General features: G+C 41.7%; 5 protein-coding genes across 17 annotated transcripts; 2 read left to right on the plus strand and 3 right to left on the minus strand.

Annotated features, from left to right (window-relative positions):
• Positions 1-5,657: 5,657 nt before the first annotated feature.
• Positions 5,658-18,146, minus strand: sgo2 (shugoshin 2). Of its 4 annotated transcripts, XM_085134916.1 has the most exons (10): positions 17,952-18,146; positions 14,282-14,402; positions 14,070-14,186; positions 13,800-13,975; positions 13,595-13,669; positions 12,457-12,530; positions 9,668-9,807; positions 7,758-9,584; positions 6,003-6,123; positions 5,658-5,919 (listed from the first exon to the last, which is right to left on the minus strand). In XM_085134916.1, the coding sequence occupies exons 3-10, from the start codon at positions 14,152-14,154 to the stop codon at positions 5,814-5,816; spliced, it is 2,604 nt and encodes an 867-aa protein (XP_084991042.1). In that variant the 5' UTR covers positions 14,155-14,186; positions 14,282-14,402; positions 17,952-18,146; the 3' UTR covers positions 5,658-5,813. The 4 variants fall into 4 exon arrangements, with proteins under 4 accessions (XP_084991042.1, XP_084991041.1, XP_084991039.1 ...); XM_085134915.1 differs by lacking the exon at positions 14,282-14,402 and having other exon boundaries at positions 17,817-18,146; XM_085134913.1 differs by lacking the exon at positions 14,282-14,402 and having other exon boundaries at positions 17,952-18,145.
• A 931-nt stretch (positions 18,147-19,077) lies between these two features.
• pikfyve (phosphoinositide kinase, FYVE finger containing) lies at positions 19,078-55,165 on the plus strand. 7 transcript variants are annotated; one of them, XM_085134905.1, is made up of 43 exons: positions 19,078-19,245; positions 21,727-21,923; positions 23,608-23,763; positions 26,961-27,070; positions 27,943-28,114; positions 28,586-28,793; positions 30,103-30,129; positions 30,353-30,442; positions 31,655-31,811; positions 31,914-32,071; positions 32,576-32,687; positions 32,925-33,072; positions 33,311-33,475; positions 33,834-33,893; positions 33,983-34,112; positions 35,756-35,936; positions 36,066-36,140; positions 36,272-36,379; positions 36,465-36,605; positions 39,135-39,261; positions 39,341-40,218; positions 40,319-40,726; positions 43,224-43,324; positions 43,411-43,482; positions 43,583-43,754; positions 43,988-44,166; positions 45,410-45,523; positions 45,811-45,919; positions 45,990-46,144; positions 46,259-46,355; positions 46,871-46,928; positions 48,909-49,040; positions 49,123-49,243; positions 49,685-49,780; positions 49,876-49,956; positions 50,695-50,789; positions 50,888-50,947; positions 51,203-51,379; positions 52,191-52,294; positions 52,369-52,497; positions 52,733-52,994; positions 53,076-53,150; positions 54,656-55,165. In XM_085134905.1, exons 2-43 carry the CDS (start codon positions 21,740-21,742, stop codon positions 54,769-54,771), a joined length of 6,300 nt encoding a protein of 2,099 aa, XP_084991031.1. In that variant the 5' UTR covers positions 19,078-19,245; positions 21,727-21,739; the 3' UTR covers positions 54,772-55,165. The 7 variants fall into 7 exon arrangements, with proteins under 7 accessions (XP_084991031.1, XP_084991027.1, XP_084991033.1 ...); XM_085134901.1 differs by lacking the exon at positions 19,078-19,245 and adding an exon at positions 19,267-19,821; XM_085134902.1 differs by lacking the exon at positions 19,078-19,245 and adding an exon at positions 19,268-19,821 and having other exon boundaries at positions 40,319-40,717.
• Positions 55,166-57,515: 2,350 nt separating this feature from the next.
• ankrd44 (ankyrin repeat domain 44) lies at positions 57,516-95,720 on the minus strand. Of its 2 annotated transcripts, none has more exons than XM_085134912.1 (28): positions 95,089-95,720; positions 87,589-87,672; positions 86,341-86,419; positions 85,844-85,914; positions 82,737-82,937; positions 82,164-82,251; positions 81,813-81,955; positions 80,870-81,082; positions 79,919-79,997; positions 79,713-79,827; positions 79,538-79,620; positions 76,308-76,371; positions 75,792-75,860; positions 75,247-75,387; positions 74,082-74,147; positions 73,356-73,467; positions 72,442-72,513; positions 72,150-72,351; positions 71,267-71,354; positions 71,052-71,169; positions 70,605-70,827; positions 70,342-70,429; positions 70,145-70,228; positions 69,911-70,056; positions 69,741-69,823; positions 69,489-69,571; positions 65,135-65,226; positions 57,516-62,623 (listed from the first exon to the last, which is right to left on the minus strand). In XM_085134912.1, the coding sequence occupies exons 1-28, from the start codon at positions 95,113-95,115 to the stop codon at positions 62,364-62,366; spliced, it is 3,174 nt and encodes a 1,057-aa protein (XP_084991038.1). In that variant the 5' UTR covers positions 95,116-95,720; the 3' UTR covers positions 57,516-62,363. The 2 variants fall into 2 exon arrangements, with proteins under 2 accessions (XP_084991038.1, XP_084991037.1); XM_085134911.1 differs by having other exon boundaries at positions 76,308-76,416.
• Positions 95,721-100,840: 5,120 nt separating this feature from the next.
• On the minus strand, positions 100,841-120,655 carry sf3b1 (splicing factor 3b, subunit 1). Of its 3 annotated transcripts, XM_085134908.1 has the most exons (24): positions 120,542-120,655; positions 119,011-119,183; positions 118,706-118,807; positions 118,465-118,579; positions 115,055-115,134; positions 113,585-113,770; positions 113,036-113,498; positions 112,831-112,943; positions 112,538-112,735; positions 112,345-112,446; positions 111,627-111,806; positions 111,441-111,527; positions 110,828-111,098; positions 110,414-110,559; positions 110,013-110,159; positions 109,651-109,776; positions 104,470-104,691; positions 104,194-104,376; positions 103,998-104,109; positions 103,282-103,402; positions 103,069-103,200; positions 102,677-102,949; positions 102,312-102,528; positions 100,841-101,461 (listed from the first exon to the last, which is right to left on the minus strand). In XM_085134908.1, exons 1-24 carry the CDS (start codon positions 120,567-120,569, stop codon positions 101,303-101,305), a joined length of 3,936 nt encoding a protein of 1,311 aa, XP_084991034.1. In that variant the 5' UTR covers positions 120,570-120,655; the 3' UTR covers positions 100,841-101,302. The 3 variants fall into 3 exon arrangements, with proteins under 3 accessions (XP_084991034.1, XP_084991036.1, XP_084991035.1); XM_085134910.1 differs by lacking the exons at positions 118,706-118,807; positions 119,011-119,183; positions 120,542-120,655 and adding an exon at positions 115,480-115,534 and having other exon boundaries at positions 118,465-118,480; XM_085134909.1 differs by lacking the exons at positions 118,706-118,807; positions 119,011-119,183; positions 120,542-120,655 and having other exon boundaries at positions 115,480-118,579.
• A 2,075-nt stretch (positions 120,656-122,730) lies between these two features.
• LOC146500311 (coenzyme Q-binding protein COQ10 homolog B, mitochondrial-like) lies at positions 122,731-134,067 on the plus strand. Its single transcript, XM_085136140.1, has 5 exons — positions 122,731-122,909; positions 127,889-128,044; positions 129,273-129,465; positions 130,744-130,845; positions 131,011-134,067. The coding sequence occupies exons 1-5, from the start codon at positions 122,812-122,814 to the stop codon at positions 131,176-131,178; spliced, it is 717 nt and encodes a 238-aa protein (XP_084992266.1). The 5' UTR covers positions 122,731-122,811; the 3' UTR covers positions 131,179-134,067.
• The last annotated feature ends 6,228 nt before the right edge of the window (positions 134,068-140,295 follow it).

Raw genomic sequence — 140,295 nt, forward strand, 5'->3', positions numbered from 1 at the left:
ACTGTGATTTTACATGTCAAAGGTAAAATAACATAACATCACTGTACATATAGTAAAACACAATTTACTTGTTTTTTAAATATATTTGTTGAATGATCTGTCAAATCCAAATGTAATACTATGGAAAAATATATAAAATGATCGAAAATTAATGAGAAAAATCAATAATTAAAGGAGTATTTGAATTATAATTGTGCTGAAAATTTCCTGTCATCTAGGTCTGATTCAATAATTCAGAGGTAACAAGTGAAAATATAATTAATAGGAATAAAAATAAAAAAAACATATAAAACATTGCACGGCCACACTGTGCTAATTATATATTTTATATATATATTATATATATATTTTAAAAAATAAATGTAGAGGTAGGAATTGCAATTAATATGAATCTCAAAGTATTCACAACATTCCTGAACAGAAATAGGCCTCTGCACCTGCGGTGAGGGTGTGGCCATGAAAACAATGTGACATGCCATTGGATGTTGGGACACATAATAACATGACACTAAGCATCGGCCAATGAATGTGAACTAACAACCACAAGGTCGCGGGTATGGCTGCACTGTAGGAAAAAATTCTAATATAGTATAAGTATTTTACTGTGCATTTCACAGTAATGTTCTGTTCTTCTAGAATATCATTAAAGTCACGTAAATAGACTGTGAGTTCACATTTCAAATGTAAATTAACGTTAAATCACTGTAATGTAATAAACATAGTTTTCATGATTATTAAATGTATCTGTCTGTACATATGCATATTTAGATTGTTAAAATACATTCACAAATATCTGTTCGTTATTTGAAAGATTGAACTGTTGAATTCAAATGTAATGCTATGGAAAAGTATATAACATGATTCCTATAAGCTTGTGTTACATCACAGAAGTATTATTATCATTGATATTTAGGGCGATCGTGGGTCAAGAGTTGGCAGTTCGCCTTGTGATCAGAAGGTTGCCGGTTCGAGCCCTGGCTTGGACACTCTCGGTATTGTGTCCGTGGTCAAGACTCTTCACCTACTGGTGATGGCCAGAGGGGCCGATGGTGCGATATGGCAGCCTCGCCTCTGTCAGTCTGTCCCAGGGCATGCAATCCATTATTATTTAAACCAACTGTTAACTGTATATTTCTCTACATTTACGTATTATGATTCATATTGCCACATTCATTGACCTTGTTATAGGTAATTTCATTGTTTGATCACGTTAAAATGTTCCTAATTTAATGTCTAAAAGCACTTGGAAAAGGCAGAATCCCATGTAAAATTAGCGCAACAAACTCTATTTTCATTACTGAAAATAACCGTATTTTCATGAGAAAGTTATTTTCTGTTATTTTACGGTATGTCTGTGAAGGTTCTCAGTCATCCAGGTCATCGTAGTCAAAGGAGCTTGCAAAGAAAAGCATCTGGACTTCTTTAAGTTACTTGAAGACGTTTCACCTCTCATCCGAGAGGCTTCTTCAGTTTTACGGTAGTATTTTGGTGCCCCAGCTGCCGGAATATTATTGTTTTTTTAAGATGTTTTTTGTAACAGTGTAGTAACAGGTAAATGAACTTTTTTTTTTTAATTATTTGAATATATATGAGTGCTTGTATATAAATACACAGACAATACACATATGCTTTCAATCGTGTAACTTAAGTGATCTAGGTAGCTCTGTTTTGAAGTTCAGTTAACGCTAGAAATGTGTTTTGGAGTTTGTATGTGTTTTGTCTCTAGGGCCCACTGTATATATTTATATATAAACATATATAAATAAAACCACTTTTTTTACATTAGTAATTCTTTTTGTGCATAATTTTATATTCTTGTTAATAATAAATTAATTAAAGCAACAAAACAACCTGAAGAGCCGGTTCGGAGCCGAAAGAGCCGGTTCTCTAAAAAGAGCCGGAAATCCCATCACTAGTGTGTTGATACCATCCTTAGAATGAAGCATGGTAGTGGTAGTATAATGCCAATGCTTTAAACCAGGGGTGTGTAACTCCAGGCCTCGAGGGCTGGTGTCCTGCAGGTTTTAGATAGCACCTTGGGTCAACACACCTTAATCAAATGATTAGTTCATTACCAGGCTTTTGGAGAACTTCATGACATGTTGAGGAGGTAGTTTAGCCATTTGAATCAATTGTGTTGGATCAAGGACACATCAAAAACCTGCAGCACACTGGGCCTTTGACACCTGTGCTTTAAACCTACAGACCACATTAGAGCAGGGGTCTCAAACTCCACTCCTCGAGAGCCGGTATCCTGAAACTTCATGTGTTCCTGTTGCAACACACCTGAATACAGTTAATAGGTCATTACCAGGACTCTATAGAAGTATAGAGCATGCTGAGGTGGCAGTTCAGTCAAGTTCTAGACTCTTGCTAATGACCTATTAATTGTATTCAGGTGTGTTGCAACAGGGACACGTGGAAAGGTTTCAGAACACCAGCCCTCGAGGACTGGAGTTTGAGACCCCTGCGTTAGAGAGACTTATGATGCCAGTTTACTGACACCACCCATCCTATGTGAAGGAGCTCAAGAAGTTTTGTCATGGGAAATAAGATATACTGTCCGCAACCAGGTGTGCAAATCCTCTAGACAACTTAAGTCTTAAGTCTTGGTCTTTAGGAAGTCACCATTCTGCCGGCACTCAAAGCCATCATGGCTCAAGTTTGCACTGTCGTATTCCTGCAGGACTGCTCACTGATGTGCCCAACCAGTCTCTGCATTTGTTAAGTTCCCAGAATGACCTATGCAAACAGGCAACACAAGACCAAAACGCAAAGTGGCTTCTAAAATTTTCTCAACTAAAGGTCTAAATACCTTTATAAATTAGATATTTTAGTTGTTGATTTTTAATACATTTGCAACATTTTGTTATTAACGATTAGTATGCAAAAACTGACGTGTGACAAATAGCCATTTCAATCCTTTAAAATGAATACCAAAACATACTTTAGTGGAACAAAGCAAGTAGATGTGAATTCTATCAGATGAGATTGGATAGTTTATCTCTTAATCCAGCGGTTCCCAAGGAAAGGCTTAATCTCAGACAGTATTTCCACAGATCGGCCTTAAAGGTGTCGCAGACAAATACAACAAAATAAAATGTTACGACCAAGCAAAAACGGTGGTATTTTGTAAATATAATGATAAACGCAAGTTCACTGTGTCATTTTATTATCAGCGTCCTCCTGAGATGCGCCAACTCTCAGTGTTGTTGGCGCATTTCAGGAGGAGCATTTCCTCTCTGCCCCATAATGGTCTCTAGTCGCTATGGTAACGCGTAAACATTTCTTTTAGAATAATACACACAACTACACGGGTAAAGAACCAGGGAAACCGAGTTAACGATTAAAAAAAACCCACGAAAACCATAAATATCACAGCCTCAACTCTCGCGGCCCAGTACCAAACGACTCATGGACCGGTACCAGTCCGTGGCCCAGGGTTTGGAGACCGCTGTCTTAATCTATCAGGATGGCAATGAGCTTGCATCAGGCAGTTCACTTAAAATACAGGATTGATTAACTGATGATCTCACTCTCTCTTACTGGGCTCACTTCCTTTCTAATCAATGATTTCCGAATCCAAACTAGAATTTCTTTTCCCCGTGTAGCACATTTTAGATAAAAACAAAGAACAAACAGCAACACATTAAACACATGCACGTGTTTTCAAGAAAGATACTCACTCAACTGGTCAAAAGGAGATTACAGTACTTCACCTGACACGATCATACAAAATCCTAAACATAGACGACTGCAGTCACGCGACACTGAATCCTTTAACCTTTCTAGGTGGGACACAAGCTTTTAACATCAACGTCCAGCAGACTTCTCAGATGAACAGCATGGCCTGAATAATTTACAACAGACCTGTCAGTCTGATCATTACCAAACCAGACATCCCAAGGAAACAAGTGAAGCAGGGTAGGTAGAAACACAGAGAGCAGTGACGTGCATAAATGTGCCTTTTGCGATGAATACAGGAGCAAGGGGAGAAAAACAACATAATAGCATATTGTAACTTTGGTACAAGGCTAAATTAGTACTTACACAAATGTATGTATGTATAAGGAGGAAAATGTCAGAGTACTACAAACCATTACTGAAGTAGGACCTGGCATCCAGATATGTGGACATCACATTTTGGGTTGTCTAGACCAAAATACAAAATTTTGCTCTACAAGGGCCTGACATTCACTTACGATGACAGTATACTGCCACTGCTCTATCGAAATTTAAAACGGATGTCCTCATATGTGGATCTCATTTTTCTCAGAACCAAAAATCTGGTTTAAAAAAATCCCAAAAAAATCTGGTAATTCTTTGTTTTTACATTAATCAGGTACCAATCAGCCCAAATAGCAAAGAGAAATTAAAAATGCATGCCATGAAAGAGTTCGGGTCTTAGGAGGTTAAGGAAACAGCAGCTTTTTAGCAATGTAGTGACTGAGGTAAACCTTATTGTCTCTGCCAAGTAGGTTATTCGTGCATGTCATCATTCTGTCTGTAAACATGATAGATCAAGAAGTGAATGAATTCTAATAAAACTTTATAGGAGTGTAGATCCTGTTAACGATCCATTAAAATCTGCCAAGTTAATGACTCAGCTGTTGTCATAAACAAAGCCTTGTAACTTTGTACTTGTGTTAAACATTCTCAACACAAGTACTGTAAAAGGATTCAAACTATTATTTCATATTTGATCCCCGACTTCTCCTTCAAGGTCGCTCGATTCGGTTCTGAATGTCAAAACGATAACACAGAGCTATTTATCAAAACAATGTTTCTTACTGCTGTTGTTTGTATTGCCAACATACAACAATGATACATGGTGATTCTAAATATCAGATTACTTTATTATGACTGTCGATTACAGTAACAGGTTCTAATTATTTGAATACTTAACAATATGACAATGTCCCTGAGGTAGGGATGCAACGATACCAAATTTTTCAAACCGATACGATACCGATACTTGGATCTGAGTACTTTCCGATACAGAGTACAAAAACCGATACTTCTACCACACACACAAATGCAATGAATTGGAAGACAGGTTTTATTTTATTCTCTGCCGATAATAAATAATATCTTAATAAAAATGACCACAAAAAAATTTCAAGTGAAAAATAAGCACTTCTGTTAAATTATTGCAGAGTCTCCACATTGTAATTTAACAGAATATCACCGAACTATTGGCACTGTCTCTAGGGGATGTCCCCCTAGTGGCCAATCTAAAAAACTACAACGAAAATGACAAGCCACCCTCTGATTTATGAAATAAGCTAGTATCGGTTCATGGTATCGGTTAACTTTTACGAGTATGCGTACACGCACATTTTACAGTATCGGCCCCGATACCAGTATCGGTATCGGTGCATCCCTTCCTTTTTGATGCCAGTTTGATATTACTAAAAATTACACAAATTTTACTAAATGCTATACATGTGATATATGTGCATAAACAAAAAACCCAAATCCCTAAAAGTCCATCAACTGAGCTGTGCTAGCATTAAAGATAAGATATACATTTTAAACCAGATTTGGGAAATTCTCTTTACAGAAGTTAACAATAATGACTACAATAGTTTTTTAGTGACACTTTGTCTTGTTGAGTGTCAGCAGAACACAGCTTGAAGAAAAGACACAAGAACAAATACTTCAAATTTCTACTTTAATGTGAAATGTAAAGCACTTAAAGACACAATACTTTCTGGTTGAATCTGTAGAAAAATGATTTTAGCAAACAACTTTAATAAGAAAACAGCTTAAAATCATTTTTAAAAACAGTAAAATGGAAAAAAGACAAATTATCAGTTGACAGTCGTCGTCATCTTCTTCTTCTTCTTCCGGCCATCCTTAAACACAGGAGAACTCAGGAATGTGGTGTCAGTGAATTTATCTCCACGCCTTATTTTGCTGATAGAAAACATAAATGAGGTTAATACTGTGCTGTTCTGGGTTTTCGCGGGGCCACAGATTTTAGACAGAAACATCCTCACCTGTTGAGAGGCGGCTCCTTGTAACTCACGGCACCCTTCCCAGGTCTCCGTCTCCTGCTTCTCTCTCCATTTTCACAGTCTGGTGTTGTCAAAGTGTTGGTTACTGTTGATAAGACTCTGCCTGCGGGGACAAACAATAAGAGCAATGCAGCCCCATAAGCTTGAAAATCCTATGTCACCGCTTTCACAAACTAGGGTTTCCATGCCACTGGCCTGCTCATCACGGCGACATTACCCCATCAGCCTTTTACGGATGGGTTTGCAAAAAAAAATGACATGAATAGAACTGCAGTGAAATACAAAAACATACATAAACAGCAGGTAACCAATACGTTTAGAGGATACAAATTCAACCATAGTATCTCCATTTTACTCACTTCTTCCTGAGGTACTGCTAAGCACAGCATCATAGCATGCTCCATGCATATTACTCTGTGCTTTGCTTCTCAGCTACCCTCTACATTTACTCATACTGCATTAGGGCTGTTCGATATAACAATATATATCGGATGACGATATAAAAACATCTATCGTTTCATTTTACGCTATCGTTTGTTTCGTGGTGTCGCAAAATAAACTGTTTACGGCAATATTTGTTCATGGTTTTGATGGTCACTGTAGTGGCTATATTAATTTCTTAAAGTTCTCTCTTTCTCTTATATTGAATATAACCACACTACGGACGGACAAGCGCCTGTTTTTATGCGTCGTTTACAACGACGGTAAAACCATCGAGTGTCCGCTTGTTTATTTTCCACATAATGGGTGGCTGTAGCTCAGGTGGCAGAGCGGATCAGCCACTAACCAGAAGGTCGGTGGTTCAATCCCAGGCTGCTCCAGTCTGCATGCCAAATATCCTTGGGCAAGATACTAACCCCATGTTGCTCTCCGATGCATCCATCGGAGTGTGAATGTGTATGAATGTTAGCTACTTAGCACTTAAGTTTAGAAATGCTTGTGTGAATGGGTGTGATTGGGTGAATGAATTAGCTGTATAAAGCGCTTTGAGTGCTCGGACAGAGTAGAAAAGCGCTATATAAGAACCAGTCCATTTACCATTTACCACATAAACCTTTCACAATAAAGCTCAAGATCCTGTTGAGACTGAATCACGTGAAAGAGTATGCAGAGTGTTTACGGATGAGAAGCAAAAAAGAGCCACCAGGTGCTAAAAAATAAACCTTAGACTCAAATGTTAGAACAGGCTTTTCCCCGCAGCACGCCATCTAATAAATACTCACAAAGAAAACGGCGGCCGTTACAACTACAACTGTCTAAAAATGTATAGTTTCATGAATCGGTTAAAACACTCGACTCCAGGTACACGACGCACAGCTGGAAACACTTCACGCAAGTCGAGCTGCCCGAGATTCACAGAATTTGCAGAAAATGTTACATTTTTGTGATTTATATCGTTATTGGGACGATAGATGGATATGAGGATATGAGATTTTGGTCATATCGCACAGCCCTATACTGCATTATGATATAGCCAAATTCACAGTCTGTCCTTATGTATATACTTTTCTGTTCAGATAAACGTTTTGGGGACATTTGCCACAAACATTAATGTCTTAAAGTGACAGGGTATTGGACCTTTGAATGTCTGCTATGACCTCAGTGATAAAAAAGTACAATTATCACCCATCTGTCACAAACGAAAACTAAAAATGTACAAACCCAGTAACATAAGAGCTGATGACAGAGCTGTGCTTGCATTAGACTGTACTGCTGTAAATAAAGACTGTTCCACACCTGGAGAGGCTTCAGCCTTTCCAATTGTCGCGAGCCTGCCTGGTGTTTCCCTGCTTGGAGTGGCGGGTAGAGAGTCCACATCGATGTGAGCTGTGCTGTTATCCACGTCCAGCCACGGCGGCAGCTCATCCATCAGCAGGTCGCCCAAATTCTGATGAACTGCCTGGTCGCTGGTGTCCACCGTGTGACTGCAGGTGTCCGATGCATTCGACATCCTGGTGATGTTTTCAGAACTACATCCACTTCTGTTCTTAGTTTTTCGTCTGTAGACAACAAAAGTCTTCCTGGGATATCTGGTTTCCGTGGCTGTGTTCAGCATGAATACATTTCTAGATGATGTGGGACTCGAATCCCTCCTGGACTGCGAATCATTCAGATGTTCAAAGATTTCATGCTTTTCACTGATGACAGAATGTGAGTTGAGCATTTGTAAATCATGCAATTGATCTTTAGCGATTTCAGAATCAAGCCAGAGAGCAGAGGCGTCTCTAGGGTCAGGAGGATAACATGTTTCACTCTCAGATCTTAAGTCTTTGTTGTCTTTTTTCTTCGTCTTGTCATCTAACAAGTCATCACCCTCTTCTCGCTGCACCACTTTGTTCCTGCAGGGCTGCCCTGTTTTGTCTCTCCTGGATTTTTTAGGTTTTTGAAACTGTGATCCTAAAGCCGCCTGCCAGTCCAGTGGCAGTGTTTCACCACTGTCACCGCTACTCGAGTCTTCTCGACAGTTCCCAGAGTCCTGAGTGGCCACCCAGGATCGCTTCCCAGAGCGCCGAGTCTTTGAACGATTGCTTGATTCTAAACGTCCAACAACGCTTTTCTTCATGACTGCTTCTTCTGCCTGAGAGCTGGATCCTGTAGGAGGCGCCACATCATGCTCTGGTGAGTCACTGTCGCCGGTTATTGAGATAACAAATGTCTCCCTGCATCTTGATTTGTGACTTCCCCTAGAATTAGTCACAGTATTAGTTTTGCTAAAGGACAGACGCTCCGCATGCTCTGACTCTGGTTGTGCACAAAGCAGAGCGTCCTCCGAGACTTGAGACTGTAAGCTTTCATCTCCCGCTTTAGGTTTTTGGACTTTCTCCTGGTGGGATTGGCTGCTCTCACTTTCATCAGACGGCACAGTGAATAAACTTTTCCTGGTTACTGAAGAGGCCCTCTTTCCTTTAGCTCTGGACTTCCTGCATGTTATTTTGGAACTTGCTTCTTCAGCCACACTTCTGCTGGTGCTTGAAAACCTAATTTTGGGATCAGAGAAGTAATCTTCCACATCCATTTGGTCTACATTTGTGATGTTAGTGCGGTCAGAAGATTTGACTTTATCCTTTGATACTTTCTGATGCTTGCCCAGTTTAGGAATGCGAGTGACAGTGGCAGTACTTTGATCCTTCAACGGCTTTTTATGTGCTTGTAACAAAGATGCAGACTTCTGCACTTCTATACTTGAGCCGCAGCTTTGCTCCTTGTCCTTTCTGCCAGAGCTGACTTTTTTTTTCGCTTTGGTTTCCACAGTGACTATCTCAGTGGCTTCACTTAAGGTCATCTCCATGGTTGCATTGAGCAAAACAGTTTTCTCTTGATTTTTGCCAAGCTGTGTTTCACTTTCCATGGTGGAGACACTGGGAAGATTCTGATCTCCAGAAAGGGATGGTGTGGATTTTTCACAAGTCTGACTGTTCTGAACAGAGATGACGGAATGAATATCAGCCTGGGACTGAGAGGGATTCTCCACATCTTCCCTCGGCGTATTGGCCATGCCAGACGCTTCTATGTGGGCAGTCTGTGCGCACTGGGTGGACAGCCTTTTTTCAGCTTCTGTGTTATCTGCACAAAAAGCAGAGTACATCAGCATTTCACATCATTAACATTTTGCAGTTAACACTAAAACTTGCTTAAATCACGCCTACCGTTGCAAACATCAGTCAACTTTTCACATGTATTTGGAAAAGTGGAGACGTCCTCGATGTTTTTTTCAAGCAGGGCAGATGTTGTGTTTTTGCTGGTACACCACAAATTCCTTGAAACATCTGTCTGCAGCAGTAACTGACTAAAATGAGACGAAAAGGCAAGATATTAAAAAATACATATAAATTTTTTTTTCTTCTTTCAACTCACTAGTGAATGCAGGTGCCACCCCTCAGCCTCCTAGTAGACTCAAACTTGTCTGAGAGTTTTAGGAGATGCATCTGTGGAATCAACTGTGAAATCCTACATTGCATTCACAAGCTTGGGTCCAACTGAGAGGGCGATGACAACAACTCCATCAGCTCTTTTGCAGCTGAGGGGTAAAAAAACATTTCACACTCGGGTATTGCTTTTATAAGTCTGGTTTAGTGACAGCAGTCTGACACTGTTATTATTATCATCGTTTCTCACAGCTTTTCTCCACACTGTTAATGGAAGTAGTAGAGCAACTTTTCACAGTGCATCAGGTAACATATATTGAGATGTCTTGCAGCTATATTTTGGAGTTTGGGGACCCTATATGTAACTATAAGAATGTCTATAAGAATATTAACGTGTGATAATCCACTTGTCGTTATAGACCAAGATCTCGCTCTATGTTGAGGCTAAGGTATTTTAAGTAAATGCTAAATTGACCACTGTTAGGCCGTGTGCGTGCGCAAACATTTCTATCACTGAAAACAGAATTTTACAGTCAAGTCCTAAAGTATTTGGACAATGACACACTTTTCACAGGCTCAAAAGTAATTTGACAAGATACCAATTATAAGATTGCTTTTAATACTCAAATTTGTTAAAAATCCTTTTTAGTTAATGACCGCATAAAGTCTAGAACTGGCAGACATCACCAAATTCTGTGTTTCCTTTTTGGAGTTGAAAAGTTAAATGCTCCATATTCCTCAAGCAAAATTAAGGTAGCACATAGATCACACGTTTGATCTTGATGAATGGAAAATCCAAGGTGAACATCTTTCCTGATATTTTATACATATATTACCAGTTAAATGTTTGGACACAGCTTCTCATTTAATGTTTTTTCTTTATTTTCATGAGTATTTATATTGTAGATTCTCATTGAAGACATCAGAACTATGAATAAACACATACGGAATTACGTAGTAAAAAAACACATTTTAGATTTTAGATTCTTCGTAACAGCCACCCTTTGCTTTGCAAACTGTTGGCATTCTCTCCATGAGCTTCATGAGGTCGTCACTTAAAATGGTTTTCCAACACTCTTGAAGGAGTTCCCAGAGATCCTGAGCACTTGTTGGCCCTTTTGCCTTGCCACAGCCTGGAGGTGTGTTTGGGGTCACTGTCCTGTTAAAGAAAAATGAACGATGGTCCAACTAAACGCAAACTCAATGGCATGACGCTGCAGGATGCTGTGGTAGCCATGCTGTTTCAGTGTGGCTTCAGTTTTGAATAAATCCCCAACAGTGTCACCAGCAAAGCACCCCCATACCATCACACCTCCTCCTCTATGCTTCACAGTGGGAACCATGAATGTAAAGAACATCCATTCATCTTTTCTGCACAAAGACACGGGTGGAACCAAAGATCTCAAATTTGGACTCATCAGACCAAAGCACAGATTTCCACTGGTCTAATGTCCATTCCTTGTGTTTCTTGGCCCAAACAAATCTGTTCTGCTTGTTGCTTTTCCTTAGTTGTGATTTCTTAGCAGCTGTTTGACCATAAAGGCCTGATTCACACAGTCTCCTCTGAACAGCTGATGTAGAGATGTGTCTTCTACTGGAACTCTGTGTGGCATCTATCTGGGCTCTAATCCAAGGTTCAACACAACTTCTGCACGACACAACTGATGGTCCCAACCTCATTAAGAATAAACTCTGACAGGCACACCTGTGAGGTGAAACCATTTCAGGTGACTACATAATAAAGCGCACTGAGAGAAGGCCGAGGGTTTGCAGCGCTGTCAACAAAGCAAAGGGTGTCTACTTTGAGGAATCTAAAAAACAAGACATATTTAGATTTTTTAAAGATTTTTTGCTAAATAATTTCACATATCTTGCTTCATATATTTGATGTCTTCAGTTTTTATCTACAATATTATTTTTACTACAAAAAGTGGTACAAATAAAGACAAACCATTGAGGTAGTGTATAACACTAAAATGGGTCTTAAAGTGTGAAAATTAAAACCCTGGTTTTTCCCCTTGTGCCATTAAGGCCATTCTCCCAACACTTAATCTCGATTTAACGGGTGGGTTGAGGCTGATACTTTTTCACATAAATCTGGGTGGGTTTGGATAGTTTCCCTGAATAAATCATCATTTAGAAACTGCATTTTTATTTACTTTGCCCAACATTAAAATTTGTTTGATGACCTGAAAAATGTTTTGTTTTTTTTTTTTTGCAAATATGCAAAAAACAGGGAGGGGCAAATACGTTCTCACAGCACTGTGTAAGAAAAGCAACTGAAGCTGTCAGTAAGATAAAAACATTGTGTTCTTGTCCGTGTCTATTCAATAATGTGCTGTTTTTTAAAGTGATAAATGTTACTAGGTCTGTCATTGACTTTTATGGAAACATGACCAGGCTGCACATTCTGACACATTTAGGTGGCGTCACTGAAGTGACCTTAATAAAAAAGGAGTGCAAGTCTGAAAAGTGTAAAAGAAATGTCAATGCCATTCAGAGATGCCTAAGCTAAATCAGTGGTTCTCATTGCAAAGAGCTGATCACTGTGAACTCAGTTCATTTCTGACCTTCCAGCTGCAAGATTTTCCCTTCCGATGTCACCAGACGAGATCCGGGAATCTCCTGAAAGGCTCTGAGAATCCTGTGAGAAGCAAATGTTAGTATGGTTTGATATTGCAATGCATTTTCTTCTACTTTTCTACTTAAGTGGCTTTCAGTCTAAACATTTCCTAGGATCCAAGAAATGTTCACACAGGAAGCGATTCACTTGTACCGCATCATTTCATAGCTGACAGTTGGTCACTCGTTGACATTCCAGGCTTAGTTGTCTAGATAATCCTCCAATGCAATTACCAATCAATCTCACAGTCTCACTGTGAACTTAAGAAAAGTTCAAGTTGGGACCCAAACACTGCACACCAGCAGCAGTTATTTCATGCTGTTTCTGAATGTCACCGACTGTCTATGGTCTCCAGTTGCCAAGTCACTGCTAATCTTTTCCTTGGTGCATCGTTAACCCCTCAGAGGATGAATGTTTGACTGCCAGCGCTACAGTGTGTGTGTGATGCTAAATTAGAGGTGCAGCCAATATTTCATTACAATCACTGCAAGCCAGCACACATCATGCGCAGCTTCTTACACATCTGAAGTAGCTATGGGAAACTTTTAGAGCCCGACCGATATATCAGCCAATATTAGCAATCTGTTGATAATCATTTTCATTTATCTGCTGATAAATTAAAATGTATAATAACCGTTCAACCAGTTATCAGTAGTGACACTGAATAGTTTGTCCGTAAGCAGTCAAGCAGAACTCAAACAAGTAATCCACGACTTGTTGGGCTCATAATGAGCTACAAAGGATCAGTTTAGGGAAATTTGTTTTCTGTGCCTGAAATTTTAAAAAAAATATGGATTTTTAAATAATCAAATATCAGTATCATTACATGTCTTTCAAATCCTGTATTGGTGAGGCTCTAAAAAAATTCATCTGTCAGCTGACAAGTTGTAAAGATTAAAGATAAGTTGTAGAGTTGTAGAAGTTAAGAGTTTGTCAGCCTTGAACAGTCCTGAAGTTATGTGCATCAGTAGGAAACCCTGCATTGTGCCAGTTTTAAGTAAATTTTTCAGCAGCGCTCACCAAAATGTCACAAATATGTCAATATGCCACAGAAACTGTAAATATGTATTGAATGAAATCCTTACGCTGTCAGAGAACAGGTCTGCCACCATGTCCAGGTGCTGCAAAGCATTACTACGGAAGTTGTTCAAGATAAGGAGCTGCAAGAGGAAAACAAGACGCTCTGCAGTCAATGCAATCAATCCAGCGGAGCATCGCTGCACTATTCTTTGCATCATGACCAGTAACTGTCTACTGCTGTAGAAGAACACAAGCAAACGACAAACGCACCAGTTTTCTGTGCTTGTATTTCTTGGTGGCTAATTCAAAGCAGAGAGCGTCCACTTGTTTCTGCAGGTACATGACCTCCATCTCCAGCTGGCTGCTTCTCCTCCTCTGAGCTTGCAAGGCCAGAGCTAAGGCTTTGTTGTTGGTCTTCAAAGAGACCTTGAAGAAGGACGAGGTATCTGGTGCGGAAACACGACAGTATTTGTGTTTGGCATTTACATGAACTCTTCTTTCAGCAAATTTCTGAGATCCAAAAAAAGCAAACAGACTCACTGAGAAGCTTATTTTTTATCTTGGATGCTGCAGTTGAAGTCTGCTTGGTAGCCTTCGAGGCCATCATAGTCTTCAAAGAAAACATTATCAGATGAACAGGGAGACTCGATCAAAAACCTGAAAAAGATACACACGTTAGTCATCGTACACAGTAATTAAGAACACCCAGCAGCATGCATGTGTTTGTCTTTCCTGTGATGCTGTCAAGTCACCAGAAACTGTATTTAAAAGATGGACATAAGCATGCTGCCATCATCCACTGCTTAGTCAAGTCCTGATGTGAAGCATCAGCCTGATCATCTTGGTATTTTCAAATCGGACATGACAGTGGATCTATGGAGGGAAATTAGGCTACGTTCACACTGCAGGTCTTAATGCTCAATTCCGATTTTTTTGATCAAATCTGATCTTTTTGTCTGCTCGTTCACACTACAAATAAAATGTGACAGCAAACGCGCTAGTGTGAACCCTCAAAGCGGCCCGCATGCGCAAAAGAAGACGTCACACACAACGCGCTCTGTTTAGACCCAGACCAAACAAGATTGTTTGACTGATGGCCCTTAATATAAAGACGTGTTTCAGACTTTACGTCTCCCAATTTAGCTTTAAGTTGTAAAGTTATTTTGTTATTTACATATGGCCTAATAATGATCCTTATTGCTGTTTTAGACAGGAGCGGTGCTTCAAAGGATAGTTGCAGATTACTGTCAGAATCTGCAGATTATACAGTACAAATAAAATGTTCACATTTCTCCAACATTGTCTTCCCAACAGTTTCACTGGATGGCCAAGAAGCGTTCGCAATGTCTTCTCCGGTGCTGATAATTGGCATGTATGGCATATGTCTTAACTAACCTATCGCCACTTAGTGGACAATCTTCTGCTGGGAAAAGGGTCAGAGCACAGCCCTGGTTGAACATTCCTGTGGCTCATCCTCTGAAGTGAATATGTGCTAGCTAAGCTGTTGTATATTTTGAATATAGAAATGATCCCGGTGATGTGACATAACACTTTCATATTCATCCAATCATTCCTCGATAACAGCAGATTAATATTAACATTATCTGAATGCGTAATAAACAGTCGATCATTGTTATCAAATCAGCTGAATCAGCAATACAGTTTGAAGAGTATGTCTGCTGTTCCTAAACTATCACCATTTTGTCAGAATGATTTCCCATTGGAAGATTATTCACTAAGGTGTGACAGCTTATTTAAGCCATATATGAACTCTCATATACTACTGCATGGCATATTTAATTGATAAATGTATCATTTGTAGTAAAGAAGTGATGAACTCCTCTGTTTATTTAGAAATAAACACCCATTTTATTTATTTATTAAACACAGGGAACCCACAGGTCCCAGTTTTCCAGCAGCACTTAAATGCAGTTTATATTTGTGGATCTGTGGGAAGCTGGCAGTATGAAGAGCCTCAGAATTCCACATGCACATGCAAAGTGATGTTCTATGTGTATCAGGCAATATGTGCATTCATATTTTTGTGAGCAAAAATCACAAAGCAAATAACTTCAGGCATTTTACACGCAGGGAGTTTTCCGAAAGAGAAAATGATTAGATTTGTGGAGCTAAACTTAAATATGTGTGTGTAAATATCACTCAGGTTTTGCATTTGTAAAATAGTTTTCTGTGTGTTCACACTGCCCTGCATTTGTGTGTGGATTGGACCATTTTTTGTGAGTATTCAGAATTACAACCAAATCTTTACAGACATTTGTGACTTAATGCATGCTTGCCAATCATATCCCATACATTTGTCAACCTTTTGAGACTAATTTCACACAATATTGCTCTGAGAAACTAACGTTGGTTTTGATAGGTCATTGGCTAAAAGTTGTTTCACTCTGCTTTATCTTCTCTTCTGACTCAAATGGGACAAAAATAGTAGAAAATGAAAAACATACTGTATTTAATATGACGTAAAACTAGTGACTGAGACAATAAACTCAACAAGAAATGTTCATAGATGTCATAAATCAGTGAAATTCTAGAATCCGACCAATATATTAAATATTAGTCTAACTTAGCTCTTATAACAGCATTTATAACAGCTATGAAATTAAACAGTTAAGAGTGTTGACGTTGTACAATGTGTAGAACACCACAAAGACAACAACCAGCTGATCCAAGCAGAGTCGGAGAGAATGCAGATGCATAATTCACAGCTAGTTGTGACGGTAAACAAAACTATTTTTAAAATGCACTGTTATATTATCTTAGTAAGGAATCATACGGAATATTAGGGAAACCTGTTTATATTTTGTGTGTCTGAATGAAAGAAAGCTTTTTAAATTATCAAACATTAATTTCAGTATTGATCTTTAAAAATCCTATATCAGTCAGGCTCTGCTGTCTTCAAGTCAATTTCTCTGAAACCAGACCTTTTTTTTTTTTTTTTTTACAAAAATAGTGGTCACCTTTTGATGGCTAATAGAAAAACATGCAGGTTTCTGACTTGCTAACTGGATATCACCAGTTAAGTCATATCATAAGGGACATCCACACAGGAAAAGGTGATTCGAATTTTATTTAAATAATAATAATAATAATGGATAATAATAATAATGGATTGCATTTATATAGTGCTTTTTGGGGCCCTCAAAGCGCTTTACAATTCCACTATTCATTCACTCTCACATTCACACACTGGTGGAGGCAAGCTACAGTTGTAGCCAAAGCTGCCCTGGTGCAGACTATTTGTGGCCATCTAAATAGGTATGGGCAATGAATTATCCAAAGGGGACACATGACAAACTGGGACTGTTTTGGAGGCCCACAGCAATAAGATTAACTCGGTTCTGCTCAACATTGATTTTATATCTTTATAGGTTGCTGCAGTCTACCACAACAGTGCCAAATTTTTATGTGGTCCTTTGGGAAAATTAATTACCCACCCCTGCTGTATAAAGTATAGAGAAATGATGGTGACTTAATAATGGGGGCAAACCACAAGTTAAACTTTTCTCAGCTTTAAAACGACCCACTGAGGCAAGCAGCAATGAGGGTAAAAGGTACTGTTGACTGGTATGTGAGGGAGTGCATATGCCAGATGGTTACCTAGGCAACCAGAGGATGGCATAGCCACTAACAACCAAATGTTATCTTAAAAGTCATGCATGACAATGTGGACGATGTTTAGTGGCACAATGACTATAAAATTTGAAAAGTGCTTGTCATTAAGAGTTTGGGGTTTCTTTTCATAAGAATAACTTATTAATACTGTATCTACTACATTAACCATCACAAACAAACGGGTAACAATATAAAGGAAAAACGAGGCGAATCTTATAAAGATGTAGCCCACCGCATGCCACCACAGCAGCTTGTAGTGTCCCCTCCCTCAGCTTGAAGGATGAAACAATTCTTCCAAAATTTATTCTGTCATTAGATCTTTCATCCCATCACTGTCAAACTTCCCATAAGCGAAGTTATCATATAAGTTATAGTATATAACGTAATCAATATGTACCTCTCAATAGGTGAAGATTTGCAGTGACTCTTCTCTATTACAGGACACGTCGACCCAAATCATGCAGTAGCATAACTAGACCGACACATTCTTTCATTGTACGTTGTCAAGGATTCATGTTTTCCTAAAACTGTCTGGATATCTTTTTTCTTACATAACTCGTCTTGTACCTGCTTTCAACAATAAAAAATACCCATGTAACCCACTGTGATTAAGTAATAGTTTTTAAATAAAACAATCATAAGATATGTGATTACCTCGGCTCACAATCCGGAAGTCTTTTATAATTTGTCTGCACTGTGCTTCTGTTAACATTAGCTTAGCTTACTTAGGCTAAATCTGCTAGCACGTTCGTGTAACCGGCGTATTCTCGCAATTTGGTCAAAACTTACGGTAACTTCAGCCACTGGTAAGACTTGCCTCTGGAAGATCTTAGTAACTACCCTTCATAGCCACGTAAACTGACGTTCAAATCGATTGAAACAAGGCTAATCATGACTTTACCGAATAAAAATGTAACGCTGCTGATTGCTTTTTAAACATAAACAAAAAGGCAGCCGGGCTTCCACGCAAGCGTTACAGGGCGTGTCCAACAATTTGAAAACCAATCAGAAACTATGTAAGCTGTTTCCCGAACTTGTTTTGTCAGGCAGCTCAAAGCTAGAAGTCACCAGGTTTTAGCGCAGATGTTTAACTTTACTGACAAACTTAAGTTAAGAGTGACATAATATTAAAAATAAACCGATAACAACTTATTTCATATAAAAGACTAAATTCAGAGGTTTAGTCTTCGAACAGTTTGGCTACACAACTTTTGTCTGACAAAGCTGAATGTAGGAAAAGACAAAAATGATAAAATTGAAAGTTTTAGCTCACAGAAGAGACACTTTTGTGACATTAAATAAATAAAAATAGAAATAATCCACAAAATGTTCCCCTTTTCACTCAAAAAATGCAATTTTACATTGTATGAGTTATCCATTTACAAAAGGAAAAACAAAAGAAGAAATTACATGAAGAATAATAAGAATAAGTACAGCGGCATCATTTAACAACATAAATACCACAACATTTTTAGTAAAGGTTGGTCAGACTTTGTAGTTTTCTACAAAAACCTCTTATTTGGTTGTACTGACTTTAGGAAGAAGCGTTTTACCTTATCAGCTTGACTGCTGTTGTAGTTTAGACTGCTGTAGACTGTTGTAGCTTTTTTATGCTTTTTTTCTTTCTTTTGTATGTGTGTTTATATACATCTCTTAATTGTAATTATTTTGTAATTTGCTTATTTTGCTTACTGTCTTTCATATAGCTATGTGACTCAGTCTGCTACCCTGTGTATCTGTTACTGTTTATTTGTATGGAGAATCAAATAGCCATAAAAATGTAATAGAAGTAAGGTAATGGCTGAATGTGTTTAGCTGCACTTGAGACATCCCTGTTCAAACAACATTGCTTTTAGTCACCGCTAAAGTAGGAGACTGCCGCCTAGCTGTCGTCTTCTAATGAGCGCCTCCATCGAACATCTCTATGTTCGGCTTTTGCGCCTGGCTGGTCACAACCAGTGGTGGGAGTCGATTGGATAGGTCTGTCTGGTGTTTCAAAGGAGTCGTTTCCTCCAGGTGTTTTACAGCTGCCTTGAAAGCGGGGGTGCTCCATACAGTTATGTCAGTCTCCTATAGTGAACGGGTAATTCATATTTTTTGCTGTCACGGCAGTTACCCAGATTTTACGACCAGTAGAGCCTACCGGCTAGTTAGCATACGAAGCTAGTACTAACTAGCTTGGCTAAAAACAGTTGTAGCTGCTTCTGTACTGTTCGTCAAGCTAGTTGATCAGCACGGCTTGAGTTGAGTCATAGTTTCCGCCTACAAAAAAACAACTAATTCGTTAAAAGACATTTCAAGATACTTGTAATTATAAAGTCAATATGCTAAATTAAAAACTGGTGATATAAGATGCGTAAAAGGTATTAGTTTAGGTAGTTAATAGCGAGCTAGTGGCTAACTTTGACGACTAGTGAAAAAAATGTGGAAAATGGTGATGGATATCTGTGCAGTCTATAAGCATATCCAAACGACAGCAATCTTTAGCTCTTTGATGGGGCTGAGGGCTTGGTCGTGTCAGGACACTGTAGTGACGCTTCGGCCTATTTTGATCACATGATAAGGTGGTGGATGTGATGCCTCTGCTACTTCTGCTTTCACTACTAGTATCTAAAATGGCTTGTATTGCAAACTCAAAGTCCGTGGCCTTCTTGAGTAGGTAAGTAAAAAAGAGATTGGTATCGGCTTTTAAGCTTTGATCACGGAGAATTTTAAGAAGCGGATGCGGACCAGCCGAGAGTCTTTCTTGTCACGAGTTCGAGTTCATGTGTGGGACCGTCAGCGATCAAATGTTAGATATGTCAGCTTTAGGTTGCAACAGCAGTGTGTGAAAGGAGATACAAAGATGTTGTTACCGTTGATGAAAAAAAAAGAAATTACAGAAAAAAAAAATCAAAGTAAAAAACCTGATAATTTCTTCTTTATTAGCAGACTCTTTTCCAAACATACTATTTGAAAGAAATTAAACAGGTTGCCCTAAAATGTGGACTTCCTTGTTCACTGTGGTATACATTGAAATGGTTGCTGGAGTTGAGTGGTTACACCACAGAGTGAAGATCTGAGCTCGTGTTTTGAAGTTTGCAGTCACAAGGTTGTGTCATCAGTTTCAACATTGGTGGTGATGGTATTGGGCATACAGACTTCCTGTCACCACTATTACAATTGTTGGTCACGCTGAGCCTATTTCAACAGGTTTACTGGGTACAATCTGAGGGGACCCAGCATGGACAGATAATCCTATAACACAGACTCAGTACAGACTCAGCTACCAGGTCATGCAAATTGTATACACTGCTCCCTAAGCAAAGACTTTGGTTGCACAATAACACAGGGATTTAAAGTCACCACTAAGGATGGAAAAGTCAGAAAATGAATAGAAGGAGACACAAAAGCATAAAGCTCAACAGTTTTCATCTTGTTTTCAATGTCAGGCTGTAATTTTAGTTTTTAATGCCCTAAAGTTGGGCATTTTGACATTGGAGTCTTTGGATTTGACTTGCTTATGGTGAGTAGCTACGTGAGGAACTACCATTCTGGCAGGTCTGTCTTGGCTTCATTTTCAGCCTGGAGTTTGCAACTTGGCATATTCCTGCTATTTCTGGTCATTCAGTAAATAAACATATATGTTATGCTTGACGAAATGAAAAGCAAAAACAAAAAAACAAATGGCTAAAATACTTTTATTACCATGGTCATCATTTTTTCCTTTAGAGTACCCAAAACCCAAAACTTCTTTGGAGTGGGCCACACTTCTTTTTATATATATTTAGGTAAAACTAGAAAATCACCTGTAGGAGACACAAAGCAACCACAAAAAGACATACGACAGCCACAAATAAACTTTTGTGTCCCTTTTAGTCTGGGTAGCTTAACCCTGTTAGCATCCACTAATATGTGGTTAAATATCTCATACCAAGTTTTAACTTTTGATAGCCATCAACAAGCTTCTAGTATAATTCTGGCTGAATATTTAACCACTCTTCTTGACAGAATTCATTTAAATTTGTTGGCTTCCTGCCACAGAACTGGCTTTTAAGCATAGTTTTAAGTATAGGACTTTGAGAAGGCAATTCCAGCAGCTCAATATTAACCTCCTTTGTCCATGGTAAAATCAGCTTTGATGTATGTTTTGGATCATTTTCCTATTGGAACACTCAGCTGTGTCTAAGTTTAAACTGTCAGAAGCCCTCGGACAGTCAGACCCTTTCAACCAGTCCAAAGATGTTAATTGTAAACCGAGAGGAGCTTAAACAGCTTGTTTCAGAAAGTGGACAAACTGCAAGACATATAAGGATTATTTTGAACTTTGAATCATGCAAAACTGCTCTCGTAGAAAAACAATGTAGTCCTTGAAATGTGTAATAGGTTATTTATTAGATGACAGAGCGTGCAATTTGATTGTTTTTAGGCAGGGTAGGTGCAAGAATCTTGGAGTTAAAATAGTCAGCAGTTACTGATATTTTTGCAGGTAAGTTTCTAGGAACTGACTAAAGACTGAATAAGCTAAATGTGTTCTTGCTTACATGTATATTCTTCATTGCATACCTTTTTCCCTCTATGGCAGGAGGAACAGTGACATGGCTACAGATGACAAGTCCTCGTCCTCATCCTCAACGGACTGGAGCGTGGAGCCAGCTGGCATCTCACCCACCAGCCCCTCCCACCTGACTCACTTCAAGCCACTGACTCCAGAGCAGGATGAACCTCCCCTCCGCTCTGCATACAGCTCCTTTGTCAACCTGTTTCGGTTTAACAACAAAGGTGAGGAAATGCGCAATATAATCAAATAAAAGCCCAAGAATTTCACTTGAGTTAGTCCAAAAGCTACACTCTGTATCGATTTTTATTTCTTTAATGTTTGAAAGTTAGAGAAAAGTGAGACCGCTCACTGATTAACAGAGATTACATATAGATATTTTGCCTACCACTGCCTAACACAGTGTGATAAATCTGTAGCGGAAATTACATCTTACAGTATTTTTGACTCGACACAATATTTTATAGAAGATGTTTATCTGAACCGGAGCCCGGACCCAGTGAGCTGCACAAGTCATGAATTAAAATTCTCCAATAAGTCTGGTCCCCTAATTTTAGTCATGTGATGCAGTCATGTGACCAATTGTTTTGTTTGCTTTGAGTTTTGACAGCCCTATTAAAGATTAATATCAGTGTGTACATGCTCCAGATAGCTTTTCTTCAAATTCTTTAATTCTCACTCGCTTTTGCAACTTTGTACTTTTTTTTTTGTTACTCGCAGCAACAACTCCCCCTCATTGTTAGTCCATTTAAAAAACTCGGTGCTTTTCCTCGACACTTTGCCGCGACGTTTCAAAGAGCCGGAAAGTAAATAAACGGCAGACGGAAATGAGGCAGGTCGAATCATCTTGGGTTTCACGCATGCGCAGTACTGGAACGTAAGCGTTTTCGGTCGTTTCAATGTGGACGCGCAACTCTGTGTAAACGACTGAAAACGATAGTGTGGACGTGGAGCGTTTTCAGATGAAAACGCTGTTTTCAAACGTATCCGGGCTAGTGTGGACGTAGCCTAAAAATATTTGATAATTTTGAATTGGCTGCCAGCAACATATATAAAAAACAAAACAAGGGGCAACAAACTGGAGAAGTTGTGTAATATTGAACACATCAGTAGTATTGCATTTCAGAAAAGCTGATGGGTTCACTACTCTTGTTAAGCGGTACATAATTTGATTACAGATTCAGAAATTTCCACACAAAGAAAAGTTTTTATACATAAGGGACAGTGAAAGTCCCGTGACGGCTGTGATCTGTGTGACTGTTGTAGAAATCACAGCACAGACTCAGGGGTACTCCTCTAAACCGCTGTCAGTAAAAGAACTTCAGCACTGCATATGCAAATGTCTCATGTTAAGATTTTACCATGCAAAGAGTTTAGTTAAAAACTTTTTGCATGGTTTAGTTAAAATGGAGCTATTAAACTACCCTGTCATCTGACCAATTGAAATCCTTTTTTTTTTTTTTTTTTACATCATCCGGTTTGTTATCAGCACACAGTTAAAGAGTGAATCCGACAGAGTGCCTTATTGCACCCGGCCCATCTGTGAAGGCGCCTTTATTGCTCAACAAAATATGCAGATTTTGGAGTCACACGTGCTGTCAACCGGACAAAGACTTTTTCAGGAGCAGGGTTAAGGTTATTTGAATAAGACGATATCAAAGCATGTTCTGCTTGTGTCTCAGCTGCATGAGTCTGTAGTAAAAGAGGTTGGATTCACTCACATTAGAGAGAAACCTTTTTGTGGTTGCATTTAATGCATTTAATTTTCTATTATCCTGGCCTTTAGACTGAACAACAGTCCTTTACTGTCAGATTTCTTATCTTGAAATTGATGACTTTTTACTATTGGCTTTGATTTAACTGCAAACTACTGGACTCAATTATTCAGCACATTCTCTGTGTGTTAAGATGAGGGACGCCCTCCTTCAACAGCCTCAGAGAAGCCAGACATTCCAGCCCCTTCTCCTCAATCAGAGAGGAGAAGCTGGTCCACCAGTCCCTCCCACTCGAGAACGCATCGAAAGCAGCATCCCGACCACTACAGACGCACCTCAACAGCCTCGGGTAAAAGTCACACACTATACACTTCCTGATATTTGAGACAGGTTTGTTTTTTTTATGCTTACAAATTAGTCAAACTCTTTGAAAGCTTTCAAATTCAGCTCCACACTCTGTTGAAAATGAACAGATAGCTGTGAGATGAGAAGAACAGGATCATTTCCAGTGCTGCAAACCTCTTAAACATTTTGATCTTGTGCAAAACCAATAAAACATGTTTTATTGTCACAAGATCATAAAATGCATTTCACAATATTGAATTGAACTGCATCCTGCATTTGGTTCCAGTTTTTGATGGGGAAGAATAATAAGAGTCGTCTCATTCAATAAAGCAACAGAAGCAACAACCATATTGCATATTGTAACATAAGAATACAAACAAGTCATTTGCCTGTCACGGGCTATAGTGTCTGCACGTGTTGTGATGATCAGTGGTCTGTTCTGGGGTCCGTTCTTCGTACCTCGCTAAGTAAGTTAGCTGGATTTGATTGTTGACGATTTCGCGTGATCTTGGATCGTTCGGTTCTCCGAAGGTCATCTGGGACTTGCTGTCATAGCAACAGATCCATAAGTGTAAACCTGCTTGGGAGCAGGCTTACTTTATGTAAACAGGATTAGATCGCGGCCACTCAAATATGTCCGCTTCATTTATACGAAAGCAACAGCGATATTTTTCCACTGTTTTTCCATAAATAAATATTATCAATGTAACTAAAGATAATGCAGTATTTGATTCTTTTATTGATTTCATACAGATACATACAGGTCATTTCCTAAAAAAAGGGAAATGTACTATTAATCATTCTATTTCATGTATTTGATTATTTCAGATGTAATTCCTATTTTAGAGTAGTAATAGTAAATTACTTCGTGTAATCAAGATGAGAGACCACGGCTATAAAAGCGAAGGTGGATTTGGGAAGTCTGTCGCAGCCATGACCTGTCCGTTTGTACGCGAGCAAGCAACCCATTGCGGAAGGTGCAAGATTGATAAGGAAAGCATTCAACCCTAGGGCCAGCTCCTCTGCCGGGGTGTGACGAGGGGGTGTAGGACCACCACCTGTCTTTTTTTGCTCTGCCCTTTTCTTGGTTGCTGTTATAAACAAACAAACAGATTATTTCAGGGTCTCTTTTCAAGAGACTAAAAGCAAGATAAGTGATAAATATTACCATTCTGTAGAATATTCTTATATTTCACTTTTACTTGTTCCCATGTTCTAGCGGGTCCTGTTGTGGCTCTAATGTGAAAGAGGATATAATGTAATATTATATAATAAATTACTTACGAGTTTAATTTGTCAGCAACTTTCTGCCAGCCCTCTCTCCTTGCTTTTGCAGCCTTTGCAGTGTTCCCTTGCGTTTTAATTAAACTCTGAAACTCCTGAAATCCCTCAATCAAGAGTTCTTGCTCTGCTGCCGAAAAATACTGAGCGCGCTCCTTCGACATTTTCGCCGACCAATCAAAGGGTTGCAGATCAATGTTTCTACTATCGATGTGTAGCCCCTTTTAAGCCACCCAGTGATCTCAGATTACTTCATCCAGCTGTACTAATCGTCAACAACAGGTGTGTTCGGAGAACCGGAATAGCGAGCTCAAAGTTGGCGCGATGATTTGATCTTGGATGTAGTAAGCGAGGTACGAAGAACGGACCCCTGGTAAGACTGCTTGGCTGTCATCTGTGAAGAAAACACTGCGCACTCGTTAAACCCTGTTAGTTTTGTACATGCCAACAATGACACTTAAATGACAACTAAACACTGATTCAAACAAAGGAAATTAATAAAGAATTCATAGAAGTGGTCAGGAAAGTGGAGCAAAAATAAAGCTCATGGCAGGAAAAAAGTGTCTGTCTTGTTGTTTTTTGTGATTAAGTTAAAATGTCTTCTGCCTGAAGACACCACCAAACTCCCCTAATTACAGTTTCAGAGGCAAAAAACATGTTCTGTGTAAACCTTTATCAGTGTTAACTCAGAAACAAATGTCTTTGTTAATGAAGCACCAGCTTCTGTGTTTCTTTTTTTGAACAAAACCTGCAGATTTGAATATGAGTTGATCACAGAAACAATTCTGTGAGCGTTTGTGTAACTGTCTTGATGCAATCATCCAGGTAAGTAAGTGCCAAAAAGTTGATTCTGTTCATCTGGACGTAGTGTTTTCAGATGAAGTGACTTCTTCATCCAAGGACTGAAGAAGTCACTTGAATGAGTGACCAAACGTTTCTCCCACTGAAAACGTTACATCCAGAAGAACAGAATCAACTTTTTGGTGTTTGTGTAACTGGTTGTGTTTGAAATCATTCATGCATTCCCTGCTGCTTGTGTCAGGGGTTCTGTGTAGCAGACGAGATATGAACTCATTGGCAAAATGACACAAACGCTTTTGGAAACTTGTCCAGTCACTTTGAATCATGTCACTGTCATCAACAAGTTCCTTCTTTCTCACAGTGCATGATGGTATACAATCCCTGGATAGTGACCTGCTCAGAAGAGCTTTCAGAGCACCATATTTACACTTACCGTACAATCAGATGGCAATACAAAATGTCTAATGGAAGTGAGTGATTTGGGACACAGCCATTGTTATGTTGGAAAGAGAAAACAAAAAAAATGATGCACATAAGCGCTGTAACATCCATTTTCGTGTCTTTTCTGATTGCAGTGGATTGGCCAGGTGAGGGCTCTTCTGCACTGTGTGGTTTTACTAAAGCTATTTTGGCTGGACTGTAGCTGCTCAGTCTGAAAAAATAGCCCGTGTGTGTCCGAGTACATGCAAGGGTGTGTGTGTGTGTGTGTGTGAGAGAGATTTGCCTTTTAAAACAAAGCGCTTCCTTTTAGTGTTTGGTTTGCCACTCAGGTACTAATAATTGGAATGTAATTCGTTATGATTGATTTTTAAGCTAACATTTCTAGTCATCATGCTTTTTTGCCAACTTATTTATTTTTTGTTTTTTTATTTTTTATTAACTTGGATTGTGTCATGTCACATTTGCAACTTTAAAGGTAGTTGTTCATTGTCAAATGTTTCTCATTTAACTGTGTAATTACATCACCTAAGAGAAGCCAATGTAGCATTTATTCAGATTAAATATATATATAAATTTTTAAAAGAGGAATATTTGACAATGCGGCAGGACTTATTTATAGACTTATTTATTGTGCTCACTTGTTCTGTTTGTTCATTTGTTTGCATGCATGATTTTTAGAGGGAAGCGGGAAATCTGTTGCATCTCTAAGTAATCATGACCCTCGTACTGCTGTGCAACTTCGCACTGCACTGAAGAGGCTGAAGGAGATCATGGAGGGAAAGAGCCAGGTAAAACAGAAACTCCTCTATATTTGGAAACATTTGTTTACCTTTAGTATTTCATTATAATATGCCTTTTCTAGGAAAAGTGTGAATGTCCAGTCCAGTTCAAAGGTTTTGAGCGCTAAAAGTGAACTGAGTTTGTCTGTTTTTAATCAACAATGTCATAAATATGGCCCAAGCCATGCAATACCTCTCTAGGGCTGTGCCATATCATCCTCAATAATACAGTAAGCATCTTTACCCGATGCAAAAACAGCATATTGCAAAATTTTTGTTGTAGCGATGCCATGCATTTATCTTCTCCAGTGTGCACAACAATAACATAACCCTGGTGTACATAAAACAGAGCACAGTACTACAAATGATGTCACTGAAGCACTTGGTAGTATGACCAAACACTGGATGGAAATGACTGCAGTTACATGGTGGGAAAGCAGGGCCCAAGATACGACATTATGTCACAATCTTGCGCAGCTCCTGAAGACAAGGTTAGCTTATTTTAGTTATTATTGAACTACAGTGTTCAGTAGTAATTTTGTACTTATACTGCTGCATAATGCTGCTGTATTTTTACTTACTACCATTGCACTATACAATGGTGGTAAAGCTTCCGGGCAGCCATCCCTCAAGACTTTCTCCTTTGAAGCAATGTACTTTCTGGGATTGTAACATCTAGTTCTTTTATTGAATGAGAATGTTGCTGGGACCTTTTTTCAATAGAGAATTGGGAAGTGAATTAGGAACTCAATTTTTCCCTATATTATCAAAAATGTGGTTCTTGCCAATTTCCTTGATCTATCGTGATGTCATCTTAAGGTCATATCACCCATACGTCTCTGTGGATGAAAGCAGCATGCTGTGATGTTGTCCCCCTTCAGGACAGCGATCTGAAGCAGTACTGGATGCCAGATAGCCAGTGTAAGGAGTGCTATGACTGCAACGAGAAGTTTACCACCTTTCGCCGCAGACATCACTGCAGGCTGTGTGGGCAGATCTTCTGCAGCCGCTGCTGCAACCAGGAAATTCCCGGAAAGTTCATGGGCTACACAGGTAGGGTCCAGATATCACTTGGTTACGAATGTATCAGAAAACTGTTTGTAATCCACCAGAATATCTTGCATTGTCATTTTACATCATCCTACATTAATGTTAAAAACCGACTAGAGTCGGTGTCATTTTTTCTGAATTGTGTCACAATAATGTCATTTTCAATACTTTGCTTCACCCAATGTTGGTCACACAGTTCTCTTGTGTTAAGGAACGCACTGATGTTTAACCTGAATCCTGGCTGATATCTGTCTCGTTGACTGTTATCAGCAAATCTACACAAGAAAATTATATTTAATGATGTCATTGGGCGATACTTCTCTGTAAATAGGATTGTTTTCATGAGTAGATAAATAACCTTGGTGGAAGCACTCGTGACACCTTTGTGAGAATAATTCCTCCCATTTCTATTAACTGTCACTCTTTCCTTCTTTACGCCTCTTCCTGTCTTGGTCTGCCTCTCTGTGTTGCCAGGAGACCTGCGGGCGTGTACATACTGCCGTAAATTAGCATTAAACTACGCTCACTCAGCTGACTCGGGCTCTATCGGCGAGGATCTGAGCGCCTTGTCTGACTCTCCCTCCTCTGTGTGTGTGCTGGAGCCCAGTGAACCACGGACGCCATTGGGTGGGCGCAAGTCCAGCAGGAACATCTTCCTTGAGGAGGACCTGACCTGGCAGAGGTGACACAAATGCACACTTGGTGGCAAGTTATATCTGAGAAATTTCAATTTACATACCCAGATGGAACTGAGCTTGTAATATGCTGTATGTAAAACCTGATTTCTGGCACTTATGTTTGAATGATTTCCAGTTGAGTTTGAACAAACACAGGTAGAATATAGGCTTTCTGCATGATTCCTTCACTATCAGCTCTGAACTGTTGTCCTCCTGTCTTTTCCTGACCACTCCTATAAAAATATTTCATGTTGTAAAGTTTGAGTACTCACAGGGACATAAAAGAAGAGACACGCACTGCTCAGACAATCAGACTGGGCAGTCATGTGACACCTGTTTTTAATGCTGCTCTGATCAGACACGGGCTTCTGGAACAAGGCTTACATGGACATGGGAACATGGAAGTGTTGGAATGCTACTATGCCAGCCAACTCAGAGACCTGGCTGGCACATGTAGTAACTATGAATGAGAACAAGTCTGTAATGACTATGAAGTACCTGGTAGCTCATTAGAAGAAACCTGCTATCAAAGCAGGAGATTCAGGGGAATAATAGTGGTCAGTATGGACATAATGACCCAACCCTGGTTAGAAGAGAGCAGTGTGGCTGAGAGTGATGATGCTTAACCACCTGCAGCAACAGATGTATCTATTGAGGGCGCAGCTCCCCCAGCTCACCGACAAGGCCCTGTCAGAGGAGATGCTTCAATCCAATTCAGTTTTATTTATATAGCACCAAATCACAACAACAGTCGCCTCAAGACACTTTATATTGTCAAGTAAAGACCCTACAATGGCAATCTGCACCTCCAGCCGTCATACTTCTTCCTGTTCACTAAAGTCTGTCATGAAGGGTCCGTCTCTTAGTGGAATCATGCTGTTTGATGTCTGTTCATCTTTTCCTTGCTGGATTTTCTGCTTCAGTGTGAAGTTTGTAGGTTTTGTACTATGTGCTTGGTTAAGACCCATCAAGCTGAATCATGTTACACATGCCTTTAACATGTGATTCTAATTATTTAAGAATCTGCTTAAAGCATAACTAATCTCAACTTTCCTTTTGAAAAATGGTTGACGATCTTCTTTTTTTTTTTTTAAAGATATCTTTACCGTGCACAGACAGAACAGACAAATTGTTAAATGAGTCTTCAAAGACTTATCTGTTTCAAACTTTCTCCAAGCATATGTGCATTTTACAACTTGTGCTTGTTTGGTTGCAGTTTTAAGTCTGTGTGCTCCCCTGCTTTTTCTCTGTCAACTTCCTTCAAAGAAAATCTGTTTCCTCTCTCTCTCTCTCTCTCTCTCTCTTCTGGCATAGAAAAACTCCTATTGGGATGAGAAAGACGTGAGTCTTGCTGTTTGTTTCATTCTTTTTCTTTTCGTTTCTTCTTTTTTTCCACATGTGTCTCAGCTTTAGCGGTCAGTTAGCAGAGGCTAATGCTTTCTAGCTCTGTAAAGAAAATAGTCTTCTGCATTCTGAAATCTACTGATCATAAATGTGGGCGAAGAACAGAAAGGAAATGCAAGGACTGCAGGAAGAGTCTAAATCCAAGTTTGTGTGTTGTTAGTATGATTCATCAGGAGCCTCAGAACAGCGGCCTCACTTCAAGGCTGACCACACTGCAGGAAGACGTAGGAAAATCACCTGTGAGGAAGAGGTCAGTCGCTGCTTTTTGTTTGCTTGTACAAATTACATTATGCACAGTGTGTTCCAGCCTCGTTCCGCACAGGTAAAGAGGAATTTTGGTTTTCTCCGTGTTTTCTTCATGCCAGCAGGATCTGAAGTTTTTTTTAGATCACCTCAATCTTTATCCAAAAACAACAAGCTATCCAGATCATTGCCACATCGAATAATTCTGTTTCCTACTTCATTCCTATATTTCTCTGTCTCCATTTGTTACTGTTATTTTTGTTATTATCGTTCAGTCTTCATTTAGTAAGGTCATCTAATGGAAATTGAGTTCTAGGACTGGATTTTCCAAAGCTGCAGCCACACTGGGGGAAACGGTTATTGTAGACTGTGGCACAAACAGAATTGCTGTGACTGAGTGCGAAGAGCTTGTGATCTTGTTGCTTTTTAAATGGTTGCTTTGAAGCCAAGGATCAGGGCTGCGACCACTCTGAGACAGCTGCTGTCTTCAAAGAAACTTTGGTGCATCAAGAGGACAATAAAATATCAATAAGTCCGAGTCAGACTGCTGTCAGTTTGAGATTGAATTGAGTTAATTTGGTAATTCCGTGCATTTGTTTGTGGTAACAATTGTAATACACTGGTGAAAATCATAGTAATATTTCTGTCTATTGCAAATCTTTTGCCACATACATGCACATAAATTCACACTAAACATAAATCCACACGAGCTGCGTTCAGAGTCCTGCCAGAACCTCCAAGATTTGAAATCAAATTTTCTCCACCAATAGTGACGTTGCTGCAGGACAGCAGCTGAACTGCAAAAAGACACATGTGCTCAGCAACCTATACGAGTATTACTAGAATGCAAGCAGTTGAATTGAGTCGTCTGTTGCGACTGAAGTTGGGCTCGTCGGTGCAGACTGACTCAGAGTGATTTCAGGAAGTCAGTGTTTCTAAATAAGACAGGAATTATTTTTGATAACCGTCACCAGTTTGCCTGAGTGTTTCCACTCACTGCAACATGAAATATTGCGATCATGACCAGAGAAGTAATTTTCCAGAGGCAACACAGTTAATTGTATCTTCTGTTCTTAGCAGTAGAAGTTTATAAAGAAAGATTATTGAGCTCAGCTTTTCAGCTTATTTGTGTCTCAGTCCAGAACAACCTTGGGTAAAAACATCTGTACAGTTTAAATAGCTAGAAGCCATGAATGTGAGTGGTTCCTGTTCCTCTCAGATCTGCCAGTGTGACCACCATGACGCTGGATCGCTCTGTATCCTCTATGGTGCCTTCCTACGACAGCTCAGTCAGCCCGCCAACCAGTCGATCCATGTCAGGGACCAAGAGCGGCACCAAGCTGGACCACAGTGAGGAGGAGCGAAAGATCCTGCTGGTAGCTGATTTTTCCTTTCTCTTCTTCTGATTTCATGGTTCACGGTTCCTTGTTGTTGTAACACCATCTGAGTGATGCCAACCAGTACAACATGTCTTGTAGGATTCCTCTCAGCTGAAGGATCTGTGGAAGAAAATCTGCCACAATAGCACAGGAATGGAGTTTCAGGACCACAGATACTGGCTCAGGACTTACCCAAACTGCATTGTGGGAAAGGAGCTTGTCAACTGGCTGCTGAGAAATGGAACCATCTCCACCAGGTACGATTGCATTGGAGCAGGGCTGAGGAACTCGAGGCCTCCTGGGCCGGTGTCCTGCAGGTTTTAGATCTCACCCTGGGTAGACACACCTGAATCAAATGATTAGTCCATTACCAGGCCTCTGGAGAACTTCAAGACATGTTGAGGAGGTCATTTAGCCATCTAAATCAGCTGTGTTGGATCAAGGACACATCTAAAACCTGCAGGACACCGGCCCTTGAGGCCTGGAGTTGGACACCCCTGCCCTGGAGAAACAACAATGCTTATTTTCTTCTAGTGCGTTAAAGGTGTGTGTTTCATAAACATCGTTGGACAGGTCTTTGGCATCTGCATCTGCATGCACATGATTAGGAATTTTTCTAAAAGTTTCTAATAGTTTGGTAAATGACTTTTTATGTGTACATGCATGAACGGTTGACTGACTTCCCCTGCTTTGATAAAAATATATTAACACGTTAAAAGCTGCTCTCACTCATGTTTTACTCTGGTTTTTCCATGCTGCAGGGCACAGGCTATTGCAATAGGCCAGGCATTAGTAGATGGTCGCTGGATCGACTGCGTCACACACCACGACCAGCTGTTCAGGGACGAGTATGCTCTCTACCGACCTCTTCAGGTGAGAGCTGCTTCCTGCTGATACGCAAAGCCTGCAGATAGTGAGGGAAAGCCGAATTACAGAAATATTTTAGGATACCGTCTAAGTTGTTTTACATTTGCTGTAATCCGCATAGACTCATTGCAGCAGTTATATTGATTCAATGGGGTGGGCTTGATTGCTCAAGGGGGTCATACCACTGATTATTTCAGTGCAGGTTAATGTGCAGACTTTGACGTCACGCTGTTTGATCTTTAGAGCACAGAGTTCTCAGAAACCCCATCTCCAGACAGCGATAGTGTCAACTCCCTGGAGGGACATTCAGAGCCATCTTGGTTTAAAGACATCAAATTTGATGACAGCGACACAGAGCAGCTTGCAGATGAGACTGAGTACGCCATGCCCAGTACGTATCTGTGTGACACTTTATTCAGTGTTTTATCTTTGCAACTGAAGCCTCTTTGCATGGGGTTTGGTTTTAATGAATGTAAATATGTTGCAAACTGTGGGAGATTTTTGTATTTCTACTAATTTTTTAATTGACACATGTCATCTACAAGCTCTCACATTTTACACCGTATTTACCTTCATATTGATTCTCTGCATTCCAATCTGTGTGTGTGTGTGTGTATGCATGCATCTAGACTCTGCCAGCCCCAGCAAGAGGACGTCAGTTAGCAGTTCCCATTCTGTGGTGGATAGTGACTCAGCCGCCTCTATAAACCTTAACATGGAGCAAAACAATGTCAACTTTCATGTTAAGAAGCAGTCCAAATATCCACACGTGCCTCCTGCTGCTGAGCAGAAAGGTAAATATTCACCTGTACGTGAGGATCCTTGGCCACAGTGACTTCGTCTGTCATTAGGAGTTTGTAAATTGGCCATAGGTGTGAATATGAGTGTGAATGGTTGTCTGTCTCTTTGTGTTAGCCCTGCGACAGTCTCTGCAATGAAATTGTTTTGTGAAACAAAGTATTTATGCTGGGTCTGTGGTAGAAGCAGGGCCTGTTTTCTTCCACAGAAGTGCAGATAACATGCAGGTAATTCCACGTGCTGTCTCAGTTTTTTTGCTGATGGATTTCATTTCCTGTTTTTTAGATTTTTTTTAACAAAAGGAAATGCTTGGAAGTGTTTAAAAATAACACTTTCTTTTTGTTTTTTAAACAGAATTTCTTTTGTCCGAGGATGGAGTGCAGAACATTGTCATAACTGATGCATTCATTAAAGGTACGAACTCTGCAGATCCTCACTGATTTAATTAGTAACTCACTGGCATATCTGACTAGGTAAGCAAACTTCTTCAATTCTTGCCACAGAGTCTCTGTTCAACCGTCGTGTGGAGGAAAAGGCTAAAGAGATGATGTTCACCCCGCTGGGTTGGCACCACAGCTCTTTGGATCAGCTCAGAGAGGAAAACGGGGAGAAGAAGGCCATGGAGAGGCTGCTGTGAGTGGATGTGGCACCACTATGATTATAGAGCAATAGTGTCAAAACTAGGGCTGCAAACCACAAACTACCAGTTTGCATTCACTCTTTACTTGCTATAGAATAGTCCTTTGATACTGGTATGTAATAGATATAGACATATAATATTAACCCACAAGAAGAGGTACAAATAGATAAATAAATATAAACAAAAACACAAGTGTATCAAATTAAATCAGATGTAATTTAGGACACCATGTTTGAACCTAAGGGTGTCCATAAGTGGACATAGCACCAGGACACCCTAGCCTGCAGGTCGATGATCGATTTTGTCGATGACCAGACCTGCGGCCATATGTTCTGGTAAAGAGAGGGGCTGAGCTGTCAACTGATCGCCACCTGGTGGTGAGTTGGATCAGGTGGATGCTAAACGTATAGTGAGAGTGTGCTGGGAATGCCTGGCAGAGGCCCCCGGTCGGAGAGATCGGCAGAACTTCAACAGCTTTTCGAGGAAGATTGGGGACATTGAGTCCCAATAGACCATGTTCTGCACCTCCATTGTCGAAGCCCCTGCACGGAGCTTGGGCCGCAAGGTGGTTGGTGCCTGTCGTGGTGGTATTCCCTGAACTAAATGGTGGACACCAGAGGTGAAGGGAGCCACCAAGCTGAAGAAGGAGTCCTATCGGGCTTGGTTAGCCTGTGGGACTGTAGACAGCCAAGCAGAACGCAGCTCAGGCAGTGACTGAATCCAAAACTCGGGCGTGGGAGGAGTTCGGGGAGGCCATGGAAAAAGACTTTCGGACTGCCTTGATGAGATTCTGGCAAATCGTTAGGTGACTCAGGAGGAGAAATGCTGCTGACTTAGACTGAGAACATTGTTGGGCGGTGGAAGGAAAGCTTCGAGGACCTCCACTGGCATGTCTTCCAAAGTCTGGGGACAATGAGGAGAACTCGTCTATCTCTGGGGACGAGGTCACTGAGGCAGTTAAACAACTCCTTTTTTGGCAGGGCCCCTGGTGTGGATGAGGTTCGCCCTGAGTTCCTGAAGGCTCTGGATGTAGTAGGGCTGTCTTGGTTTATATGCCTCTACAATGTTGTGTATACATCAGGGGCAGTACCTCTGGATTGGCAGAGACTGGGGTGGTGGTTCCCGTGTTTAAGAAGGGGGACCGGAGGGTGTGTTCCAACTGTTCGGGGATCACAGTAGTCGGCAATAAGTCAGACTTTCAGGTGGGTGATGGATTCCAGCCTTTGTCACCAATTCTGTTTGTAATTTTGATGGTTATAATTTCTAGGTGTAGCCAAGTTGCAGAAGGCTTTAACTTAGGAGGTCTCAGAATCTCATCTCTAGGAGGCAGCCGGGGAGAAGGAGGTCTGGGCTTCTCTGCTTGGGGTGCTGCCCCCACGACCGGGCCCCAGATAAGCAGAAGAAGATGGGTGGATATAATTTAACTGTCGCCATAGTTGACATTGTGCTACAACAGCCAAAACCGTAAACACAGCTGTGAAGTTAATACTAAATATAACCAAAATAAAGAGAAGAATTCGGTAAAAATGAGGTAAAGAGCTCAAAAAAATGCTTTGAAGATGACAGTAACTTAGAAGGTAAGCTGCTGGCATTTCTACATGGTAGAAGGTTTCTAACCACCTGCCTGTCTGTTTAGTTCAGCCAACCACAGCCACATGATGGCGCTGCTGCAGCAGCTGCTCTATAGCGAGTCGCTATCTCTGTCCTGGCGGGATATCATCGTACCCGTGGTCCGGCAGGTCGTGCAGACGGTGCGGCCCGACGTTCGCAACTGCGATGACGACATGGACATCCGGCAGCTGGTCCACATCAAGAAGGTTGAAGCCAAACTGTAGCCGCAACCACTGTATTCATATTTAGTCTAATTAACTACATAAACAGTATAGTCAGTTTTATGAGTAGCTGAGTTACATTCAGTTATAACTGAATCTTTATTTGTGGTTCAGATTCCTGGAGGCAAGAAGTTTGACTCAATGGTCGTAAATGGCTTTGTGTGCACAAAAAACATCGCCCACAAGAAGGTAGGGTCAACTATTGTCATCATATGAATCTGCAGTTATATCAAGAAATACAGTAAAGGAATGTACCAGTTGTTGAATGAAATATGTAAAGAATAGCTGAAAGTAAACTAATCCGTCTGACCTGCAACCAGATGAACCCCTACATCAAGAACCCCAGGATCCTGATGCTCAAGTGTTCCATAGAGTACTTGTACAGAGAGGAGACCAAGTTTACCTCCATTGACCCCATCGTCCTACAAGTGAGTCACTCCAGCAGTGAAACAGCAGAGGAAACGAGCCTTTTCTGTGCTTTTCTGAAAGAAGCTTTCTTTGTCTCCACCTCAGGAGCGAGAGTTTTTGAAGAACTATGTGCAGCGCATCGTGGATGTCCGTCCAAACCTGGTGTTGGTGGAGAAGACTGTTTCTCGTATTGCTCAAGACATGCTGTTAGAGCATGGCATCACACTGGTCATCAACGTCAAACCGGTCAGTTTAACGTCAGTGTTCCACTCAAAATATATAGTTTACTTTCTCTAGTTTTACCTTTACCAACAACAGTTTCAGTAATAGTTTCTTTTGCAGCACTGTCACAGTGGCATTAATGGTGAACTGAGAAAAAAGTATTCATATAACATGTTGTATGCACATTTAATACACCGAGAAATAAAATTCTTTCAATTGGTAAGATTATAAAATTTCTGTCACCTGCTCATTTTTATCACAGTTTTGGGTTTTGAGTGCAGCCAAAATCACAGCAGATTGGTAGAGGCATCACATCCTGCCTTGATAAATGTTGTGGAAAGGTGCTGGACATGCAGGTCTGAAATAAATAAATCACTGTGATGTAGGGGTGGGTTTTTATAATCGATTTATCGATTAAAATCGATTCTGGCTCGGATAACGTAAAATCGATTCATTAAAATCCTGAATCGATTTTTTAATATAAATGTATTTTGCCCAAAATATCAGAATCTCAGGTGAAAGATCACAAAATTTCAACAACCACCAAACAGCTAAGACAGTAAATGAGAGCAGGAACACGGATTCTGCACAAAGACTTAAACACACAGCGCGACCCGCAGATCAGAATCAGTTAGATGTCGCCTTTCTCACGGTCGGGGCTGAAAGCTGACAGCTCGCTGATTCTGATCCGCGGGTCCGCGCTTTGTGTTTATGCCCTTTATGCGCTGATTCTAAAGCTGTTAGTTTGATGTCTCTCCAAACAATATTGACCGAACCAGCAGCAAAAGAAGATCCAAACTACGCTTCACATAAACATCGTCATGAATTCACTCTTACTTTTACTGTTTTGCTTCAACCACGATGCACAGCTCTCTCTCTCTCTCGCTCTCTCTCTCTCTCTCTCGCTCTCTCTCTCTCTCTCGCTCTCTCTCTCTCTCTCTCGCTCTCTCTCTCGCTCTCTCTCTCTCGCTCTCTCTCTCTCTCGCTCTCTCTCTCTCTATACTTCAAGAACAGTTTCCCGTCTAAAAATATGTTTTCTTGATTATTCGCTTGCTTGTTACACACAAGTCTACCGTTGTTTACAGCGCTGTCGGCCAACGTTTTGGTTTTTTTTCGTTTTATATACTTCCGAAAAGAAAACCTAATTTCTGCCGTTCAACAGGCTTCTGAACAAATATAAACTTTTTAAAATTATGCAAAATGCAAAACGCTTAGCCGTGTCTCTAATAAAACCGCTGTAACTTCAGAGGTAATGTTCATGTGTTGATTAACGGTTTTCTTTCGTTTTTGATGTACTGCAGAATATTTGTATAAAATCCCAGGCCAGGAAAACCACCTTCATGTTTTTCTGTGTTTTATCCTCAGCTACTTTGACACAAAGGCATCTGCTGTGATGCTCACACCTTTGATAAAGTCTTGCATGTGTCAGCTTCCTTTTTATAGATACAAAAATATGTAAATGTACTGATCTGAATTATAATATTTCTGACTGTCAAAATTTCCCAGATTCAAATCAAATTGAATCGAATCGAATCGAATCGAATTGAATCGAATTAAATTGAATCGTGAATCGAATCGATTCGGGACCTTGTGAATTGGAATTGAATCGATTCTAGAAATCAGTGACGATACCCAGCCCTACTGTGATGCACTTAGGTGGGCACTAAGTTAAACTTTGAGATGTAATCTGCATGTAAAAAATGGATGTAGTCATGACGACTGACCAAATCACAACAACAGTCGCCTTGAGCTGCTTTATATTGTAAGGTAAAGACCCTACGATGATGCAAAACCCCATTAATCACATGACCTCTGTGATCCAGCACTTGGTGACACTGGATCTGAGAGGGAGATGCCTGTGACCATGTAAACGTTGGCAATGTAACACATAACTTGTCAATCACAAGGTGGGACAGCCCCAAAGAATGCCATGTATCCCGTCTTCCTGTACTCTAAGCGGAAAGTGTTTACCGAGGTCATAGATCAAAGGAGCCGAAGGGTCATTTTCTCATAGACGTCGGTATAACCGGATTTCTCTTTGCAACCAGAGAAATTACCCTCTACTGTCTTTTTCTTAGCTTTTGAGACTCATCTTTCTCCATCTTTAGTAAAAAGTCTGTGCTGTGAGATGAAACAATTGAAGTGTCTACTAATAACAGGAAAGAATAAACGCCTTCTCCTTATGGCGTTCGTCAGCGTCGTCAGCTTTGTACTTAATATTTGTGGCATTTCACGTGTATAGGAAACCCTCCAATGTATTTACCACAGCTCATTGGTTTTCTTTGCTCAAGTTGGTGGTCTGATCAGTCTCCTGCCTCAGTGTTGGGATTAGTGTAACTTGTTGTCCTCTCACTTCACATTGCTAGTGTATAATGTACGTGGTCACCTCATTGCTTCTTGACTTTTCTTGTGTGTATGCTCTTTTACTCTGATTCATACATTTTAAAGAAACAAAGCTTGGTCTGGAACATCATCATCATCTAATGGACCTGCTAGAAATGTCTTTGAGGAGATGTCTTTGCTCAAGTGTTCATTTTTTCCCCTCCTTTTTAGCAAGTTTTGGACAGAGTGAGTCATATGACTCAGGGAGACCTGGTAATGTCCATGGACCAGCTCCTCACCAAACCTCGTCTGGGGACCTGCCACAAGTTCTACATGCAGCCCTTTATACTGGCAAACAGTAAGAAGCACACACTCCTCTCAGTGGACCCTGCTGCAATGATAGGGCACGCTGTCATTCTTTCTCTTTGTCCTTCCAGGTGAGGTGAAGACATTGATGTTCTTTGAGGGCTGCCCTCCTCATCTTGGATGCTCCATAAAACTACGTGGTGCTTCAGAGTACGAGCTGGCCAGGGTGAAGGAGATCATCATGCTGATGGTATGCGTGGCCTACCACTCCCAGCTGGAGATCTCGTTCCTCATGGATGAGTTCGCCATGCCGCCAAGCTTGGCACAAAGCACTTCGTTCCCCTGTCTGCTGGAAGGCGCCGCTGCTTCAGAGGAAGAGGCAGATGGAGAGAGGCCAGGGAGCGAGAACAATGAAGAGAGCCCAGAGAAAACTGCAGGAAGTGAAGATTCTGCATCTGCAGCACAGACTGAGAATGAAGGGCTTCCCTTAGACTCTTCATCTAAAAATGGAGACATAGAAGCTCTCCAAGACAAATTGAACCCAAAATCACCTACCCCATCTGTCCGAAAGGATGAGGCTCCTGCAGAGACGAGGACCTCCTCTCCATTTTCCAGCCCTCCTGCACCGCCCTTTTCTTTGTCCCCTCCATTCCTCATGGAAGAAGACCAAGAGATGACGGGCTCCGACACGCTGATCGCAGCATCTGATGGGGATATGGGGGGAGAGGCAACGCTGCTGAAGCAGGAGTCGTTAGGTTTAGAGGATGGTGATGGATCAGAGACACCAACTCCTAAGTTGTTCAGAGACCCCCTGCAGGATGACACGGGGATGTTTGTCGCAGAGCAGGTGGCTTCATCTGACGACCGCCTGAAGTCCATCTCTGCAGTGTTCAAGCAGGAGCTCAAGGACGTCATCCTGTGCATTTCTCCCTTCATCACATTTAAAGAACCATTCCTTCTCACACCAGCTGGCATGCACTGCCCCAGCAGGGACTACTTTCCTGAGCAGGTACCTTAGTTTACTTAGTTGCCTGCTTGCACTTTGGCGCTGTTTCGGAATTTTTCCCTGATTCACAGACCACTAATTTGAGTTTTTCCACGCCTTGTAGGTCTACCTTTCTCCTCTCCTCAACAAGGACCTGAAGGAACTGGACGTGCGCAGAAAACGGCAGCTCCTTAAAGACTCAGCCCCCTCCTCACTGGTTGGAGGACAGACCAACGGTGTTGTGCAGCCGAGGCCCATTGAGTTCCTGCCTTGCCACGGTCTGACCAGCACCCGCATTGTAGAGCAGCTGAGCAATAGTCAGAATTTGGCCGAGATGTTGGCGGACTACAGAGCAAAGGGGGGTCGCATCCGGCAGAGAGAAACCCATGACCCCTTCAACTCTGCCACAGCTGCTGCCAGTAGCCAGAGCCGGGGGCCTGATATACCAGGCAAACCATCAGCGAAGAGCGAAGGAGAAGAGGAGAGGCCGAGCAAACAGAGCGAGATGAACTGGGCCCCCAAGGTGAGCAACGCAAGGCCGATCATTCTTCACCAGAACAGAATTTCAAACCATCAAAATGTTTTAATCTGACACTGCCAAGCACAGTGAGACACTATTTGTTTAGCCTCCATATATTTGTAACTTCTGATAAATGATGCATGCTTGTGTGATGTGTATTTACTAGGGGTGCAACGATACTCGTATCGATATTGAACCGTTCGATACAGTGCTTTCGGTTAGGTACGCACATGTATGAACAATACAAAATTTTTAATTTATTTTATCAACTTTCCTTCTGACGGTGCTGTCTGTGTTGAGCGCTCAGTGGATCTGTGCTCGACAGTGCAGCCTAGGCGGAGTAGTCGAACGCAGATTCACTGAGTGCAGGGCAAGCTAGCGAGACAGAAGTTAACCTCTCCTTGCAACATGGCAAATTGAACCTCCCCTACCTTCATTCAGATCTGGCGTTTGGAACTATTTTGGTTTTCATGTGCCGTATGACCCTGAAGGTAAGCGTGTCATGGACTAAAGTAAAACAGTATGTTGGATGTGCCAGCAATGCTCAATTACATTAGTGGGAACTAGTGTGTTAGCGCAGTTAGCTCGTTAACGTGTTGGCCGTCCAGCCCCACGGGATCCACGGTAGCTCGTTAACGGAGATTTGCCGTGTTGTGGCGTTAACGTCATTTCAATGAGATTTACGCTGACAGCACTAGTGGGAACACAACGAATATGACTGCACATTTACACCTACATCATCCTAGTGCAAAGACAAGTCGAAGCAGACAAAAACAACAAGCACGCATGCTACAAACTTTACCCGAGTCATTTAGACAGCCGTTAGCACATGATTCTCCTTATGGGGACCTGATATGTTTAATATGCTGCCGAGAATATAGCCCAGAAGAAGCGTATAGTATAGCTTTTATTTTGGAAAGAGCCATTTCTCTGTAATAAACTCTCTTTTCCAAAGATGAGTGATTCCTCAATCAGATACAGGGCTGCAAAATCGCTAGCCCGACCTCCCGGGGATGGCGATTTTTCCAGTCGGGCTACCAAAATCTATCTCTGCCCTGCCCATCGGCCTATCGTAGGAAGGAAAAATATATGTCAATGCTTTTGCATTCTTTCGGAAATGTAGCTGGGTAATTATGTCATTGGCATCGGTGAGCCACTGTCAATATGTGACATATTGAAATCGCGTTTGAATTTGCGCTTGTTTTTTGCTTTCACTTTGCAATCGCGTGAACTGTGTATAGAGAGCGACAGTACTGATTGGTGAGTGACGATAATTTGGGCACCAATTCCTCTGACATCGTCTTATTAATCGTTAGCTTACTATGCAAACATGACAAGTGAAATCTCCCGCAGCAAGCTTAAACATGTGAGAGGTTGATCGTGCAGAGAATCGCTGAGCGTTATGTGAGTGCCTGTGTAAAACCAGCAGGATATATATTTTAGTTCTGCTGAGCCAAATAAGACAGGTCAGAGTGAAGAAGTGACAGCCAAAGAAAAGCTTACCACAAAACGGAAAAGTTATGACAAATCGGACTATAAGGCAAAAAGAAAGTGCAGCTTTATGGTTTCATGGACAAAAGAATTTCTGTGGCTGCAATATGAGGAGCTAAATAACCAGGGCTGCACATAAGTGGTCCGCAGGTGCGCATTTGCTGTCAAAATAAAAAATACGCACAAGATAAGAAGTTGCAACTCCTGTTTGCGTACATAAGATTTTCAGGAGGAGAACAGACATTTGTTTAGAACTCTTAAAGATGTCGAAGAAGCTCCTTTAAGCAATTACTGTGATGGTCCTCCACCTCCAAAGAAATGTCAGAAGGAGTCCGAACCACAAAAGAAGCGCATATTCTCGGAAAAGTGGTTGCAGGAGGTGAGCTGGCTTCAAACAAATGATGAACGCACAGAGATGTGGTGCAGAATGTGCCGTGAAAATTTAATAAATGACAAATTAAAAAGGCATGAACATTTTTTTGTATCGAAAAAATATCGAACCGTGACACCAAAGTATCGAACCGAACCGAACCGTGAATTTTGTGTATCGTTGCACCCCTAGTAGGAACCAAAGCAACGCTGCCATGAAGTGGCAGACTCTATAAAGATACAGATGGAGTCACTTAGCACTGACATCATTGTAAAAGTAAAAGCTGTGTTTCAAACCGCTTCTGACATTAACATCAGCACAAAACCGCTTCATGTCATGGGTTTTCATGGCTGAGCAACATCTGTAGACGTCATGTGTAGGTGTCCCAGTACTTTTGACCGTATAGTATATTTGTAGTACAAATTGCTCAGCATTATGCTTGACGCTGTCACTGGTTCGTGTGTTTAGCTGCCTGTCTGTAGGGGTATTAGAAACGGCTGAACTAATGTGCAAAAGCACATCCAAGGGAACCTTTTAGTAGAAAGTGCCTTTGCATCCTAGTTGCACTGCTGAGCCAGGACTCCTCAGCTTTGATTTAAGAAGTGTATCGAGGTGTTTGAACTTATTCTTTACTTTACTCATCCTCAGCTGGACTGCCTGAATCCCATCAACCATCAGAGGTTGTGTGTGCTTTTCAGTAGTTCATCTATTCAGTCCAACAACGCACCCAACCCCTGTGTCAGCCCATGGTAAACCGGTCATACAGAGATAATCTGTAAATATGAGCCGAAATAAAAGAGAGAACCTGGAGTCACTGCCCTGTGTTTGTCAACAGGATTGTCACGATGGAGTTTTATGGCAAGAACGACCTCTCTCTGGGTGTTTTCCTGGAACGATATTGTTTCAGGTACGACAACAAAGACGTGCCTTAGATTAATGAGATGAGATTTAAAAAGTTGGATTCTTGGAACATGTTGTAATGTGTTTGTGTGGATGCTCACCTGCAGGCCATCCTACCAGTGCCCCAGCATGTTCTGTGAGACTCCAATGGTGCATCACGTCCGTCGGTTTGTGCACGGCAATGGCTGTGTGCAGATTGTGTTGAAGGAGTTGGACTCCCCTGTGCCTGGTTATCAGCACACAATTCTCAACTACTCCTGGTGCCGAATCTGCAAGCAGGTCAGTAACAGTTCAGATAGACCATCTGGGGCCTTACTGTATGGTGTGTGTTCGTTTTCTATGGTCAAGCAATTAATCAGTCAAAAGCAGCTTAAAGTGTCCTCTGCTGTGTTTGTATCTTAGGTGTACTCTGCCAAATGTGATGCCACTGAAAATTCCACTATTTGCATGAAGGAATGAATGAAAGTGGTGACTTGGTCTTCTCACCATGCTTCTCTTCTCTCTGTCTGTAGGTGACACCGGTGGTTCCTCTCTCCAATGACTCGTGGTGTATGTCTTTTGCCAAATACCTGGAACTTCGCTTCTATGGTCACCAGTACTCCAGACGGGCTAATGCAGAGCCCTGCGGGCACTCCATCCACAAAGACTACCACCAGTACTTCTCATATAACCAGATGGTGGCTTCCTTCAGGTAGTCATTCACACTACTGCATTATAGCCATTATAGTGTCAAACAACAAATGGGTCAGAGAACAGAATGCAATGATCTCATGAATCTCATAAAACCTGTATTTTATTCACAGTTTACACGAAGTTTACACGGGGAAAATGTTGCATTTTAAATTTGATGTCAGCAACAAGTCTGAAAAAAGTGGGGACAGGGCCATGTTTGACATCCACTCCTCTTTTAACAGTTCTTAAATGTTTGGTAACTGAGGAGAACAGTTGCTCAGCAGCCTTCTTTTGCCTATTTTTCATTTCATGATGAGCCAAATGTTTTCAGTAGGTGAAGGTTCTGGACTGCAGGCAAGCAAGTTCAGCACCCGGACTCTTTACTACAAAACTATACTGTTGTAATACATGCAGTATGCATTTCACTATTGTCTTGCTGCAATATGCAAGCAATTCCCTGCAGAAGACCTGCTCTCTAAAACCCGTATATACCTTTACCAATGTGAAAGCTGCCAATTCCAGGTTACCTTTTGGATTTGTCTGACTCCAGAACAGTTTTCATTTTCTCCCGAGTCATTTTGAAACAAGCTTTGAGCTCTGGCTTCTGTTTAGCTTCTTCATTGCATGATAGAGTTGCATTTGTGGATGACATGGTGAGCTGAGTTCACAGACGTGCAGGGCCTCTGAGGACCTGAAGATCACAGGCATCCAGTATTGAGTTTCTTAATAAAACAATGACGAAACACACACGTTTGACAATAATATACATTACACCACATCTCATGATAGACAGTACAGCTACTAAAGTACACAGACACACAAAAATGCACATTTCAGTAATTTGTTGTTCACTCCCTTTTAAATCCAGTTTACAGGTTAATTGTGTTATCCACCTCCAACACTCCATGGCCCAATAAATGTTTGTTTGCTTGTTTGCATGATTTGATTACTTTGTAGAAATAGTAATTCTGATAAACACATAATACATAAATAGCACCAGCTATTTATGTACCTTACCTTATTAATTATAAGGTAAGGTACATATCCTTACCTTATAATTACCAAATTCCATCATAACTATTTATTGATAATATCTATGATAATAAAAAGGAGTTTGGCCTAAATGTAATAATTATTTACACATGGCTATTCATTTAAGTTAAAGTGTATTTGTATAAATGGTTCACAACAATACTTGTCTTAAAGCACTTTTAATGACAACAGTTTCAAATATGGGACTCTGTTTTTTCCTGTTTCTTCAGTTACACGTCTATAAAGTTGTTGGAGATTTGTCTTCCTCGGCCCAAGATCTTCATCAGGAACCTGGGACCATCCAAAACCAACCTGCAGCAGGACCTGAAGGACTTCACGCAGAAGTAAATACCACAGACTGAGCTTCACAAAAGAAATTAGTGTATTTCTACCACTACATCCTACGTAACAGCTGTTATGTTAAGAGAATTGCAGATATGAGATCTGATACCTCAACTTCAGATAATTGATATGACTGTTATGGAGGGTACCCTTTAGATTGTTACGGTTTTTACTTACTTAAACATGGAAGAACAAGGTCTCAGTGCATGAGGTAGGGGTGTAGTAGCATGTTTACAGTAACCTGCAAATCGCCCCCCCCCCCCCCCCCCCCCCCCCCCCCCTCCCCCAGAGTCACACAGGTGTACTTGGCCATCGATGACCGCCTCACATCCCTGAAAACTGAAACCTTCAGTAAGACACGTGAAGAAAAGATGGAGGACCTTTTCGCTCAGAAAGATGTAGGTTCTCCCCACATCAGTGTCTCTTGTTGCAGGGGGTGTCTTGGCTCATGTTGGTATTTATGTGCAGATGGAAGAGGCAGAGCTGCGGAGCTGGATCGAAAAGCTTCAGGTTCGACTGCAGGTGTGCGGCTCAGATTCTCCTCAGCAGCTGCAGGCTGTTATCGAGTCGCTGGTGGTGAAGAAACAGAGTCTGTGCGAGATGCTGCAGTCCTGGAACAGCAGGTGAGAGTCGGAGAATATGTGACACGTGCTTTATCACATCATCCATGCAATAAAAATGTCATGTCACCATAGCAACACCAGCACTTGGTTTTAATCCTGATTTCATACTTTCAGACTTCAGGATTTGTTCCAGCAGGAGAAAGGCAAGAAGCGCTTGTCTGTACCCCCCAGCCCAGGCAGACACAGGCCAAACACCACTGACGACAGCAAGGTCTGTAGCATCATTCAGTGAATGTTTGCATGCACTTCACTCAGTCACCCGTTTGCTTTACACGCTGTGTAGTAAGAGACCTGGGCTGTTTGTGTTTCTTAACCATGTAGTCTTGTCCTTACGACATAATGTTTTATAACTATGATGTAATATTATTGACTATAGTGACAGGAGTCAGCATCAGTATTGGGACACTGTGGATGGGTGGTGCATTCAAAACGCAACTTAAAAATCTGAGTTTACATCACTATTCACAGAACAAAGGTTTTCAAGGTGTGAGGGACGCGTGAAAGGGACGTTCCTAAAGGTTAATGTTAATAATCCGGTTTGTATTGAAGGTTCCTAAAGGGAATTCTTCTCCACATCTTCTTCCTCACGGTAACTTGACAACAAACCAATTAGAATGAATTTGAGACGTTCTTTCTGTTTTGTTTGTGGGTTTGAACAAAGCTTAGATTGTAGCTTCATGGTCCCCGTACATGCGTTATAACAATAATCTTTTTGTGTTTTAATAGAGTGCTGTGGAGTCCTCCCCTCGTAACCCATCACCGGTGGTACAAAATGGTGAGAAAGGTGAGTTTCTGCTTTACTGAGTGTGCTTCTGTGACTTCTCATTTAAAGTATTAATGTGAAGTCTTCACTTTACAATGTAAATCACCTTGAGGTGACTGTTGTTGTGTTTTGGCGCTATAAAAATAAAACAGAATGGAATTCAATTGTTTGGATTTCAGATTTTTGTGTGTTTGTTTCGATTTGACAATTTTATTTAAAAAAGAACCAGTGGGATACTTGCATATTGTCCCAGGAGTCCCAAGCATTTAAGTTACAAGAAGGTAGTGTCCCAAAAGGTTGATTCTGTTCCTCTGGACGCAGCGTTTTCATTGGGAGAAACGTTTCGTCACTCATCCGAGTGACTTCTTCTGTCTCAGCTGAGCGTTTCTCCCACTGAAAGCGCTACGTCCAGATGAACTAACCCTTTACTTACCTGGATGATTGAACCTGCATCAAGATGAAAAGGTAGTGTCCTCTTAAGGCAGTGGTTCCCAAACTTTTTTTGCTGGGCCCCCCTTGTTTTACAAGAAAAATCTTCGCGCCCCCCCTCGCGCGCGCACGCACGAACATCCTCCAACCACACACACCCATATTTTGCTCCATTGCGGTTTATTTCACACCTCAAACATTTAGTAAACAATTAAGCAAATACAAGTAATCTGCAATAAATTACAGGTAGTAAGAAAATAAACTACTAAGTCTTTTACGCTGCGTCCACACCTACACCGGTATTTTTGAAAACGCAGCTGTTTCGTCCACACGTAAACGGCGTTTCGAATCACCGAGAACGGAGATTATTTAAAACTCCTTTTTTGCGTTTATGTGTGGAAGAGGAATACAGAGTTCGTCACTCAACGTCAAAGGTATGTGCCTTTTTTCACGTCACGCTGTGCGCCACGTTATTGTTTACATGAGATGAATTGCAGAATGGCAGATAGAGACGAAATACTGTTAATCTGACTGTCTGAAGGTTTTACAGGCTTACATATACACACAGTTACTGTCCCTCCATTTAGAAAGGCAGAGGCGTCACGGTGTAATTATTTTACATGTAGTTGTTGTTGTTTTTTCCCCCTTTTCATGCCGCGCCCCCCCTGCAATGGCTCTGCGCCCCCCCTAGGGGGCGGGCTCCACACTTTGGGAACGTCTGTCTTAAGGGGAGGTGTAGGCAATCCATTTCTTCCACTTTTGTAAAAAGTTATTTCCTTTCTCAGCGACAGAGTCATCTTCTCCATTAAAGAGGTCCCTCCCTCGCTAGACTTGGAAGGTTAAGTTTATACCAGAGCAGCCAATCAAAATAGATCTACTAGAAAGGGAGTGGAAAGTGACAAAGAAGTAAGGGAGGAGTCTCACCAGGGCACAGTAGGAATGTTTTTAAATTGTCAGTCGTGAAAAGCTGCTCTTGTAAAGCTTTAAGATAAACATGAAGCTGGAAATAATAATAGGTCTCGTTTAAAGTTGAGATAAAGAGTTAAAACAACAGTAAAGAAAAAAAGCATGTAAATATAAAAGTCGGGGATCATCGTGGTAAAAGCTGTTTCGTTTTAACTCTTCGCCCCATAAAGACGACATTTGACAATCTCGTTGTACCCCTTAATGACGGAGTTTGACACCACGGTACATATCAATAAAGATGTGCTTTGGCGACCATTAGAATATTTTTTGCGTTTTTTTTTTTTTTCTTTTTTCCAAGGGTAACTGCGTAGGCAGAGACCACCCTCACTAGCTTCTGATGCAAAGCAGCCATCGCGTTATGTAGACGAGCCTAGAATATGAAAAACGCTCAGTTCAGAAAAGAACTTCAAGAGACAGCAACTGTTTTAATTCATGTCAGAAAGCGGGGAGCTTTGAGATTTCAGAAGATAAAAGCATAAATAATTTTTTCTACAATTTCCAGGTTAGGGTGAGATCTTCTCAATCAGTAATATCCCTCCATGATAAACCTTACTCAATGAAGCTGTTTGCGACACTTAGTTTTTCTTTCCCTCTCTTGTCTGGCAGAAGACCGTCACCTCAGTACGCTGTCCTCCTCCACTGTTTCCTCCTTGCTGCCATCACCAGGAGATCCTGGAGCCGAGCCGGTCACACCTGTCCCCTCCTTTATCGAGCAGGACTCTGTCAGCGTGTCAGAAGGTTCGCATTCCTCCTCTAATCTTTATCGTATTTCGTGCACCGTTACCCCTGCTCTACATGCCGTGTGCGTGCTCACTTTCAGACGTCTTTGACGGACACCTACTGGGCTCCACTGACAGCCAGGTGAAGGAAAAATCCACCATGAAAGCAATCCTCGCCAACTTCCTCCCTGGAAACAGCTACAATCCCATCCCTTTCCCATTGTAAGTACTGTGCTCTCAGTCTGTTCACTTAGACACTGATCACATATTGGCTGAACTGAAGAGAATTAGATACTTGAATAGTAAACAATACCATTAAGAAAAATAGTGTACTGTACTTAAAAGATGGACTAGGCCACTATGACATAAGCCATTTGTGTCTGGACTGGATATTTTGTAGACTCAACGTTAGCATTTTAGCTTCCACTATGTTGCTTTTTGATCCAGAAGTGATCCAGTTTAGATGAGAGGGTGGAGTGCTAGGTTATCATCTAAGGCTAAGAAGCTATTGCTATAAAGGGTGGGGTGAAAATGTGATTGTTGAAGTCAGTTAAAATAGATTCCCAACTTTGCTTTAGCCATCCAAAATAAAAGCCCAAAGAGGCGTGCACCACCTCACGTTCAGCAGGCATTGTTTCTGACTGCTGTGTCACATGTTTACAGTGATCCAGATAAGCACTACCTCATGTACGAACATGAGCGGGTTCCCATCGCAGTGTGCGAGAGAGAGCCAAGCTCCATCATCGCCTTCGCCCTCAGGTGACCACCTGCTTCCCTCCTCTCTGTTTTTAAATTGGCACTATTGATGTCACGTTTGGAAAAATACGCTAAAATATACGATTGTCACCATTCAGCTGCAAGGAGTACAAAACAGCACTGGATGATCTGTCTAAGGTGTCGAACGCAGGAGGAGACGAGACTTCACAGCCCAGCAGGTACGCTGCATTCCCACCGGAGCTTCAACTCTGTGCCTCAAAATCCACTGTGCAGCTGTTAGCTTATTTCTGTTATCTATTAATTATGTTTGCACTTAATTAATGAACACAATGCATCAGAATATGGTGAAGAATTAAAAGTAACGTCCTTATTGTTAACAATCATTTAAAATGCTAAGGTACTTTAATTTCATATATCCTCTTTAACCCCAGTTTAATTACGGAGCATCTCTCGCAGCTTTCCAATCCCATTATTTTCGTTTGTGACGAAGTGGCATCATCACACAAATCAAAACAGAATAATCTGACTGTTGGCTCTCTTCTTCCAGCCAACAGCCCAAGTGCCAATTTCTCACAATCTACATTTTTAAAATAGTTATTTTTATATATGTATTGATTGTGGTTAAATAGAACATAATGGAACATTTAGCACCTTTAGAGCCTCGGGAGATGGGGGAGACCAAAATTGATACTGCACTCTAAGTGAATGTTGGATAATAAAGTGATGACGATAAGCCAAGCATTAAACTGAAGTCATTAACATGACTCTTCAGGACTTGTTTCTGCTGCCCCCAAGTGGCCAAACCAGCCACACCAGAGTTGTGTTGTGTTAGAGGAGAGTAATGGTTTGAAAAGCTCAGCAGTGTAAGAGCAAAACTTACTCTAAAACTCAAATGGTTCAAATTTTAAACAAATGAATTCAAATGTGAGTCGAGTTTTCTACTGTCTGGTCCTCAGCGGTGGAGAGAGCCGGGTTAAGAGCAGCCCTGCCAGGCCCACCGAGACAACAGCATCACAGCAGAGTCGCAGCAGCACAGACACCGATTCTCTCAGTAAGTGTTCACATACAACACAAAGTCAGTGAAAGAGCAAAGGCTGTAGAGGCGTACCTGGAGGTGCAGTGTTTCAATTCTGTCTCTGTTTTGTGCAGAAGAGGCCGACTCAGCAGATAAGCAGAAGAAACAGGCCCTAAATCCACACGTTGAGCTGCGTGAGTGTTTTATTATTACTGTTTTCTTAACTGCTTTTCCAGTCGGGGGCTGAGAGTGGTGCACACTGGACAGGTCACCTCACGGCTTCACGCTTACTGTGGGAGAAGGTGCAGATGTCAAACCAAACCGTGTTGGTTAGGACACAATGCTGACCACTGCATTACTGTGTTGCACACTCTTTGGTTCAAGCTGAATGTTATCCCTCTGATAAATGTGTCTAAGCCTGCTGTTCCTGACTGCCTTCTTATTTTCAGAGTTCTCCGATGCCAACGCCAAGTTCTACTGTCGGGTCTACTACGCCAAGGAGTTTCACAAGATGCGAGAGGAGATCATGGAGAGCAGTGAGGAGGATTTCGTCCGCTCGCTGTCCCACTGCGTTAACTGGCAGGCTCGTGGGGGGAAATCTGGAGCTGTGTTCTACGCAACAGAAGGTTGGAGCTGATATCCTCACAGATACAACATAGATACAAAAGGGGCACATGAGCTTGCACGAGCATGTATGTGCACATGTGTAAAAGGAAGCGTGCTTGTGCTTTTCTAAATAAAATAGTAAGTACAAAATGCATGCAAAACATCGTGACACGTGAATATGGCAAATAATAAAGTAAACGCTATATCTGTGTGTGGCAGGCACTGAGGTGTCCTGCTTTATTAGGACTGTGTAATGATGGTGGCTGTAGCTCAGGTGTAGAGCAGGTCATCTACTAACCAGAACGTTGGTGGTTTCATCCCTGGCTACCGTGTTATGGACAAGTTGTTGGTCAGTGAGTGTGCGGCGTCCCTCGGGTTCCCCCACACTTGTAATGTTCAATTTGAAAGTCACCAAGATGGCAACAGCGAAACTTACTAACCACAAAAGCCATGTCACAGTGGCTGTGCCCATTGTTTATATACAGTCAGTTTATGCCCCACACGTTGAGTCACCTCTCCCACATTTTGATTGGCTCTAATGGGCCCGATTAGAAATATGCTCCCACCTATGAATGCAGCCCTACTAAAACCTACGGATCAGCTGAAGGCAAAGTTAAAAAGAATACGAAAATGAATACAAGGACCATAAAATAACCTTTATTTGTTTTAAAAACACGTCTGGTATGCTCCACACCTGCTCTCCGATTTAGGGACTTGGTCACTAACTATTTTGATAATGGAAACGACGCCAAACCTCTGCTAGCTTCAGACACTTCAGGATGCATGTTTTGTTCTTTCCTCTGATGTAAGTCCTGCTGTGTGTCCTGTCAGACGACCGCTTCATCCTGAAGCAGATGCCCAGACTGGAGGTCCAGTCCTTCCTGGACTTTGCACCCCACTACTTTACCTACATCACAGGAGCTGTGCAGCAGAAAGTATGCATCATAAACACTCACACCGTTTCTAACCATCTGATTGCAAATGAGTAACGAGCGTGTTTGCACCACAGCGGCCGACGGCGTTGGCGAAGATCCTGGGTGTGTACAGGATTGGCTACAAGAACTCTCAGAACAACACGGAGAAGAAGCTGGACCTCCTTGTTATGGAAAACCTGTTTTATGGACGCAAGATGGCTCAGGTCAGAGATGTGGTGTCACTCTGCCTCTCAGTGCAGACAGGACACACTGTTTATTCTTGATGTAGAACATGGAAAGGACAATACTTGTAACATGTTTGTCCATAATTCATCAAAGTGTGAACAAACATGTTTACAGGTCTAACACAAATCTTAGATCCATCACAGTTTCTTCAGTAGTGGCTGTTTGGATCATGAGGACCTTTTGACCTCTGTTGATGCTGTGACGTCCCTGCAGGTATTCGACCTCAAAGGCTCGCTGAGAAACCGCAATGTGAAGACAGAATCGGGCAAGGAAAGCTGCGAGGTGGTCCTGCTGGACGAGAACTTGCTGAAGCTGATCCACGACAACCCGCTCTACATCCGCTCCCACTGCAAGTCCATCTTACGAGCTGCCATTCACAGCGATGCCTACTTCCTGTCTAGCCACCTCATCATCGACTACTCCCTGCTGGTTGGGCGGGACGACGCCACCGAGCAGCTGGTCGTTGGGATTATAGGTGAGAGGAGGAGGAGAAGTGTTTTGTGGAGACTTTTGTTGGGGTTTTGTTTTAATTTGTTCCCCTCTCTCGTTTCTGCAGATTACATCAGGACGTTCACCTGGGACAAGAGACTGGAAATGGTTGTTAAATCCACTGGAATCCTCGGAGGCCAAGGTAAATGTCATAAAGCCCACAGAAAGTATGGCTGCATATGGAGGGATGGATTACTTAGGCTACGTTCACACTGCAGGCGAAAGTGCATCAAATCTGACTTTTCTGACACTGTGCGACCCATATCCCATCATGGTATGACAGTGTGAACAACACAAATCCGATATTTTCAAATCCGATCTGTGTCACTTTCATATGTGGTACTGAATCTGATACATATCTGATGTTTTAGAAAGCAACTGCTGTTTGAACGGTCATGTCGCATTAAATCAGTCTTTTACGTCACCGACACAAGACAGACGCCAATTATCAGCGCCGGAGAAGACATCACGAACGCTTCCTGGCCATCCAGTGTAGATGTCAGTGAAACTGTTGGGAAGACAACGTTGGAGAAACATTTTATTTGTACTGTATAATCTGCAGATTCTGACAGAAATCTGCAACTATCCTTTGAAGCACCGCTCCTCTAAAACAGCAATAAGGATCATTTGTAAATAACAAAATAACTTTATAACTTAAAGCTAAATTGGGAAACGTAAATGGTCTGTATTTGTAAAGCGCTTTTCTAGTCCCTAAGGACCCCAAAGCGCTTTACACAACCAGTCATTCACCCATTCACACACTGGTGATGGCAGCTACATTGCAGCCACAGCCACCCTGGGGCGCACTGACAGAGGCGAGGCTGCCAGACACTGGCGCCACCGGGCCCTCTGACCACCACCAGCAGGCAACAGGTGAAGTGTCTTGCCCAAGGACACAACGACCGAGACTGTCCAAGCCAGGACTCGAACCAGAAACCTTCCGATTACAAGGCGAACTCCCAACTCTTGAGCCACGATCGCCCCCAAGTCTGAAACAAGTCTTTATATTAAGGTCCATGAGTCAAACAATACTCTTTGCTCTGGGTCTAAACAGAGCGCGTTGTGTGTGACGTCTTCTTTTGCACATGTGGGCTGCTTTGAGGGTTCACACTAGAGCGCGTCTGCTGTCACATTTTAATTGTAGCGTGAACAAGCAGACAAAAAAATCGGGTTTGATCAAAAAATCGGAATTGAGCATTAAGACCTGCAGTGGGAATGTAGCCTTAGATATTTGTGTCCAGCTCATGTAGGGGCTGTGAAACAGCAAGTCACCCTTAGTGTTAAAGCTTGGTGTCAAATCTGAGCACATAGACGTGAAAACTAAGATAAATAAACTTTAACACAAAGCCAATGAGAACAACAGGCTCCAAGTCTCGTGAGAATCATTAGAGAGAAAGTGGCAATAGTGGAGTTACACTCCAACATATGAAGCCTGAGCTTTTAGCTCACAGGAGGTTCATATGTTGGCTTCAATAATTTAAACTTCAGCCAGTTTTATGAAACACTTTAAGTGCTTAGGTAGAGTTTAATATAAATGTATATGTGTATATATGACAGAATGCTTTTGTTTTTCTTCTTCATCGGTGTACTTCCAGCTGAATTACAATCCTCCTTCTCCTCTGACGTGTTGCTGTGCTTTGTTTCCAGGGAAGATGCCCACTGTGGTTTCTCCGGAGCTGTACAGAGCTCGCTTCTGCGAAGCCATGGACAAATACTTCCTGATGGTCCCTGACCACTGGACTGGTCTGGGAACTAACTGCTGAGACTGAGTACTGATCAACAGAAACACAGCCGCTGTGCACAAAGCAGACTTTCCTGTAAACGCCTGGCTGAGAGCTAGAAGCACACTGGACCTTGTAAATCTTTAAGAATGGTGCAGGCTAAATCCTGACAGACAGCAGTGTCATTCCAGCAGAGCCAGCACTCTGCATCCGTGGCATTATGAAAACAGTCTAGAACATTCAGTTTTATCCCAGTATAATCAGGTTCTAATGACTAACCCTCTGGATTCCTGTTGTTATTTTATAATTAGTGCCACGAGTGGAGCCACTGACGGTAGTCACTGTGGCAGTTTTAGTTTGTTAAAAAGACTCATTCATGTAATTTAAAATTTGTAAATGTAAAGAGATTATGTAACTATTAAAAGGTTCTTATCAATATCTTCTGTTTCCACTGGTGTTAATGAAGATAGATGCACAAATATAGAATAGAATAAACCTTTATTATCCCACAGATGAGAAATGTCAGAGTTACAGAGCTCTTACAGCAAGGGAAAAATTAAAAATAAAAGGAAGACACAAGGTGGTCCTATAAACATAAGCAACCGAAGTTTGTATATACATGTTGTCACCTCAGCCCTCAACATACATGTATGTTGCAATGGCTCTTCTTAACTGCACTCTTTATCAGCCAGAGAACTGAAAGACAATCAAAAAATACTTCTGGCTTCTTGCTGGGGATCATTTTCTGTTTTTAATATTATTTCATTCATTTCACAGGATCGAAAACAGGGTTTAACCAATCATGAGAGCTTCAGTTACACTGGATGCTGTTAAAGGATGAGTAATGAATGAATGGGACCGTTAAAGTACTTTACTTGAGTAATCATCCAGTTCTTCTCAGCACTGTGGAGCATTTTAGTGTCTTTCAGCTTGTTTTGGGGTTTTCAGGCTTTCCCAAACCACTTCATCACATTAATTGACCTGTTTCTAATAATTAAATCTGACAATAAGCTGACTATCAGACATTTCTGTTTTCTTCTGTGGGAAATGAGAAACAAGTGTTTTTGTGTCGTTTTTAAATAGTCCATACATTAATCCTCTTAATGCCCCTTTACTTGTGATTGGCTAACATCTGGGAGCCTAGTGAGGGGTAGCAAGCAACCTGTCTGTACTTTATGGGTGTGCTGTGTCTGTAGCATTGACCATATAAAGCATATGCTCTGAGAAACATGAACACGGACAGTGTAACGCAGGTGTCAAACCTAAAGCCCAGGGACCAGAATCAGCCCAACAATCAGACCAATGAGGAGCACGACGTCCGAGCGGCATTAAGGAGAGTGAGCACAAAGAAAGTGGCGGGGCAGACGGCATTACCGGCCGTCTGCTGTGCTGACCAGCTAGCAGGTGTGTTCATTCCATCTTCAACGAGTCCCTGGCGAAGTCTGTGGTCCCCACATGCTTCAAAAGATCCTCATCCCTGAACGATTACCGGCCAGTTGCACTGACCTCAGTAGTAATGAAGGTGTTCGAGAGGCTGCTGAAGAACATCATCTCCTCCTCCATCCCAGACACCACAGATCCGCTCCAGTTCGCCTACCAACCCAACAGATCCACAGAGGACGCCATCACCCACGACCTGCACACCACCCTCAGCCACGTGGACAAGAAACAGGGTAACTATGTGAGAATGCTGTTTGTTGATTACAGTTCAGTGTTTAACACAATAGTGCCCTGCAGACTGTTCACAAAGCTGAGGGATCTGGGACTCAACAGCCGTCTGTGTGCATGGGTGTTGGACTTCCTCACTGGCAGAACTCCGGTGGTGAGGGTGGGTAGCTGTGTCTCCGACAGCATCACCATCAACACAGGAGCACCACAGTGGGGTGTGTCCTCTCGCCACTGCTCTACTCCCTCTACACTTCAGACTGTGTGGCCACCCACGGCTACAACACCATTGTGAAGTTTGGTGACGACAGTGGTGTTGGGCACCATCTCCAACAATGATGAGGCGGCCTACATGGATGAAGTGAAGAATCTGGCATCATGGTGCCGGGACAACCATCTCCAGCTGAACGTCAGCAAGACCACGGAGCTGGTGGTGGACTTCAGAAGGAGTCAGCACAGAGACTACAAGCCCATTATCATCAATGGAGCTCCAGTGGAGAGGGTGCAGTCCTTCAAGTATCTCGGTGTCCACATCTCCTCAGACCTGACATGGTCTGCCCACATTCAGGTCCAGACCAAAAAGGCTAGGCAGCGCCTGTACCACCTACAACAACTGAGGAAGTTCAGGGTGTCTCCAGAGATCCTCAGGACTTTCTATGCAGGTGCTGTGGGGAGCATCCTCACACAGAACATCACAGCCTGGTCAAGGAGCGTGTCAGGTTACATTTCACTGTGTTATAACTATGCATGTGACAAATAAAGAACCTTGAACCTCCAATCAGGCCCGCTAGGAAGCTCTGGAAAATGTAAAGGACCAAAATGTCGGACTTTTAACTGTATTTTCAGCTTTTCCTACTGATAAAGACCCCACGGTCACTTACAGTATACTGAAGTAATTCAGTTACAAACATCTGTAATTTTACACATTTAAAATCTGTCTTAAACTAATCATTGATTACATGAGTAGTTAGGTTTCTTTACACTGACAGAAACTGGGTTTTCACTGGTCTGGCCCACAGATCAAAACAGGTTGTATGTGGCCCACAATGTAAGATGAGTCTGACATCTCTGGTGTAATGAGTCTCCGCACAGATTGATGGAAAAAGAAAAGAATTGGCATGTTTTTAACTCCAAACAGATTTTTATTGTTGTACAGTTAATATAAAACAAATTGGAGGTGACAAACAGCCCTCAGCATGCCGTACTGCATCAGGAACTGCTATGAAAATCACACGACGATTGTCAGGCCTGCTGAAGCTCATTTTCTGGTTGAATACTGGCGGACAGGCTCTGTCTCTCAGGGACAGCGGAGGCAGTAAAGACTGTGCTTGCTAACAATATGTGTGCTTATCTGGCAGCTAACAGGATTCACAACTCATTAAGTTTTAAATCCAAAGTCAAACAAAACCATCTGGGATGGAGATTTTCTTCATACAAAGCTTTCCCTTACAGTACATAATGTACAAAAAAAGCAGGTGGATTTCATATCAGTACCTAAGCTAGTGCGCGCACACACACACACACACACGGCTGGAGATATTGTCTTTTTTTCTTATTGTTAACAAATGACTGATAACTAAGTCCTTGCTCTGAGCCGCAGGCCTCGACTGTTGTTGCAAAGTTGAAATCGATCTTGCTGTAGTAAGACTCACTCGTGTAACAATAACAGAAGACAAAAACGCTTTCCACTCGGAATACTTTGGAAATCAAAGCCTTCCGAAGTACACAACTGGGTGAGTATTACGAGTTAATCATCTAGCAGGAGAGTATGAGGTCCGACTGTAAAACCTCAATTTATTGCTGTTGCTGTCTAATGGTCATCCACATCAATGGGAATCAGTTGGTGAGATAAATATTATAAACAAAAGGAAACTGACGGTCACACAGGTAACCAGAGCCAAAGAGACTTTTAGTTCTTTTGGAAAATTTCCGGACATTTCAGTGGAAATCATTGGACTTTTCATGAGGAACAAAATAATTTATGGAGCAGTGGATTTGTTGACAATAAAATTAGGGGGATTAAATCTCCAGCCTTTAACTCTCTCGGGTCTAAGTTGTCACAGGTGGTGACCCCGACTCTACCCTCGGCAAGCAAACATCATTTTTTTCCTTTTTATTACTTTGTTCTCCAAAATCTTGGCAATCAGGGGCCAAAGAAAAAATCAGTTCAACTGACAACACAAAAAACAATTCACATTTTTTCCAAAACAAATGATGACTTAGACCTCAGAGGTTTAAGGAGACAAAACAACCAAAACTGTGTCAAACACTGTCATTCAATACAACATAGCAACTCATATTTAGCTCAACGCATTAAAGAATCATTTCACACAATTTCAAAAAAAACTGTTGGTACCTGGTGGTGCTCAGCCACGCCTAGTTTTTGTTTGTCCAGGTTTTAAGATTTGCACCACCACAGAGAGGAGAAAGAGATCGCTGTTTTCACGGTTTCAGTCATTTCCCAACTTAAACGATGAATCAAGTATTCCTTCTTTCTTCTTGCAGTGAGATTTATATTTATAGGTCCATTCAGTAACTGTGCTTTCAGTCACATCATATGACCACAGCAGCACATCAAGTCTGGTTTTACAAGTTTGACCTTCAAATCCATTTAGCAGCTCCTCATAACTGACGGCTGGTTTGGAACTTTCTTCTCACTTTTAAAAGTATCTGGTGTGTACAAAAGGCAAAAAACCTACACAAACAATAAAACGTCCTCCACCTTGCTGCTTGTAGAGGTCTGAGGTAAATCTCTCAAAGCATGGCTAAAATCTGCACCACTCAGTACCACCAACACTTTTCCTATTTTGCAATAATAGTGAACTCATCCTTTCCAACTACTAGCACAGGATATGTCATAAAAGAAAAAAAGACTCATCAAGGCACTGGACACATTCGAAACAATGGCACATAGCTGGCAGAGCGACAAACAGTGGGGAGGAATGTGAGGAAAGTGGTCAAAGCCCTGTGTTAATTTACATTTAAGTGCTGGCATTGTTTGTACCATCGTGTAATGGATCATATATAGCACAAGGAGCTAAACAGAGCCTTTCATTGCCTCAGAAATTTGGTCTTTGTTGAGAATCTGGGCATTTACGATTAAACATTAAAGTACAAAAAAAGAAGCTTTGCCTGGAAGTGTGCAAGCATGCACAACACAACAGGTAGGGATGCAAATGGAGTGAAAACAGTGCAGATGGCCATTCAAGGCCAGAGGACAAAATGCATAAATCTTAGTCATAATCTCATTTTTCAATCTGATCTCCACAGACCTCATATTCATCACTAGGTACATCCCCATTACCTTATCACATCACTCCATTAAAAGTACAGATGGTGCTTCAAAGAATCAAGAGAACAGCCTTTGTTTCATGGCCACAGGAACTCGTTCAAGTGGTGGACACCAGTGTTGCCAACTTAGCGACTTTGTCGCTATATTTAGCGAGTTTTCAGACCCCCTTAGCGACTCTTTTTCTAAAAAGCGACTAGCGACAAATCTGGCGACTTTTTCTGGTATTATTGGAGACTTATTTATGACGACTTTTTGACGTGAAAACGCGTATCGCTCTCACTCTCAACAAGCAGCGGTGCTGCCGTGGGCGCCTCACCCGTGCCAAAGCGCTCACGGGTGGAGGATAGTCCTCCCCCAGCTGCTATCAGGGCAGGAGACGTTCACACCTGTGCGTCCAAACTGCAAATGAATCGCGCATGAGTTCTTCTTTTACTGTTAGGCTGTTTTGTGGATCACAAGGTTTAAAACTACTTATAAACACACACTCTCACACACAAAGTAACTCCACCAGAGTGCCAATTTCAGGTCACTTTTGCCAGTCCAGGCCTGGATAAAGGAGCAGGGTTGGAATTGTGACATTAAAAAACAATAATTGCTAAAATAAATTTAATTTGTAGTTCTAAATAAATTCTAACTGCATTTAGGACGTTTTTTACTCACTTTATGTCTCTTCCACAACGTTATTTCTCTCTCCAACAACGTAGGTTACAATTACATTAGCATGACAAATTATGCAAATTAGGCGATTACGTCATTTGGCGACTTCTAGCGACTTTTAGGACAGCCAATAGCGATTTTCCTTACTAAGGAGTTGGCAACACTGGTGGACACAAGCGTCTTTATCTCTTCAGTCTGGTTTTAAACTGGAAGAACCCCCAGGCTGGTTTTAGCATAGTAGCAATGCTAACCCCCATGGTTGATATCTACAACTCCACCTGTGATACATTAGTTCTTGACTTTACACCACATACTGACAATACTGAATGTTTTGAAAAATGTCCTGAACAATAGCATTAGATACCACTAGCTTTGATCTAATATAGTAAAAACACTTTGTGCTAATGTAGCAGCTATTTTCTTTAGGCTAACAGCACTGCTAACGCAATCCTTTTTTTTTAATTGAACTAGGATTTTGACTTATCTGTGTAGCTACTATACTACCATAAAATGTACCACGCTTTGATTAATATAAAATTAAATCAGATATAAATGCATCCTTCAATATGAAACGTCTAGAATGGCTAACATAGCAAAAGATTTGTCAGGATTATGCTAACGTAGCATGTATCCATGTCCTCTTGAGGCTAACGTTAACTTATTTAACATTAACAGACTATCATTATTACTGTTCAGCTCTTCTGAACACAGCTTTGTGCCTGGGTGTTTGCATTAGCATTTAAATTTATGCTGAAACACATGTGACTGTGGAACTGAAACTAACTTGGGATATTTATTTATTCATTGACGTGAGGGAATGTGGAAAGAAGTGGAAAAACTTCAGGGACAAATATGTTTACCCAGGATGTTTCCATCAGCTGGAAACATCAGTGGACATACCCACTTGGTAATTAACATGTAATGAACCAGCACAAGCATAAATGCTGACGGCCAATTATGTGGGTTAAACATGGTAAGCTCTGCCATGATTTACCACAGAACTCTAAATCAGGCTTGAGGAATCTTTTGTCAGGGCTGTGTTATCTGGAGTTCTCAATGTTAAGGTCATTGAGATGTACCTAGTGTTTCATATCCTCTATTCTGGTCTACAGTTGAACTAGGAACGTCTCTCGGAGAGGCCACAGAATTCACATTCTATCCAAACGTCATCCAAACCAAACAAAAACCTACAAATTTGTGCTTCAGCTGTTAAACAGTTAAAAATAAGCTCTATGTACCTGTTTAGGTGACCTTTTGCCACATGTTCATTATTTACTCGTGGAAGTCAAATATTTGGTACAACAGGCCTAAAATCATAAAAAGTTTAAAATTACACTCTGATTTCTTAATAGTCTCCTTCGTTTTGTACAAACAGTTAAAAATGGCTTTTTTTAAAAAGACAACACGAGTCTCCGCAGCGAGCTGCTGTGCCGTGCAGAGACTAAGTACCGAGGTCGTTTGGATTTAAGCACCCGTGAGTAGAAAGAATGAACCATGGTGTAAATTAACACAAGCATGCAGACCCAAACGGGTCCAGATCGAGTTCTTGTTCACGGAGCGACTCGTTGGGCTCCAGTCAGTCAGCCCTGGGCAGTGCAGCTGCTCCCATCTTGGTTTTTCTTTTAAAAAAAGAGCATTAAAAAAAGAAGCTGCAGGGTCTCCCGCCTGGCATCAAAGCAGAGCGATTCAGTTCGTGTTCATGTTCCCAACATGAGGAACAGAAGATATAGACACTGCATGTGGAGCACCAAAGATTCAATATTAAACAAATAGAAGACATGAGAAATATGAATATTATTTGACCATCTATTAGAAAATATTCCAACTCATCTTACGATTAGTTATTGTCCACAAGTTATTTATTTAATATTGAACTTTTATGGGCTCTATGAATGACCAAGTCTCTATCCTTCTCCCTCAGTTGTGCACTCAAACACTGCATCATTCCTCGCCGAGGAGAGAGGTAAGACGTTCACGTGCACTCTTGGAGGTAGGAAGCTAGAGAGTCGGTTCAGAGGGGTCAGAAAGTTTCGGAATCCTCTGAGTCGTTCTCTGTGGTTCCCTCGCTGGATGGTCCCGAGGGGTTCCTGGGGCTGCGTGACGCCCGAGGGCCAGTGGATAGGCCTTTACCCCCCTGGTGGGGTATATGCCTCAACAAGGACCCTGGGGAGGGAGCTCCAGAGCTGCAAGGTGAGCAGAAAGGCATCATGGTAGCCAGAATGAGAGCCAAACAGTCAGCCACCTCTCTACTAGGAGCACAAGCCAGAGCAGGCGTCAGACCTGAGGTAGAGCGACAGAGAGAAAGAACGGAGACAGAGGGAGGGAGGGCGACAAAAACGGACAAAAAGGAGGAACAGAGCGAGACGTGGACAAGGAGGAAGCGGAGGAAGGCAAAGCAGCATCGGAGCAGCATCCCGTTAGAGTTCAGCCAGTTGACAGTGTGAGCAGACAGAAGGGGACAGCGACAACAACAGCAGCCCGACACCAAAGTGGACAATAGATAAACAAAGCGCAGTATAGTCACAAAATAAAATAAAAACTGGAGACCTCATCTCATCTAGCTGCAAAACAGACTCCCATATTAAAAATATGACTTTATATCAAAAAATGATGTGTTTACTTGCAGGAAATGATGTTGGTTTTTCATTTCCATTGTATTTATACAGCACCAAATCACAACAGTCACCTCAAGGCATTTTATATTGTGAGATAAAGACTCCACCATGACAGAAAGAAAACCCCGATAATTAGACAAAACCTTATGAACAAGCACTTGGCAACAGTGGAGAGGAAAAACTCCCTTTTAACAGGAAGTAACCTCTGGCAGAGAGGGCATCCACCTGCTGTGATTGGTTGGGGATGAGCAGAAGGAACTGTACAGGAGGTTTGTATTCAGTGCTTTTATATTTTAAAGTTTAAGTTTCATTACAACTTTACCAATCTCATCCGAGCCTTGGTTTCCCACAGGTTTCTTCCTGTTAAAAGAGTGTTCTTCCTTCCCACTGTCGCAAAGTGCTTGTTTATAGGGGGTCAGCTGATTGTCGGGGTTTCTCTCTGATATTAAAGAGCTTTTAATCATTTTAAACATATGATTTGGTGTCATATCAATTAGGGCTGTTCGATATAACGATATATATCGGATGACGATATAAAAACATCTGTCATTTCATTTTACACTATCGTTTGTTTCGTGGTGTCGCAAAATAAACTGTTTACGGCAATATTTGTTCATGGTTTTGATGGTCACTGTAGTGGCTATATTAATTTCTTAAAGTTCTCTCTTTCTCTTATATTTAATATAACCACACTACGGAAGGACAAGCACCTGTTTTTATGCGTTGTCGTTAGCAACAACGATGGTAAACCCATCGTGTGTCCGCTTGTTTATTTTACATATAAACCTTTCACAATAAAGCTCAAGATCCTGTTGAGACTTTTCAAAATAAACTGAATCACGTGAAAGAGTATGCAGAGTGTTTACGGATGACAAGCAAAAAAAAGCCGTCAGGTGCTAAAAAATAAACCTTAGCCTCAAACGTTAGGGCTTTTCCCCGCAGCACGCTGTGTAATAAATACTCACAAAGAAAACGGCGGCCGTTACAACCTATGTCTAAAAATGTATAGTTTTATGCATCGGTTAAAACACTCGACTCCAGGTACACGACGCCCAGCTGGAAACACTTCACGCAAGTCGAGCTGCCCGAGATTCACAGAATTTACAGAAAATGTTAAATTTTGTGATTTATATCGTTATCGGACGATAGATGTCTCATATCGGGATATGAGATTTTGGTCATATCGCACAGCCCTAATATAAATACAATTTTATTCATTCAGGGTATGGAGACACTGTTTTTTCAGTGACATTAGCTAAAAGCTGTCCACATGTAGCTCTACGAACAGCGTGTATTATTATATTCAGTGAAAATGAATCTTTTGTTTTTATAGCTTAACTGTTTTTGTTCTTACAATTACCCTTGATAAAACAAATCCTTAGCCCATAGTAGTGAAAAAAATTGGGTTACAACTTAATCTAAAACTCCAGTAACTGAATATATACAAAAGTACTTCATCCAGTATTGCTGATCTAAGCTAATCAATTATGGACTTTTCAGGTTTAAATTGATCTATATCCAGTAAAACAAAGAACAAAGAACAAAGAAAGCTCACAAAAAACACATGAACAGCTTTAATCCGGGTTTCCACAGCTTCATATAAAAACTACTGGCCCCCAGTGTCCTGCTATCAAACACCTGTGGTATCACAGTCCTACGTATCGCATTCACATGATTTTCAGAAAACTTTGCCTCTGACCTTCCCGTAGAGCTCAGATTTGAACTTGTCTGTGATTTTTAGTAGATACACCTGTAGTATCAATTTCTAAATCTTATGTCAATTCATGCTCTTCTTTCATTTCCTGCCATCAAATAAAAGCCAAAAAAATGTCACTCCATCAGAGATTTACTTTGATCATTACGTTTTCCTAGATATGGGTGGACTAGTTATTGTGCCGACCTCGAACAGTAACAGGCCTGCTTTCTATACCCTACTCCTGACCCTGTCTGTTGCTATGTAACAAACCTCAAGTTCACTTGAAAACCCTTCCTGCACTCTATAAAACTCACCTAACTCTACAACGAGTCGTAACCCTTTTTAAAACTGTTTTGTCTGCAGCAAACGTGGAAAACAGCGTTAAAGCTTTTCAGTAGACAAGCTGAGTCCATGCTGAGAGAAGGAAGACATTCATGCAGGTGTGCAGTCAGGCCCTGATAAGTACTGAGTTTACCGTACCGTTCTCATCCACCGTCTGAACGTTGGCTCCTCTGGACAGCAGCTGCTGGACCACCTGCTTCAGGCCGCTACGAGCCGCCAGGTGCAGAGGACTGACAGAAAGTTACACATAATTTAACTAATGGTTACACAAGTAATCTTGTTTAATTGAACTACATCACCTCTAGTGAAACAGGTTTTCAAATTCCTTTAATAAAATGTTCACAGTATCTGAAAAACTAATTTTATTTATTTTACTTGGACTGATCCTGGACCAAATCTTTACATACATCATTTCAAAAGCTCTTGTTTACAGTGACACATGTGTTTCCTATATGTACAGACTAGGGATGTACCGATACCGATACTGGTATCGGGTATCGGGGCCGATACTGTAAAATGTAAAAGTTAACCGATACCAATTCAATTTCAATTCAATTCAATTCAATTTTATTTATATAGCGCCAAATCACAACAAATGTCGCCTCAAGGCGCTTCATAGATACAGAGAAAAGCCCAACAATCATATGACCCCCTATGAGCAAGCACTTTGGCGACAGTGGGAAGGAAAAACTCCCTTTTAACAGGAAGAAACCTCCAGCAGAACCAGGCTCAGGGAGGGGCGGCCATCTGCTGCGACCGGTTGGGGTGAGAGAAGGAAGACAGGATAAAAGACATGCTGTGGAAGAGAGACAGAGATTAATAACAGATACGATTCAATACAGAGAGGTCTGTTAACACATAGTGAGTGAGAAAGGTGACTGGAAAGGAAAAACTCAATGCATCATGGGAATCCCCCGGCAGCCTACATCTATTGCAGCATAACTAAGGGAGGATTCAGGGTCACCTGGTCCAGCCCTAACTATATGCTTTAGCAAAAAGGAAAGTTTTAAGCCTAATCTTAAAAGTAGAGATAGTGTCTGTCTCCCGAATCCAAACTGGAAGCTGGTTCCACAGAAGAGGGGCCTGAAAACTGAAGGCTCTCCCTCCCATTCTACTTTTAAATACTCTAGGAACAACAAGTAGGCCTGCAGAGCGAGAGCGAAGTGCTCTGATAGGGTGATATGGTACTACAAGGTCATTAAGATAAGATGGGGCCTGATTATTTAAGACCTTGTATGTGAGGAGCAGGATTTTGAATTCAATTCTGGATTTAACAGGAAGCCAATGAAGGGAAGCCAAAACAGGAGAAATATGCTCTCTCTTTCTAGTCCCTGTCAGTACTCTTGCTGCAGCATTTTGGATTAACTGAAGGCTTTTCAGTGAGTTTTTTGGACATCCTGATAATAATGAATTGCAGTAGTCCAGCCTGGAAGTAATAAATGCATGAACTAGTTTTTCAGCGTCACTCTGAGACAGGATATTTCTAATTTTAGAGATGTTGCGCAAATGGAAGAACGCAGTCTTACATATTTGTTTAATATGTGCGTTGAAGGACATATCCTGGTCAAAAATGACTCCAAGGTTCCTCACAGTGTTACTGGAGGCCAAGGTAATGCCATCCAGAGTAAGAATCTGGTTAGATACCATATTTCTAAGCTTTTCAGCACCGAGTACAATGACCTCAGTTTTATCTGAGTTAAGAAGCAGAAAGTTAGTGGCCATCCAAGTCTTTATGTCTTTAAGACATTCCTGCAGTTTAACTAATTGGTGTGTGTTATCTGGCTTCATGGACAGATAGAGCTGGGTGTCATCTGCATAGCAGTGAAAATGTATGCTATGTCTTCTAATGATGCTGCCTAGGGGAAGCATGTATAATGTAAACAGAATTGGTCCTAGCACTGAACCCTGTGGAACTCCATAATTAACCTCAGTGTGTGAAGAGGACTCTCCATTTACATGCACAAATTGGAGTCTATTAGATAGATATGATACAAACCACTGCAGTGCAATACCTGTAATACCTACAGCATGTTCTAATCGCTCTAACAGGATATTATGGTCAACAGTATCGAATGCTGCACTAAGGTCAAGAAGGACAAGCACAGAGATGAGTCCACTGTCAGAGGCCATAAGAAGATCATTTGTAACCTTCACTAAAGCTGTTTCTGTGCTGTGATGAACTCTGAAACCTGACTGAAACTCTTCAAATAAACCATTCCTCTGCAAATGATCTGTTAGCTGTTTGACAACTACTCTTTCAAGGATTTTTGATATGAAAGGAAGGTTGGAGATTGGCCTATAATTAGCTAAGACTGCTGGGTCTAGAGATGGCTTTTTGAGTAAAGGTTTAACTGCAGCCACCTTGAAGGCCTGTGGTACATAGCCGATTATTAGAGATAGGTTGATCATATATAAGATCGAAGAATTAATCAATGGCAGGACTTCTTTGAGCAGTTTTGTAGGAATGGGGTCTAAAAGACACGTTGATGGTTTGGAGGAAGTAATTATTGAAGTTAACTCAGAAAGATCAATTGGAGAAAAAGAGTCTAACTTAACATCAATGAAACTAAGAGTAGCTGTAGATAATATTACATCTGTGGGATGATTATTGGTAATTTTTTCTCTAATGATAAAAATTTTATTTGTGAAGAAGTTCATGAAGTCATCACTAGTTAACGTTAAAGGGATGGTTGGCTCAAAAGAGCTCTGACTTTTGTCAGCCTGGCTACAGTGCTGAAGAGAAACCTGGGGTTGTTCTTATTTTCTTCAATCAGTGATGAGTAGTAAGCTGTTCTGGCTTTGCGGAGGGCTTTCTTATAAAGCAACAAACTATTTCTCCAGGCTAAATGATGATCCTCTAAATTTGTGACACGCCATTTCCTCTCCAGATTACGAGTCATCTGCTTTAGGGTACGTGTTTGAGAATTATACCACGGGGTCAGGTACTTCTGATTAGAGACCTTAGTTTTCACAGGAGCTACAGTATCCAGAGTCGTACGTAGTGAGGAGGTGAAATTATTAACAAGATAATCGACCTCTGTTGGGGTAGCGTTCAGATAGCTGCTCTGCTCTGTGTTGGTACAGGGCATTGACGATGATAACAGTGGCTGGATTATATTCTTAAACTTAGTTACAGCGCTTTCAGAAAGACATCTACTTTGATAAAGTCCACTCTCCACTGCTGCGTAATCAATTATAGTAAATGTAAATGTTATCAAGAAATGATCAGACAGGAGAGGGTTTTCAGGAAACACTGTTAAATGTTCAGTTTCTATGCCATATGTTAAAACAAGATCTAGAGTGTGATTAAAGTGGTGGGTGGGTTCTTTTACATTTTGAGAGAAACCAATTGAGTCTAACAACAGATTAAATGCCATGTTGAGGCTGTCATTTTTAGCATCTACATGGATGTTAAAATCACCCACAATAATTATTTTATCTGAGCTCAGAACTAAATTAGATATAAAGTCTGAGAAATCAGACAGAAACTCTGTGTAAGGCCCAGGTGGACGATAGATGATAACAAGTAAGACTGGTTTCTGAGTTTCACAGCTGGGGTGGACGAGGCTAAGCATCAGGCTTTCAAATGAATTAAAAGTCTGTCTTGGTCTTTCATTAATTAATAGACTGGTGTGAAAAATTGCTGCCACACCGCCCCCTCGACCTGTGCTTCGAGATTTCTGGTAGTTAGAATGACTCGGGGGTGTTGATTCATTTAAACTAAATGAATCAACACCCTGAACACCCATGAACCGATACTAACTTATTTCATTAATCAGAGGGTGGCTTGTCATTTCTGTTGTCGTTTTTTAGATTGGCCACTAGGGGGACATCCCGCGCTAAACAGGCACAGGGTTAGGCGAGTGAGACTGGCGGCTCCAGATAAAAAAGAGAAACTGGAGGCTGCTGTAGCTAGGCTAAGCAAAATGCCAGCAGTGTGGACCGGAACAGCCAACTTTAACTCAGGTTTTGGAAAAGCGAAGAAAAATGTCAAGAGAAAATCCACGGGCAGTTAAAATAACAGAGGCTCGACTCATTTTATCGCTCTGGATGACCAGCCAATGCGGTCGTGGAAAACATAGGATTGCACCGTCTTCTCAGCATACTCGAGCTGCGATATGAAATATAATAAATAAACAGAAGTGTTTATTTATTATTCTGAAAGCTCGAGACAGTGCCAATAGTTCAGTGATATTTTGTTAAATTACAATGTGGAGACTCCGCAATAATTTAACAGAAGTGCTTATTTTTCACTTGAAATTTTTTTGTGGTAATTTTTTATTAAGATTTTATTTTTTATCGGCAGAGAATAAAATAAAACCTGTCTTCAAATTCATTGCATTTGTGTGTGTGTGTGTGGTAGAAGTATCGGTTTTTGTACTCTGTATCGGCAAGTACTCAGATCCAAGTATCGGTATCGTATCGGTTTGAAAAAATTGGTATCGTTGCATCCCTAGTACAGACATGAGGGCCAAAGTATTTTCACACTCACGTTTGCAGCGCTGCATTCGTGGCATTAATGAGCGCAGTGTCAGACAGCTTCTCGAGGATCAGCAACACACAGTCTTCCTTCCCCTGGAAGAAGAAGGACTCAAGTTAAAAAGTGCTCCAGAGATCTGCCTAAGTAAACAGCACTGAGGTCTCATCTGTGAGCTTTCCTTTCAGTAAAACAGGTAAACAAAGGTCCCACAAAACTGGGCCAAACACTAATGCTGGCGTGTGGTGCCCCCTTGTAGACACGTACATTACTGCAAGCCAGGTGCAGGGCGGTGTTGCCGTCCTTGTCAGTCAGACTGAGGTTGGCACTGGCGCTGGTCAACAGCACCTCTGTACGAGACAGAATACAGAGCATGCATAAAAAACAAAATCACTGCTCATTTTCTGATCATAAGCACATGTAAAACAACTCCGTACCAAGAGCCCCGACCCTGCCCCTCTGAGCCGCCATCATCAGCGCAGTGCGACCCGACTGTTCTGCGACGTCCACAGGTGCATCGTGGGAAAGGAGCAACTGGACACAATCGACATGACCGGCAAATGCTGCAGCATGAAGAGGAGTCCTGGAAGAGAGAGGATGGAATGAGAACAAATGGTGCTCGGCAGCGGTGGAGGAGCTGCACTGGCGACATGTCCACACTCGCTTCTTACCTGCTCTTAGCATCGCAGCAGCCAGCGATGTCTGAACCCATCGCCTCCAGCAACAGCGATGCACATGGCTCGTGATCATTGGTTCTGAAAGACAAAACACAAACAGGAGTTCAGCGACTGAAATCGGCCTCTGAAAAGAAGGAAAAGCATTATTCCAGTAGCAAAAAAGACGACTCCGGGATATCAGTGTGACTTACACAGCACAGTGCAGAGGGGTGAAGGGGTTCCCATCAATACAACGGCAGCCTTTCTGTTCTAGCAGGACCTCCACACACCCTTCATGACCTACACACAAACACACACTTTAGGAAAAAGTTTCCTAACTGGAGGTCTCTTCCTGTTAAATGGGAGTTCTTCCTCCCCACTATCACCAAGTGCTGCTCACAAAGGATTGTCTGTTTTGAACTGAATTTACTTTTTTTAAAAAAAATTTAAAAACGTGTCTGCAGGTGCCACTAACCATAATAACAGGCCCAGTGCAGCGGTGTGTACCCGCTGTGGTCTCTCAGCGGGGGCAAGGATGGCGCCTCAGAGCAGGCGATGCTCAACAGCTCACTCAGCCAGGAAGCGTGGCCTCGGGCAGCGGCCAAGTGGATGGCTGTACGACCGCGCGAGTCGCCGAGCAAAACCGAAGCCTCCTGCTCCAGCAGACACTGGATGCACTCCTCCTGACCACACAGCAGCTGGGACAAAAGAGCAGAAGCTATATAAGAATCTATAATACAAATCTGAAAGTCTTCTAATGAATAAAGCACATTTCCAAGAAGGTCCCTCCTAAAAATGTTAATGGGAGTCATCAGTCTAATAGGCCCTAATATAAAACTTATTGCTTCTTTCTTGTCACAAATGAAAGAAATTATAAATAAAGACTGCACTAAATCCACACAAACACAAGTTCCACGCTCACCCCAAGGTGCAGCGCTGTGAGGCCGTGGTTATCGGCCACATTGACATTGGCTTCCCTTTCCAGCAGCAGCGACACGGCGTCGACGTGACCTCCGGCCACCGCGAGCATCAGAGGAGTCCTGCAGACGAGGACGACATATTTAAGAGGGAAAACGGAAAGGGACAAATCGCACGAAGCAAACAGGATGTGTGGGGGCGGGAGCAAGGGTCACTCACTGTCCCTGAGAGTCAGCAACATCCACGAGGTCTGAATTATCCGATTCATCCAGCAGGAGGCGCACACACGTAGTATGACCATTCATCACTGCAAAGAGAACGAAACAAAAGGTGTCACAAACATACAAATCAGCTCTGCGACACAAAGGTTGAGATGACTTCTGTCACCACAGTAGAAAAAAAGTATTTAACCACCTGTTTTTTCAGCCACATGTTGAACAAACTCTAAATTTAGTTCATCTGAAGTGTAGTTATAGGCAACCCAGGCTCGTGAGCGGCACATACATGTGCTTCAAATGAACAATAAGGACTCTTGGACTGCAGATATCTGAAGCTACAGAGAACTACATTCAGTCCAAAGGTTAGGCATCTCAAGTATGTTCAAATGATGCTCACATTGCTGGAATAAGAAGACACAATAACTAAGATGACCTTTGATACACTAAAGAATCCTGCCCAGAGGTGCACGAAAAACAAGTGTTTCCTATGATTCTGAAGTAATGAGTTAAGGCTTGAGGAAGAGGCCAAAGCAATTTCAGACATAAGAGACCCAATGCTGATGTTTAGTGTAAAGATTTTCCACATAAATAACACATCTTATACTTGGATTTCCATCTAAATAAACAACCATCCCAGGGTTTGGTAATCAGCTGTTTGTAGTTTCACAGTCCACATGTGTTTAAAGAAGCTTTGGCAGAGGGATTAAAGTGTTATATACACCGACCATATGCTGATTTCACTACAATTTTTCACATATAGAAATTATATTTTTGATTTATTTTTTTATCTTTTGGAACAAAATAACAACATCCTTGCTCTTGTTTTGAAAATTCAGTCTCCCAGACCAGCTATCTTATTTCTGTTTCCTGTTTTCAGTGCTCACCTGCAAGGTGCACTGGGGTGCGTCCATACTGCTTATCAGTAGTGCGTGGCGATGCTCCCTGGCTGAGGAGAGTGTGAACGCAGTCAGAGTGACCACGGAGAGCAGCCAGCGCCAGAGCTGTCCTCCCCATCTCGTCCCCCTGGTCTACCTCTCTCTCCCCCTGCAGCAGCACCTCCAGGGCCTGAGCATGGCCATGGTACGCCTGAAGAGAGAAATTACTGTTTAAAAATGTAAATTAAAAAAAAAAAATAGGATAACCTACTACAAATCCTTTTATCCGTTTAATACTGACAGCGAGGTGCAGCGGGCTCCTGGCATGTGGAGATTCAGAGTCGTCTTGTTGACCGCTATCTCTGTCCAGCAGCTGGAGGTCAAAACAAAACCAACGTGAACACAGTCACAGTCTGTTCATGTGCTTTATCAAATTTAAGTAGCTCTGTTTTTCAGGGATTTACTCAGAGCTCTTTTTTGTTTGTTTGTTACATAAAAGACTTGATGCTCTAACTTAAAACACCCAGATTTCTGGCATGTGGTGAAAAAGTGATAGGCCATGATAGGCCAGCAGAGAAAGAAACTCCCTCCAGACACTCCCCAACAGTACAAGCATTTCCTCAGTAAGGCTTCAACAACATGTGACAGGAGTGTGTGCATCTGTGTGAGGACTTTAGTCTGGAGACATCCTGTTTGTGCAGAGTGAAGGCAGTTCGATTCAGTCAGGGTTCAGAAATAGGGTCCAATCAAAATGACTTCATTACTGACCATTACCTTTTTATACTTTTGCTACCCATTTAAACCATTGTTTTTAGTCAGCTGTTACATTATTTTAGCAAATTATATTAACTAATCAGTAAATTTGTTGTTTTTAGCCTGCTACTTTTTCAAAGACAATTTGTTGGCAAATTGTAACAAGCTAACTTACATTTAGCTAGCTGTTAGCTTACCTGTTACTGTCAGCTAGCTAATACTATGTCAGATTTGTTTCGGGGCTCTTTGGTTTTTATTAGATTTGACTGACTGAGAGAGCTAGGAAAGGGGGGCAGAGAGCGGGGACAATATAAAGCAAATTTTCAGTGACTCTCAGAGGCTACGGTGACCACCGGTCTATCCCTAGCTGATGCTACTCTTTCCCCATTAATAGCCCTGGTTGGGGCACACTGGGGTAAGGGGCTAAGGTGTGCTATGTGTCACACGTTTGTGTAAACTGACCAGTTCTAGACAGTGCCTGTGTCCATAGGCTGCGGCGTAGTGGACAGGGTTGTAACCCTGTTTGTCTTTCAGTGAGGCCGTAGCACCGCTCTGAAGCAGGAACTCCAAACATCTGCAACACAAACATGTCATTTCAGAAGGCAGCTTAAAGCACACACGCTTATGACATCAAGATAACACCGTTTTAAATGTATAGTGGTGAGTCTTGACTGGAGCTAAATGTCAGTTACACATCACACATGTATGCTATAGACTTTGTGTTTTATTATAGTCTTTTATCGCCATTTGTTCTTAAATTTTTTATTTATCCAATTTTGTTTTGTTTTCTTTCCTTTTTTGTTTCTTTTTTTCATTAATAAACTTTGAGAAAACTGTGAAAATCACCTGTTATATTTCCTGTTCCATTTTTTAACATTACTATTTACTTTGATAGATTTTGATAGATTTATTTCTTTAAGCTAATCACATTTGGCTACATAGTAATAGAATTTATTAATTTTCTATACTACTATATGCTAATCATTTATTCATTATCTTCAGTGAATCAGTTTTTTTTATCTAAGTATTCAGTCTATTTCATCTCTTTTTGGAGATGTCTCAAAAATGTCGTTTTTGTTGTTTACAATTTAATTTAAACAGATGCGGTTCTACCTTTCAGTTTTTGGCATGTATTGTAGATTTGTGCATAGCTTTGGTCAAATTTCAGTAGATTTTGTTCCCACTCACAGTGCTGCCTCCTTCTCCCTTTCTGCCTGAACGCCTTCACTCTCTGGCTCCAGAGCAACACGACGTCTATGAGGGAGGAGACAAACAGAGGATCAGGGTAAAAAACAGATAGGCGTAGAGATAGGATGACATTAAGTATCAATATACTACATACATACAACATGCATTAACAAAACAAAAACAAAACAGCCTATTTAACTATGTGCATCATCACCTGCCACTGCTAACACGCTAACTGAACTAATACTGAACGTTAACCTGCAGACCATGCATGACTCAGTGACAGCATCGCCTCTGGTTACCATGGAAACAGTAGGTATGGCTCAGCGGGTTTCTTTATGTGGTAACATAGGACAGCTAGCCAGATTTGTGATGCACCAAGGAGGGGGTGTGAAGAGCTCAGCTCAGCTCCCAGCCAGGCGCCAGTCTGTCTCCACTCATTTTTGTGACTGAGGTAAACATGGAGGACTCTGCTCAACACATCTACTGAGATGCTCTGATAACTTCTTCCACCTTGTGGAAACCCAACAGTGAAATGCTCCTTATACACTGATCAGCATTAGTATTTATCATTGTAATATAGTAACCAGACGTATACTGTTTCTACACAAATGCATGCAGCGTCTTCGAATGCTTGTATTGGTGCATTTATTTCTTCAGCGTTACCGTGACAGTATTAGCCAAAGTGCTCATTTTAAACTAGTTGGCCTTCTCCTTTAAATGTTAAATTAACTTTTAAACCAGATGTAGTGAAGATGGTTTAATATCAATGCAATACTTTAAAGAAATGTGTGAATACAATGTGCAAAAAGGATCATCGCCTGAAGCTTTATTTTAGCAGTACATCCAGCTGCAAACTCAGGCTCTCAAAGGAGCATTCTGCTGTTTTAAAAGCCACAGTGTGCTCAGTACAAGGATCAGACCAGCTAATAAACAGAGTGAAGCAACAAGAGAGTCACATAGTCCCCCAAGGAACTGTCTATAACACAGCATTTTAGACTTAAAGTCAAAATCAAACCGAAATAAAAAAAAATATATACGAATATAAATATAATTAGATAACTTTGGATTGAAAATGCCAACAACTTGACCAAGTTCAGCATGTAAGAAGAAAAAAGAAAGAAGTGGCTGCAGCTTTATGTAAAGTTTTTGAATGCTTGCTCACCTTCTATCCAGATCTGAGGCAGCAGCATAGTGCAGGGCGGAGCGCCCCCACTGGTCTGTGGCATTTATGGCAGTGCCACATGCCAACAGAGTCTCCAGACACTGATAGTGACGGCTGGCAGCCGCATAGTGAAGAGGAGTCCTGGGAAGTGAGAGAAATTCAAATGAAGACAACAAAAGTAACTTAATTCTAAATGCAATCAAAGGGAAAAAGATAAGATAAGATAAGATAAGATAAGATAAGATAAGATAAGATAAGATAAGATAACCTTTATTAGTCCCACAGCTGGGAAATTTGTTTTGTCACAGCAGGAAGTGGACAGTGCAAAAGTTATGTATCAAAAATTAGAATATAATAAGAATAAATACAGTACACAACTGTACAGAATAGAATAAAATAAAATACTATATACAGTAGAATAAAATAGAATAAAATATACCATACACAAGAATTTGAAGACCAATCTGCTTTTTTTTCTTTCCTTTTTATTTTGACGTTTCTTAAAAAGTTTAGAAAACTGTTCTCCACACAGCAACATGAAGTACCTGCCACACTTATCTCTCCTGTTGTGGTCTCCTCCACTGCTCAGGAGCAACTTGACACAATCCACATTACTGCACAAAAACACAGAGACGGCAGTTATTACTCAAAATGACGCTTCCAGGTGAAGGATTTATGATCCTTAGGCAAAAGGAAAATGTTTGGTTACTGAAAAACATGCAGCATAACACTGAACTGCTGAGCCAGGTTCTGGCAGAGGCCAGAGGGGGCCATGTGATTGTTGTAAGGTCTTAACATAATCAATAAATAAAACATAATCAAATTAACGCCATTAACACCATGACTTGTTCTCATATTTAGACCATCATGCCGAGGCTAACACAGGCACTGGTTTTACTCCGTTACCACAGCAGCTAATGTTATCATGTCCTGGCTGATGTCAGAACACAAAGGATTTTCCATTTCTGGAAGATTTTATCATATTTGTTCCACCTGGCAATTTCTCCTCAGACTTTTGCTGCACTGACTATATTCTCATATCTGGAAAGTAATGGACTCACCCTCCGGCAGCAGCAGCGTGGAGGCAGGTCCTCCCCAGCGTATCTGGAGTGTCTATCTGAAAGCCTGCAGACAGGACCGAGTCGTTACACATTATGCTAAACCTCCGACCTGATGGGAGCAGCGCAGGGAAACGAAGGAGGGCCAGACAAAACAGCAGCAGCCATCACAGAGAGAGAGGAAGAGAAGGAGGTGGAGAGGGAGACAGGGGTTAGTGTGACAGGTGGGGAAACGAGGGTTACACAGACGATCATGCACATAGAGGAAAATACAAGGACAGGTTACACACAGAGAGAGCCACACACCTTATCTTCAGGTCAGAGACACATTCAGACAGCTTCACAGGATAAAGTGCAACAAGGCAAACAGCGCAACGCAACACAGCTTGAATTAAATGGACGTTTGACACTGTAGGATGATTAGGATTTTTACAGATACGCAGATAAATAAAGTCATCATCAAATTAATCCATTATTATGGTTCTGCAATGTTTACATGGGACGTTTTAATCAGAGGAAACGTACATTTATTTAGAGGTAAAGCTCATTTACATTTATAGGGTTCACCTTTTGTCTGCTAATAATCCAGCAGATTATTCTGATTGTTCATCTATAGACATATTCTGCCTTTGCATTAAATATAATGGAATGAAGTAAGCACCACAAAAACTGAACAAAACTCAACAGTCATTTCTTTTTTGAAATATTGTGATTACTTAGTAGTTTCATGTAGGAACTGGGATTTCTTTTGGCACACCACCCCGTGCTAAAGTCACCACGGCACCATGAAAACACCAAAGTCACCCAGTAAAGATGGCGTCCACCATGAAACTGCTCACAACTACGTTTTTTGGAGTAACCTAGTTATTATTCCTGGAGGAGAAATTACTAGTAAATTTTTGGATGCATTTCCAAGAAGGCATTTTCTCTAAAACTGGTGGACTCGTGCTAAAGTCGTGCACATTTCTTCCCATCCTGAAACATTTACTCAGCTTAGCTTCTTAAATATGATCATTTTCAGTTTCTCCTCCGAACTGCTCATTTTAATGGTATTCTTTAGACAAAACAAGCCATGCAAAGTCATAATTTTAAAGAAATTGTGGAAATGAACAAAAAGGCCTTTAAAGAATATTTGAAACTTGTAACGGGCTGTTTCTATAGCACTGAATTATAAGTCTTAGCGAGTCCAGGCTCAGATTGGCACAGGCTGCACGTACACGTGTACGCTTTCTTTCACATCCACATGATTATCAGAGTTAGACCTACAATTGCATAGCTGACAGGAAATCACTCTTGAGATCCACGGTATGAAGGATTTTGAAATCCAAGATTTAGCTGTGGGTGCAGCAAACACAGCACTCCTGACCAAACCCAGTACTGCAGCTGCACAACACACAAACACATGTAAATGACTTCTTTGTTGTTAGCTACAGCAGCTCAGCAGAGCCATGTGAGGAGCCCAGTTTCATCCACACACAAGCGCTGGCGCCTTGTTAAATCATCAAATGGTAAATGGTAAATGGCCTGTATTTGTATAGCGCTTTTACTAGTCCCGCCTAGGGACCCCAAAGCGCTTTACACGTCCAGTCATCCACCCATTCACTCTCACATTCACACACTGGTGGAGGCAAGCCACAGTTGTAGCCACAGCTGCCCTGGGGCAGACTGACAGAAGCGAGGCTGCCATATCGCGCCATCGGCCCTTCTGGCCAACACCAGTAGGCGGTAGGTGAAGTGTCTTGCCCAAGGACACAACGACCGAGACTGTCCGAGCCGGGGCTCGAACCGGCAACCTTCCGATTACAAGGCGAACTCCCAACTCTTGAGCCACGATTACCCCGTGGGGTAAGTTAACTGGAAGCACGAAGAAGTCGGGTCTTTTCCCAACTTTTGTTTAATGCAAAGTTTCTTCGTCTGTTTTCAGAAAAAAAAAAAGTTTAACAGATGATATGAGAAGAAAATTATTTTACAGGCCAAAGCAACACGGAAACTTTCTGATGTAAACAAGATAACTGCTGATAGAGGAGAATTCACAGGGATGCACTGTGTCCGGAGGGAAAATGAGTAATGAGACTGAGGCCTTGTCTTTTCAGGAGCATTGTGACCTGAATTTGGCTGGAGCTGAACGTGCCTGTGCAGAACAACAGCTGGACTCAACGCTCACTGAAGTTACACTCCAAGATGAAATTAAGACAACAGAAGTCCTCAGTCAGCACACTGAGGGCAACGCGCACATACGTAGAAGTGCTGACTCAGCGTTCTTGGAACAACAAACAATAGCAAATAATTTCACTTTTTTAGACAAAAGCACATAAAACACTGTTTGTGTTTGATTGACTCAAAATGCTGTTAATTAAAATAGCATCCGTTCATGCTTTTTTCATCAGCTGTTGCTAGCTAGTTATTATTTTTTTCCAGAAACAACCAGTTCACCCTCCTCCGCTCTGTAGGCGCTTGCTGAGCAGCTACACTCTGTGCTTGTGAACTCGACTTCCTGTTCTCTGTGGACACGCTGTGACGTAGCTGACGAGTACATATAAAGAATGCTTCCTGTGTCACCAGGAAAAAAAGGACCATGTAGTGCAGGCTAAAGACCAACCAATGTATCAGCTGATGTTAGCTATATGCCAATCTATCAATGTCTGCATTTATTTTTTTTCCCATCTCTTTAAATAAGAGATGGGAGAAACCTTCTTCAGGGAACTTATGAGTGTTGAAGTTGGATAGTTTGTCCACCAGAGGATGTGCCACATGTTGCCGACACCTGTTTGAAGTCCCACAAACACAACAGCCAGCTGATCGTATCAGGTCAGGCAGACAAATATAATGTTTTGTATGTCTCAATAAGACGGGAAACATCATAGGACGATATATATGAATTTTGAATTTTAAATCAGCAAATTTTGTTACTAATGTTAGAAAATACTGGCAATCACCAAGGTGACCACTCAGGTATCAATTTCAGAATACTAGCTGACTTCCTTCTTGTGTTATTGCATTCAGAAAATGTTCAGAAAACATGACCTCTGACATTGAGGTCAAACTCGTCCGAGATTATTATTAGACACACTTATGGTATCAATTTGAGCTTCTACATTGCCTCATTCTCAACTTTTTCGCATTTACAAACATTTACTTTATTTCAAGATTTGACCAACTTTGAAACTGTAGCACTAAATAAGGCAAAGCTAAGTTTAACTAAATCCATCATGCACCATTTCCCAGTTAGCTACCTGACGACAGCAGCTTCCGGCAGCAGTCAGAGTGCGCATTCAAGGCAGCCAGGTGAAGAGGAAACATCCCGTGGACTCCTCGCCTTTGGAGAAAGACATGGGTATCTCTTTATTTCCATAACACGTCATTGTAACCAATAAAATTCTCAACAAGTCAACAAATAAGCAAACAAACCTGGTGCAGTCGGCTCCGCTGGTGATAAGCGTGTTGATGAGGAGCTCGTGGCCATAGCGAGCAGCAATGTGAAGGGGAGTGTTGCCATCCTTGTCCACACTGTCGATCTCTCCGCCTGAAACAAAACGCGAAAAAAATAATGACCCTGTGGAGTTAAGGCAGCTTTAAGACACCGCGAGACAAACACAAGCATAAAGAAGTCTCACCGTTCTGGATGAGGGTCTGGGAGCGAGTGAACCGTCCGTGAACCGCAGTCATGTGGAGAGGACTCTTTCCATCCCGACTCTAACGTGGATAGAGAAGAAAAAAAGGTTTAGAATGAAACACGGACTTCAGACTTCAGTGTTTTTTAATGAGCACCCTTAGCAGAAAAACACCCCCCAAGGCATAATGTTGCCACTTCTGTGCTCGACTCTGGAGACGGTGTTCTTTCGGTCACATTCAGTATTTTCTAGAATATTTTTACATTTCGTAATCCTCTCATTCTATCATATGATAGAATGAAGGGTATTTCTCCTGTCTCTGCTTTACTTTGCAAAATTTCATTAATTGGCAAATAGCCACTGTTCCTTTATTTTGACACTTAAAAAAATCATTTTGAAGAAAGCCCAAAATATTGACTAAAAAAGTTTTTAGCTTTAGCATTTAGCATGTTGTACCAACTAGCATGTCCACAGCATGTCTTTTATCCTGTCTTCCTTCTCTCACCCCAACCGGTTGCAGCAGATGGCCCCGCCCCTCCCTGAGCCTGGTTCTGCCGGAGGTTTCTTCCTGTTAAAAGGGAGTTTTTCCTTCCCACTGTCGCCAAAGTGCTTGCTCATAGGGGGTCATATGATTGTTGGGTTTTTCTCTGTACGTATTATTTTAGGGTCTACCTTACAATATAAAGCGCCTTGAGGCGACTGTCGTTGTGATTTGGCGCTGTATAAATAAAATGAAATTGAACCGAGCTGAACTACTCGAACTGTCGACACAGAAACTTCAGGTTCAATTGCAGCAGCACTCGTTTACCACAGAATACTAAAACACCTCTTAATGTGTCTAAACTTAAGTCTGTATTTTTTTATTCCATAAAAATAAAAATAAACATCACCATTACCCTCGATATACAATAATAGCTGGGCTCCAGTCTTGCCAGCAACTATATTTCTCTGCACCTGTACATTGACATCGGCCCCATTGTTGACCAGGAACTCCAGGCAGAGCGCTCCGTGTGTGGAGGCAGCAGCAAAGTGCAGCGGGGTGAAGCCTTTGTTGTTGGCCTGGCTGACATTGGCCCCATAATCAATCAGCTCACTGACAACAGCGTCCTGACCATTGAAACAGGCCACGTGGAGAGGCGTGTTTCCAAATGCATTGGGCTCATCTATCTGTGGTCAGAGCAAACAGAAACATATAAAGACTAGGTAAACATGAATGACAGGGCGTCTCTTTCAAGGTGCAAAGGGAAAACGGCACAATCAGCTCAACTTGACTAGTACATAACAAATCAGTTATAAATCCATTAAAAAGCAATAAAGCTAGTAAAAATATTTAGGGTATATTTGGGTTAGATAATAGTTTATGTTTAGATAAAAGTAATAGACTGTATGCTTATACTATATGCTAGCTAAAAGAAGTGAACAAAATGGTTCACTTACTGAGGTCAGCAGCAGATTTCTGAGGTATATAAGAATGAGTTGGCTCTAACTTGTGAACGATACAATGAATGCTGGTCATGTTAGGATTGGTCTGTTCACTCAAGAAGGGACTGTCTGTCTATCTCTGTAGGGTATTCTGAAGTAAACAATCAGGCGAATGAGTGACACGCAGAAGGAATGTTTTGAGGATTTCTTTTTAGATTCAAGGAAAATCTGACTCCATGTATCCTTTTCCCTCTTTTATTTAGTTAGTGGTAGTTTTCACATTGAAACAGCAGAGGTACAGTGATGGCATTTTGAAAAGCTGGAGTGGGATCTAACTACTCTCCACAACATCCTCTCTACTGTGAGGGATCACTCAAAGTGAAAGTAAACTTCTGAATGTATTTTTATTTGCAATGTGGACTGTTTGAAAATTAGGGACAAAAGCGTGTGTTTACGTGGGTGTATGTGTCCTGACCTCAACAGACAGGTTGAGCAGGTGTTTGACGACGGCAATCTGTCCACTGGAGGCTGCCGTGTGAAGCGGAGTGTATCCTCGTTTGTCTTTGCAGCTGATCTCTGCGCCTTTGTTTACCAGCAGGCACACCACATCCAAGTGACCTAAAGGGGGATTATAAGAAACACTGACACTCAGCTGATTGGTCGTCCTTTTCACCGAAGCACTGCTCTGATGAAGCGCTGATGTCTTTGTAGACCTTAGAGGTTGTTGTTATGTTTTTGTTGGTAGGTTTTTGTTATGTTTGGACTGGTTTTCCATTTCCTTTATCTCTGTGACATGTGCTTAACAACCTTCACTTCTGTCTCTTACCCATGAAAGCTGCCCAGTGCAGAGCTCGGCCATCCTTTTTATCGAAGGCATTGATGTTGGCTCCTTTAGTGAGGAGAAGGTTTACCATCTAACAAATAAACAGAAAGGACATGAGAAGGAAATATTAGAGGGAGGTGTGCGCAACAGGATGTGTGAGCGGGCGGGTCTTTTTATAACAGCATTGTAAATCAATCTCATCTCTCGGCCCAGTCGCCGCATAAACATCGGCCTATCGAGCAGAAATGAAGGCACCGTCCATTCAGCTCCGCTCCACAAATCTGCCGCCTCTCATTGTTAATTTTAGATCTGGCACGCTGGTGAATGATTTTGTCTAAGATGAGGAGTGCTTCAAAATGCACAGCCCACTTAATAATCCCAGTGACACAGCTGCACTCGCCCACCTGTTTCCTTCAACCAAGCTATTCAACCAGAACAGCACAAAGGACGGTTACGTCACAGCCTGTTTATTTGTGAATTGCAGTGTGAAGTGCAACCGAATGCGGCCCCACTCTGCAGCTAACGTGCTGATCATTTACTTCCAGTGCTTAAAAAGACTGCTCCGGGCTGCCTTACCTCAGTGTGGCCGTTGAGGGCAGCGTGGTGGAGAGCAGTGCGTCCACCACGATCGGACACGTTGACGCTGCTCAGCAGTGGGATGATGATTTCAGCGCATCGTAGCGCGTTATTCGCTGCAGCGACATGCAGCGGCGTCTGCCAGTTCTTGTCCCGCGCGTTCACGTCAGCAGAGTGGCGGATCAAGACTCGAACAGCCTCCTGAGGAAGAATTTTGCACATACCTGAATCATGTGACACCTGAATAAATGCAGTCCAAGCCTGCAGATAAACTGATCAGTCAACTGATATCTCAGAACATTATTTAACTAATGAAAGTAATGCCATTAAAACAGGGTAAGCTTCCTCTTTGTAAATCCCTCCTGACTAACGTACTGAGACAGTTTTTACTTCAGCTCTTTTCTTTAGCTAGCGCTATCTAAGTGGTGCTAATCTTTGAAATGGCAAAATGGCATTTTTAAAGTGGTTTTGAAACAAATAAATAAAGAGTTATCTTGTAACGACGTAACTTGTATCAAGCCTTACTAATGTTATAATTAATATTAAAATTATCAGATATTATTTATTCTAATCTTTTTAGTATATTCACCTCATTTAAGGATTTCCTCATACTTCATGCTGTTTTTCCTATAACAGTATTTATTCTCAGTAATCAGCACATCAGTGAGAACACAGTTAAACCTGTAACACGTCCTAGGACTGTTTAACATTAACTGAGCAACATATTTTCTGTATATACAGCTGTGCAAAAGTCTTGAGCCACAACTTATTTCCTGATATTTTGCTCTCAGGGAACCAGACTTGGACTAGTTAGTCGAATTAGAAGAAAGTACATGATAAATGGACTGATTCTTACATAGCGCTTTTCTACTCTACTGGTCTGCAGTACGTTGGCCCCACAGGGAACTGTGCTGGCACCGTTTCTCTTCACCCTCTACACTGCAGACTTCTCCATCAACTCCCCACGCTGCCACCTACAGAAGTTCTCTGACGACTCTGCCATAGTCGGTCTCATCACAGGTGAGGACGACTCAGAGTACAGACAGTGGACTCTGGACTTTGTGGACTGGTGTCAGCAGAACCACCTGCTGATCAACGCCGGGAAAACGAAGGAGTTGGTGGTGGGCTTCCGGAGACGCAGACCCACCACACTTACACCGGTGAACATCCAGGGAGTGGACATTGAGATAGTGGACTCTTATAGGTACCTGGGTGTTCACCTCAATAATAAACTGGAGCCACAACACTGATGCTCTTTACAGGAAGGGTCAGAGAAGACTCTACCTGCTGAGGTCATTTGGAGTCCAGGGAGCGCTTTTAAAGACCTTCTATGACTCTGTGGTGGCATCTGTCATTTTTTACAGTGTGGTATGTTGGAGCAGCAGTTTATCGGCAGCTGAGAGGAAGAGGTTGGATAAACTCATCAGGAAGGTCAGCTCCATTCTGGGATGCACCCTGGATCCAGTGCAGGTGGTGGGAGACAGAAGGACTCTGGCCAAAATAACATCTCTGATGGACAGAGTCTCCCACCCCATGCATGTAAATGTTGCTGAACTGCGGAGCTCAGTGACAGACTGCTGCATCCTAGATGCATGAAGGAGCGTTTCCACAGGTCCTTCCTCCCTGCAGCTGTCAGACTGTACAATCAGAACTGCTCCCAACAAACATAGATGTTTACATCTGCGCTGTAACTGCAATAAGTTAATTAACCGATTCGCACTACAACCTGGTTTGCCTCTTATCTGTAATTATTTTTATTTCACTTAATAATAGTACAGTACTCTGTTTATAATAACCATTGTCCTTAATGTAAATATGTAAGAAAAATCGTGTATGTTTCTGTTCTGTGTCTTGTGTACTGTTTGTTGTATATGTGTCTTTCTGGCTGCTGTTACAACCAAATTTCCCCTTGTGGGACAATTAAAGGATTATTCTATTCTATTCTGAGTACTCAAAGCACTTTACACAACTTGTACATTCACTTGAGTACTTTTGGTGTCAAACTCCTCGAGGGCCGGCGTCCTGTAACTTTTCCATGTGTCCCTGCTGCAACGCAGCTAAATAATATTAGTTGGTCATTAGAAAGACTATAGAACTGGACTGCAGGTGGCAATTCAGCCATTTGATTCATGTCATAGCAGCTCCTGAGTGAATGAATAAGGTGCAATAAAAGTACTTTTAGAAGTACATTTTTTCTTTAAAACTTGCACTTTTATTTAAATATACTTGAGTAGGGTTAGGTGTCAGGTGTGTTGCAGCAGGGACACATGGAAACGTTTGTCATTCCTGTGCTTACTATCTAACATTCATATGCATTCATACTCCGATGGATGCATCGGAGTTAGCATCTTGCTCAGGGATATTTGGCATGCAGACTGGAGCAGACTGGGATCGAACCCCTGACCTGCTCTACCACCTGAGCTACAGCCAACCCCAGAAGCTTGCCAAAGACAGCTCAGGCTATGTTGGTGAATTAAGATGTTCATTCCAGACATTGACTTTCAGCCTTGTAAGAATTGTACAAACTCTGCTTTTTCCTTACAAACTGTATTTCCCTGGTTGTTTGGTCATGTTTCAACTTCCCATTTCCCTGGCAAAGAAATGAGGGGTGGATCAAGACTTCTGAACAGTTGGAATATCTTGCACTTAAATGTAAAGACAATGATCAGAATTTGAAAATAAAGTTAATCTGTCACAGAAATACATACAGTCTAATAAGCAAGAGCTTGCTAAGACTGTAACCACTCTTAACGTGTACATATAAACCCATGATGCTTGGTATCATAAACTTGGCTAATATAAACATTTTAAACACAAAAACTAGACGAGAATTTGCCATCGCACTGATAATAAGTGCGACCTGAATATCTATAAATGGGCACACAGTCAGTGGAGCCTTCAGCTAGTCCTGCTATGATGAATTACCAGTATGGATACTGGGAGTTATGCAGCCAATGAATTGCTGTAACCCAGATTCCTTGAGATGGAGAACAGTGTGAGTTCTGGTTGAAACCTAAAAAGAAAAGTCATCTGTCTGCTTTCATGTAAAACACACCGAGGTTCCCCGACTGCACTGCCCGTGTGTGTATGTGTGTGTGTGTTTTCACCTCACTCCGAGATGCAACAGCGCGATGGAGAGGGGTCAGCCACATGTTATCTTTGGCGTTGACACGTGCCCCTGCAGAGCGGAAACACAGCATGGCAAGCACGGAAAAGATGTAACTTCACGTTTACAAAGCACTCTGGAAATTTCCTCAGAACTCCAGGAAACACAAACCTTCCACTTCCATCAACTAACATGAGCCTTAGATGCATCCATACGGTAATTACTTTCACCAGAAAATGATGAAGCATATTGAGGGCGTCCACAATCTTCTGTGACAGTCGGGACGTTGGTGGCCGGGCTACGTAAAGTTTTAGGCAATTTAATATTATCAAAACAATGTAGGGGTTTGTTTGTGTGTTTGTTTTTAAATTGGACATGAGCTAACTGTATTTCATCTGGGATGCTTTAAATGTCATAAAGCTCCACATCTACATTCATTCAATAAAAAACAACAACAAAAACAGCTGAAATCTGCAAGAAAGACGTGGCGTGTTTTACCCGAGAGGATGAGGAGTTCGGTGATCTCGCCATCGCCCAGGAAGGCTGCTGCATGCAGCGGAGTGCGCTTCTCTGCATCCTGATGGAGGAACAGTGGTGCGTTATGAGACAAGTGACCCTCCCACATATGAGCACATGTCACACAGTTACAGTCCTAATTGTCTTCTGGCAATTTTCCCTCTGTGATGGTTTCTGTTATCTGCTTGTATGACTTTGCGCCTGTTTGATCGAGTCTCTGTGGTTGTTGTCGTGGGGGGGGGGGGTTGCCCCTTTGTGTTTCTGTGTCTCTGTGTGGCAGTTATATGTGTCTTTATGTTTCTTTGGGGATGTTTTTTGTCTATGTGTGGCTCTTTTGTACATCCTTGTAGTTGTTCTGCATTTCTCGAAGGCAAAGCCAGTCTGCACGGCAACATTTAGAGCGCTCTGTGGAGTTTTCCTGTAAACACGTAAGCCTCTGTTTACATTTACCAAACATACAGCGTACCATCAACAGATGGATCTGATAACCAAATCTATAAGTATTTAAATCCAGTGCTATTTCCATTCATGCAGCTGGTATGAGGTCACAGATGAGTAGAGGATCAGTGACCTTGTGCTCAGAGCGTCTCATTGAATAAATGCCCATCACACTGGCTGAGTGGGCTGACATAAGCAGAGAGGACAGCCTCGACATGTGTTGTGTATTTATACCCATATGAGCAGATGTGTAAATAAACACTCACCCTGAACTCTGGTTTTACTGATTCTTAACGTGGAGCCCTAATTCCCTCATTCTAAAACAGGAAGTGGGGGTGGAATGAAGAAAAAGGTGGCTGCCACCAAGTCCAGTTTTATTTCCCTAAAAGCTGACTTTGGGCAATGGAAACTTTTTCTGCACTAAAACATGCACGCTTACAGACGATGGAGAGAGCACAAGTGCTTTGTGTGAATATTTGTGTCCTGGATGAACAGAGTTATGGTGAAACCACTTAAATTAGATTGATATTCTTTATAAATTCAGCACAGGCAGGGTGAGCTTTTTGTTATGTGTCATTTATACACATCTGTCATGTGTATAAATGTAGAAACCAAGTGCTTAAAAAAAAAAGAGCTCACTCTTCCTCCACTTCACAGCAGCAGCCAGTGAGGTAAGTACCTGCATACAGTTTATTTGTGAATACAAACCATCTGCTCTGTGGAAAAAATGAATTGGTGAGTGTTTCACATGCACAGAGACAGAATGCCTGTTTGGTGTACATGTGACCATACCAGAGCATTGATGTCTTCAGACTTGTATATGAGCATACGGATCTCTTCAGAATCTCCACTGAAGATTGCCTGGATGAGAGGAGGCTGTGGGGACAAGAAAGAACACAGTCACGTGACCACTACGGACGTTACAAAAGGCTACGATCCTTCCCACGGTATGAAGTGCTGCCTATGTGTGCAGTACTTAAAGCTGCAGCGTGTACAAAAACTGCAGACTGTACACAAAAGAAATGCAGGCCTTCCCTCACTTCTTATATCTCCTGTTTCTCTGTGAGACAGAGAAACTACTGTGGAAAATTTTTGGTAGATACACATCACAAAAATAAAAAAGGGCTCAGTGTCTCCGATGCCCCTATTATTCTTTTCAGGATGAGAGAGGTGAGGTAAATACAGGCCCAAACAGCAGATATCAGAGGCTTTTGAGGAATGCAAAAACACAGAAAACTGGGACGAGTGAAACAGCAGCCAAAGGAAGATTTTGACAAATTAGAACAAGTTCTGGTTCTTTGAAAGCAAAGTATGGGAATATCATTTTTCCTGATTACATTTCTGTTAACAATTAACCTGTTTAACCGAGCATGGATTAAATTCTGAAACACAATCACAATCTATGCGCAGACATTACATAAACTCATGACTTTTTAAAACTGTACCTCTATTTTCTACTTTAGCCTATGAGGATTGCAGGTAAGGTATCCAGTTTAGGTTAAGTTTATCTCATTCTGCTTAATCTATTAAATTACCAGCTAGCTTTATTTTGTTTAGGTAATTGTATCTAATGTACAATAACCTAAACAAAATAAAGTCATTATCACTGCTGTTATACTATTTGGGCTAAAATAGCAGGTGATGTTAGCTTGTTCAGGCTAGCAAAGGAGCTAACTATTCTTTTTTTAGGCTATTATGTTATGTTGCTATGATATCATTGTCATAGCAACATCAGTAGCAGGTTAATATCATTACAACTACATTACAACATTTTTTAAGCATTAATATCTAAATATGTTTCTTTATTGTTATTTTCATAATTTATTAATATTTGGAAGGCGGCAAATTTGTATTGGGGAACAAGAGTAACAGGATGCTAAGGACTACCAGTTTTTAGAAAATGATTTTTTTTAAAGACAACAGCAAATGCTCCCATTTGAAAACGTGAAAACAAACAGATATAGCTCCTTTACTTTAAAAAAAAATACTAAAAACACAATTACAAATATAGTCAAAATGTCTCAATTTAAAAATTTGCAAAATTGAAACCGAAATGTAGATGATGTGTAGATTGTGCTCATTGTGTTATTTATGAACTAGGCTGAGCAGAGGGAGGCCTCACTTCACTTCCTGTGCGTTTCTGCTACTCCTGCCTCACTTCCTGTTACACAGTCTCTCCTTCTCAGAAACCTGAGAGAGGAACCAACCACAGAGAAGTTTTTCACTTCTGCTTTAAAAATACAGCACGCCACAACACTTCTTCCTCATCTGACTGTTTCATTCCCCTGAATGTAATTTTGCTGCAGCATCCATCATCTCACTCACTGCTGAGAGTGAAGGCAGACACGTGTGCGCAGCATGTCGCAGGACTGTAGCTGTTACTTTTACTTGCAGTACACAGGAGTTGCTTTTCTACCACACTAATGTTTAAAGCTGCTAGTTCAGATCAGATCTAATGTGTAACACCGACAGAGTCACACAATAATGCAAATGAGCTCATCTATGCTCGTTCCCACACTCACAAAGTTGCAGTGATGGAGTCAGGATTATAGGTATATTTAGCTAGATGCTTAGTGGCTGTAACAAAAACACTCAGCTGGCATCTCTCAGGAGTTGGCTGGTACTGCCACAAGAAGGCAACGATTCATAGGATGTGTCAGGGGAATACCTTAGTAGAAAAGCTAGTGTCCTCTGTTGGGAACTGTAGTAAATAAATCCAATAACTCAGAGAAATGCTAAGTGAGAAATGCAGTGAAGCTTGAGGAAGACAGGTTTAGACAGGAAATGACATCAGGACTTGGCTTTCTGCACTAGTCTTCCTGGTATATCATCCCCACAGACTATTTCAAACACAGGAGCTCATTATTTCAGCTTGCACACATTCACGCACGCAAACACAAACACAAACACACACACACACACACACTTCCCATTAGCCTTAAGGCAGAACCAATGTGACCAACATCCCGTTAGTAACCAATAACAATGAGAAAATGCTCTTCAACGTGCAGTGTCAGCCTGCCGGTAACAGCCAAACATATTTGGCCATGACATATGCCTTTTTGTGTTAAGGATCTAATAATTATATATTTTAAATAAAAGTCACACTTCTTCACACAAGAGCTACTAGAAGAAAGTTTTTGGAGTAACTCTGAAAACTGATGAATATTTTTACTACTTTTTTCCAAGTATGTGCTGATTTCTGTTAATGACTATTCTGTCCCTAAAAAGGTCATGTTCTCAACTCACTTGGAAAATGTTATGTAATGAAATCAGCACAGAAGTTGTTTTTAGCCCTTTTTCCAAACGTATTTAAATTTACTGATATATAGACGCAAGGATCACGTATGGGGATATTTAGCAAATGGGTAGAGGATGAGGGATAAGTTAAAGAGGAACAAAAGTCAAAAAATGCAAGTACTGTCAAGGAAGGAAAGATTTGCAGCAGTGTGGTGACTACAGACCAAAGAAAGTCAGTGACGTTCAGCAGTTTCAAGTGACTACGGGCAAAAAAAACAAAACCACTAGTGCCTTGAAGTAGGACTGTCCCACCATAAACCTATCTCAACTTTGAGGTGTGCAACCAATGAGACTGCAGAACACATATGACTCTGTAATAAATACATTAAAGGTTCTCCGTTCACTAAAATTAAAAACAAAAGACAATGTTGATCTCTTTGAATGTTACTGTTTTATGACATCTACACCTGGTGTAATCCTCCACAAAGCCTGGATTCAACAACAGGTTATAGTGATGTTTTTAACACTAGTAACTAGTCAGGAGCCATTGTTGTTTGTGGAGTAGCAATGCTGTCAAAGGCTAATGTTAGCTTAACATTTATGAAAGCACCTGACCTTATTTTTCTTTGGTCTAAATCAGTAATTAATAGAACCCTGTTTGGGCCATAAACAGCAGAAGACGTGGAAATTCACTGAGCTTTATTTGTTGGACGTGCAAAAATGAAGCCAAGATGGAAGTTCCTTAAACCTAAATTCCACGTGAAGACCAAAGACGTGGTTGCAAGACGACTTCCAGTCTTATAGAAGTCTACAAGAAAATAGCTCACTCACTCATTTTTGATCATACTGATGAAAAAGATCTTTTTTGAAAATCTTGTTCGTACCATGATTCAAAATCAAGGATTATCCATGGGAAAAAACTGCACACTCATGGGTAACAAGCTGTCAATAAGGAGTCATTAACCAATGAGCACGCAATTTCACAGTCAAACCTGCTCATCCTTGGTACGTCCATTTCTTTGCAACAGCAGAAACACTCATCTTGAGACGTCGAAACAGATTTCACCAATCAATGGGTGACATTGTGTCTATGGTTTTGGCTAACTCAGCTACGGTTGATACGGTGACCTGGAAGCTGCTTGTAACTTTTTAAGTAGCTTTTGCTGTATGTGAACTGTGACATTCAAATCTCACAAACACCAATATTCATACCTTCACTAATGTACTAATGTCGTCCAGTTTAGATTCATCAATCAACTACCATTAACATGTTTTGGCTTATGCTATCCTGTTTAAGCTAATGGAGTGCTGCTTCTAAAAGCAAGCTGGGTCATTAGCATTAAGTACATGTGTTTTTTGGGGGAATTTCTGAACACTGATTTTACTAATCGTGAACAAGAACTGAGTGGAACCAGCTATTAGAACCTGAGGTTCTGGGCCGGTGCAGTACAATCCTCTCTCCACCTTATACTGCACAAACATCCTGCATCTGATTACCAATGTTTTCATTCCACTGGCATCCTCCAAACACACTAGCAGGCTAACCTGAAATATATGTGCTCTGCAACAATGCCTTAATTTCCGCTGATGCCTGAGGTAACAGGCCTCATACTAGCTCAGTCTCTTCTCCTCAGGCTCAGTGGCACACGTCAGACTTCCTCAAACAGTGAAAGCGTAACAAGTTTAGTTTTTGTCCTTGTAATTACCTGGAAACGTTCCTTGTAATTTCCTGATCCACTATTCAGCTTTGTAAAGACAATCCTATGGTTTGGGGCTAATTATAAAGAAAGTTGAGAACGTTTTAAAAGTTGAGTTTAACACGAACAATTACGTATTTGAAAAGGACAAAATCGTTCCCATTTACTTCTGTTTGCAGTCATTTTTAAAGAGGTCTCAATGTTTCACCTGCTTCAAATCGTGTGCACATCTACAACAGACACATAACTGTGCTTTGGCACAAAGTCAGAAGTCAACGACTTCCTGTACTTCCTTTGCGTTCTGCGATTTTTTTTTTTTTTTTTACCCCGCAGAGTCTTTCATTTCCACGCATGCACAAAAAACGAGAGAGAAAAAAAAGTTGATGTTTATTCACAAACACATCTGAGAAATTTTAGACATGACGTCAACCTTGGAATCAATTCAGCAGATCACAAGTTAAAAGAGACGTTACGGCAGTGGGATTGTTATGGTACCCGATGTTGATAAGCCTGGGATGAAAAGAAAAAAGTCTGAGGCATCCAGTTATCAGGCATCATCAGCATGTCTGAAAATAACAGGAAGTGCTACACTTCTAGGTCATACACACAGACACACACACACACACTCTGACAGCAGTTCTTGCTTCCCTCAAGACATATCACACATGGCCACATGAGAGCTGTGCAGAGAGATGCTGAGTCGGTTAACTTTGAAAAAAAATCTTAATGTGAGATTAGGAAGGACCTCTGAGGGTCGTGATTCTCAAAGTCCTGTTTTAATAGGCGGTGTTGCTTTTGTATTTTTATTTACAAAATCATGTACTTTTACACTTCCATGCTCACATCTGCTCAGAGAGGTGTGTATCTGTGCTGCTGCCCACAGAGAGATCTTTGTAGTCACTGTGTATCTCTTCATTTTGTGCCCATATGTAGCTGGTTGTCTATGTGCAGCCATCATGTGTCTATTTGTAGCTGTTGTGTGTCTTTGTTATCAACAACTATCTCTTTGTAGCCAGTAAGTGTCTCTTTGTAGCAATATTGTGTCCTGTAGATGTTACAAGTTTCTTTGTAGCCTTTAAGTGTTTCTTTGTCACTTTTGTGATTCTTTTTGTAGCAGTTTGTCTAATTGTACTTTTTAACCAGTGTGTGACTGTAAAGTAACATAACAGTCGCAGACTGTGCCCGAGTTTTAAATGTAAATGTTCAAATTTATATTTCTCTGAACACCTTTAGGGCTGCTTGTTTATGACTTGTTTAAATAAAAATTCTTATTTTTCAACCTCTGCTGAAGAGTACTGTACACATCATGTCAAGTATGTCTCCTTGGGACAATTTGAATTTTTTGAGCTGGAGGTCATTTTGGGGGTCCTTCACAAGGAATCTGAAACATTACAGCACTGCTGACATACAGCCAGTAAGCATTTTAACATTTTCATTGTGGGGTACAGGGACCATACAAATGCACTCTTTGTCAAAATGCAAGCTATTAAATTCCAAGACTTGGACTTAAAACAGCGCAAATAATGTATAAAGTAAGAAATAAATTGCTTCCAAAAGAAATCTGTAAATTGTTCATAGAAAGAGAAGGTGGGTATAACTTAAGAGGGAAATGGAATTTAAAAATACAAAGTGCTAGAACAACTTTAAAATCTATGTCTATCTCAATTGCAGGAGTTAAATTATGGAACAGTCTAACAGAAGAAATAAAAGACAGTAAAAACATATACCAGTTTAAATTAAAATATAAAAACCTAATTTTAAATAAGTATAAGAATGAAGAAAACAGGGTTAACCCAGGACAGTAATGTTGCTGGAAATGGTGTTTTAGTTCTTTTTGGGGTTTTGTTTGTTTGTTTTTCCATAACTTGTGAAACTGCAAAGTTACACATTCTGTATTTTTCATATGAAAGAAACTATACTGTGGTAGGGCTTGCTTATTTCTTGTTTTTGATTTTTTATGTATGTTTGTTTTGTTTTTGCTTTATTTTTGTTTCATATGTTGTTTGTTTAATTTAAGACTAAAAGAATTTGCTCGATTTGTTGATATCTTGAAATTAACAAGAGCCAAACTGATAGCTGTGAATGACTTCAACTAATAATAATAAATATAATCTGTGCACTTTAAATTCAAACAAAAAAGAAAAAAAAGCAACACTGTGGTTGAAAAATTGAGTTTCAAAAAAATTGACAGGTTAAAATCATTTTAATATTATACTGAAGTAAATATTTCAGCCAGAATTCTACATAATAATTGTCTGATTAAATCTCCTTCAAAGTAAAATATTCTCTAAGCTCCTCTTTGACATGTTCAAGGTGAAACAATCAGTCAATAAACAGAAAAAGAATTTCTTTAAGAAAAATTTTAAAACAATACCCACTGAACGAAGATTTTAGCTTTTTCAAAGACAACTTTAAATTTTGTGGTTTAACAAAGAAAGACATTGGAAGACTGTTAGACTGGGATACTTTAAAGTGTTAATTACAGAGCACAATAGCTTCTGATTATCAGCTAGTTCATTAGTTCACAGTTTACCACTGAACAGAGTAGAAAAGCACTATATAAGAAGAAAAGCAGGATCTATAAGAACAAAAGACACACTTGGCTTTTGCAGTCATTTTTACCAAGAAGCAAGTTTAATAAGTCAGTTACAGATTAATTACACTATACTGTGTGCACCAAAATGCACATTTTATATGAGTGTTTTTAAAAGATTTTAAATGTCATCTCATGGACAAAAGATGGCCCAGAAGTAGAAGCAACACAATTTACATGGGCTGTGTTACTGCTCTGCAGGATTTCAGAAACTGACCAATGGGTTTGAAGGCGGACTTTTAGGGAGGGGACCTTAAAGAGGAAGGAGCTGAAGCAGCCTGATTCAGACAGGTTGCAATGAGAGGATGCATAAAGAGTCAGTTATCCATATTTAAAACTGTGAGCTGTGCGAGTCTATTTTAGCAAAGTCCAAGAATACAAAGCTTCAAAGTATTGTTTTCAAACTTAGGGGCCTTCCCTGGGAAATACTCGGGTACTTTGACTTCAACACAGTAGTTACTGAAGACATTAACAGCTTACAGGAGGAAACAGAACAGGAAATGTGAGACAGATGAGCTGTCACCATTTTAACGACATTTACAACAAATAATAAGGCCATTTTCTTTTTTTTTGTGTTATGCTAATTTATTGATAGAGTCCTGTGCCCAATCTGTAGGAAAGGAATCTATTTTATTATTTTCTAGGCTGTATAAAACTAAATAGCACAACATGTGCTACTGAAACACTTTCCTACCACACAGGAGGAGAAATACTGTGCTTCTGCAGGTCTGGAAGCTAAGCTAACTGGCTAGCTGGTCCTACCTGGTCGGCCAGTTTGAGAACAGCCATCTCTGGGTCAGCTCTGGCTGCACATCCACTCCCTCCGACACCGCAGCACCATGCACGGTGCGATGCTGAGCCCTGCTCCGCCTCTCCTTTCTCCGCTCTTCCCACGGGACTTGAGGCGACTGTAGCGGTGTGGCTTTGTAGTTCTCTAGGAGTCTCACGGGCAGACGCTGAGGGTGATGGAGGCCGGGCCGAGCACCAGGGCCATCAGCCCCGTTCCACTGACGCTATCTGCGGCTACGCTGCTGAGCACAGTCGGCCGCTCGGAGTCGCTGGGAGGCGGGGAAGCAGGAACGGCTCGACCGACCGGTGTAAACAATCCACATTTATGGCTGCTGCTGCTGATCTTCTGTTGATGCTTCTGCAAGAATATTCCAAGCGTCTCTGCGAGCTGTACACCGCCCACAGAAGGCTCTCTATCCCCCAGACTGCACAGCCTGTAAGCCTCCCAGAGAGGCAGCCAGGGTGAAGTCAGCTGAACGGAGATCACACAGGAAGTTCGTGCTTGTCTCTTTAGATGCAGAAGTGGAGGAGAAGCTTCCTCAGCATCAACAACAAGCAGAATACCCCTCGCTGCTGCCATCCACTGGATACAGAGAGAGGCCGAAACGCAGTTACACGATCCAAAAATAAGTAACACAAAGCATGAAAAATGAATGCGTGTAAAGAGAAATGGCTGTGACGACTACAGTGATGTAGGTTATATAAAGATATAGTGCAATTTTCATTCCAGATATTTGTTCATGAATTAGTCCTACTTCAAGTGACAAATGTCATTTCTGATAAGACGGGCAGACATCAAGCATCATGTAGGTAGAGCAGATTGTTCTTTGTGGACTAAAACCAGTTTAATCCATCCATCCTGCCTGGGAGCTCCATATTCCACATCTGCTATCCATCCTCTGCACATGTTCATACCATCTCAGGCTTGCCTCTAACGCTGTCTCCAAAATGCTCAATCTAAACTGTCCCTCTGATGTACTAATTTCTAATCCTGGTCATACTGAGATGAAAACTTTAACGTCTTCAGCTCTGCCACGTCCAGCTTGACTTCCCATCTTTTTGTTAGTGCTACAGTCTCCAAAACACACTACATGGCAGCAGGTCTCACTACCATCTTGTAAACCTTCCCTTTCACATTCATCTTCACCCACTCCACTTTGATTGCACTCTCTTCTATTCAGTTCATTTCACTTTTATTTGTAGAGCACCAAAATCGCAACAGAAGTCACCTCAAGAAGCTGTGGTCTTTAAGGCAAAGACCCTACAATAATACTGAGAAAACCCCAGCAATCAAATTCCTCCTTTGAGAAGCACTTGGCGACAGTGGGAAGGAAATGTTTGTAACAGGAAGAAAGCTCCGGCAGAACCAGGCACAGGGATTGGCAGCTATCTGCCCTGACCCAGATCTTTGTGCTGTCCGTTGGTTCTGATGGTTGACCCCGGGTATTTAAACTCATTTACCTTCACTCTCTGTAGTCCTTGCAGGATCATCTTTTCACTGGTCTATCTCCCATTCACACATATGTGTTCTGTCTTGCTTTTACTAACTTTCATTCCTCTTCTCTCCAGTGCATACCTCCACCTCTCCATACTCTCCTCCACCTGCTTCCTACTCTGCAAACATCCTGGCTGCCATCATCATCAACCTGTCCATTGCCGCTGTGAACAAGAAGGGGCTCAGAGCCAATCCCTGATGTAATCCCACCCCCACTTTGAACACCTCCAGCACTCCTTCCAGACATCTCACCACTGTCTTGCTGTCCTGACTTCCTCGTGCATTTCTACAGTTCCTCTTTCTCAAGATCCACAAAGACAGTCACAGTGCAACTCCTGACCTCCTCTACACTTCTCTATTAACACCCTCAAAGCAAACATCACATCTGTAGTGCACTTTCTTAGCACAAAGCCATTCTGCTGCTCACTGTTCATCACCTCTCTTCTGCTCTACAGTTGTGGTGAACATTTTACACACTCCTGGTGTACAGGGACCTTGGTGGTCCGATCCTGGCTGCTCCAGTCTCAAGTCTGCATCCCTAAGTAACTAACTCATCTCACTTCCTGCCTACATTCTCCCCCGACACCACCTTGCAGTCTCATATGTTTTTCGGATTGCACTTTCTGTCGTAGAAGTTCTCCACTTGTGTGCACCTTCCTACTTTCTTATACATCACCCAACTTACTCCAGATTTCCTTTCTTTTCTACCTGAAATCCAACCTTTAGTGCACTGACCCCCACTGCTCCTGGCTTTGCTTCTCTTACACCTGGTCTGTGCAAGTCATATATCTATATTTCCTTCTTTCCATCGTGTTATCCAGCTCTTTCCTTTGCCGATCACAGTCCCTACATTTAAAGACCCGACTCTCAAACCCAAACTCCTGCCTTTCCTTCTCTCCTTTCATCCCCCTTTCTTCTTCTTCCATTGTCTGCAACAAACATAGTTTATGAACAGTGAGTACACTGGCTTGTGGCCCAGCCATGGCTGGGTTAGACTAAACTTTAAACCAAATCTTTATCCTAAAACATTGTGATTAAACTCATGTAGACTTTTTTTTTTTGTCCCTACAAGGAAGTTTTAGAGGGCAATACTTAACTTATGACTTGCATTATTATCCTGAATATTTCCAAACCTAAACTTAAGATAAATATTCCCCCAGAAATATAACCATCTACCTTTTGGGGACTGACTTTTTTGTCCCAGTAAGGAAGTTAAGAAGCCACAGTACAAGTACACAGTCTGTGTAGTTTTCATGCATTTCTGTTAGTTGTGCGTTCTAAAGGTTATAACGGAAGGAAACTGAAGGAAGTACGGTGCTGTGCTGTCTCTTGAACTTTTACTCATAGAGAAATGTCTCAATAGATTGTTCTCGTAGGGTAAATAATAACGACACAAGTCTTTTTGTAGTCCAATGAACAATTGGAGCCAAACCGAGACCTTTAATTTATGGACAAATGTGTTAGCAAATCCTGACATTCAGAAGCTGATACAGCAAAATATGTGATCATACCAGTCACTTCCATAACTGTTGCATAAGACAACACAAAAATCAGGCCTATATTATTCTAATTTTAGCTAAATGCAATATTTTTTTAGGTAGAATATAACATGTAAGTGTACATACATGCAGCAATGATTTGCAAATCTCATAAAACCATATTTTTGCACAAAAGAACAGAGGAAATATGTTGGATGTTTAATTGGAGGGGGGGAAATTACTGTGTAGCAACCCCTCTTTGTTTAACAGCAGTCCGATTCTTGTCTCATATTAGATTGTGGCTGGTCAACAGTCCTGACTCTTCTGCTATAAAGTCATTGGAAAAGCTGAAGTATGCAGTTTAGCATTGTCTTTCTGAAATATGTGAGGCCTTCAATGAAAAGTATGTGATATGGATGGGATTATATCTTTCTCTAAAAACAGTATATACCTTTTAGCATTACAGACATCCTCTAAGTTTCCAGATGGAACTGAGCAACGATAACAAGCCAGGTGGTCAGTCTATTCTTTAGTCTGGAGGATGCCGGGTTCATGATTTCCAGAAACTAATTTTAAAGTTCAGTTTATCGTGGGGCGATCGTGGCTCAAGAGTTGGCAGTTCGTCTTGTAATTGTAAAGTTGCCGGTTCGAGCTCCGGCTTCGACAGTCTCGGTCGTTGTGTCCTTGGGCAAGACACTTCACCCGTTGCCTACTGGTGGTGGTCAGAGGGCCCGGTGGCGCCAGTGTCCGGTAGCCTCGCCTCTGTCAGTGCGCCCCAGGGTGGCTGTGGCTACAATGTAGCTGCCATCACCAGTGTGTGAATGAATGGGTGGAAGACTGAATGTAGTGTAAAGCGCTTTGGGGTCCTTAGGGACTAAGTAAAGCGCTATACAAATACAGGCCATTTACCATTTTTTACCATTTATCTGAACACAGAAGAGTGTTCCGCTTTACCTTAGTGGATTTTCAATAAGCCTTCACCCAGGTGTTTCTGGATTCTTGATTCCCGAGTCCATGCAGTGATTACCTTGACATAATCATGTTGTCTGAGTGCTTGGAGGTCATGGGCATCCAATATTGATTTTATGGTTTGACCGTTGCGAGATTTCTCCAGATTTTCTGACTCTTTTGTACTGTACATGAGGAGGAGGAGCATCACTGTTAAACTGTTCCATAATTAATAGGCACAGTGTTTTGCAGATTGGGGAAGATCTGTCCACTGTTACTTCTGAGAAACGATGCCTCTCTAAGATGCTCCTTTTTACTCAGTCATGCTACCAGCATGTTGGCAATTACTTTACCTCGTCAATGTTTTCTTTAAAAACAAACAGAAGTTTTGCTTGATTTACTCTGCTCTGCAGTAGCGTTGCTTTTCATCCACAGATAAGAATCATTTTTATCTTACCCTGGGTCTTGACACAGCTGTTCTGATTGGGTGCTGTAGCCCCTGGTTTTAATGACATGTGGGATGGTGTGTGGCTATTTACCACAAGAGGGACATCCACACTTAGTGACATCATCTAGAGCAGGGGTAGGCAACTCCAGGCCTCAAGTGCCGGTGTCCTGCAGGTTTTAGATATCACCCTGTGTCAACACACCTGAATCAAATCATTAGTTCATTCCCAGGCCTCTGGAGAACTTCAAGACATGTTGAGGAGGTAATAGAGCCATTTGAATCGGCCGTGTTGGATCAAAGACACGTCTAAAACCTGCAGGACACCGGCACTCGAGGCCTGGAGTTCCCTACCCCTGATCTAGAGGCAAGAGCAGAAAACCACTGGCTGAAACAGTGTTTAAAGCAGTCTGAAGTCTTTAATTTGTCTCACAAGGATTACTTGTATTTACACTGGCCTCATTATTTCAAACACCTTTAATGTGAGCATTGCACTTGTTATATGTATATATATCTTATATACTGTTTTTGAATTTAATAGTATAAAAAAAAAAGAAATCTACAGAAAAAGCCCAACCCAATAGGTACTGTTTTACAAATTAGCCTCAGAGCAGTTGCGGTCCAGCAGACAGTTTTGTTCCGTGGGAGCATGTGACCTTTTCTTTAAACCCCTTGCTGCTACAAACGCTACATACGGACACATTTGAGTCACTTTGGATTCAAGGCACATCTGCCAGTACATTTCCTCAAGTACTCGACTTTTAAAGCAGCACATTTATGATACGGGAGCAGATTTCTTATACGAAGCTGCTTATAAAAAAATGTTTTGCTTTGGATACATTATAAAATTCAAACTAAAGCAGAATAGATGAATTCCAGTGAACAGATAAGAACTCAGTACATCCTCCTCAGCTCAGCAGAGCTTCACTCTTTGTGGAGGAATCTGGGTCAAACAGTCTGGATGAGTAGCAGCAGTGAGTGAATAGAGTACCTACAAGGAGGGGGAGGTGTTTTAAACTGAGAGGCTGAGTGTTCATGCATGTGTGCAGGGAGGTTACGTTTTCAACTCTTTTATTTTTAATGGATTTTATTAATGATATATAATAGAGAGGCAAGGAAGATGGGACAGGTCGTTAGGTAGGAGTGCTGGGTCCAAAGAGACTTCTAATTGATATGGAGAGCCGATGAGCTGGAGACTCATGCTGCAGTACTGCTTACAGGTCAGGACCCGGAAACCTCAGTTATGCTGTCAAACATAGTCAGACTACCACGCTGCTTATCGCTGACCATGTCTGTATTAATCTCCATATTCTGCATTGAAATTATATAAATGAAAAAATCTCACTGAAAGGCAGAAACTGATTTTTATACACAAACATTTTATTCAGTTAAATAAAGCATGGATCTAATAAGAACAGAGGTGGTGTGAAACATGGAAAAAGTGTGGCTGGTACTGAGTCCTATCAATTATCAAGACACAAAGAGAAACAAACCCAGATTTAAAACATTGTAAAGACTGCTCTTATTTAATAATAAAAAAAAAAATCATAGCTTGTCTGACTTCAGCTGTTTCTTACAGCACACTAAAAAAAAAAAAAGAAGAAGAAGAAAAAAAAAAAGAGGGGGGGGGGGGGGGACACAACAAAAACCCCACACATACAGACTCTACAAGATTACTTTTCATGTCCAGTTCTGAGTGAACAGGAGAAGCTGAATGTGACAAACACAGCTGCTAAATAAATGATGGAGAAAAGTATGTATGTGTATGAGAGTGTGTGATTTTTTTGTATTCTTTTTTCTTGGGGGGAGAATTTTTTTTATTTACAAGGTGTATTCGAGCTCGTAGCGGACGTAGACATTTTTGTCATCGTTGTAGACCTGTGGGTAGTGAGCAATCAGGGCGTCCTGAGAGCCGATGTAGATGGAGTTGTAGATCTTCCAGTAGACATCCCTCACTTTCCTGGCTGGATGGAACAGACCCTGCAGAACGCCAGACAGTTTGAGTTTACGCTTTATACAAACACAATGATTCAAACTTTTAAAGTTAGGCCCATTTTAACCCCCAGGTGACCAGAACTTAGTCAAAACTGCTTCTGACTCTTTGTCTCTGTTTATCTCTCTCTAAAGAAAGAATTAAATATTCACTCGTGAAAAGCAGCACAGAGAGCAAAGCTGGATTTCCACTGGAACAGCTGTAAATCCCAGCACTGCTGAGGGCTTAAAGAAGCTCTAATCTTCTGTCATGCATACAAGATGCAGCTCTCATTGCTTTACACTTCACACACTCTATACTGCAGGTGATGAGTAGAGTATAACCAGTAAATGATTTAGCCACATGTAGTAACACACAAAGTGTGAATTCAGATTAAGAGGTCGAGGTAAACAGCATCTACAATGTTGACAGAAGGTCAACATTGGAAAATACTTTGCATTTTGGTAGTTTGTAGAAATATGTGAAAGGGTTACAGCTGTATGAAAGCTGAATAGGTTCATGAAAAAGTCTTTATGGAGCTAAGCTTTGTGATGTGTGACTCCTGATTAGTGCTGAGTAAAAGAAGAACACTTCTCTATGTTTACACAGCAGAGCTCTATCAAATATCCTCCCTCTTTAACTTTACTGTGTAGCTCTTAAGAGACGTGTTTATATTAAAATGCAGCTGTACGAGTAACTCCATTTCTTGTCCCGGTCTGCTCTCTTGTGGTTGTAACATGTGCATGTTTGAATCTGCGTGACTTTTCTGTATGAATAATCTTTTAGCTGACAGCACTAGTGTGCAGACAAAAATCCTGACACACATCTTTCTTTCTTTTTTTCCCCATAATTCCTGACCTGTAAGCAGTACTGCAGCATGCGGCAGGGCCCGAGAGCGACCCTCAGCCCCTCCAAAGCGCCCATCACAGCCTGGATGACGTGAGGTGACGTCTCAAATACGTTGGGCCACACGTAGTTCAACAAGTGGTTGAGGGAGTCCTCACAGCCAAAACCGTAGACACCGAGGGACATGTGCTGAACCACAGCGCTGGCTGTCTGTCTATGGACCAGGTCTCTGCAGGGGGGGGGGGCAGAACACAGAAACACATAAGGTGCAGGATTCACTGATGTCTTTAACCCTCACGTGTGGGTAAAGATATGAATACTTCCCCTGCCACAGTTTTTATCAAAACTAATCAGTCTTAATTAAACCGTGTTGATACCTGTCCATGAGAGCATCCTCCAGCAGCGGCGTGACAGCATAGATGTAGTCTTTGCCCATCTCTCCAATGTACTCGAACAGGAAGGAGAGGGACTTCAGTACACCGTTTTGCACGTTGAGCTCAGGCACGCGGTATTCGTTCATTAGGGCCGGCAGCACCGTGAAGGGTGAACAGGTCTCAGCAACGATGGCGATGGCCACGGTCGTGCAGACCCTGTTCTGTCGCTCCTGGACTTTAAGGTTATTGAGCAGAGTGGCCAAGACATCGTGAGGACTGCAGGGAGGAAGGTCAGAGAGAAAAACATTTTAGATCCACTTTAATGTGTACAGCCGAGACAAAACGAAGATGAAACCTTACATGTATAAGGTGTGTACGTGACAGAAGGTACTCACCCGATGGCTTTGGCGATATAACCAAACGTATTGACGGTGGCTCTGCGGATAGCCTTTTTGTGTGCCTTGAGCAACTCCAGCAACTCGAAACAGATCCTCATCCACTCCCTGGCAGACACGTACTCAGCACCCCTAAAAATACACATAAAAGTTAGAAAAGGACACAATCATATCCACAAACCTTGAGGGAGGTTGAGGCTTGTCACAACTGACCTGTCAGCGATCCTGCCCACCAGGTCGATGCAGTTCTCCTGGACTTTCTCATGTCTGTTCTTCAGGATGGGAGTCAAACGAGGAAGCAGGTCTTTGATTGGTGGGGTCATCTTGTGCATGCCTAAAAATGAGGTCAGATATCAGCACGTGTCCTTTTCCACACCCTGAGATGGGACTGAGGTGCAGGTAAATTTTGTTACTTAGAACAGAACAAGAGGTAGGAAGATGCTACTGTAGCTGTTGCTACATTTTTACTACCAAACTCTCAAAGGTGCACTGATTGCTATCGAGCTTCAATGACAGGCAAACGCTGTACCAAAGCCTAGTACAGAGCCTAGGGGCTCTACAAATTAATTTTTAAATATTTTTTTATAACTCATCCACCGAGATACAAGAATTAGGAGGGTCGCGCCTGTAACTGCCTGCTACGCCTTCAGCTCTGTTTCAGTTGTGGTGAGTGTTCTAATACAAATTAGCAGGTATGTGCATCTGTGTGAGACAGCTGTCCACTTTATGAATGCTGCTTGCTAGTGTTAGCTGATAGCTAAGCACTCCACCCTCTTGTGTAACGATGATCACTTTTGGCTCCAAAAGGAAGACGGAAGCAGTCAAAACTAACAACTGTGAAGTTCAGGAACCAAGATGAGATCAAATGTGAAGACGTTTATTTACATCCTATCAATAAAATACGCCTGTGATCGGTGAAGGTTACATACCAATGACGTTCACAATGGCCTTCAGCGCTCCAAGGATGCTGCCCAGCACCTCAGGGTACTCCTCTCCCAGATACTCGTACAGCACGACTCCCAAATGACCCATCAGCTTCTCCTGCAGGGACAGGGACAAGCAGAAGAGGTCAGTGTGTGGACTCTGTTACATATTTGTCTCGGATGCTGTATAGGCTGAGTGTACCTCCTGGCACGTCTTCATGACCACGGCCGTGCGGGAGATCAGGTCAGCAGCTTGCTGACGGACCTTGGCCGACTTGTTGTTGAGACGCCACAGTACCGTACCGCAGATCTGGGGCAGGTAGGGTTTCACGCGCTTCCCAAGAGCATTCACCACTGTACCGAAACCATTCAGCATGACAGAATCCTGCAGACCAAAGAGCGTGGAGTATGAAACAAAACAAACAAAATATTGTGGAAAAAAAACAACAACCCCCACTTCTCTATAACTCCCTCTCACCTCTGTCGTCTGTTCCTGGAAGGCATACAGAATACCGTCGATCAGCTGCTCCTCCAGCTTGTGGTCGATGTCAGCTGCGCCCAAGTTGCCCATGATTTTTTCAATGGTCTCCATCACCATCTTCCTGTACTGTTCTGCCTCGTCTTTCAGGTCATCAACGATACGTGAGATGATCTCTGCTGCTCCCACTTTGTTAGCCAACTCCACTGTGGTGTCCACCAGCTGGACAAAGAGATAATAACTTGAGACGAGTGTGCAAAACTTCAGACAACTCTAAGGACACGGTGTGTTTAACTGCCGACTAGATTATAACCTAAATGTCTATTTGAGTTGTGTGATCAGATCTGTTGGTCTACTTTGTGCACACCATTATTTTCCACTGGTAGAGTCACATGACAGGCAGACGACAGAGTCGGCTGAAGCAATTACAGGAAATAACTAACTCCACTTAACACAGATTGCATTGCTCATCTCATATAGGGCTGCCACGATTAGTCGACTAGTCACGATTACGTCGAGTATCAAAATCGTCTACGACTAATTTAATAGTCGACGGGTCGTTTAAAGCTTTGCAAGATCCAAAAAGAAGCAGAAATGAGTAGTAGGATTTAAGAGCGTAATAAGGGACTGAAACAGAAGATGGCAGCACTGCATGTACAAGGATGCCAGCTGCCGTTAAACCCCGAAGAAGAAGCTGTGCCCGGTATTGTAGCTGTGTCCAAATTCAGGAACCGCATCCTCCAGTGCCCGCATTTGTAGACCGATTACATTACAGCGACACGACAAAGACTGTCCAAATTCAAAGACTCCGACAAATGCGGCCGACAAATGCGCCCTTCATTTCCCCAGATTTGAAGGATGGGTCGGTTATATACCAGCTCAGTTTCCAACAATGGCGGCAGCTAGTTAGTTTTAATATTACTCTTATTATTCTTTCTGGGTCACAAAATAAACGTTTAACATATTTTCAGGCGAGAATGTTGCTGTGTAAACCTCAAATATCTGCTCGGTTTATCAAGACACCACATATTTTCAAAAGCGCTCCAACATTTTCGGAGATGTCTGTTACCCACTAGCTCGATAGCTAGCCGGGGTTCAAGGTTCAAGATCACCGGACTCCCGGCAAATCGTTTTCAAACCCAACGCAGTCTTTCGCTACTCAGGTTAAACATATATAAGTCACTTAGATAACTTAAAAATGTTATTGTTTGTCTTTTTTCAGTATTTTATTTGTTCCTGAGTAAATCGGTTTGGCTGAGATTAAAGTTAGTTTTTACACAGCTGAATAAACGTCAAGCAGACAACTGATTATCAGAAGTGTGAGATGGTCGAGAATTTACTCCGGTGTCCTGTTATATTTTAGATAGCAAGGAGCAGACAGCTGAGTTTATTAAACTCCACCAAAACAATCTGCAAATTTCATTAAAATTTAATAAACTATCATCTTGTCTTTATTTTTAGTTAGCACATACCTTAAACACTTCTAGCTGTAAGCTAATGATAGTTATATAAGAGCAGATACTTCCGCAGATACTACTTACGGTTGCGCCGTAAGATGGCTGCACCGACGAGAGCTCCCAGTCATCTCAGCAAAAATGTTATTATTTATTTTGTTCTGCTTTCAATTTCTGTGCGCACAGCGTGATCATACACTCGGTATGACAGACAAACGCTTTTGGAGCTACGTTCGTCAGCCAGTTCGGACTTTACAGCGGGTTTAGACTCCGTGGACGCTCTGGTGCCTGGGATCCTTTGTTTACTTGCGCAACGTCGAGGGAAAACAAAGAGGGGGAAACGCGCCGGAGTTTTGTGCCGAACGCGACAGAGAAACAGCAAGCCACCTCTCCCCAGCATCCTGCTTGCGAATCTCCAGTCTCTGGACAACAAACTTGACGAGCTGCGTGCACGGATTAAACACCAACAAGACATCAGGAACTGCTGCGTTCTGGCCTTCACAGAGACATGGCTGGAGCCCAGCGTCCCCGACTGCGCCATCACGCCGGATGGATTCACTGTTTACCGGGGAGACCGAACGAAGGACTCAGGCAAGAAAAGGGGAGGAGGGGTGTGCTTTATGGTTAACTCCTTGTGGGCTAGAGATGTGTGTATCTTAAAAACTTACTGCTCTCAGAGCCTCGAGCTGCTGACCATTAAAGTCAGGCCTTTTTACTTCCCGAGGGAGTTCAGCTCAGTTCTCCTCTCAGCTGTTTACATTCCTCCACATGCTGATAAAACTACGGCTATGGACGAACTGTATGACATCATTACTGGACTTGAGAACAATAATCCAGAAGCTGCCTTTATTGTGCTGGGAGACTTCAACAGAGCCAACATGAAGAAGGTTCTCCCCAAATACTATCAGCACATCTCCTTCCCCACAAGAGGTGATCAAACATTGGACCACTGTTACACTCCATTCAAAGAGTGCTACAAACCCCTCCCCCGCCCAGCTTTTGGTAAGGCAGACCATTGTTCCATACTGCTGCTGCCTGCATACAGACAAAGACTGAAACAGGAAAAACCAGCTTCCAGGGTTATTTACAAATGGGACAGTGAGGCTGAGGAGGTCCTGCAGGACTGCTTTGAGACAACTGACTGGCAGATATTTGTGGATGCAGCTGATGGCAACATCAATGAACTCACAGACTCTGTCATTGGATATATTGGAAAGTGCATGGATGATATCATCACAAAAACCACTGTCCGCATATATCCAAATCAGAAACCCTGGGTAAATAAAGACGTTCGCGCCAAGCTAAAAGTGCGGACCTCTGCCTTCAACTCCGGGGATGCTGATGCTTATAAAGCAGCCAGGTATGACCTCCGAAAGTCCATAAAAAAGGCCAGAAAGGACTACAGGGACAAAATGGAGTCCAGCTACCACAGCTTTGACACCAGGCGACTGTGGAATGGACTGCGCTGCATCACTGACTACAAGAAGGTCAACACAGTCAGTGTTCAGCCCACTGCATCTCTCGCAGACGAGCTCAACAACTTCTATGCTCGTTTTGATGCAGACAACAGAGAGCAGATCCTCTACCCTCAGGAGGACAGTGAGGCTGCAACTTTAACTCTGAGAACAGAAGCTGTGAGATGGACCTTTAAAAAGGTAAATCCTCACAAAGCTCCAGGACCAGACGGCATCCCAGGCCGGCTACTCAGAGTGTGTGCAGACGAGCTGGCAGAGGTGTTCACCAACATCTTCAACCTCTCCCTGAGGCAGTCAGTGGTCCCCACGGCCCTCAAAGCATCCACCATCATTCCCGTTCCCAAAAAATCAGTGGTCTCCTGTCTGAATGACTACCGTCCTGTTGCACTGACATCCGTCATCATGAAGTGCCTGGAGCGGCTGGTCAAAGGTCACATCTGCTCCTCCCTCCCTGACACACTGGACCCTCTTCAGTTTGCCTATCGGACAAACAGAGCCACAGAGGATGCCATCGCCCTGGCAACGCACACCACCCTCACTCACCTGGAAAAAGGGAATACATATGCAAGGATGCTCTTCATCGACTACAGCTCTGCATTTAACACCATCATCCCCTCGAAACTTGCCACGAAGCTCGTCGACCTTGGGCTGGGAACACCGATCTGCAGATGGATTCTAAACTTCCTCACAAACAGGCCCCAGGTGGTGAGAGTTGGTAAGCACACCTCCTCATCACTCATCTTAAACACAGGTACGCCACAGGGTTGTGTGCTTAGCCCCCTCCTATATTCCCTGTTCACACACGACTGTGTTGCTAAACACGAGTCCAACACCATCATCAAGTTTGCTGATGACACAACCATCATAGGCCTCATCACAGGCAATGATGAGACGGCCTATAGAGAGGAGGTGATGGCGCTGTACGAGTGGTGTCTGGAAAATAACCTGACTCTCAACATCAGCAAAACTAGAGAGATGATAGTGGACTACCGGACACGACCAGTCAGAGAACACCAGCCCATCCACATCAACGGTGTCAAGGTCGAAAGGGTCAGCAGCTTCAAGTTCCTTGGAGTCAACATCACCGAGGACTTCTCCTGGACCCTTCACAGAGACACTGCTATCAGGAAAGCTCGCCAGCGGCTTTACTTCCTGAGGAGGCTGAGGAAGTTTAGCATGAACGCCAACATCACCTCAAATTTTTACAGGTGTGCAATTGAGAGCTTGCTGACGAGCTGCATCACAGTTTGGTACGGAAGCTGCTCTGCCAGCAGCCGTAAAGCACTACAGAGGGTGGTGAAGGCAGCAGAGCACATCACTGGCACGAGGCTTCCTGCCATTCAGGACATTTACCTCCAGCGATGCCTCCGTAAAGCACACAGCATCATCAAGGACCACAGCCACCCAGCACATCAGCTGTTCTCCTTGTTACCATCTGGCAGACGTTACAGGAGTCTGTCTGCTCGGACTACAAGACTTAAAAACAGTTTTTACCACCAAGCCGTACGACACCTCAACCACAACACTTAAACACACACAACACAGCACTCAGAAGCTACCCTGCAGCTTCACAAGTACTCTGTTTAATCTGCACTGGTCACTTCACTTTATTGTCATTGATATTTATATTTAAAGTGCAATACTGTAATTTTCTGCTGCTCATTCCTGTGCAATATCCCATCTGCCCTCCCGTCATATTTCTTTTCAAGATTTTCTTATTTAATCACTAGTGTACATATATTTATATTTATAGATACATATATATATTTAGTCATCTTTTCTCTTTTACCATGTCTCTCTAATATTTAGCTCCTTACTATTTTTAGATTTTTATGTTTTATTTTATTATATTTTATTATATTTTCTGTACTGTATCATGCTGCTGAGTGACTGCTGCTCGTCAAACACATTTCATTGCAATGTTGACCCTGTGCTAACTTGCATATGACAAATAAAACTTGAAACTTGATACATGCTGGTTCAATAAGCTGTACGTTTTACGTCCAATGGACGCATAATCTGATTAGTCGACTAATCGCAAAAATAATCAGTGACTAGCTGACTATCAAAATAATCGTTTGTGGCAGCCCTAATCTCATACATCCAAAACACAAAACAAAAACAAAAAACCCACAAACGGGCTAAGATCAGCAGTTTTAGGAAAAAGAGCCAACCACACATTTCCTTTTCTAAGCTATTTTGACAATATTAGATTTTCAAATATATTTGAAGCTAAAGAATGTTTCGCGAACCTGTCTGTAGTTGCGTCTGTCCAGAGCCATCCTGTGCTGCCAGAAATGCTTGAAGAAGGGGGGCAGGATTTCAGTCTTGATGTAGTTGGCCTCGACACCATCTGTGCCACAGCACTGCTTCACTACCTATGAGGCAAGACAGAAGGAAAACTGATGAGTTTCTTGTGACATCCAGAAAGATACGTTAATGTAACCAATGGGTGCAGAAAGACAGCAGAGGGGACATGCTAGCAGCTGCTCTGGCAATCCTGGTGCTCATGTAGCAAACAATGTTCATCACCTGTGTGGCTGAAGAGGTGAGAACAAGTTACAGGAAGTTAGTTGATAGTTTGGAGGTGCTTCCTCACAGACTGTCTCCTTACCTTGAGCACAATCTTTTTCATCTCCTCGTCAGGGGACTGAAACTCTCTGATGAGGATCAGCATCACCTCTCTGGTGTAGTAGTTTGCATACTCAGCATCCATCAGTGGGATGAGGTAACCAATAGCTTTGAGGAAAGCAGCCAGACCCTGGTGACCAAAGGGGATAACATAAGACAATCGCAGACATGTTTCACATATTTTCCCTTTACAATAACTGGTAATGTCCGACGCTCCCAGCAGCACATTAATGGTCTCTCATTAGACCTCTGCTGACAGCAGCAGCTCCTTTGAGGAGACTCTATAGCAAGCAAGTATTCACACTGCAGCCACAGTCAGGCTTAGTGCTGGGTGCTGATCTTGCGCTCAATGCTGTGAATGCTTTTTCCAAATTTCCTGCTCACCTTTCCTCTGTGTTGCCTGATGCCTTTCCACAGTGGCTTCAGCACAGAGTCAAAGGACTCGATACCGTATGGTGTGGCAGCTTCAGCCAGGGCAGCTATAGCCAGGGCACTGATGGTCCTCACCTTCTGCTGCTCATCCACAAGCCCTGCAGAGTCGAATAGTCGATGGTCAGAGCTCCAGTGCATTTTAAACAACAGCAAACCACATATACTCAAAACAAAACATCTCATGTGAATGAAAAACTGGGCAAATTAGCAGTTACGCATTTACTAGTTAGAATAGTTAAAGGTGTACACCTGCATTCTGTTCAAATTCACAAACTGAGAACTAACTCATCCACATAATAAGCCTGTGGATGGCAGTGCTTTGAACTCTGTACTATTTAACTCTACGAACAGTTTAAGTTCACTTACCATGTTCAATAATCTCGACCAAACTGCGAAGATGAGGCAGAATGGCGCAGCCCATGAGGATGGCGATTTGCTGCACAATCTTGATGCCTGTGTGCCGAGCCTGCCAGGACTTCTTGCTTTTACACACAGCTTTCAGGAAAGGGAGGAGAGAGGGGATCCCGAGGGCGGAGGCTACAACAGCAAAGGCTCGGGCGGTGGTGTTTCTGACGTACTCGTCCATGTTGTCAATATCAGGTCGCATCGTGGAGATCATAGTAGCTAAACCAGCAGCCTGAGACACACAGAGGAAAGACGGCAAACTTTCAATCATTTAATCACACAAACGTGTCTCGAGCCAACTTTAAATACTGCTACAGATCAGATATATGCTGAGCAGACATGGTGACAGAACATAAACAGCTAATGATGGCGGATTGTAACCAGCGGGTGCAGGTTGAGAACAGACGAGGCATAAAAGTCACATCTGCTAGCTCTCATGCTGGTATTAATCTAGCGAACGACTAGCCCTGATCTGACCACGGACTGGCTGAACAGGCGAGAATGGTTCGCACAAACCACAGTCCATATAGTTTATGGGATAAAAAGACAAAAAGAATAAGGTGCTCCATGTTACCTTTGCCAAGTTAGAGATGATCTCTCTGCCTTCCACTCTGGCATAATAGTCTTCATCGATGAGCAGCGGCTCAATAACCACCAGGATCTGCATGCAGAAAAAGGACATTTAGATTGTCAAAGACACTGAGAAACCACTGAACATTTAAACTGAGCTGTCACAGATGATCGTTCACATTGAGCCCACCTTGTGAACATATGGTCGGACCAGGTCATCCAGTTTGTAGAGAATGCGGTCAATGACTTTAACCAAAAGATGGCGCTCCTGATCCTCCAGGGTGGGGGACATGAGCAGGGGCAGGATCTGGTTGAACAGGGGACCTGCGCCGAATTCACGAGCCTTATCTGTGATCTGACGCAGAGCAGCCTAAGAGGAAAGAAGGTCAGCCAGTCAGATAATGGTCAAATTCTGAAGTATATTTGGCAAATCTGTTACTAAACAACACAAAAGAGACTTCATACTCAAAGAAACCTGAAACAAAACCTGATTGAGAACTCTACAAAGATGGTGACAGACTTATAACTTGCAGACAGGAAAAGCTTTTTAAAATCTTATTTTGGGGCAAAAATCAGCAAAACTTTTTTAAAAGTCAGATTTGAAGCTGGGGTTTTTTTCCTCTGTGAACAGTGATTAAAACTCTAGAGGAACCTGGTACTTCTCATGATAAGATGAGACCGGATGGTTTCTGTGTGTAGCTCAACGCAGAGCATGAATGTCTACACTGTGACCTCTGCTGTAGGCAGCAGCTCCTCAGAGAGAACGTTGTGTAGCGAGCAAATATTCACCCTGTAGCCACAAAACCTCAGCGCTGGGTGTTGATCTTGTAACTGGAAACTTTAATGCTGTTCCAAAGCTCAAGTTTGGCCACAAGCAAGAATGATTAATCAAAGTATTAAAAACCAACCTTTCTCATGGGAGGAGTTCCATTTTTAATCTTCAGCAGCAGCTTCATAATCTTCCTTTCTTTCTGCTCCTCGGGGCTCAGAGTGGACTCATCCACCTCCACCTAGCAGCAAGACAAAAACCATGAACCTCAGACACAACAAACACCTGGTTCACACTGACTGTGCCATTATTTTATCCCTGCTGATGCTCACCAGCAGTTTGTCAAAGTACTGGATGTCATCAGGTTTGAGGAAAGGGAGATTTCCTGAGGGCTGGTCGTTCATCTGTTTTGTGGTGCGATCCTCTGCCTGCATATGGAAGCCCGTCATGCCTCCAATAGGTGTGGGCGTGGCTGCCAGCTTACGGGCCGGGGTACGGATAGGCACGTAGCCTGCAGGAGGAGGCAACACCTGTGAAGAAAAACACCTGTCAGCACTGCAGTCTAATAAATGACCTTCACTAATGCTTGTTGCTAGAAAATGAAATGCATCAAATAGACGTGGACCTTGTATCCCTCTGGGAACATGGCATCCAGCTCCTCGTCTGTTAGAGGTCGGTTCCTCTCATCAATTTCTCTCTCCCACCTCCATGCCTGCAGCTGCTCTGGAGTCATGTGTGCTGAAGAAAACGGGAGATTAATTGTTTATAATCAAGTAGAAGAAAGACTAATAATAATAATAATAATAAAAACAAAGAGTAAGGCTGTTTACCTGTAGTTGGGGTTTGCAATTCCATAGCTGGTGTGCCTATGGGAGTTTTTCCTGGGGTAAAAAGTGGTGTTGAGGAGCCCATCTGGCTGGCAGGGGTTTCATCCCACCGAGACTTCCTCTTACTGGCTCCTGGAGTTGGAGTTTCGCCCACTGACTCTTCTCCTCTATCTGTTCTTGGGGTCTCAGCCCAGCCGCTCCCATGTCCTGGGGTCTCCCTCTCAGTCTTTGGAGTCTCGTCCCAGCGGTTTTTGCGAACACTTCCTGTGGCTCCCCCGTGACCAGGTGTGGCATGGCCAGGCGTGTCTCTCCCTGGTGTGGCAGCACCGGCAGGTGTGTGGCTAGGAGTCGGGTCCCACATTCGGGAACTGGGAGTGGCCCCTGGGGTTTCACTGCCTTTAGGGCGGCCGGGGGTTTCATCCCATCGGCTGTTTGAAGGTGTGTGCGCAGGGGTATGTCCAGGAGTCTGCAAGGGACCAGAAACATCAGTGAGAAAACTGATATGCAAGACAGATTTATGTTTTATTACTGGGTGATATTTTTTAAGCTTACTTCAGCACTGGCATCAGCTTGGTCCCAGCTGGACATCTTTTTGGGTGTAGCATTGGAGGGGGTTTGGTCAGCTGTCTGGTCCCAGCGACGCTTACGTTTAGGGACAGCTTGGGCAGCAGCAGACCCATTAACAGCTTTCAGGTCCCCTGATTTGGCCTTCTCTGCCAGCTGCTGACGAATCTCTCTCTACATGAACAGATGCACAAATGTCAGGATAAATACAGAGTTCATGGATATGAAAGACTGTAAAGATATCTGGTGACTGTGTCTGTTCATTTTATCTAAACAGAGGCAGGTCAACAGTTCAGCCAAGGGCATAAAGGCTTAAAGAACTCATTTGAAAATGATGAAATTTCTATGAATCCTGTTACAGCCTCACACCCAAGAGCTCAACTCCACTGAACACCTATGGATTATTTCATACAGATGACAATAAGTCTCAAAAAGCTTGATTTGATTTGTGCTGCGGTGTTGTTTGCATGTGCACGTGTGTGGATATGAATGGCACACACTTTGTTAAAATTAATGATGAAATAATTTAAATTTTTCTCCGCTGAAAAGATTTTATTTGTCAATTACTTTATGACTAATAACTTGGCGACATAAGCACCTACTCCAACAGGGAGTCTCACATTCTGTGGATTAACTTTGGATTCACTGAACTTCAGCTGGTAACAGTAGTCCTTGTTCTGCAGCCATACTGAGTTTGAGGGTAGCAGTAAATGAAGTCCTCCATTTGTGGCAGGTTGCAGTTATAGCCCCTTTTCCATTAGTTCCTACTCGGATCGACTCATCACGGTTTGGCACAGTTTTCAATTAAACCTTAGTGCCTGTACCATTTTTTAGTACCTGCTTGGCAGGGTGTCCAAGTGATCGGAGCGGGTACTAAAATGTGGCGCTGCCACGCTGCAGTGGCATCACTCAAGGAGTCATGAGTGCCTCCTGCCATTTTTGAAATCCAGGAACGAGGGAATCGGCTACACAGAAACAACACCGCGGTCCCTGATGATGAGTCTGATGAAAAGCCACAGACCGAGCAGCAGGTATGCCGTCATCTTGACGTTCACCTTTGTTGTGGTGTTCATTTCGCATACAAATAACATGGGACGTACAGCCACATTGCTATAACAACCCCACACACATTACGTGGTACTCGATTATACTGAAAAACGAGATGAGCCGATCAGATCAGAGTCGGTATTAATGGAAGAAGCGCTTCAAGAGAAGAAAAGGGACCACTGCAAGTACAGTGGAGATGAGTCCTCACTATACCAGATCATCTTTGTGGCAGTGATCTGATATTTTTACAGACACTGTGTTGGTTTGCCAACCATATAAACACATCAAGCAGGAAAGAAGGATTTACAAGGAGTGTTTATTTTTCCAGGTTTAGTTAAAATTAGCCTTAAAGGACTGTCATCTGACCGTTTCTGATATCTGATGACAATGTGTAGATAAACAGCATCTTACCTCCTCTTTGGACAGGTTCTGCTCCAACATGACGTCCACATACGACCTAACCTGCAGCTTGGGATCCGGTGTTTTGCCCCCTGCGCGAAAGAGCATGAACAAGAACATAGGATACTCATGAGCGTACACTCCATAACCCCGAGTTATTCCAAACACAGCAAGCACAAACACAGCCAGCTAACCCTGACTCTTGTTACCAACAGTTTAACTTATGTTCCTGCTCTGATAAACAGCTGACTGACAGTCCTAATAAATTACATACAAATGTACATTTGGCTTTCTTACATACAGTCATAGCATTCTAATGAAAAACAAGAAGATACATAGAAAGAAGAGCTGAGGTTGTGGTGTTTTCTTTAAGTGGATTAAGAAGTATAGCCATCACTGATGCAGGGGTCCTGGGCTGTGCTCTTCAGAATACGTACACTTTCAGTGCCAAGGGTCCATCTGCAGTCAGACTTCAACCGGCAGAAAAGAAGCCTAGAAAATTTCTCTTTACCATTAGTAACACTTTGGAAAAGGGTTTGAACTCACACACAACAGTATACCATTGTGATGCATTGATTTAAGGCAAAAAAATAAAGCATCTTCTTGGGGTATTAGCACAATCTAGAAAAAAATCCCATGATATTTTGGTCCAGTTTCCCAGGTATTTACAGTAGCAGATAAATATGAAGTCAAGACTTTGAGGCTATGCCTAAGAAGGACATTAGCACAATAAAATCAAATGTGAGTGTTTGCATTCAAAACTAGAAAAAATATTGATAATACCAGAGTCACATGGACTCATTATTTAAACATCATACATCAAGATCTTGACTTCCTTTTTGGGACAGAGGTAAATTTATGTAATCAAATATTTGGGCAGTCTGCTTCCATTACGGGAATATTTTATGTCAAGTTGTTGGAATCTGATAAGCCAAATTCAAAAGAGGCTGCTGGGAGGGCTGAGGTTTGTTGTAGCTGGGTTGCATCTGATTCCCCTCACAGCCTCCCACCAAAACAAGCAGCCAATGGACCCTGACCAAACTGACAAGTGCACCGTTCTCAGTGTTCCCCATAACCTACACAGGATGAGTTGCTGCACCCTTAACAGAGTGCAGTACAGGACTGGCAAAGCAGTACTGCTGTAGGAGAGAAATTAAGGACAGTTAGTATGGGCCTGTGGTATTTTGGTACACAATTTTCTTGATAACATATTTCTATTTTACAGAGAGAGTTGTAAAATAAAACTCTACTGAAACAACAACTTTGTACAAAGAGCTCTCTCTACATGCAGGTTGAATATACCTAGACCAAACCTGAGACATTCAGGCCATTTAAGCTCACAGTGTCAGGGGAAGTGAAGATGCAATAAATATGGAAAGAGGTAAGATAGCTGGCTCACAGCTACAGTTTCTGGTTTTTAGTCCGAGCACTAGTCGTCATGATAAGCTACACAGGCTCAGCCTAAAAGATGAGGAAAATGTGTAGGAAAGCTGGCCACATTGGAAAGAATAACTTGTCATTAGGGCTGTACCCGAATATTCCACTATTTGGAAATGTATGAACTGTGTGTGTATTCAGTTTAGCAACATGGAATTATAAGAATGTGACAATAATCTACACTGCAACAATGATCATCTCACCTCACTGTTATAAATAAGCAACTTTTAGCCCTGCTACAACATGCAGAAAGTCAATGGACAGTACTGCTCTATGACAAAGCACCTTGCTGTGCTGTGGTAGCTGCACCCACGGAGCCTAAACTTCTGACTTTATTACAATGACCCTTTTACATACTACCACAATCCCAGCACAGCGATTATCCTTACATGCGTGTGGTGATTTTGTCTGACTTTGCCACAGTAATAAAAAAATACTGGCAGCTTTCAGTGCTACCTCTCATCCACTTAGTAGATGCACCTTTGGTATAAATGTACAAATCTCATGTCACCTCATTCTCAGGTTATTGCAATCAGAAACTTTGTGGTGCCCACGCTGGCCGCCCACCCACCCAGTAGGGTGACAACAATACCCCATGAGTCTTTTACAGCAGAAGCGTACAATAAGCCGATTCTCCATGCTTCCTTCCTCAAGACAATCACTGGATGTTTATTATGTGGGGAAAACTGTACCATCTCAGCTCATCTACCTGACATCCTTCTCAGTCACAGCAGTGATGATCATGCTTAGCTTACTTAAGCATTTCAAATTCATACCACTTAACATTTTTAGCCTCCTGGCGTCCACATATGTGGACATCACATTTTGGGTTGTCTAGACCAAAATACTAAATTTTGCTCTACAAGGACCTGATATCCACTTACGAGGACATTATACTGCCACTGTTCTATCAAAATTAAAAGCCAATGTGCTCATATATGGATCTAATTTTTTTCAGAAACAAAAATTATTAAAAAATAAATAAATAAAAAATCCCTGTAATTCTTTGTTTTTACATTCGTCAGGTCCCAATCAGCCCAAACAGCAAAGAGAAATTAAAAATGCATGCCATGAAAGAGTTAGTGTCTTAGGAGGATAAATATGAACGTTCTTGCTGTACTACGCTTCACTCAAATTTCTGACCGATTATGTTTAACATCACACTCATAAAATCTGAAAAACACAAAGTTTGATCAACTCTGAATTGCTGTAGCTCAAAAATCTGATATTCGGGACAGCCCTACTTGTTAGGCAGCGCGTTACGCTGAGGCCCAAGACAATTTGCAGTTTGACAAGTCATGTTACTGCATCCAGATAATAAATCTCTCAAGTTTCTCTGTTAACTCTTAAAGAAAATAAAATTATGCTTCTGGTTCAACTACCACCAGAGCATATTAATAATATTCCTCTTATATATTTTATATTCACCTATAAAGCTGTGCCCAGTGTGGTAAAGCACAGGACGTGGGCAGCTAAATGAGCTAACCTTCATCCTCAACTTCTGTCACAAGTGGACACTGCACTTTCCCATCATAAATCACATTGGGTTGTTAACCCTTCGACCCACACACAACCCATCTGCAACCCATGTTTGTTAGGCAATAAACACCTAACCACCTCTCCCCCTGAAAAGCATGGTAACCCTATAATACCTTTAATGCATGCACCAAATTAAAATCCCAACAACACTGTCCCAAACTGCAATTATGGAAATGAATTGTGAGCCCACACTGACATTTGTTGGAAACAGTTGGAAATTTATAGTGGGAGAAAAACAGCGACACAAAATGTACATTGAGGAAAGGATTGACCACAGGGAAGGCATTGAGTCTGGGAGGCAAGCTATTGCATTGTGGTCGAAGGGTTGAACAGTAAAAACTATTGGTGCAAAAAACAGAAAAAAAAAAAGAAAACAAAAAGAAAAAAGGGGGAGGAGGCAAGGAACTTGGGAAGATGTAAAAAGGTCACAAAAGAACAAAATTTACCATCTGCAAAGGGGTCGAGACGCTCAGGAGAGATGATCATCTGTCTGCGCCGAGCCTTGTATTCATCCTCCCGCTCTGCAATCTTCTGTGGACGATGCTCTGCAAATGGGTCGTACTGCAAAGATTAAGCACAAAACATGCGATGATTAGTAAAATAGGATTTTGTACAAGCCTGTTTTTTCATTTAAAAAATTAGATCCCGTTTTAACTGGAATTTAGCCCAAACAGTGAATGAACATACCTGTTCATCTGACTGAGGAATGGCATTAAGTATTGCCACCGGCGCGTGGTACCCTGGCTTCTTTTGTCCCAACAAGCTTGTTGACGTATCATCTTCATCGTCCTGAGGTAAGAAAGAGAATAAATGAGTCTATTCAAATCTTGCCAAACTGGCAAGATTCTCCTCAAATCCCCAAAGCAAGCAGAGGGGAGCAGTCAAGCTCCTTACAAAACTGACAAAGGACAACCTGTGGCTCACAAAACAGCATTCTTGGAAGAAGCTACTTTGTTTGATTTGGAAAAGGAAAAAAAAAATCAAATACTTGCCTCCTCTTGCTCATTGGCAGCAATGGAAGTAACGTATCCTGCAAAGCGACTGTCGCTGCCTTCATAGATCTCTGGGTCAAAAACGCCAGTGGAGATCAGGCCCACTCCCTGCTCTCCATCCTCCAGCAGGGAGGCCTTCATCCCCTGGATCTCCAGGATCTGGGCCTCGATATCTGTAGGGGCACAAGGAAACATTGTGAGAAACTACCTGTATAGGTAAGCATGGATGACTGACATACACCCCAATATCAGCAGTGGTGAATGGAATCTATAAATATTATATTTACTGAAATTTATCTGAGGCATGACTTCAGTTTGTGCTGGATAAGGGTGTAAAACCAGTGTGATAGAGCGTACTGTAAAATTTGCCCATATATTTTTCCTTTTTTAAAAAAAAAAAAAAAAAATTTAGTTCATCCCTTGGCACAGGGAAACAAAGGAATGCTTCATAAAAGGAAAAAGAAAAAAGCCTTTAGCTCTTCATTGTGGAATTTTTGTACATTTAATTAGGAGGATCTTCAGTGTTTCTTAGCAAGGAGAAAAAACAGATGGGGTATTGTACTTGCAAACGATGCTCTGAAAGAGATTTAGTCGTTAAAAAATGCTTTAACCCCACACAGAGAATTGGACTGATTGGCAAAGACAAGCAAACAGGCCTTTATTTGCGCTTTCACAGCTTAAATCAAGCTTAAATACTTCCTTACACTCTGCTTGTTAATATCACCGTATGTGACTGTAGTTTTTGATGTAAACATGATCTGTTCGAAGACATTGGAACAGTCCCGCACTACAATTAAGTTTGGCTCACTCTGTTTATTTACTTTACTGTGAGGTTGCTTTAATCTTATGTATTTATTTTATTCTATTTTGCAGTACAGGGCTTTATGAATGCACGCCTGTGAAAAGCGCTTTAAAAATAAACGTTACTGACATCATAATTTCTGCTTTCACAAACAAATTGGGTCATGTAACTCTCCGTTAAGTCGTGTCCAAAAAGTGAATTAGAATATTTTACATAAAAGGGTTAACTATTACCAATACTTGCTACAGAACACCGATTTTGAAGCTAATATCAGAGTCTGCTGCCGAACACGAATTGCTGTAGGCATGGTAAACGCTTGTTAGAGGTTGCTAATGCTAACTCGGTTAGCCACGAGAATCACTGAGACGTTAAAGAATTACCATCCCTTGGATTACACAGTAACAACAACAAGTAATACTCGCTTAAAGACGTATCTGACCAAGACAAAAAGCCCAAATGGCGCCTACTATTGCATGCAACTGTGCAATAAGCAGAGAAAAATAGTCCACTCCAGCTAACAAGAAAGCTAAGCACTAACCACCAGCGCCATTATCTAAAGCTCCGCGTTGCGTCGTATAAGGCCTGGTGCTTATCGCCTTTTTCGCAAATAAACAGGAGCATTACCGTCAACAGAAATACCAAAAAATTCACCGCAATATTTACTGACACCATAAAGCAAAATACATGGTAAAACAGAACATATTTATGGAGGTTTTAGCAGTAATTTACCTTCGTGCGTTTTGGCGATCTTCGCCATTTTGGTGGCGGTTGTTCGAGACTGAAAGCGGATGTGACTTAATTCAGAGTTCCGCGTCTTTCCAGCTGTTCTCAGACCAGTTTCCAATCGCTCAGTAGTTATATTACTAGTAGTAGCATTAGTATTAGACGTAGTATATTGACATACTTATAAAAGTTGTAGATACAGTGAAGCAATTAGTATGTAACTTTCCATCCATGTATGATGTATAATGTCCAGTAGCCTAAAAAAAATTAAAAACCCCATTAAAAAGTCTTAATTGACGCAGCCCTCCAATTGTCCTTTCTCATTTTATTCAGATTTATTCCCAGGTGTTTTTTAAGACTGCTAGAAGCAGCACTCTGATCCTTTAAGGACAGACTTTTTTCAATTGAAATGGAGAATGTCTGCTGACAGAAATCACCTGAGTAATATCTCCTTGCACAGCTCCTTCTTTGTCTCCTGGAGTACATTAAATAATTGGGCTGCTTTGTAAAAACGTATACCAAAAAGCCTGTAGTTTCACTGTGTATGCCACAGAAGTGAAAAGGATAATAAGACAGGTTTTGTTGATTAGAAGACTTGTTTTTCACAGGGGCTATTCTGGCATGCAGCAGCAGTAGGTAAACATGGCTTTTCTAACACCTGGTTCAGAATCGTAACTTCAAGTCAAGGCGTTTAACCTCCAACATTACTAACATCTGTGTTTACCTAGTATTTCATGTGAAACTAGCTTCTTTGAAAGTGATGTATGGTTGGTAAAGTTTCTTCCCCAAATGTCTGCACAAAACACCTGTGATTATAGTTTAAGTCCTTTTCTCATAAATGCCCAGGTGTTATTTCTTAGATTTTCTTGTGCTCCTATTGGCTAGAGGACCTATATCTAAAACACTGCATGGGTGGCTGTAGCTCACAAGGTATAGCAGGTCATCCACTAAGGCTGGTGGTTAGATCCCTGGCCACATGGCAATTATCCTTGGGCAAAATACTGAACACAGAGTTTCTGTCAGATGCATAGGAGTATGAATCTGTCTGAATGTTGGGAAACAAAGAAAAAAGTGCTTGTATGAATGGCACATGCTGTATAAAGTGCTTTGAGTTTGAGTGCTCCAGCAGAGTAGAAAAGCTATATAGAGCAGTCCATCTACTACAGACAATACTTGTGGAGCTAATTGTGAAGCTTTTTCCTTTTCACAGAAAATGAAATTTCAGGACCCAGCTGTGCATTTTGGTTATTAGAAAAGGAAGCTACATGACAGAAGGATGAGGAATATAGCTGTGGGGAAAGTGACTGATTAGATTTAAAACAGTTGAGTTTTACCTGGTGACTCAGCAGAAAGATGCCAGAAGATGCATGTCCTTGCAGGAAAAACTTGTACCACCAGCTGTGAGGTACTTGACACACAAGGCAAAGTTTGGATAATAATGATGCCGTCAAAGTGTCCACAAACAACCCTGACTGGGGAGAAATGTTTATACAATTGACAGTTTCTGTGTTTAACCTGAAACCACACTGAACTTTTTTTTTAAACTTTCATGAACTTTACTAAAGTGCATGTTATAACATATATTTTGGATAAGAACACCAGTGCCGATAAGCATATATTATTTCCTTCAATATTTATTCATATATATAATAATAAATAATGTAGCTTACATGTTAGTAAAACAAACATAATGTATTACGATAAGCAAAGAAATTTTCATAATTTACCCCTGAATTGATGTATATGTAAACAGCTCCCCTTTCATTTTTAAAAAGATTTAAAAAATAAAAATAAAAAAGCACACAGACAGAAACCTGTTCACTTTCACTTTCAATGTCTTCCTTACTGCAAATAATTGAAAAATATTTCTTTCACTTTGTTATTCAAAAATAGTAGAAACTGTATTCTAACAAATTTGCCCAACAGAGCAGGAATGAATGACAACAAAGAAGGTGTAGTGTAGCCGACAGGTCAATACGTTGAACTATTGATAGTTTTGATATGCAAAGACAAACAGGTTTCACCCGGTTTTCTCGGCCGGTAGTGCAACCCGAGCCAACAACTCGTGACTCTATGCGCGTGCGAGCTCTGACCTGACCTGAATACGTAGGCGTGACAAACGGCGGGACCGCCCAATAAAAAACATTCGGTGGCAACAGGTCGTCCAATGGCAAGCGAGTTAGGCCAGTTGAGGGTCGGGCCAAACTGCGCGTTGAGCTCCCTGTGAACTGGTTGATAGCGAGGGAGTGAACAAAGCCGTTAAAGAAGAAGAGAAGATGGCGAGATGCGGTCGGAACTTGAGGAAAGTAGCTGAGTGCATAAAACAGTTACCGTCCACAGCCAACCGGGATATCCAGAACAGAAGCAACGTTAGGTAAAGTGTTTGACTTTTTCAAGTTGTTGCCTGAAACGAGACGGCGTAAAATATGAAGACATAGCTCTAAAACGAGCATTTATACCAAAGTTAAACTTCTGGTACGGGGTAGCTAAACACTGCGGCGCTGTACGATTCACGGCCCTATTTGACTCAAGAATCTCGTTGGATTCGTTAACTACATCTCTGTAGATGGTAGAAAGTAGTGAAATGAGGGTCGAGTAAAAGCAGTATTGGTCTACCTTATAGCAAATGTAGTACAGCCACGACGTTGCAGTGATAAGCCGCATAGTACATTACATAATAATTTATATTCACTGAAACATTAAATTGTCGCTCTTTCACTTTCACGCATAGAAAAGTAAAGCTGATTTCAGTTTCTTTTACTGGTCTATATGCATTCTCATGTGGGGAGCAACAGTCTTAGCGTAAACTTACAAAAATGCGCGATAATTTATGTATTGATTATAAACCAGGCTCATTAATTATTACTATGTCTGCGTAGTGGGTTTTTTTCTTTTACGTCCCACCACTGCTGATAGCACAGCCAAGTTGAAGACATGGAAACCTTTAACTTTACATACTTAAATCCCCACCATAAAAATTTAGAAGCATCGTAACGATTAGCATCGATTATCTGTGATTTGCAAAACAGTGTAGTAAAAACGACATGCAGGTACAGTCTGAAAATATTCCTAAAATCGTTAAGTCCCATTTGGTAAATGAAACCATCACCAGAACCTGTAGCAGCTTTTCACCAATTATTGTCTCACATGGGATGCATATATTATATTAAGTTTACTGTTTGTCAGTCATTATCTGTTTATACAACAGCCGTATTGTCACTAAGCAGACAGTGTTTCAGATGATTAGTCTAGGTTCTTTTTTCTATTTCAGCTAGTTATCTTATATTGGTCTTAGTCCAGTCCCCAATCCATATCTCAGCCATTTTATCTCCCACCCCCCTCCTTTAAGTCGTCTTTCTTCTGCTTGAACTGCGGGTGGGTGGGGTTTCTGTGCTCACTGCCAGAGCTGTGTGCCTGAGATGACCATAGTCAGGCTGTCTGAAATTCTAAGTTTAGAGCAGTCTGAAGTCTTAGGTTTTTGGTCACACAGTGTACTTATACATACACCGACCTCATTATTTGAAAATTTGGTCATTTTTAGTCTGAGCATCTGCTACTGTATATGGCCTATATATTTACTCATCACAAGGTAACATTACTTGTTACCTTAGCCTAAACAAGAGCACATTATCTGCTCCCTTAAAATTAAACAAGATAATGCTTTTATCTACATTTTCCTAAAGAAGTGTTAAACAAATCCAAAGTGTGCTACTTTAATTAGTTTCTCAGTGTATTTGTATACTTCCATGAACTCATTGTCCAGCTCGTCTGTTGTTTGGGTTTAATTCTGCTTTCCACCTTTGTGGAGTTTAAGGTGTCTCATTCACCTTTTGCTCTGGGCCATTCTCCGCCTGTACCCAGGATACATTTAGAGGTCAGGTGTATCATATTTCAGGTAGTAAAACAGGAGTGAATAGGCTCCTGTTTAAGGGCAGTGGGTACATTGGAATTTCATGCAGTGTGGGGTGAGTTACTATGGGAATGGAAAACCTGATTCATTTGGGAACAGGTTACAAAACTCCATACCTGTGGGAATTGTATTCCTCTAAGCTCCTTGAATGCTTATAATTGCTGGCATATTTTTCTGACAGTTGTGAGTCAGTCTTGTTGCACACCTGTGCCACAAACAGGCCTTTATGCTTCTTATTTCACAGCCTGTTGAGACTCGGTTTATTGATTCTTAAAACCTGTGTAGAATCATTGGTGTTCTTGGTATTAGGAAAGTCCTATCACTTTAAGCTGATAACAGCAGATTGCTGTCACATATTTAACTTGTTATATTGTCACACCAAAAAGTTTGATAAAGCATTAAATTTATTGTAATTATCGATGTGTTATTTAATTGCTTCCCGTCATGCTGTGGCAGGGGTACTCTGGAACACAGAGCTACAGCCAGCCGCAATGGACCAAAAAACCCCTCTTAGACACACTCCTAAGGAGTGGCCAATGAAAATGCCCCTACAGGCTGCTTATGCCTGAGTAACAGGATCTCTAGTTAAGTTGCTGTGGTGAAGGGTATGAGCCAGTTTAAGTTGTCCCATTCATGGTGTCATGGGAGAGCTGGGGCAGGCTTTTCACCTGATCCAACCTTCTCTGAAGCTACTGCTACATGTTGCCTTGAGGAAGGATTACATACTTGATTAATTGTAGAGTTGATTAAAGTAGAAAATATATGTGGATTGTGGTTGTCCACAGTCCACATATATTTTACTTATATTGATATAACATAAATATAAGCTAATCATCACATTGTAGAAGCTGGAAACAAATGGTGATGTGATGTTAAGAGCTTTATAGCGTACAAGTAATCAATCACCGAACAATGTAGGGCAATTATAGGGTACATAGCATTTTTTTTCCTTTATTTTCCATCTTATGTATCTATCTTAAATATAGTCATTAATTTACAGGCGCTCGCTCTTAACAAAAAAGAGACTACTATTTATGAGGGTGTAACCAATCATAAGAAAAGAGCTACACTAAACCAACTCAGCTAAAAGGCTTGTGTGAGACAGAGGATGAACTACATGTGTAACTGTACCTGTGAAAGATGTACAGGGATAATTGTGATCTACTGAGTTGTTTAAGAACAAAAAATTGAAGCTGAAAATGTAGGTCCACTTTAAGTATGAACTAATTATCATATTTTTTTCTTATCACCATTTAGCAACCCTTTTTGTTTTTCGTCAGTTAACATCATGAATTGTTTCACAGATATTTATGACAAGTTGGAACAAGTCGAGCCTTTCAGTCAGTGAGGTGTAAAACAGTCTTAACAGTCTAAGAAAACAGCCTGGAAAAAAAATGTTGAGAAATGAGAAAAGGGGGGGAAGTGTATGTAAAGACTTAACTGATTTTACTAGTTAATGATTTTTTTGTGTGATCAGCTGCCTAGAACTGCTAATCATGTTTAATTTACTGCAAAAAACAAACCAAAAAAAAACCCCACAGAAAAATCAAACAAAGAAATTTTTTAGGTCTCAAAAGAGACTTTAAAGATCACTCATTCAAATAGTTGTAGACGAGTGAGAAAATATTCTAATCTAAGATCTTGATTATTGTAAGATGCAGACACAGAGACCTGGAGATCGAATGGCTGAGAAGTCATTCCTGTTCTATCTCTTTAAAGTCTGCTTGCCGTCTCCCACCTGGGTCACATGGATAGTTGGTCACGAAGGTGTCTGCACAGACCCTCCCCCTCACTGTCTGATGATGAAATTAGTTTTAATTGTGTTTCAATCGAAAATTGCTGGCTGCACTTTATTAGCCGATAATTAAATGTTGGCTAATTAAGTGTAGCCAACACTTAATTATCTCAACCAAACCAGTCCTTCAAGGGTTTTAGAAACTTGAATATCAACTGTAATTTTCTTGTGTTCACTATATGTCAAGATGTTTGTAAAATAGATGGACATAAGGCCATAGGCAGTGGAGTTTTCCTCCCCCAGAATTCATGGAATTCCTCTTATATACAGTTAACCCATTGTCTGGCCCCTCGGGCCAAACAGTAAGCACAGTTCCTGTAGTCAGCTCTGGTCAGAGCTGCACAGCGATCAAGGTGTCCAAAGCTTAAAGTAAAATCAGTGTCCTTGAACTTGTTACGTTACTGCCATCTGTATTTGAGTGACAAATGCTTGGCAGGCACGGCGAGTTTCCTCTCTCCAGAATAATGGCTGGGGCTGGTCTATGTTTACAGGTACTGCAGGATAATTAGCTGGTTATATGCTGGTATAGCTCAGGACTTCCTGTCCCGCTTAGCTTGATTATGAAAAATATTACAGCTGTGCACCCTGAGGACAAAACACATTCAAGAGTGGAGGCACAAACATTTAAACGGCTTTTCAACTGACTCCTTCCTGTGACCCAGACAGTTCCTGTCAGAGATCTATTTATGCTGAAGCCTCCAGGAACAGAAACTCCAGGATGCGAGTTCCACCTGGAAGCTTTCTTTGTATTGCAGACAGTGTGATAGTTATATACTACCTTCCGTGTTTAAATTAGCTCTCTTTCAACTAGAACCTTGGACACTGCACGTGTCAGTCAACTGGCCATCATGAGAATGGAACCACCGAGTCCCTGCAGACTTTATCCCCTGACAGTTGAGTTCTTTAAACAGAATGGCTGTTTCCTGGGTGTTGACAGAAAAAGAGAATTTGGGGTGTTTTATAAAACTCAGAGGCTACTCGCTGTCATTAAGCAGCTTTCTGTGGCCTCAGATTGTTTGGGTAAAAACTAGACCTTTTTGGATGAGAAACAGCAGTTTTTTGAGTAGCTGGCAGAATGTTGATCCAGAAAGGAGTTAAAAACATTCTTGATGTCATAACAGCAGCTACTGGAACGTTTTCACAGTACAAAATGGAGAGAAGGAAACAGTTGTCTCTCAGTCTGGCTTTTTAGGCCAGAAGGGGAATTAAAGAAAAGTTTTTCTTAATGTTTCTGGGTGCCTAACATTCTTTATCGTTTTACGAGGGAGGCCACAGTCTGGTGCAGGAGCATGACATGTGCTTCACTGTATGCTTTAGCCTGAGCAAGAGTAAAGATGAAGAAGAACCCACAGTGAGAGGCATGAGCTGTGGGTACTTAACAGTCCAGTATTTCCCACTGCAGGCAGCACAGACCAAACACAGTCACACCCTGTTTGTTGTGTTAAAAGGAATTTAAAGAATAATGAAATGTCAATGTTGTGTCAAAACTTGCTTGTGCTGGCCATTCTCTGATCTCTGCTGTTAGACTGGGGTCAAATCACACAAACTTTCCAAACTGAGAACAACAGATCGATGCGCCCTGGTCTCCTCTGCTTTCTGAGAGCTTATTGCGTTGTTGGTGACTTGTTGTTTTTTGTTTGGTCATCAGATACCTTTCATCATGCGGGATCCTGATGATGCGTGCGCACCCACTGCTGAGTGCAGCCGTGCCAGGGCGCCCCATCACACTGCCTTCACGCAGCTTCTTCAACCTCGCAGATTCCTTCTCCAAGAGGAAGGAGTACTCAGAGAGACGCATCATTGGGTGAGTCTGGATCCACTTACAGTGTTTTTGTCATTTTTATTTTTAAATTAATTTATTTTTTGCCTCAAGACACGTTTGGACAGGATTTTTATCTGAGGAGGAGACAGTGTCTGCGGGCAAAAACTTGTATTTTGTATAGAAACATTTTTTTCAGCTCTCTCCTGCGAGTGTTTTTTTTCCCCAGCTTGTATTTAACCACTTAAAGTCCTTAAAATATATATTTAGCTCCTGTTTGTGTTTGTTTGACTGAAATACTCTGACCCTCCTGAAAACTTAAAAATAGTTTCACAGGCAGCTTTTGAAAAAGGATGGAAAAACTTATTCATCCATCAGAATGGCTCCAAGCTTTCTAATTCCTCTCATAACTGACATAGATTTTTGGCGGTAGCACATTGTTAAACAATGACGTCATGATTTGTAGAATGCCTGAGTCACGCGCGAGCCCTTTGACTTCTATTTCTATCCTGTGCTCTGACTCATAGATAAAAAAACAGCTGAAAAACAGGTTTACACACACACAGCAAAATGATCAGAAATCAGTAATGGCACTGATAAAGAACTGGACCTATGAGCACAATCAATAATGCCACCAACAAAGAGAAAATCTTAATCAATATCCATAATTACTTCTCAGTGTCTTTCTGTGATATCTAATCAGACTTTGAGCTTTTATGTCCATTGCAGAAGAGATGAAATGTAACCAAACCACACGGCTACAAGGGCTGAAATTGAAGCTCCAAAATATGATATAATGCACCAATGTCAGTGATCTCCAGTATTGGCAACATGCGGTGCGTTCAGCTGCTCTGAAATGCCCTATGTACCAGTGAGTGTTTGGAGTCTGGTCTCTGTATCTGTACCCTACGTGTGTGTGTGACGCACTAAATGTCCTCCTGTGCTCCTCAGAGAGGTCATACTCACTAAATCTGCTTGTATAAATAGACATGGGCACTGGCAGCTATTTTCCCTCAGCTGGACGTCTGGAATTATGTAACACAGTGTCTGTACGTGTCTGTCATTCAACACCTCCAACTTTTGTTTTGTGTGCTTTACTGCTCTTCTTTTGCCCTTATTCCAACATCCCTTACTGACCTATTTGAGCCTTTTCTGGGTCGACGCTGTTGTATTGTGGTTGGTGTCTTGTCACACAGTTGCTGACCTTCATCTCCTTGGTGACGTGCAGCCTTGCGTTAACATATTCGCTCTCTCTGTTTCCGTGTCCCTGCAGGTATTCCATGCAGGAGATCTATGAAGTGGTGGCTGAGGTGGAAAACTACCGCCTCTTTGTTCCCTGGTGCAAGAAGTCTGAGGTGGTCTTCAAGAGATCCGGCTTCTGCAAGGCCAAATTAACCGTGGGCTTCCCCCCTGTAGTGGAGAACTACACCTCCCTCGTCACTACAGTACGCCCTCACCTGGTCAAGGTAAGATACTGCTTCAAGCTCATGGTTAAAAAACACTGTTGATGTTAGTACTGTGACATTATTAGGAAAACACAGAGTAGGTAAAGGAAAACACTCAATCTAAAAGAAACAGACTAAAATGGTAAGAATGAAAAATTCATTTAGATCGACGTCACAGATTAAGCTGGTGTGCTGGGGAGACACTCTTGGTGCCTATTCAGCTCGACTCTACTAGGTTACCGTCGTTTTCCATTGCAGTGGAGTACCACCTAATGTACACATTAGGATGATGGTTGATCTATTGCTTTTTGTCAGACTTGGGGACCACTGTGTTGCTTTGTTTTTTTGCAGCTGTTGGGTTTTAAAAATGGTGGTATTGATTTTTGTGAAAGAAGTGCTCTAATGATTCAGACGCCATTGACTGGCCAATGCGTGGCACACAGTCTGTCGTTGTCACATTTTTGGATTGCCTCAGATTGCTTGAAAGCCTGACCAAGTTGTTACTTAAACTACCCTGTACCAGGTACTGCCACCTAATGGAGAATCCTAAAATCCCTGTCGTGTCGAGCCAAGTGGGTACTAGTGGAAAAGGGCTGTCTGTGTTAAGTTCCAATTAACGTCTTCCTGCAACGTTGTATATTTTCCTCTCGTTCATTATTTATCCCTGTTGTCGTTACACAACATGTGATGGAAAGTTGGCCACACAAGAAGGGGGTGTAAAAAGCTGGCTGTCACAGAGACGTGAAGGCTGGCACAAATAGCTGAATAACAATTGAAAAAAGAGGAGACAATACCTGCCCCTGTCTCACCTCAGCAAAGCTGAACAAACAAAGGCTGAGGTGGGTGTGAATATCATTAGAAGATAACACTCAGACAGCACCTCTCTGAGGTGTGAAAGGTGCGAGAGACATTTGCAACACTATCTGCTCTTTTCAGCGAGGCAGGGTTATCAGCCTTAAATTCAATGTCTGTAAAATGTAAATAGAACAGCCTGCACTGCTTGGTGAACTATCACACTGACTGAAAATCATTCAGGCTGGAGTGAGAAGCACTCCACACTTTTTGGGTGTGAGAGTGTAAACTGTTAATATCACCCTAGTCAAAACAGGCCGTCTTTGAAGCTGGGATTAGGTGCAAAGTTCAGCTGGAAATTCTTTTTCCTTTGTTTGGCTGCTCAGAGGGTGTTTGCAGTGTTTTCTGAGGCTGTAAAGTCACAGTTGTTGCTCTAAGCAATTCACAAATGCAATGTCTCTCCTGTTGCTGATTGACCGCAGAAAACGTGTACATGTTGCTTTTCAGGCATCGTGCTCGGAGGGTAAACTGTTCAACCACTTGGAGACGATGTGGCGTTTCAGCCCTGGCCTCCCTGGGTACCCCCGGACCTGCACTGTGGATTTTGCTGTAAGTACAAACAGCTTGTTGCAGGGCAACATACTGGAAAATGTCCACTATGTGAGAATGTGCTCTGTGATCATGTGTTGGCTTATCTTGGCATGTCTGGATCAGTTTCATACAGTCACAAAGTTAGAGACTCAGCTGCTAACTTTACCGTCTCCTCCTCCTCAGATCTCCTTTGAATTTCGCTCCCTCATCCACTCTCAGCTCGCTCACGTGTTCTTCGATCAGGTGGTGAAGCAGATGGTTTCTGCGTTCGAGCGGCGTGCCTCCAGTGTTTACGGAGCCGAGACGCCCATCCCGCGCGAGCTCATGTTCCACGAGGTCCACCACACGTAGCGACAACCTCCCTCTGCTGCACAAACACGGACCCACAAACAACAACGTCAAAGAGCCCGAAGAGAGACTATTTGTGTTCCAACTGAAAGTGCCTTTCTCACAACAATGAAACCATTTCCTGTGTCAGATTTTAAAGCTGGTGTGGATCCTCCAGCTGATTTTCACCTTGGTGCTAATGCAGGTTCCTGTATCAGACCTTGATCTGGTGGTGAATCTGAGCCCGCAGGTCAAATGGAGGCCCCACGGTGCGTCAGGCCAGTGCGTCATCACTTCTGTACACATTAGCTATAGGGATGCAGGCACACAACTGAAAACGGAGACAAAGCAATGATGAGCTGCAACATACAGAGTTTATTCAGATATTTTAGATATTTACTTTTGCACACAGATTCTCTAACATTACATTTACCTGCACCTAACAGTCTAAGACATGAAGATATTCAGTTTCACACATGACACAGGAAAGCAAAGAGTTCAGCTGGAGCCAGACAATGACTGAAATTATTCCGGAAGCTGCTGAATAATTTAAACCTTTTTTTTTTTTTTTTTAAGTAAGCTGTGTTTCCACCAGATGGACCAGAGTGTAGGTTAAGTTCCAGAGGAAAAGGTTTCTGCTTACACTTGTCAAAAGTACAGGAACGTCAGAGGGGAGTGTGGCGTGTGATTGGTGGCGTACTCTGGAGTACTGAATTACCACCAACTACTGGACTTTTTTTTGTGTATAGTCTAATGCTAAACCAACTGTCACCTATTTATAAATGGACTAATTTGCTGCTAATCTGTATGAAGGAACAGTTTAGTTCCTGGAACTCTGGACACTGAATGGAAAAGCAGCTTTAGAAAGAAAAAAAAAACACAGGCTCCAGCTGGTTGAGTGTGTGTTGTGTTGTGTTTTGTCAAAATGATTGTGAAACTGAAGATTTTTTTTGGTCTTGGACTGTTGGTCGCACATTTGAAGACATTGCAGTGCACTGTGTCAAAACACGCAGGGCTTTTCTCAATATTTACTGACAGAAATGAGGATTGTGAAAGCAAACATTTATTGTGGCTAGCCTAGTCTGCTGATGAGCACCACTTGAACATTTCTCACCCCGTATGGTTCTTTTAGTGCAATGGAAATGGAAAGGCAGCTTCATTTATATTCCAAACACAGAGGCAAAGAAGAGCATTAGACCAACATCACAATAAAAGCAGAAGAAATTCACTGAATGTACAGCAACGTGACATGTAAAGTATAAAATTTAAAAAATGAAATACATAAAGAAAGACGAAAAAAGGTCCCAGTGAGAGACAATACAGGATGTAGTGACGCCAAAACAAAGTGACGCAGTTTCAGGGAAGCACAAGGTTACTAATAATGCCCAAATGCCGGAAAGCTTTCCTGCCTTCCAAAATGCACTTTACTGAAGTACATAGTGTGCACACAGCTGGGACATACTGTGCCATAACATTGCACCTTGAACTCTGACCCTCTCGCTGTATCTGGCATGGGATTGTAGGTCAGAATGGCCAGAAAAGCACACACATACTCCGTACCCCCTCTGGATACTGTAGAACATCCTGGTATTTTGGCATTTATACTAAATCTTTTTTCTTTTTTTTTTGTGGCAAACTCCATAATAGTGTAGTATGAGTAATGGAAGTCAGAACCAACACCACTGAAATCCCATATCTTTGTACCAAAGGTAGAGCAGAGTCCTGCCATGTGCCCATGTTGGGGCACAGAGACTGTTATGAATCCCCTGTTTTAACAGAAATTCTGAAAACAAACCAACATGTTGTATCATGGCCAGCATATTAGACACTCGCTGGATGTCTAACTCCTGACAGACTAAGCTCCTGTGCTGCTTTATTTTCAGTGTGGGTGGACACTGGATTTCTATCATTACTTAAATGCTTTTTCAATTTCAACAGCAGTAGGTGGAGATATTTGGGCTTAAGTGTGCAATAGCAGCGGTGTGTTGTAGTCATGCCGAATGCAGCCGAGCAAGTGTGTAAAACCCACTGCTGATGTCAGGGCCCAAAGCAGCTGCTAGGCAGGAGCCAGGAGCTCATTTTATCAAACTAATGACAATTATTTTTGGTTGTAGTGTTGTTTTTTATTTAACTCCTGATTTATGCAGATTAGCTATTAGGATTTTTTAGATTTAAAGAAAAGCTTTACATTACGTGCTTAAGTGGCTCCATCTTCAGTCACAGTTCTGGTGTAGTGGACCCTGACTGACCACAACTTCTTTCAAAGTAGCTACTCTCTAAGTGAACAAGTCATACACTCATTTAAAGTGTCTCTTTTTTTGTACCAGGCTGTAAACATGTTTTTGTCTTGCTGTAAAGTTTGTTTTCAACATTTTTAACATGGAAGTCTATGAGGATTGGCTCACTTCTGGGGCCAGCCTCAAGTGGCCACTACAGGAAATGCACTGTTAGGCAATTCAGCTTTGGCTTCATTCATCATCATCATGTTATTAGCAGCCTCCATATATGGTCATAAATGTGCTTCATGTTTGACCTCTGACTGATGTCAGAGTGGTTCTCCTTCAGTGTTGACCCCTCACAGCCCAGTAAAAATAAACTAAGAGCGAGCTCTATGGAGAATGTAAAGGGGCGTAGCCCTGCACATGCTGGCTCAGTCACCCCTACTGTTGCTTTGCTTCACACTGGCACCTTTCAGTTAATTATGAATGTCAACCGCGTCCCACCAGCCAATTGGAAAAGCGAAGCTTGGACTTCTTAATAGTTTATTCAGTGGTGTCTGGTTCTGCAGGATCACGTGTTTGTGTGCATGTAAGGATTATTTAAAGGTAACTTAGTTTGTGCTGAATTAGCGGTGATATGTTTTGTAGGCAAATACAAATCAATAAAAAGGGAATTGACTGCAAGGGAATACAACTGTGCGGCAAGACTTTCTGTTGATCATGAAACAAAACCGTGAGAAAATGATACTAACCCTGATAAATGCTAACCTAAAAAAGAGAAATTGAATGTTTAAATGCAACACATTGATTCAGAGAGTGCACCGTGATCATTATTATTAGCAAACAGCTCATTGTTCAGTCAGAAATGGCTTTTACCATCACACAACCAGCATGTTACCTGTAGCGGTTTGATAAAATGGGGCTCAGATCAGGATCTTTCCGTGATGAGTCCGCTGACCTGAAACCTTCCACCTGTCCAACACACAGCACCCACAGAGTGCCTCCAGACCTGCTGGCAACATATTTATCTTCATTTGTAAAGGAACAATAGACTCATTTTATCATATTTATTACTTAGTTTAGGTGTAAATGCAAGCACTTCACTCTGGGAGCCAATGTTAGCATTTAGAAGCAGTATTCCTAATACAATGTCGTTTTGCAGCACTGGGGGAACTCCTCCATCAGTGTTGCTGTATCAGTATCGTCATGTTTATACACTGCTCTGCATTTGCCTTTTCTCTGCTTACTATAACCGCTTTACTGCTTATGAACGCTAACTAAGGTGGCTTCATGTGAAGTGTAAGTGTGTAAATACTAGTTTTAAGATCACATTAGAGCTACACACTGCTGTTAAAGAGTATGATTATGGATTTGTGTCAGCTTATTTCATGCAATGTGGAAAGGACGTTTTGTTTGTGTTGAAAAACATGGACCGACTGCATGATTTATAAAGTATTTTTTCTAAAAAACAAACCTGGGTTCTCTGGTGTGTTTCCTCCCTCTGGGCTGGGACCAGACAGAAATAGGGTCGTCATGTGAGCATTGAGAATAGACCTGCTGCAAGTGAAGCATCTGAACAGTCTGTCATAAGCTTTGGAAATGTCACTGCAGGCAAAGGGCAAAGTAGAATCTGAAATTTCCCTCTTCCCTTTCAAAGCTAACACGGATCACTGGGAACATCTGAAAGCAGACTCACAATTATTACTGTGACATCACTCGATTGGTAGTTGACCTACTCGTACAGTTACAGGACATTTTAAAAGGTGGCTCCTCGTGAACAAAAGCCAGAGATTTGAAAACGAGGGACAGCATGTGTAGTTCATTCACAGTGATGACCGTGACATGTGAAACTGAAACCAAAAACTCTCCAGATTAACTCGTAAAAATACCCCACACAGCTCAGTTCAGCATGTAGCTCACTGAATTGTGTAAAATTATTATTTTTTTGGGAAAACAGCTCAAACATGCACTATGAAAAATATCTGAACCTTTTCATGTGTAGTGTGTCACGTCTTATAGCCTAAAGCACATTTAACCAACAGAAGCTGACCCGAAGAGATTCACGGGCAAAACAACACATGTAGAGAATAAACTGCTTTGGTGTAAAAAATTAATATTTGAGACAAGTGGTGAGTATTAAAGATTTCTAACTGCTCACTCACTTTGTCACAGGCAGCAGCTAATCAGTGATCCGCTGAGGCCTCTGCCACGCTGAGGACACCTTATATGCCCACACAGCCATGCTCAGTAGCGTTGTAGCTTTAGTGGAAGGCTGTGCAACGTTACAAGATTACTTGCAATACCGGCTGCAACTGAGTACATAATCAAATGTTACATCAAGGTTATGGACAGCCTCATCTTCATCTTCGTCTCCCTAATTGTGTTACATAATGATTTAGTAACCAGTAAGAGGAGAGATACACCCAAAGGTGTTTGTTTCCTGCTTTGCATAATTGGTAAACAAAACAAAACCCTATTTGGCTAATACACAATAAGTTCCTGCAGATGTTTCATAATAGAAGCATTATTAAGAAATGAAATGTTTTCTGTCTAGGGATGCGATAGAGGGCTTTTAATGAGTCTGTATAAACTGTAGTGCAGGAACTTTAACAAAAAGTAATACAATACTACAAGTAGTGCTTTTAGAAATGGGGTCTCTCACTCTGAATGTCCAACAGGGACATTCAGGGTGAGAGACCCCCGTCTGTATCACCGTGTCATCTATTTGGACTAAGACTCCTATTAAAGCACATGTCAGTGAAAGGAGCTCCTTTCATGCGCTACAGTCTGACCCAGGTGAGTATCTGTGACATAGCTACATATTACAAAAAGAATAAATATTTACATGCAATTTCCTAGAAATAATTTATTAATCGTTTGGACTAGAAATACTTTGATGAAACTCCCCTAACCTGTCACATTGGTTTGCCCCAAACCGTCGGCCGTTAAATTGAGTACCAGTACTGACTCATTCTCTGTAGACTATGTGACCCAGACTCAAGAGCAGTTCTGATTAATGTTGGTAAAGAGGGATAGATGTGGGCTGTACGATGGTGGAGTAAAGGGTAAGAATGAGGGTGATGACGGTTAGGATGAAGAGTGCTCTGCTGGTGCCAACCCCAGCTCTTTGTTCTTCCCCCTCGTCCGTCTTTTCTTTTGCTCTGTCATTATTTGTGTTCTCCTTCGTTTCTCTCACTATTTCCTTCACCTTACTTTCCCACCGTTTCTATTTCTGCCTTTCACTTTTGTTCTTTAGCTTCCTTTTTGTGTCTGTCTTTTTCCTGGTTTTCTTCCTCTTTGTTTTCCGGTGCTTCCTTCTGAGCACTTGTTTCTATTTGTTGCTTCTCCTTTGTGTTGGATACAAGCTTCTGTTTCCCAATGTTGATCTGCTAAACTGTGAATCAGTCTGAAACTGGCTGTTAGGCCCTGAATTTGGTTGTTGAGGAGTTTGATCTTCTCTGTTACCTTCCTTGCTGTCTCCTTCCATTCTTCCTTTTTCACCAGTTTCTTACAGAGACGGTTTTTATGTTGTCCATCCATCACCTCTCTGAGCCATTTCCTCTTTAATGGTTGGCTCTATCGATTCACCAGTTCTGTTCCAGTGTTCTTCCCTTGTACTTTTGTTTGAGCTCTTCTTGGAGCCTGAGGACATCATTTCTATGTCCATTTTGCAGAATAAAATGCATCTCTCAGTCCCTATATGATTGCACTTTGAGGAATATCCGATTAGCATACTGTTGCTAAACATGTGACCCAACCTGTAGATTTAAAAAATATGAGACAGTTGGAAAGCCTCTGATTGGCAATGGCCTAATTTTCCAGCATGGCAATGATCCCGAACACACTGCCAGTGCATTGAAATGAGATAGAAAAACATACAGTGCAAGGATAGGGCTTTGGAGTTGACGTCACACCCAATGCATTGTGGGAGCGCGGCGCCATCTTCCTAGGCCACGAATCAAAACAAACACACTTTGGAAGGACGGTTGCAAAAAACATGCTTAAAAGCAGTTTAAACGAAAAAGGACGGTACAGAGACAGATTGCGTCCGGATGTGTGAAAGAGACGGTACTTGCAGAAAATAGCGTGCATTGGAAATGTGGACCGTATGAAATACTGCCGTGGAGTAGAAACCCTGAAGACTAAACTGCTATTGACGTAGCCTGATATATTCTCGTACCTTGTCTGTGGAGTCAGCTCGTACAAGGTGAACCAGTTTCCCAATTATAAATCTCTGGAGGGACACATCCAATTCACCAAAGATTGGGTACAAGATTTATGAGTAAGTCGTCATTCAAACAAAGGTAAGTCAGCTCGAGTACTGTGAGTAAAATGCATTTGATTTTCCCCCGAACATTCAAATTAGTGCAGCATAAATTCATTCGGGTGAAATTACAGTGAGAACACGTGGAGGCTGTTAGAGGGATAACATAGTGAGTTCAGTGCATTGATGTGACATTGTCCTGAAGGATTTAGTTATTATGTATGGTTAAAGTAATTGCAATGATTTATTAATGTTTATTATAAATAATCCTAATTATACATCTTGCTTCCGTGTTTGTCTCCTGCGTTACTAAAAAATACATTTTATTTTAGTTTTATACATTAATCAATGACCTGCAGAATCTCCTTATCATATTACGTGTCCATAATTGTTACTTAAAGTCAAACTTTATGCTTTCTCCATCTTGAAAGTGATGACATCCTTGCATTACATACTTTAGGTTCATTTTCTGCAGGCAGGTTTCTGAGAGAGAACAGGCAGATTTGGAATATAACATGCAGCGTTCTATAGATGGATACATAAAAAAATGAAAAATTACATGTATGTGCTAACTTCCCAGATAGCAAGGAAACATTGAAACAATGTTGAGTCAATATCAGGCGATGTCATTGAATCAACGTTGAAGTGTGACGTTGACCTAACGTCACCCTTGCACCCTTTTTTAATGTTGAAACAACGTCAGGTTTTGATGTTGAATCAATGTTGAAACCTGACATTGATTCAACATTATATTTTCTAATACTACTAGCGCTGGAACCCGGTCACGATGTGTTTCATCCATTTCATTGGCTGGTTTGCTGCAATAATGCCAAATAATTAGCAACTCTTTAAATAGAAGGTAGTTCTGCAAAATCACTCATTAGGATGTTGGTTCTAATTTGCTATGACCTCAGAGTGCATAAAATAAAACTAATAGACTATAAAGAGTGATTTGAACACATTTAGAACCGGAATGAAAATGTCTGGAGCACCAACAGATATTTGGAGATTGAAGAGAACTGGATATCAGCCTGTCACACAGCTGCTATCCAGGCTAGATGCCTTCTTTTGGTAAGGTCTGCTATATGAGCTCCCTCATGTTGCTTCCAGGTGGGGAAAGAATAAAAACATATACCATTCTCAAGCTTATTCCCTTGCAGGTGTTGTGCCAAAAAGTGATTGCCTGCCAAAAAGTGATTTCCAATGTTTCTGTGTATTTTTTCTGTGTAATATCTTTACGTATGTTTGTAAACAGACTTTACAAAGGGGTTATATATAGAATTAAAAAATTATCTGTTTTTCAAGTATCTTTACAACTCTGTGTTATTGTACTTGCATTATAACCAATCCGGTCCTTTATCCCCACTTAAAATATTTTTACTGAACTATTGTAATATTTGCTGCCATTTCTGCTGTCCTCCTGGCCAGCTTACTCTTACAAAAGACATTATTAATGTTAATGAGATTTTTTTAACTGCATAAATAAAGGTAAAAGTCACTGCCAAAAACTGATTGCGGCTTCTACCTTGTTACACAAATGTTGTTTGTGGCTCAAGATGACTTTATGTAATCCATAAGGGATGCATTTGACATATGTTTCACATAATATAGGCCAACACTTACTTATAGCAGTTTAAATACGAGCAATCAGTTTTTGGTAAATACCGGAAATCACTTTTTGGCACAACACCAGTCGTGCGATCTAACATTACAACCGACCACACATTAAGAACAAACCATGGCTGATGTGGGTGCTTTCGCTTGAGCTTAGTTTGGCCCAGGAAGATGGCGCCTCAACCAGAAATCCTGGCCACGCCCCCTCTCGTGACATCATGCTCATCTACCAGTTGGAATGTTGGTAACCTGATCTGTGGCTCCTCCAGTCTGCACGTCAAAGTACCCTTAGATACTGAATAAATAAATAATAAATCAACTGAATAATAAATAAGTCTCAGTGTGTGTTTGGGTGAACTTGTAGGAGGAAGTGTTTTGCGTGCTCAACTTTAGCAGACAGGTGCTATATAATTACCAGTCCATTCTATCCATCCACCCATCCAGGGCCGCGGGGGCAGCAGCCTAAACCTAAGCAGACAAGCCCAGACCTCCCTGTCCCCAGCCACCTCCGCCAGCTTGTCTGGGGGAACACCAAGGTGTTCCCAGGCCCATGTCCCGGGTCTGCCCCGGGGCCTCCTCCAGGTGGTGGGACATGCCCAGACTCACCCAGGAGGCATCCTTGTCAGATGCCCGAACCACTTCAACTGGTTCCTTTCGATGTGGAGGGCAGCGGCTCTACTCTGAGCCCCTCTCGGATGGCTGATCTTATCCTATCTCTAAGCGAGAGGCCAGCCACTTGGAGGAGGAAGCCCATTTCTGCTGCTTGTATCCGCGATCTCGTTCTTTCAGTCACTACCCACAGCTCATGACCACAGGTGAGGGTAGGGACGTAGACTGACCGGTAAATTGAGAGCTTCCCTTAGACCATTTCTGAAATAGTGTGTAGCTAGCATCTACAGAACTTTGGAAGGCCCTGAAAGAAACCCAGAGGATTATTCCTAAATAAAGGTGGCCATACCGAGATGGTCTTTTTAGGATTGTTGTTGCCTTAGAAACTGCATTTCCATGTATGTTTGCACACTTGAGTAAATCACTGAAATGAGG

This window comes from Neolamprologus multifasciatus, chromosome 16, assembly GCF_963576455.1.
Source record: "Neolamprologus multifasciatus chromosome 16, fNeoMul1.2, whole genome shotgun sequence".
Lineage (NCBI taxonomy): Eukaryota > Metazoa > Chordata > Actinopteri > Cichliformes > Cichlidae > Neolamprologus > Neolamprologus multifasciatus.

Bases quoted from the DNA above. Each gene is read 5' to 3' on its own strand.
- LOC146500311 (XM_085136140.1), top strand. From the start codon at position 122,812: ATGGCGAGATGCGGTCGGAACTTGAGGAAAGTAGCTGAGTGCATAAAA. The intron at 122,910-127,888 runs GTAAAGTGTTTG...TTTGGTCATCAG, and splicing joins CAGAACAGAAGCAACGTTAG to ATACCTTTCATCATGCGGGA. The intron at 129,466-130,743 runs GTAAGATACTGC...GTTGCTTTTCAG, and splicing joins TACGCCCTCACCTGGTCAAG to GCATCGTGCTCGGAGGGTAA.
- ankrd44 (XM_085134911.1), bottom strand. From the start codon at position 95,115: ATGGCTGTTCTCAAACTGGCCGACCAG. The intron at 79,998-80,869 runs GTGCAGAGAAAT...TATCCACGTTAG, and splicing joins GGGCCGATGTCAATGTACAG to AGTCGGGATGGAAAGAGTCC. The intron at 70,057-70,144 runs GTAAGAAGCGAG...TCTCTCTTCCAG, and splicing joins TGCTGCGATGCTAAGAGCAG to GACTCCTCTTCATGCTGCAG.
- sgo2 (XM_085134916.1), bottom strand. From the start codon at position 14,154: ATGTTTTCTTTGAAGACTATGATGGCCTCGAAGGCTACCAAGCAGACT. The intron at 13,976-14,069 runs GTGAGTCTGTTT...TTTCCGCACCAG, and splicing joins GATAAAAAATAAGCTTCTCA to ATACCTCGTCCTTCTTCAAG. The intron at 12,531-13,594 runs GTAAGGATTTCA...TGCTTCTCACAG, and splicing joins CAGACCTGTTCTCTGACAGC to GATTCTCAGAGCCTTTCAGG.
- sf3b1 (XM_085134908.1), bottom strand. From the start codon at position 120,569: ATGGCGAAGATCGCCAAAACGCACGAAG. The intron at 111,807-112,344 runs GTTGGTTTTTAA...CTTTCCTCTTAG, and splicing joins GAACTCCTCCCATGAGAAAG to GCTGCTCTGCGTCAGATCAC. The intron at 111,099-111,440 runs GTAACATGGAGC...TGTGTGTCTCAG, and splicing joins TCATCTCTAACTTGGCAAAG to GCTGCTGGTTTAGCTACTAT.
- pikfyve (XM_085134901.1), top strand. From the start codon at position 19,739: ATGCCTCTGCTACTTCTGCTTTCACTACTAGTATCTAAAATGGCTTGT. The intron at 28,115-28,585 runs GTAGGGTCCAGA...CTGTGTTGCCAG, and splicing joins AAAGTTCATGGGCTACACAG to GAGACCTGCGGGCGTGTACA. The intron at 50,948-51,202 runs GTGAGTGTTTTA...TCTTATTTTCAG, and splicing joins AAATCCACACGTTGAGCTGC to AGTTCTCCGATGCCAACGCC.